The sequence below is a fragment of the Chlorocebus sabaeus genome, chromosome 6 (assembly GCF_047675955.1).
Source record: "Chlorocebus sabaeus isolate Y175 chromosome 6, mChlSab1.0.hap1, whole genome shotgun sequence".
Classification (NCBI taxonomy): Eukaryota; Metazoa; Chordata; class Mammalia; order Primates; family Cercopithecidae; genus Chlorocebus; species Chlorocebus sabaeus.
The window spans coordinates 5515113-5628453 of record NC_132909.1 but is presented as its reverse complement, the minus strand read 5'-3'; the positions used below and the strand labels follow the sequence as shown (position 1 = coordinate 5628453).

The following is a 113341-nucleotide window of genomic DNA, read 5'->3' as shown; positions in this document are numbered from 1 at the left end:
CAAACAACGTAATTTATCCCCCATACTTAAAATACATGCTGTCAAGTTTGGCTAAACTTCCAGAAGTACACTGTCACCCTCATCTGAGACACATAGGACAGTAAGGGAATTTGTCTGGGGGTTTAGGAAGTCACTTATGGACACGTGAAGGCGGAGATGCCTGTTTGATGTCCTTACAGAGAGCTCAGTAGACAACTGGACACAGGATCATAGAGCTCAGGGGAGAGACCTGCAGGGGACACGGGTAGGTGGGTTAAAGCTGTGAGATGAGATAAGGAAAAGCAGTGGGTATGGACAGAGACAAGAGTAAGTTCAAGATGATTTGAGTCTAATCCCCTGTTTTATCCATTCTGGTATTTGTGATTTTTACATTTTTGGATGACAGGAATCTATTTAAAATTCAAATTACAGCTGAGCAGGACCCTCTCCTGCAGGAAATACCACACACTATTTGGCGAAGTATTTCAGGGGTCAGTGTCACTCTGAGCTTTTCTGGTCTTATTCCTCACCTGAACATTACAGGTTGAGTCACTGTTGATCTGAGCAGGAGATACTTCACCAAGTTATCCTGAGAAGCTCTGAGTTGTGTTGGAAAGAGGTGTGGCTGATTCTCATGTGATGGCCTGGAAGCACCAATAGACTGTGTTGGTCTTCCTTCTCTAGAAAATTCCAGGATGGGCCGGGCATGGTGGCTCACTCCTGTAATCCCATCACTTTGGGAGGCTGAAGTGGGTAGATCACTTGAGCCCAGGAGTTTGAAATCAACCTGGGAAACATGATGAAACCCTGTCTCTACCAAAAGCACAAAAAATTAGCCGTGTTTTGTGGTATGCATCTGTGGTCTCAGCTATTTGGGAGGCTGAGTGGGGTGGATCACTGCGCCTGGGAGGTGGATGTTGCAATGAGGCAAGATAGTGTCACTGCACTCAAGCATAGGTGACAGAGTGACACTCTTGTCTCAAAAAAAGGAAAAAAAAAAAATTCCAGGACCATGTTATACACCTGAGCAAATGAAATGTCTCTTTCTATGTCCAAAGTTCTGATGGCATGAATCTAAACATGTAATTATTTTCCTAGAAAAATGATGGTAATACTTTGAAACTAAACACAATTGTGAACACATAGCTACAGGTGTTTAAAACACCAAAAGAGAGGCAGCAGTACAAATCAGATCTGAGCAAATGTTTTCTTCATGAACACATGGGCTCTGCTGGAAAAAGGTTCCAGGTCAATCCAGCCCATCCTTCAACATCTGCAAAGAATACTATGGACCAGAGGAACTTGAGGGGAATGTTTACTTAGAAGCTCACAGCTCACTATTTAATCAGATGACATAAAGAAAGAAAATGGAATAATAGGTTACCTGAACTAAATTTTGATGTTAGCATAAAGAAAAAGTTCCTTGATATCTTTATCAAGTACAAACTAAAACAACCTAAAATCACTTATCAGGTACTAGAAAATGTTTCCAATATATGATACACACTAGAAAGCATGCAGTCCTCAATGCAAACGGAACACAATAAATTTCAGAGAAAAACTATTATAGTAGGTTAAATCTATATCTATATCTATATCTATATATAAATTTGGGGTCAAAGAAGAAAATTTTGAACACATGTTATATTTGGAAAACAATGATGTGAGCTCATAAGATTCTACCAAAGCTTATTTGAGAAGTTTTTTTATTTTAGATGGAATCTCACTCAGTTGCCCAGTTGGAGTGCGGTTGCATGCTCTTGGCTCACTGTAACCTCCCCCTCCCAAATTCAAGCCATTCTCCTGCCTCAGCCTCCAGAGTAGCTTTACACTCACTCACTCACCAACGAACTAAGCTAATTTCTATATTTTAATCGAGACGAGGATTCACATATTAGCCAGGCTGTTCTCAAATACCTGACCTCAAGTGATCCGCCCGCCGTGACCTCCCAAAATGCTGGGATTACAGGCATGAGCCACAGCACCTGGCCTATTTTTCTTTTTTTAATTAAGAAACAAGCTGGGCGTGGTGGCTCTTGCCTGCAATCCCAACACTTTGGGAGGCCGATGTGGCTGGATCACTTTGGCCCTGGAGTTCGAGACCATCTTGGGCAACATGGTGAAAGCTCATCTCTACCAGGAACACAAAATTTTGCCTGCTGCAGTGGCATGCGACTGTGGTCCCAGAAACTTTGGAGGCTGAGGTGGAAGGATCTCTTGAACCCAGGAGGTTGAAGCTGCAGTGAGCTGTGATCCTGTCACCACTCTCCTTCCTGGGCAACAGAATGAGACCCATCTTTAATAGAAGTGAAGAAAAAGGAAACACATGCGTCCTGGGTCTTGGGACAGGGGGAATCTAAGGCCAAATAACACGAACCTAGGAGGTCCTGATGATGTGTACCCGTGGTGTTGAGGCTGCAGTTTGGTTTCACACATTTTACAGACACACGAGACAGCAATAAGTACATATAACACATACATTGGTCCTGTCTGGAAAGGTGTAATAACTGGAATTGGGGAGTTTCTGGGTCACAGGTAGACAACAAATGATCACATTCCTTGAGTCTTTGATCAGCAGCCTTTCACTAAATACACAATTTATATGTGAGAGGGGAGGAGGAATAGTCACTTATGCCTTAGACTGGCTCAGTGACCTGCATTTTTACATAAACAATAGGACAAGGGAAGCAATCAGATAGACATTTGTCGCAGGTGTGCAGAGGGATGGGTTCTTTCCCACACCTGTGGAGATAAGGTATTAGTTTATATTGCCAGAGTGAAATTCAACAGAACTATTTTAGGGTGGAGATCTTGAGGCTCCCAGTTTGTGAGGGGCGTATGTAGCTTTTTAAAAAAAATCTTTGTAGCTATCTTGTTTAGGAATAAAACAGAAGGCAGGTTTGTCTGATGCAGTTCCCAGACTGACTTTTCTCTTTGGGCTTAGTAATTCTGAATTTCCTTTCACAAGCTTGTGACAGCCATAATACTGTGACTCGCTGATATTGTTTTATATACTTTTATATGAAAGGTTTCACATAAAATTTATTACTGAACCCAGCCAACCAAGGTGTTCACAACAGATCCAGAGAGAAAAAATACATCCTCAATAAAACGTCTAACTTTATAGATAGTGGTGATATTTTCAGCTTGATAAGGTAACGTAATTGTGATCTTCAGACAGCATAAAGACGTGTGCCATCTCATATGCAATTCCTTATACACCCAGCTTGGCTCTTCTAAAATGTCTCATTTTACAGTAGTACCTGATTTTACTACCAGTTTTCATCTGAATCCATTGGGGAATAAGAGGATTTTGCTTTTCTTAGCCACGAATCATGTAATCCTGAAAGTCTTGTGAGAAGACATGCCAAGAAGTGGAGTCAAGCACACACCATGATGGTGGAGAGAAGAAAGGAGCCAAATCTTTTTTTTTTCTTAGAGTTTCACTGATGTTGCTCAGGCTGGAGTCCAATGGCGCCATCTCAGTTCACTGCAACCTCAGCCTCCCAGGTTCAAGTGATTCTCCTGTCTCAGAACCCGAGTAGCTGGGATAACAGGCGACAGCCACCATGCCCAACTAATTGTTGTATTTTCAGTAGAGACAGGGATTCACCATGTTACCCAGGCTGGTCTCAAACTCCTAACTATTGTTTCTGCTGCTAGCTGTCAGTCCTTTTCATTGCAGCATGAACAAGATTTATTTTTGTCTGTAAAACTGATGTGGATGGTCTGCCTGCTGCTCCATGCATCACTTTCTATATTGTCTTCTCTCAATTTAAAATGAGTTATCTATTTACAAATTAGTGATTTAGTTTGAGCATCATCCCCATACTTTTCATAAAGCATCAATGATTTCATTGTCAGTCTACCTGAACTTCACCATATTCATTTTTTGAGACACTATCTCTCTCAGTTACCTACACTGGAGTACAGTAGCATGATCATCACTCCCTGTAGCTTCAACTTCCCAGACTCAAGCCATCCTCCCACTGCAGACTCCACAGAAGCTGAACCAGCAGGCATGGGCCAACATGCTCAGCTAATCTTTGTATTTTTGTAGAGAAGGGGGTTCATCATTCTTCCCAGGCTGTTCTTGAATACCAGGGCTCACATGACCCACCTATCTTGGCCTCTGAAAGTGCTGGGATTACAGGCCTGAGCAACTGCATCTGGTCTCATCATAAATTTGTTTCAATTTTGCAGAATTTACATTGCTTTAAGTTTCTTTTCAAACTCGTGTCTTACCCTTCTGAGTGCCTCAAACTAGACCCTGTTCAGATGTTATAACAGATTTGTATCAGTTTATATTGGCGCAAAAAATGTGATATTCATGCACAATTTTCTGTTTTTTTTTTCCCTGAATTTCGCAAAGACTCCTTGTACTAGCAAACTGTATTCAAGAGGGTATAAAAAGGATTGTAGATATTCGAGTGCCAATTATTTCTGAGATGCAAGGATGGTTCAACATATTCAAGCAAATCAATGTGATATGCCATTTGAACAGAATGAAAGATGAAAACCACGTCATCTCAATAGATGGAGAAAAAGCAATTCGCAAAATTCAACATCTAGTCATCATGGAAATCCTAAACAAAATAGATACAGAAGAAAATTTACTTCAACAATGCAAAGACCATCCATGAAATGACCGCAGTGGAAATAACCAATCAAGGAAAAAGGAATACTTTTCCTGTAGGATCTCACATGATGCAAGAATGCTCTCACCCCTTCTATTCAGTAAATACTGGTTGTCCTAGCCAGAGCAATGAAATAGCAAAAGAAATCAAATAAATCCAAATCAGAAAGAAAGAAGCAAAGTTCTATTTGTTTGTAGAAGACATGAACTTCTGTAAAGAAAATCACAAAGTTTCAAGCAAAATGCAACTGGAACTAATACACTCAGTGTATTTGCAGAATAAAATAACAGCACTGAAAATTAGTTGAATTTCCATACATTAACAATAAACAATTAAAAAAATTAAAACACTTCCATTTGCTAGAGAATTTGAAGTCAGAAATACTTAGGAATAAACATAAAATTTGAGAAATTTGTACCTTAAAATCTACAAACATTGATCAGAATGATTAAAAACATGTATAGATATACAACCCTTATTGATTGGAAAAATTAATATTCCTGAATGATTATATAACTGAATGTTATTTAGATTCAGCACAATACCCATGAAAATCCCTATAACTTTTTGTTAAAGAAACCAAAAACAGGCCAGGAACGGTGGCTCACGCTTGTAATCTCAGCACTTTGGAAGGTGGAGGCGGGTGGATCATAAGGTTCGATGATCGAGACCATCCTAGCTAACACGGTGTAACCCAGTCTCTAGTAAAAATAAAAAAATTACCCAGGCATGGTGGCACACAACTTTAGTCCTAGCTACTCTGGAGACTGAGGCAGGAGAATCACTTGAACCTGGGAGGCGGAAGTTCCAGTGAGCTGAGATCATGCCAATGCACTCCAACCAGGGTGACAGAGCAAGACTCCATCAAAAAAAAAAAAAAAAAAAAAAGGAAAAGACAGGCTGAAAAAGTGGTGCATGTCTCTCGGCCAGGCTGTTCTCAAACTCCTGACCTCCAGTGAGCTACCTGTCTTGGCCTCTCAAAGTGCTGGGATTACAGGTAAAAGGTTCCTCTTCAGCATGAGTTTGCTGATGAACCGCAATATATGAACGATGTCTGAAAATTTGCCCCATTTATTACACTTGTAAGATCTCTCTTCATTACGGATTCTCCAAAGATTTGCAATGATTATAGCATTACTGAAAACTTTGTGACAATCATTACATTAGTCAAGTTTCCCTATACCATGGATTACTTGATGGCGAGTAAGTGGTGACTGCCCACTAAAGGCTCTGCCACATTCATTGCACTTCTAAGGTTTCTCTCCAGTATGTTTTTCGTGTGTGTGTTGCTAGGTGTGAATCACTCCCAAGTCTTGTCCCAAACCTTACATTTCTATGGTTTCTCTCCAGTATGAATTCTCCTATGTCTTTCAAGCTGTGATTTGCAACTGAAAACTTTGTCACATTCTTCACATTTGTAAGATTTCTCTGCAATATGAAGTCTATGATGACTTGCAAGGTGTGATTGTTGATTAAAATCCATGCCACATTCATTACACTTGTAAGGTTTCTCTCCAGTATGAAGTCTATGACGGTGTAGAAGAAATGACATCTGATTGAAGGTCTTGCCACACTCATTACACTTGTAAAATTTCTTTCCAGTATGAACTCTCTGATGTTGTGCAAGATGTCCTTGTTGAGTAAAATCCTTGCCACATTCATTACACTTGTAAGGTTTCACTCCAGTATGAAGTCTATGATGGCATACAAGGGATGATGTGTAACTGAAGGTCTTGCCACACTCATTACACTTGTAAGGTTTCTCTCCGGTATGAACTCTCTGATGTTGTGCAAGATGTCCATGTTGATTAAAACCCTTGCCACATTCATTACACCTGTAAGTTTTCTCTCCAGTATGAATTGTCTTATGAATTACAAGGCCTGAATTTCTAGTGAAGGTCTTGCCACACTCATTACACTTGTAAGGTTTCTCTCCAGTATGAAGCCTACGATGGCTTACAAGGGATGATATCCGATGGAAGGTCTTGCCACACTCAGTACACTTGTAAGGTTTCTCTCCAGTATGAACTCTCTGATGTTGTGCCAGGTGTGAATCACTCCGGAAAGCCTTGTCACAAACCTTACAATAGTATGGTTTCTCTCCAGTATGAATCCTCCTATGTCTTTCCAGGTGTGATTTGCAACTGAAAACTTTCTCACATTCTTCACATTTGTAACATTTGTGAGGTTTCTCTCCAGTATGACGTTTATGATGACATGCAAGGTTTGCTTTTATACTAAAAACCTTGCCACATTCATTACATGTGTAAGGTTTCTCTCCAGTGTGAACTCTCTGATGTTGTGTGAGGTGTGAATCCCTCTGGAAAGCCTTGTCACAAACCTTACATTTATATGGTTTCTCTCCAGTATGAATCTTCCTATGTCTTTCAAGGTGTGATTTGCGACTGAAAACTTTGTCACATTCTTCACATTTGTAAGGTTTCTCTCCAGTATGAACTCTACGATGTCCTGCAAGGGTTGATCGTTGATTAAAAAACTTGCCACATTCATTACACTTGTACAGTTTCTCTCCAGTGTGAATTATACTATGTATTGCCAAATATGAATTACATGCAAAAGCCTTGTCACAAATCTTACATTTGTATGGTTTCTCTCCAGTATGAATTCTCCTATGTCTTTCAAGGTGTGATTTGCGACTGAAAACTTTATCGCATTCTTCACATTTGTAAGGTTTCTCTCCAGTATGAAGTCTATGATGGTAGGTAAGGGTTGAGCGTTGATTTAAAAACTTGCCACATTCAATACACTTGTAAGGTTTCTCTCCAGTGTGAATTGTAGTATGTATTGCCAGATATGAATTACACATGAAAGCCTTGTCACAAACCTTACATTTGTATGGTTTTTCTCCAGTATGCATCTTCCTATGTCTTTCAAGATATGATTTGTGACTGAAAAGTTTGTCACATTCTTCACATTTGTAAGATTTATCTCCAGTATGAATTCTCCTATGTCTTTCAAGGTGTGATTTGCGACTGAAAACTTTGTCACATTCTTCACATTCATAAGGTTTCTCTCCAGTATGAAGTGCTTTGTGAATGAAGATGAATTGTGACTGAAGGTCTTGCCACACTCATTACACTTGTAAGGTTTCTCACCAATGTGACATCTACTATGGCATGCAAGGTATCGCTTCTGATTAAAGAGCTTGCCACATATATCACACTTATATTGTTTCTCTCCTAAATGGATTATCTGATGTTTTTTAAAGAGTGAGTTACAATTAAAGGCTTTGCTGCTCTCAACATATTGGAAAGATTTTTCTCTCATGTTTACTCTCATGTTACTGAGTAATGAAGAATGGAGGGAATTATTCCCATACTTATTAGAAATGTGGGTTTTGGGCCTAAAAGAAATTCTTTGGGATGTTGAAACTAAGGAAGCATTGTTGATAGACTTCTCAACTTGATTGCCAATTTTCCCTTTGGGCTGAAATATGTGCAGTTCAGGCAGATGCGAATGAAAGCTTGATCCAAGCTGATCTTTAATAGGCTTGTTTCCAGCAAGCCTTTGATCACATCGGTCTGTACTACCTGTCAACTTTTTCATTTCTGTCATGGGTGCTTCATGGTCATTTGTTTCATCTTCTGGCCACTGAAAAACAAAGTCATGAATATCTGTCGCAATTTCCTGGAAGCAACATTCTCCAATGTGATGACTTGCTTGTCTTTGTAATGTCCCTTTGTGGATCACTTCTGTATTGCCTTGCCCTGTTGATGACAATGTCTTCATCATGCATTTGGAAGAGATATCTGTGAAATATAAACACCAATAGGTTTCCAATTAAGTACAGATGGTATATAATACTGAAATATGTAACTATGACACAAAAAGCAATATTTATTTTAAACTTCCCGAACTTGAGCTTCAAAGTTTAGGAACACAAAAGGAGTAAGATTCATTAATAAATAAAGGACGATTCCATGTACTTCAAATCATTTCTATGGAAGCCATTTCCAATATTATTGACAAAACACTGACAGGGCACAAACATGCATAAGCCTAAAGTAAGAAGTGTTTTTCCACTGACACTCTAAAGTGTATCACACTGTGCAAAAAGCATATCAGTGTCACATCAAAAAAGAAAAACATACATTCTTCATATTTACAGCATATTTAGTATATACAAATAACTGCTAAAAAACCAGACAATATACTATATTGGTAAATAATTCACAACAAGCTGTTGTGAGGATAGTCAAGATCAATGGAAATTCTGTATTGTCAAACAATCATGGTATTGACAAAATAACAAAAGATTACAAAAATTAGCCAGGTATGGTGGCCCACACCTGTATTCCCAGCTTCTCCGGAGGCTGAGGTACAAGACTCACACTAAGCCAAGATGCAAAGGTTGCGGTGAGCCAACATCACACCACTGCACCCCAGCCTGGGTGTCAAAGTGAGACTCCATCCCAAAAAGCAAAAAAAGGCAGAGGGTGGTGCCTCACACCTGTAATCCCAGTACTTTGGGAGGCCTAGGCAGGCGGATCACCTCAAGTCAGGAGTTCAACCAGCCTGGCCAACATGACAAAACCCCGTCTCTACTAAAAATACAAAAACTAGCTGGTCATGGTCCCGGGTGCCTGTAATCCTAGGTACTTGGGAGGCTGAGACAGGATAATCGCTTGAACTAAAGAGACAAAGATTGTGGTGAGCTGAGATCATGCCACTGCACTCCACCCTGGGCAACAGAGTAAGACTCCATCTCAAAAAAAATAAAATGTTAATACCATATTTTTCTGAATAACTGTTACAAAATTAACTATATCCATGAGTAACAGGCATGTTGTGACTTTTTTTTTTTTAGTTTTTAGTATTTTTATTTTTTTGAGATGGAGTCTCACTGTCACCCAGCCTGGAGATCTTGGCTTACTGCAACCTCTGCCTCCTGGGTTCAAGTGAGTCTCTTGCCTCAGCCTCCTGAGCACCTGAGATTACAGGTACTTACCACCATGTCCCCTACCTAATTTTTTTTTTTTTTTTTGAGGCAGAGTCTTGCTCTGTCGCCCAGACTGGAGTGCAGTGGCGTGATCTTGGCTCACTGCAAGCTCCGCCTCCCAGGTTCATGCCATTCTCCCACCTCAGCCTCCCAAGCAGCCAGGACTACAGGTGCCTGCCACCATACCTGGCTAATTTTTTGTATTTTTAGTAGAGATGGGGTTTCACCGTGTAAGCGAGGACGGTCTCGATCTCCTGACCCTGTGATCTGCCCACCCTGGCATCCCAAAGTGTTGGGATTACAGGTGTGAGCTACCACGCCCAGCCCACTAATTTTTATATTTTTAGTAGGGATGGGGTTTTACCATGTTGGCCAGGCTGGTCTCAAACTCCTGACCTCAGGTGATTCGCATGTCTTGGCTTCCCAAAGTCCTGGGATTAGAGGCATGAGCCACTGCACCTAATGCCACTTGGTGACATTAACGAGTAGAGTGTGTCAGTTATATTGCATACCACATACTGAAAAGTGACTTGCAAAATCATAAAAATCAATTAATCAAATATTGCAACCCATTATAAAACAAGCAAGAAAATAACAAGTAGTTTATACAGGCTGAAGAATTCTAAACAATTCCCTCCAAGCCAAAACTTGTACTTACCACCAGTACACAACATAAGACCTGAAATACATGTTAAGATCACTACCTTCTGATATATGAAGTCAAGAAAATACACAGCATTATAAAGAATAAGAATTGACTAGGCCGGGCGCGGTGGCTCAAGCCTGTAATCCCAGCACTTTGGGAGGCCGAGACGGGCGGATCACGAGGTCAGGAGATCGAGACCATCCTGGCTAACACGGTGAAACCCCGTCTCTACTAAAAATGCAAAAAACTAGCCGGGCGAGGTGGCGGGCGCCTGTAGTCCCAGCTATTCCGGAGGCTGAGGCAGGAGAATGGCGTAAACCCGGGAGGCGGAGCTTGCAGTGAGCTGAGATCCGGCCACTGCAGTCCAGCCCGGGCTACAGAGCAAGACTCCGTCTCAAAAAAAAAAAAAAAAAAAAAAAAAAGAATAAGAATTGACTAATGGCCAGGTGCTGTGACACATACCAGTAATCCCAGAACTTTGGCAGGCTGAGGCAGGTGAATCATGAGGCCAGGAGTTCAAGACCAGCCTGGACAACAAGGTGAAAGCCCATCTCTACTAAAAATACAAAAAAAAATTAGTTGGGCATGGTGGCAGGTGCCTGTAATCCTAGCTACTTGGGAGTCTGAGGCAGGAATCGTTTGAACCCGGGAGGTGGAGATTGCAGTGAGCCAAGATCATGCCACTGTACCCCAGCCTGGATGACAGGATGATATTCCTTCTCAAAAAAATAAAATAAGATAAATATTTTTCAAATAAGCTTTGGTAGATTTGGTATTCTCTAATAGGATGTTCCTGCAGATGCAGACCTTGAGAGGACTGAGTCATGGGTGTTGACTACTTGTGAATAGGACCAGTGCATTTATAAAGAGACATTAAAGAGCTCATTGCCTGTTCCTCTTTCCACCGTATTAAAACACAGGAGGAAGATGGCTGGGCTAAACCATGAAGAAGGCTCTCACCAGGAACTAATTTGGCTGGCACCTCGCTTTTGAATTTCCCACTTTCCAAATTCATGAGAAATAAATGTCTGTGTCTTAAGCCTCCCAGTTTAAGCTATTTCCCTTTTTGTTTGTTTTTCAGATCGAGTCATGCTCTAACACCCAGGCTGGAGTATAGTGGCACGATTATCCTACCTCAAGTGATTCTTCCTCTTCAGTCTAGAGTTTCCCTTTGTCACCCAGGCTTGACTGCAGCGGCGTGATCTTGGCTCATTGTAACCTGCATCTCCCAGGTTCAAGTGATTCTCCAGCCTCAGCTGCCCAAGTAGCTGGGCTTACAGGTGCACACCACTATGCACAGTTGATTTTTGTAGTTTTAATAGAGACGGGGTTTCACCATGTTGGCCAGGCTTCTCTTGAACCCTTGCTCCAATGTGGAGACTCCTGCTTAACAGGCTTAACAGGTCAGAGGCTCCTGCTTATAAAAGGAAATGACCATGACATGCTGGAGCTTTTCTGGAGTCCCAACCCTATGTTTCTGTAGGAAAGAAGACATTGCAGATGATCTAGGAAAAGGTTTTATAAATTCCTCCTCTGACTGCCTCCTTCTGAATGCTTGGGGAGTATTGTAATATGTAATATGTGGACATGGAGCTCTCTTCCAAGAACTACTAAATCAAAAGCACAGGAGAAGCAGACAGGAAACTGGGTATGTTTAAAGTCTACTGTAAGGTTCTATTTTTGTTTTTGTTTCTTTAAGAGAGTCTTGCTCTGTTGCCCAGGCTGGAGTGCAGTGGTGTGTTCTCTGCTCACTGCAACCTTGACCTCCTGGCTTCAAGTGATTTTCTTTCCTCAGCCTTTCTAGGAGCTGGGATTACATGTATGTGCCACGATGACTGGCTAATTTTTGTATTTTTAGTAGAGACGGCATTTCTCCATCTTGGCCAGGCTGGTCTCGAACTCCTGACCTGTAGTGATCCACATGCCTCGGCCTCCAAAAGCGCCAGCCTTCCCTAAGCTTTTATGCCTACTTTAGTCCTGGAAACCTCACTGAGGTATCATGAAGAATGAGAAGACCTAAACAAACGGGACAGTGAAAGTCCAGATGCTACATCATGAAGCTTTTCATTTCAAAATCAATACGGCTTCCATTTTAGTCAAGCAAGGATGCGACTCCCAAGAGGCAACAAGAGAAAATGCAAAGATACACAAGGGCACATCCCCAGGAGGGAAGTTATCTTCACCCAGGGAGACCAGGTTCCTATAATTCTCCAACATCACGTCTCTGTATAAAGTCCTCTGAGCAGGGTCCAGGCATTTCCACTCCTCCTGAGAGAATTCTATGGCCACGTCCCTGAATGTCAGTAGACCCTGAAATGAAAACACATTTTAAGGAAATGGCCATGGGAGGAGTTCTTATCTTTACAGAAGATGAGAAGAGAAGAGAAGGGAAAGCATGGATTTAGTTGTAGTGAATGTTCTGACAAATTTGAGGAAGGGATTTTTCACCACATGATGTCTTTATTACACTTTGAGAAGACGTCAAGACACACTCTCAGTATGAAATTCTTATGTTTGTGAAAAACGCAAGAAATAAATAAAAAATCAACATAGGGTTCCTTTTATAGAAATGTCTGAAACTTTTATGGACACACCAAGTGACATTCATTATGTAGGTGAGAGCGCACGACTGATGTCTTCGAAGATGACAACATCCACGGTAAAATGTAGGCCGGGCGCAGTGGCACATGCCTGTAATCCCAGCACAGAACTGACGGTAGCGGCTCCCCAGTGAGCTTGGAAGGAGGGTGGAGGACGTCACAGGGAAAGGAGATGCTGTGTGGCCAAGGACCTAAGCTGCAGCTTTGCTTGGGGTGTTACCAAAAAACAAATATACACATCATGTGATGTTTAAATATAACAACATATATTTAATAATAATTGGTGGGGCTGGGCATGGTGGCTCATGCCTGTAACCCCAGCACCCTGTGAGGCTGAAGTAGGCGGATCACCTGAGGTCAGGAGTTCAAGACCAGCGTGGCCAAAATGGTTAAACACTGTCTCTCCTAAACATACAAAAAAATTACCCAGGGGTGATGGCACTTGACTGTAATCCCAGCTACTCGGGAGGCCAAAACAGAAGAATCACTTGAACATGGGAGGCAGAGGTTGCAGTGATCCAAGTTCGTGCCACTGCACTCCAGCCTGGGAAACCAAGAATTTGCCTCAAAAAGAAAAAAAAAAAAGCTGGGTGAGGTGGCTCATGCCTGTAATTTCAACACTTCAGGAGGATGAAGTGGGTAGATCATGAGGTTAGGAAATTGAGACCATCCTGGCTAACAAGGTGAAACCACATCTCTACTGAAAATACCAAAAAATTATCCTGGCGAGGTGGAACTTGCCTGTATTCCCAGCAACTCGGGAGGCTGAGGCAGGAGAATTGCTTGAACCAGGAAAGCAGAGGTTGCAGTGAGCTGAGATCACAACACTGCACTCCAGTAAGACTCCGTCTCAAAAAAAGAAAAAAAAAATTAACCAGGCATGGTGGTACCCACATGTGGTACCAAGCTACCTCAGAGGCAGAGGTTGGGGGATGGCTTGAGCCTGAGGGTAGAGGTTGCAGTGAGCTAAGATCATGCCACTGCACTCCAGCCTGGACAAGAGTGAGACCTTATCTCAAAAGAAAATAAAATAGATGAAAACAGATTTACTCAAAGTATGAAAATCTACTTCGTATATGTATGTCCAAACAACAATAAAACCTACACAGACTATCAAGAAATTAGATGTTAATAAAAAGGGTTGTCATTTTCCCCAGATTTTCAAAATATACACGTATGTGTCAGTTTATATGTATGTATATATACAGATGTGTGTGTACGTGTATATATATATTTATTTATGTAAAGGTTTTTTTTTTTTTTTTTTTTTTTTGAGACGGAGTCTCGCTCTGCCGCTCAGGCTGGAGTGCAGTGGCCGGATCTCTGCTCACTGCAAGCTCCGCCTCCCGGGTTCACGCCATTCTCCTGCCTCAGCCTCCCGAGTAGTTGGGACTACAGGCGCCCGCCACCGCGCCCAGCTAGTTTTTTGTATTTTTTAGTAGAGACGGGGTTTCACCGTGTTAGCCAGGATGGTCTCGATCTCCTGACCTCGTGATCCGCCCGTCTCGGCCTCCCAAAGTGCTGGGATTACAGGCTTGAGCCACCGCACCCGGCTGTAAAGGTTTTAAAAATATAAAAAGGAGCAATATTTGGCCAAGCATGGTGGCTCAAACCTGTAATCCCAGCATTTTGGGAGGACGAGGCAGGCGGATCGCCTGAGGTAGGGAGTTTGAGACCATCCTGGCCAGCATGGCGAAACCACGTATCTACTAAAAATACAAAAAAAAATTAGCTGGGTATGGTGGCCCACGCCTATAAACCCAGCTACTAGGTTGGTTGAGACAGGAGAATCGCTTCAACCTGCGAGGCAGAGGTTGCAGTAAGTTGAGATCATGCCATTGCACTGCAGCCTGGGCAACAGAGCAAGACTTTGTTTCAGAAGAAATAATAATAATAATAATAATAATAGATGGAATGAGAATATGACTTTATCCTCTAGGATAAAAAAGAAATACTCTACTCCCATATTTGAGAAAAATTGTAACCACTTTTACAAAAAGCACTTGTTTCACAAGTCTCTCCTCAGTAACACCACAGTCTTCGTGAGTTAAATGTGCTAAGAATGATTTAATGAATCTCCTGCTATTATTTATGTTGATTTCATATTCTTAAAATAATGAAGGAATCATTCATGTATTATTCATGTCTATGTATGAACCTTCTGTTCTAATTAATAAGATTTTTGGAGTCAGAAACACAGTAACTCACTCAATTATCTAAAAATGTAGTATAAAATTAGAGAGAAAAGATTTTCCCTTATTGGTCTCCTTTTCTAGAATTTACCATGTATTTTGCGCACATTAATAGGTGACTTCCATTGGCAGCTGCTCTAATTCTGGTCCACAGAGAGCTGACAGTGCATCCAGATGTGGCCCCTGAACAATCCCTGCTGCCCAACATCACTGACACCACAGGACCCTCACCCCGTCTCCATCCATGTCTGGTGTGAGCCCTTCCCAGGCCCATGCCCAGTGCCGCCTCTTCCCAAGTTCATGTCACTGGGTCACGAGAGACAGAATCTAAGTGAGATGAGAGGGACTGAGGGAAGGCACTGGTGAGTGTGAGCAAACCTGTCAGACAGGACGCTTCAGACTCAGAGAAGATTCCAAACTCCAAGCCCCAGCGTTTCTGAAAGGAAGGAGACAGAACAATCCACTGAGAAAATCATCTCACCTGAGGAGGAGCCATCCCTGACTCCTCTGCTTTCCTCTTCCTCTTCCGGGTTTCTTCCTCATGGACCAAGAGTCTTTAGAATTCAATCTTGAATGTTAAAAATAAGTTGTTTATTGCTTACAACCAACACACCCACTCCCTGAAACACAATGCCACATACAAAGGGGACCTCACCCTGAGGAAATACGGTCCGCTCTGCTGCCCACTGCACCAGGAACAAAAAATTCCTACCGGAAAACTCCCCTCCTGGAGAAGCCCCCCCCCCCCCAACACACACTGCAGCAGTGGGGAGCTGGGCTGGGATGAGCTCCTCTTCAGGAGCTCTCTACCAAAAATGCAAAAGCTTAGCCATGTATGGTGGTGTACATCTGTGTGTCTGTGGTCCCAGCTACTTAGGAAGCTGAGATAGAAACATAACTTGAGCTCAGGTGTTCGAGACAAGCCTGGCCAGCATGGTGAACCCCTGTCTCTACTAAAAATACAAAAATTGGGTTGGGCGCCATGGCTCATGCCTGTAACACTAGCACTCTGAAAGGCTGAGGTGGGTGGATTACTTGAGGTCAGGAGTTCGAGACTAGCCTGGCCAACATGATGAAACCCCGTCTCTACTAAAAATACAAAAAGTAGTCAGGCTTGGTGGGTATCTGTAATCCCAGTTACATGGGAGGCTGAGGTAGGAAAATCACTTGAACCTGAGGAATGGAGTTCTTAGTGAGCCGAGAATGCGCCATTGCACTCCTGCCTGGGTGACAGAGTAAGACTCAAAAATAAAATAAAACAAAATACAAATACAATAATTAGCTGGGTGTGGTGGCACACACCTGCAATCTCAGCTACTTGGGAGGCTGAGGCACAAGAATCACTTGAATCCAGGAGAAAGAGGTTGCAGTGAGCCAAGATCACAAGACTCCACTCACAGCCTGGAGGACAGAGCGAGACTCTGTTTGAAAAATAAAAAAAATTAAAATAAAATTAAAAAGCGCATTTCTGATGAGATCAACACAGAGACAAGAAAACCTCAGTAATATGATAGAGACTGACAGGCAGAGGGAACTTCAGATGCGGGTGGGAGGGCATGAGAGGCATCTCTGAGTCTAGACCTGAAGGAGAAAGGGACAGTGCCATCTTCATTTAGAAACAGAATAAGAGCAGGGACAATGAACTGAGACACGAAGGGTTTTGATATCTGGGAAAAGAGAAAAGCAAACGTGACAGGGGCAGAGGGAGTCAGATGAGGGCAAGCTCCCAGGAGGAGGCTGGACACTGGCAGGGGCCCTGGACACAGGGCTGTGGAGCCACAGTGAGGAGTTGGGCTTTTGTCCTGGGGAACACGGGAAGCCGGTGGAGGGTTCCCTGCCAGGGACTGACACGACCTGCTTTAGACGCAGCAGTGATATCCTCATACAGACAAAGGCCTCCGAAGATGTTCTCTGTTTCTGAGGGTATAACTCTGTTTCTTCCATTCTTCTGCTTTTTCTTTTTTTTTTTCATTTTTGGGGTACTGCATCTTATTGAAAATTCTAATTACAACTGGGCACTCCTCTCTCCCAGAAGAAAAGCCACACCCAGACCTGCACTCTATTTTGCCAATCATTTCAGGGGTCAGGATCACTCCTGGTCAACCTCCGGTTGAGGTTTTCTGGTCTAGCCCTTCATCACCAAGTTGCAGGGGGGCTCACTGGGGCTCAGAGAGGGAAACATTTTCACCATGTTACCCTGAGAAGGTCTGAGATGAGTGAGAAGGTGTCCCTGAATTCTTACATGGGGGCCTGGAAAGGCTAATGGGAAGGCTTGGTCTTATCACTCCATCCTTAAAATTAGAGAAGCATCTTTCACATACCTGGGCTAAAGATTCTTTTGAAAGGTTCTGATGAAATTGACTCCCAACATTAAATTCTTCCTTAGAAGAAAATCTCAGTAACATTTATAAAATGCAGAAGTGTTCATCCTGGCTGACGCAGTGAAATTCCGTCTCTACTAAAAATAGAAAAAATTAGCCAGGCGTGGTGGCAGGCGCCTGTAGTCCCAGCTACTCAGGAGGCTGAGGCAGGAGAATGGTGTGAACCTGGGAGGCAGAGCTTGCAGTGAGTGGAGATTGCTCCATTGCACTCCAGCCTGGGCGACAGAGCAAGACTACATCTCAAAAAAATTTTAAAAAGAAAAAAAAAAAACTAAGACGTAAGCAAATTTCTTCAATCAAGAATACATGGGTGGACAGTTGCCGTGGCTACACCTGTAATTCCAGCACTTTGGGAGGTCAAGGTGGGTGGATTACCTGAGGTCCGGAGTTCGAGACCAGCTTGGCCAACATGGTGAAACCCTGTCGCTACTAAAATACAAAAATTACCCGGACTCTTTCCTCGAAACTTATTTAACCTCTTGTTGCTCCTTTGCTCCTTCTCCCCAATCTTTCGATCGTCCTCAACCTCCATAGATTTCCGCCTCTTCTCCCATCTCTTCGCCTCCTCTGCTCTCCCTGTTAAATTCTCTCTTCGCTGTTGTAACCCCGTGGCCCCTCTCTGGCACCCCAGATCCCCAGGTGTCCTCCCTACTGTGGTTCTCCTGCTGTTCTTTCTGCCACCAGCACCACTCTGCTCTGTTTGTCCTGGCTCCAAATCCCTTCTCCTCTTCCTCACTCTGATGAGCCTCCACACCTCTGCCCCTCTCCATACCTTGCTGTCTATCCTTCATTTCTCTGCACATCTAGCTTTTCTCTACATTTCTGCAGTTGCTTTTCTCCTCTTGCTTTCTTATCTTTTCTTTCTCAATTTTGTTGTCACTTGGGAAATCCCTCACCATCCTCTACTTTGCCATCTGATTTGTGTCTTTCTCATTCTTCTTTTCTGTCTCAGGTCAGTCCCTCTCTCTGTCTCCTGATCCCTTTGGCCCAATCACACGAGGGTTTGGAGTAAGACGCCTGCATCCGGGAGGAGCACATTTTCCAAGGGCTGGAGCTGGGCAGGCAAGAACACCCCGTGTCACAGTACAGGCACCGGGAACCTCCCCAACGCGGGCTCAGAGAAAGCGGTGACTGTGGAGGCGACACCTGGGGAGCAGCAGGCCCAGCATGAGGAGCAGGAAGGTGGGGAGCGACGACACCTTCAGACAAGGGTGGGATCCGCAGGATTGCAGGATCAGGCAGAGACCGCAGCCTCCCAGGGACTGGGGTCGCGGCGCTGTGCTCCAGGGACCGATGAGGGTGAGTCTGGGAGGCACGCAGGGTGGGAATCTACCTCTGGGGGTGAGGACTTTAATTGCGCAGTGCGGAAGGAGTCAAAAAACGGTTTTGAGCAGGAAAACTACGCGTCAGGAAGTGTATGCATTGCCCTATAGCAGAAAGACTGGTAATGGGACCACCCTCAGGGCGACTTTAAACCAAAAATAAGCGACTTCCGGATTCCCAGGAGAACGTCTGCGTGTGCTCTGGGTGAAGGAAGAAGGGGTAGAACTTTCAGGTGTACGGGGACCCCACATTCCAGGTACAGAGGTGCCGGGACCGGGGAGCGCTGACTTAATACAACACAGAGCAAAACTCACCGCGGCAGCGTGACTTTCACTCCACGTGATCTGCTTCTTTGTCTGCGTGAATCTGTGCGCGCAGGACAGAAACTAGGCCTGGGTGGAGCCAACGAGGAGGTGGGCGGGGCCTGGGCGAGGTAGGGGCGGGGCGCAAGGCGGAGAGACCTTGCCCTTTACTACCCGTAGAGTACCGCGCGGCAAAGGGACAGGTGCCTCTCTCAGCCTCTCTCCCAGCGCCTGTTCTCCGGGTTTTGGAGGTGAGAGCGGCCAGGAAGGCTGAAACGTGATTCCAAAGCCCTGGAATTGTCTGGAAAAAGGATGCAAACTGGCCGGGCGCGGTGGCTCAAGCCTGTAATCCCAGCACTTTGGGAGGCCGAGATGGGCGGATCACGAGGTCAGGAGATCGAGACCATCCTGGCTAACACGGTGAAACCCCGTCTCTACTTAAAAAATTACAAAAAACTAGCCGGGCGAGGTGGCGGGCACCTGTAGTCCCAGCTACTCGGGAGGCTGAGGCAGGAGAATGGCATAAACCCGGGAGGCAGAGCTTACAGTGAGCTGAGATCCGGTCACTGCACTCCAGCCTGGGCAACAGAGTGAGACTCTGTCTCAAAAAAAAAAAAAAAAAAAGGATGCAAACTAGAACGTAAAATTCAAAGCCCTGCCTGGTCGAAACGGTACGTTTTCATGCTGACGGCCCACAGAACAGAATAGAAATCCTCTCCCTTTCTATTCTCCATTTACCTGGGAGGGAGAGTCCACCCTGTGCTCAGCTTCAGACACTTCCCTAGGGCCTTTGCCTGGGGTGCGGGACGGAGTGCTCAGGCCAGGGAGGAGTGAGGTCACCACCTGCTGCTTAAACACAGCAAGAATGTGGGAGCAGAGGTGGGAGCCTGAGGTCCCAGCTACTCAGGAAGCAGCGGCGGGAGGATCGCTGAGCCTGGGGGTCTAGGTCAGCCTGGGAGACAAAGTAACATCCCCTCCCGCGGGGCTCCATTCCTCGTCTCTTTTTTTTTTTTTTTTGGAGACGGAGTTTCGCTCTTTTTGCCCAGGCTGGAGTGCAATGGCGCGATCTCAGCTCACTGCAACCTCCATCTCCCGGGTTCGAGCAATTCTCCTGCCTCAGCCTCCCTAGTAATTGGGATTACAGGCGCCTGTCACCATGCCTGGCTAATTTTTTGTATTTTTAGTAGATACGGGGTTTCACCATATTGGCCAGAATTGTCTCGATCTCTTGCCCTCGTGATCCACCCGCCTCAGCCTCCCAAAGTGCTGGGATTACAGGCATAAGCCACCGCACCCGGCTTTTTTTTTTTTTTTTTTTGCTTTTAAAATAAAATTTTGCTTTTGTGAGATAGGGATTCATTACTCTTTTCCATGTGAATATCCAGTTAGTTATGCCAGCACATTTGTAATACAGATCTATTACTAAGGAGGGCAGGTGACCTGAAGTTGTAGGTTCGAGACCAGCCTGACCAATATGGAGAAACCCCATCTCTCCTATAAATACAAAAATTAGCCTGGCGTGGTGGCGTGTGCCTATATTCCCAGCTATTCAGGAGTCTGAGGGAAGAGAATCGCTTGAGCCCAGGAAATGGAGGTTGCGGTGAGCCAAGATTGCACCATTACACTCCAGCCTGGGCAACAAGAGTGAAACTGCGTCTCAAAAAGAAACAATAAATAATAATAATAATAAATACAGCTGGACACGGTGGCTCACGCCTGAGCAAGACTCCATCTCAAAAAACAAAACAAACAAACAAAAAACAAGCTACCAGTTACACAGTAGGGCGTCCTCAAAAACGAAGGGAACACCTATTCTTTAAGTTTTTCTTACATAGGCGCTTAGGTAAAAACTAAGGTATGCCTACCTGCCAGTGGACTGATAGTGTTACAAAACTTATTACTTTGTCAATTTAAGGCTATCCTTGGTCGGTGGGGTGACTCACACCTGTAATCCTGGCACTTTGGAAGGCCGAGGCGGGGGGATCACCTGAGGTCAGGAATTCGAGACCAGTTTTGCCAACATGGTGAAACCCCATCTCTACTGAAAATGCAACAGTTAGCCGGGCGTGGTGGTGCATGATTGTAATCCTAGCTTCTCAGGATGCTGAGGCAGGAGACTCACTTGAACCCGGAAGGTGGAGGTTGCAGTGAGCCAAGACTGTGCCATTGCATTCCAGCCTGGATGACAAGAGTGAAACTACATTAAAAAGGAAAAAAAGAAAAGAAAAGCTATCCTTGGTATTTTAGCGTGGGAGTACTTGAAAGCATGACTGTAATTATCTTAGAAGCATACATTGTCACGGGATATTGGGTCATAAGGACATTGTGTTTCTTTAGAAGTTTGTCCTTGCAGGTACTATTAAGCTGCTTTCCTTAACTGTAAACATCTTACAGAAATCATTCATGCGTGAGCAGTAAGGAATACATCTTGCTAGTTTTAATGGACTTGACCTTTGTCATCCTAGCTCTCCTAGGTTCCTGCTCAACAGTTTATCCACTCATGCACCACAGAGCTCTAAGCACAATTATGGAGACACTACTTTCTTGTAATGCACTGAGATCATGCCACTGCACTTTAGCTTGGGAGACAGAGTGAGATTCCGTCTCATGGCTGGAGCAGAGAAAGCGAGGAAGACGCAGGCAGGAGATGAGGTCAGAGGGGTCCTGGGAGCATAGATCCATAGGGATGAGGTCTTGAAACATTTTTCCCCCACACCTCAAAAGAATTTTGGAAATGATGTATTTTCTCACTCCTTTTATGTATACATGCACATTTCTCTTTACAGTATAAATTACAACACTTACAAATAATGTAATTTATCCCCCATACTTAAAATACATGCTGTCAAGTTTGGCTAAACTTCCAGAAGTAAACTGTCACCCTCATCTAGACACGTAGGACAGTAAGGGAATTTGTCTGGGGGTTTAGGAAGTCACTTATGGACACGGGAAGGTGGAGATGCCTGTTTGATATCCCAGCAGAGAGCTGAGCAGACAACTGGACACAGGATTGTAGAGCTCAGAGGAGAGGCCTGCAAGGGACATGGAGCCATGTAGGTGGGTTAAAGCCGTGAGATGATAATGTTCAAGGTGATTTGAGTCTAATCCACTGTTTTTGCTCTCCTTTTGCTTTTATTATTATTATTATTATTTCGAGAGGACTGGAATCCATTTAAAGTTCAAATTAAGGCCAGGTGCAGTGGCTCATGCTTGTCATCCCAGCACTTTGGGAGGCTAAGGGCATGTGGATCACAAGATCAGGAGATGAAGACCATCCTGGCCAACATGGTGAAACCCCACTTCTATTAAAAATACAAAAATTGGCCGGGCATGGTGGCTCATGCCTGCAATCCCATCACTTTGGGAGGCTGAGGTGGGTGGATCACGAGGTTAGGAGATGGAGACCATCCTGGCTAACACGGTGAAACCCCGTCTCTACTAAAAATACAAAAAATTAGCTGGGTGTGGTGGAACATGCCTGTAGTCCCAGCTACTCGGGAGGCTAAGGCAGGAGAATTGCTTGAACCCAGGAGGCGGAGGTTGCAGTGAGCCAACAACACACCACTGCACTCCAGCCTGGGCGACAGAGCAAGACTCCATCTCAAAAAAAAAAAAGCAAAAATTAGCTCCGCATGGCAGCACACGCCTGTAGTCCCAGCTGCTGGGGAAGCTGAGGCAGGAGAATTGCTTGAACCTGGGAGGGGAAGGCTACAGTGAGCTCAGATCGCACCACTGCACTCTGGCCTGGGTGGCAGAGCATGACTCAGTTAAAAAAAGAAAGAAAGAAAAGAACAGAAAGAAAAGAAAAGAAAGGAAGTCTGGAGACACTATCCACTTCCATTCGTAGTGCAGACCCTGCTGGAGCTGCTGCCACTATAGGTGATCAAGAGGATCTGGTGCACCAGGTGAAGCGGGCCAAGCAGGCTGAGTGATACCATGAAGAAAGCAGCAAAGATGGATGTGGAGCTGACAGTTGGAGAAAGAAACCTTCTCTCTATTGCATGTAAGAATGTGACTGGAGCTATAAGGGCCTCCTGGAGAATAAGCAGCTGCATTGAACAGGAAGAAGAAAACAAGGGAGGAGAAGACAGCCTAGGAATGATTCGGGAATATTCACAAATATTTGAGACTGAGCTAACATTAATCTGTTGTGACATTCTGGATGTGCTGGACAAACCCCTCATTCCAGCAGCTAACACTGGCGAGTCCAAGGTTTTCTATTATAAAATGAAAGGGGACTACACAGGTATCTGGCAGAATTTGCCACAGGAAATGACAGGAAAGAGGCTGCGGAGAATAGTCTAGTAGCTGATAAAGCTGCTAGTGATACTGCATTGACAGAACTTCCACCAATGCGTCCTATCCGCTTAGGTCTTGCTCTCGATTGTTTTATATTCTACTAGGAAATTCTTAATTCCCCCAACCGTGCCGCAGGTTGACAAAGGCAGCTTTGGATGATGCATTGCAGAACTGGATCTGCTGAGTGGAGAAAGCTATAAGGACTCTACACTTACCATGCAGTTGTTTCATGATAATCTGACACTATAGACTTTGGACACGCAGGGTGACAGAGAACAGCAGAATAAACAGTAAAGAAGTTCTGCAGCATGTGCCTGTAGTCCCAGCTACTAGGAAGGCTGAGGCAGGGGAATTGCTTGAACCCAGGAGGTGGAGGTTGCAGTGAGCCAAGATCACGCCATTGCACTCTAGCCTCAGCAACAAGAGCAAAACTCAGTCTCAAACCAAAATGAAACAAAAAAAGAAAAATTTGCCTGGTGAGGTGGTGCACACCTATAATCCCAGATACTCAAGTGGGTAAGGCAGGAGAATTATTTGATCACAGGATGCAGAGGTTGCAGTGAGCCGAGATCATACCACTGAACTCCAGCCTGGATGACAGCAAGACTCGGTCTCAAAAAAACATTCTACCAAAACTTATTTCAGTTTTCTTTTTTTTTTTTTTAAATAAAAAACAGGCTGCGTGTGGTGGCTTATGCCTGTAATTCCATCAGTCTGAGAGGCTGACACAGGTGTATCTTGAGCTTAGGAGTTCAAAACCAGCCTGGACAATGTGGTAAAATCCGGCATCTAGAAAAAACACAAATATCTGGCCATGCTAAGTGGCTCATGCCTGTAATCCCAGCACTTTGTAAGGCTAAGGGGGGCAGAATGTTTGAGATGACGAGTTCGAGACCAGCCTGGCAAACATGGAGAAACACCATCTCTACTAAAAATACAAAAATTAGCCTAGTGTGGTGATGCATGCCTGTAATTCCAGATACTCGGGAGGCTGAGGCAGGAGAATGGCTTGGCCCTGGGAGGCACAGATTGCAGTGAGCCAGGATCGTTCCTCTGCATTCCAGTCAGGGTGACAAAGAGAGCGTAATAATAATATTAATATGAATAATACAAACATTAAGCGGGCCTGCTTGGGTGTGCCTGTGGTCCCAGCTACTCCGGAGGCTGAGGTGGGAAAATCACTTGAGCCCAGGAGGTTGCAGCTGCAGTGAGCTGTGATCCGGCCACTGCACTCCAGCCTGGGCAACAATGAGAATGACTCAAAAAAAAAAAAAAAAATTAAAACTACAAAATAAAAAACAACTAGTGAAATGAGAGGAACTAGAAAAAAAGAAACTTATTTAAAAAAAGAGGACAAATGTACTTTTAATATTCCTTTTATGCAGGTTCAATGTAGTAAGAGACTCAGTCGCATCTTACCCTACTTCACTCCCCCACTCCCCACCCCATCCATGAAAAGGGAAGAGGGGGATCTACAACTAATGAGTCAAGTCACTGTTCTCTGGCTGAAGAGGGGTTACAAAGGGAAGCTCACCTCTGCCGCCATAATTATAAAATGCACCACACTTAGACACAGGAGCTTTGCAACTCTCATTCTTACCTGTATAATTTAAACGAATATTAAATTTGTTATCCTCTAAACAGAGAAAGCAACATGTTATCACTTCATCATCACATTCTGTACATAGCTCCTTCTCTGTACATAGCTCTTTCATTCTGTACATAGCTCTTTCTCACCTTCTCTGAAATTAGAATTAGCCTGGCATGATGGCACATGTCTGTCTGTCATTCCACCTCCTTGGCAGGCTAATGTGAAGATCACTTGAGCCCATGAATCTGAGGCTGTTGTAAACTAGAATTGTTCCACTGTACTCCATACTGGGCCCAGAGTGACATTTGTCTCTTAAAAAAGAAAGTTTGGAGTCAGAGACATATTGACTCACTAGTGTAGCTTCAAATGCATTACAAAATCAGACACAAAATATATACCTTAGTTTGCCTCATTTTCCAGAATTTACCAGATATCAATGTACATTAACGTATGACTTTCATATATAGATTCTCCGATCTGGTCCAAAAAGAGTTAAACATGCATCCAGATGTGGCCCCCAAACAATCCCTGCTGCCCAACATCACTGACAACATGGGACCCACACCCCATCTCCATCCATGTCTGGTGTGAGCCCTTCCCAGGACCATGCCCAGGGGAGCCTATTCCTAACCTCATTCACTAGGTTATAGGAGATGGAATTTAAGTGAAGATGACAAGGACTGAGAAAAGGCATGGGTGAGCGCCAGCAAATGTGTGAGGTGGATGCTTCAGACTCAGAGAAGACTGGCTACTACAATACCTGGCATTTCAGAAAGCAAAGAGACAGCAGAATCCACCGAGGAATATCACTCACCTGAGGAAGAGCCATCCCTGGATCCTTTTCTTTCCTCTTCTTGGTGGCTTCCTCATGTAACATGAGTCTTTGGAAATCCTGTATGTGAAAAAAACCCAGAGATTTAATGTTTAGAAATCACTCCCTCCTTTCCTGTGACAAAACACACACACAGGGGAGACCTTACCCTGGAGACGGACGGTCCTCTGCTGCCCGCTGCACCAGAGATCATGCAGAGATAAGAACGTGCCACGGGAAGATCTACAAGGGTAACCTTGACCCGTTTTCAGATCTTGCTTCCCTCCTGGAAAAGTCCACACACACGCTGCAGCAGGAGAGAGACCTTCAGGGCAGAGATCTGGCCCTAACCAAACCCCATGCAGAGCACAGCCCCCTCACCTCCCTGTGGATCACAGGCTGATCTCAGCTCTCAAGATGGAGGAAACTGCCTTGACATTCAATGCTGGAGACAGATGAGAATCACCTGTGTCATTGTAGGTATTGCTGAGGGTGGGTCCCATACTGTGAAAATAGCAATCTCGATAAAACAGCATAAAAGATGTATTTGCAAAATGCCTGAGAACCCCAATGTAAAGTCATGGTTGAACTCCACTCAGAGGGCGCCAGCCCAGCACAGCCCCACCTTCTGGCTCTGCTCCCTGCTTAGAGACTTGTCCTCACCAGGATCCAGTGAACCGTGAAGGAGCAAAAAGAATCACACAGAACAGGCAACATGGACCAGAGGTGGGGCTGAAGGTGGAGCTGTCATGACAAATGGGGGGCTGTGGGAGAACATAAAGTTCTCTATAGTAAAAGTGATGTCAGAACAAAGACTTGGGGAAGAAACGCTGCTTGTCACTTGCAGCTCAGTGGCCACAGAGTCCTAGGCAGAGGGACAGCACAGGTGAAGTCTCTGAGACGGGAGAAACCTCAGTCCCAGAAAAAGGAAAGAGGCCTGCAGGGCTGGAGCAGAGAAAGCGAGGAGGACGCAGGCAGGAGGTGAGGTTAGAGGGGTCCTGGGAGCACAGATCCGTAGGGATGAGGTCTTGAAACATTTTCCCCCACACCTCTAAAGAATGTTGGAAATGATGTATTTTCTCACTCCTTTTATGTATACATGCAACTTTCTCTTTACATTATAAATGACAACACTTACAAATAATGTAATTTATCTCCCATACGTAAAATACATGCTGTCAAGTTTGGCTAAGTCCCCGGAAGTACACAGTCACCCTCATCTGAGATCTGTAGGACTGTACGGGAATGTGTTTGGGAGTTTAGTAAGTCATTTATGGGCATGTGAATGTGGAGATGCCAGTTTGATGTCCCAGCAGAGAGCTGAGGAGACAACAGGACACAGGATTGTAGAGCTCAGGGAAGAAACCTGCAGGGGACATGGAGCCGTGTAGGTGGGTTAAAGCTGTGAGATGAGATTAGGAAAAGCAGTTTGTGTGGACAGAGACAAGAATAGGTTCAAGACGACTTGAGTCTAATCCCCTTTTTTTTCTATTCTGGTATTTGTGTTTTTTACATTTTGGGAGGACAGGAATCCATTTAAAATTCAAATTACACCTGAGCATTACCCTCTCCTACAGGAAAAGCCACACACTATTTGGCGAAGTATTTCAGGGGTCAGTGTCACTCTGACTGAGGTTTTCTGGTCTTATTCCCCACCTGTACATTACAGGTTGTGTCAGTTTTTCCGAGCAGGAGACACTTCACCAAGGTATCCTGAGAAGCTCTGAGTTGAGTCAGGAGGTGTGGCTGATTCCCATGTGATGGCTGGAAGCGCCAATAGGCTGTGTTAGTTTTCCTTCTCTAGAAAATTCCACAATGGGCCGGGCATGGTGGCTAACCCTGTAATTGCAGCATTTTGGGAGGCTGGAGTGGGTAGACCATTGAGCCCAGGAGTTTGAAACCAACCTGGGAGACTTGGTAAAACCCCATTCCTACCAAAAGTACAAAAAATTGGCCTGGTGTGGTGGAGTGCATCAGTGGTCTCAGTTATCTGGGAGGCTGACTAAGGTGGATCACTGGGCCTGGGAGGTGGAGGGTGCAGTGAGCCAAGATCGTGTCCCTGCACTCAAGTATGGGTGACAGAGTGACATTCTTGACTCAAAAAGAAGGAAAACATTTCAGTACCATTTTATATACCTGAGCAAATGAAATGTCTCTTTCAATGTCTAAGGTTCTGATGGCACGAATCCTAAACATGTAATTATTTTCCCAGAAAAATGATTGTGAAACGTTCAAAATAAACACAATTGTGAACACATAGCTATAGGTGTTTAAAACACTGAAAAGGAAGCTGCTGTACAAAGGAGATCTGAGCAAATGTTTTCTTCATGAACATATGGGCTCCGGTGGAACAAGGTTCCAGGTCAATCCAGCCCATCCTTCAACATCTGCAAATATTATGGACCAGAGGAACATGAGGGGAACGATGACTTAGAAGCTCACAGCTCACCATTTAATCAGATGACATAAAGAAATAAAATGGAATCATGGCCACTAGAACTAAATTTTGATGTTAGCATAAAGAAAAAAGTTCCGTGATATCTTTATCAAGTACACATTGAAACAAACTAAAATCATTTATCAGGTACCAGAAAATGTTTCCAATAGATGATACAGACTAGAAATCATGCAGTCCTCAATGTAACCTGAACACAATAAATTTCAGAGAAAAACCATTTATAATGGTTAAAAAAAATCTAATAAAATGTGCGGTCAAAGAAGAAATTTTTTCAACACATATCATAGTTGGAAAACAATGATGTGACCCCTTAAGATTCTACCAAAGCTTATTTGAGAAGCAGTTTTATTTTATTTATTTTATTTTATTTTGAGACAGAGTTTTGCTCTGTTGCCCAGCTGGAGTGCAGGTGCACGATCTCGACTCATTGCAACGTCCGCCTCCTGGATTGAAGCGATTCTCATGTCTCAGCCCCCCGAGTAGCTCAGATTACAGGTGGCCACCACCATGACCAGCTAATTGTTGCATTTTTAGTAGGGATGGGGATTCAGCATGTTATCCAGGCTGGTCTCAAACTCCTGACTATTCTTTCTGCTGTTAGCTGTCAGTCCTCTTCATCGCAGTACAAACAAGATTTATTTTTGTCTGTAAAAGTGATGTGAATGGTCTACCTGCCACTCCATGCATCACTTTCAACATTGTCTTGTCCCAACTTAAAATGAGTTATCCATTTACAAACTAGTGATTTCTTTTGGGCATCGTTCCCATAACCTTTTCATAAAGCATCAATGATTTAATTGTCCCTCTACCCAAACTTTACCATATTCATTTCTTGAGACACTATCTCACTCTGTCACCCAAGCTGGAGTGCAGTGGCATGATCATGGCTCCCTGCAGCCTCTACCTCCTGGGCTCAAGCCACTCTCCCACTACAAACTCCAGAGAAGCTGAACCAGCAGGCATGTGCCACCATGCCCAGCTAATTTTTGTATTTTTTGTAAAGAAGGGGTTTCACCATTCTGTCCAGGCTGGTCTTGAATACCAGGGCTCACGTGACCTACCTGTCTTGATCTCTGAAAATGCTGGGATTACAGGCCTGAGCCACTGCATCTGGTCTCATTGTAAATTTGATGTTTCTTCTTCTTTCAATTTTAGCAGAATTTACATTGCTTTGATGGAGTCTCTTTTCAAACTCATCTTACCCTTCTGAGTGCCTCAAACTAGACCCTGTTTACACATAACAAATTTGTACCATTTTATTTTGGTGCAAAAAAAATGTGAAGTCATGCACAATTTTCTCATAATATGTATTTTTCATGAACTTCTTGAAGACCCCTTGTGCTAGCAAACTGTATTCAAGACGATATAAAAAGGATTGTAGATATTCAAGTGCCACTTATTTCTGAGATGTAAGGATGGTTCAACATATTCAAGCAATTCAATGTGATATTCCACTTGAACAGAATGAAAGATGGAAACCACATCATCTCAATACATGGAGAAAAAGCATTTCACAAAATTCAACATCCAGTCATCATGGAAATCCTAAGCAAAATAGATAAAGAAGGAAATTTACCTCAACAATACAAAGACAATCCATGAAATGACCGCAGTGGAAACAATCAGGGAAAATGGAATGCTTTTCCTGTAGGATCTCACATGATGCAAGAATGCTCTCACCCCTTCTATTAAATCAATACTGGCTGTCCTAGCCAGAGCAATGAAATAGCAAAAGAAATCAAACTCATCTGAATCAGAAAGAAAGAAGTAAAATTCTATTTGTTTGTAGACAGCATGATCTTCTGTGAAGAAAATCACAGAGTCAACCAAAGTACAACTGGAACACATTCAGTGTATTTGCAGAATAGAATAACAGCACCAAAAATTAGTTGAATTTCCATACATCAACAATAAATAATTTTAAAAGAAAATTAAAACCACTTCCATTTGCTAAAGAGCTTAAAGTAAGAAACATTTAGGAATAAACATAAAGGTGAGAAGCTTGTACCTTGAAATCTACAAACATTGATCAAAATGATTAAAAACATGTATAAATACATACACAACCCATATTGATTGGAAAAATTAGTATTGCTCAATGATTACATAACCAAATGTGATTTAGATTCAATACAATACCCATAGAAATCCATATAACTTTTTGATAAGAAAACAAAAAACAGGCCAGTCACGGTGGCCCACACTTATAATCTTGGCACTTTGGGAGGTGGAGGCAGGTGGATCATAAGGTCAGAAAATCAAGATCATCCAGGCGAACACGGTGAAACCCAGTCTCTACTAAAAATACAAAGAATTACCCAGGCATGGTGGCACGCACTTGTAGTCACAGTTACTTGGAGACTGAGGCAGGAGAATCACTTGAACCTGGGAGGCGGAGGTTGCAGTGAGCCGAGATCATGCCACTGCACTCCAACCTGGGTGACAGAGCAAGACTCCATCTCAAAAAAAAAAAAAAGAAAAAAGAAATGAAAATACAGGCCGGAAAAGTGGCTCCCATCTGTTGGCCAGGCTGTTCTCAAACTTTTAACCTCCAGTGAGCTACCTGTCTTGGCCTCTCAAAGTGCTGGCATTACAGGCACCCAGCCCAATCCTCTTAACATAAACAGTTTAATGTCAACTAATGCTTGAACTCAATGTTAAGCCAACTCAAACTCAGGTCAATGCTTGTTTGACTGTAATGTCAATTAACGCTTGATGGTTTGCTATACTCATCACATCTGAAATAACTGTCTCCAAAATGAATTTTCCGATGTTCTGTAAGGAGTGACCACAGACTGAAGACCTTACCACACTGATGACATTTGTAAGATTTCTGTCCAGTATGGATTTCCTGATGCCAATTGAGATGTGAACGTGAGGTAAAGGCTTTGCCACAATCATCACACGTGTGAGGTTTCTCTCCTGTATGAATTCTCCTATGTTTTGCGTAGGATGAAACTTGACTGAGGACCTTGCCACAATCATGACATTTATAAGGTTTCTCTCCAGCATGAGTTTGACAAAGAACTGCAAGATATGAACAATGTCTGAAAAATTTGCCACATTTATTGCACTTGTAAGTTCTCTCTTCATTATGCATTCTCCAATGATTTGTAATGATTGTAGCATTACTGAAAACTTTGTGACAATCATTACATTAGTTAACTTTCTGTATACTATGGATTGCTTGATGGTGAATAAGTGGTGACTGCCCACTAAAGACTTTGCCACACTCATTGCACTTGTAAGGTTTCTCTCCAGTGTTAATTCTGGTATGTTTTGCCAGGTGTGAATCACTCCCAAAAGCCTTGTTACAAACCTTACATTAGTATGGTTTTCCTCCAGTATGAATTATCCTTTCAAGCTGTGATTTGCGACTGAAAACTTTGTCACAGTCTTCACATTTTTAAGATTTCTCTGCAGTATGAAGTCTATGATGACTTGCAAGGTGTGATTGTTGATTAAAAACCATGCCACATTCATTCCACTTGTAAGGTTTCTCTCCAGTATGAATTGTCTTTTGAATTACAAGGTGTGAATTTTGACCAAAGGTGTTGCCACATTCATTACACTTCTAAGGTTTCTCTCCAGTGTGAATTCTAGGATGTTTTGCCAGGTATGAATTATATGTGAAAATCTTGTCACAAACCTTACATCTGTGTGGTTTCTCTTCAGTATGAATTTTCTTATGTGTTTCAAGGTTTGATTTGCGACTGAAAACTTTGTCACATTCTTCCCATCTCTAAAGTTCTCTCCAGTATGAAGTCTACGATGACGTGCAAGGGTTGCTTTTTGATTAAAAGCCTTGCCACATTCATTACACTTGTAAGGTTTCCCTCCAGCACGAATGGCTTTATGACTTACAAGGGTTTAATTGTGATGGAAGGTGTTGCCACTCTCATTACACTTTTAAGGTTTCTCTCCACTATGAAGTCTACGATGGTATACAAGCTTTGACATCTGACTGAAAGTCTTGCTGCACTCATTACACTTGTAAGGTTTCTCTCCAGTATGAACTCTCTGATGCTGTGCAAGGTGTGCTTGTTGATTGAAAACTTTGCCACATTCATTACACTTGTAAGGTTTCTCTCCACTATGAAGTCTACGATGGTATACAAGCTTTGACAGCTGACTGAAAGTCTTGCCGCACTCATTACACTTGTAAGGTTTCTCTCCAGTATGAACTCTCTGATGCTGTGCAAGGTGTGCTTGTTGACTGAAAACTTTGCCACATTCATTACACTTGTAAGGTTTCTCTCCACTATGAAGTCTATGATGATATACAAGGGATGACATCTGACTGAAGGTCTTGCCACACTCATTACACTTGTAAGGTTTCTCTCCAGTGTGAACTCTCTGATGTTGTGCCAGGTGTGAATCCCTCCTGAAAGCCTTGTCACAATCCTTACATTTGTATGGTTTCTCTCCAGTATGAATCCTCCTGTGTCTTTCCAGGTATGATTTGCGACTGAAAACTTTTTCACATTCTTCACATTTGTAAGGTTTCTCTGCAGTATGAAGTTTATGATGACATGCAAGGTTTGCTTTTGTACTAAAAACTTTGCCACAGTCATTATATGTGTAAGGTTTCTCTCCAGTATGAACTCTCTGATGTTCTGTAATGCATGAATCACTCCGGAAAGCCTTGTCACACACCTTACATTTGTATGGTTTCTCTCCAGTATGAATCCTCCTATGTCTTTCAAGGTGTGATTTGCACCTGAAATATTTGTCACAGTCTTCACATTTATATGGTTTCTCTGCACTATGAAGTCTACGATGGCGTGCAAGAGTTGATTGTTGATTAAAAACCTTGCCACATTCATTACACTTGTAAGGTTTCTCTCCAGTGTGAATTATACTATGTTTTCCCAGGTATGAATTACGTGCAAAAGCCTTGTCACAAACTTTACATTTGTATGGTTTCTCTCCAGTATGAATCCTCTTATGTCTTTCAAGGTGTGATTTGCGGCTGAAAACTTTGTCACATTCTTCACATTCAAAAGGTTTCTCTCCAGTATGAAGTCTACGATGGCGTGAAAGGGTTGATAGTTGATTAAAAACCTTGCCACATTCATCACACTTGTAAGGTTTCTCTCCAGTGTGAATTACAGTATGTTTTGTCAGATATGAATTACACGTGAAAGCTTTGTCACAAACCTTACATTTGTATGTTTTCTCTCCAGTATAAATTATCTTCTGTGCTTCAAGATGTGATTTGCGACTGAAAACTTTGTCACATTCTTCACATTTATAAGGTTTATCACCTGTATGAAGTGCCTTGTTAATGAAGAGGGATGAATTGTGACCAAAGGTCTTACCACACTCATTACACTTGTAAGGTTTCTCACCAATGTGACATCTACGATGGCATGCAAGGTATCGCTTCTGATTAAAGACCTTCCCACATATATCACATTTACATTGTTTCCCTTCTAAGTGGATTATCTGATGTTTTTTTAAAAGTGAGCTACAATTAACGGATTTGCCACTCTCCATACAATGGAAAGATTTTTCTCTCATGTGTACTTCCCATTTTTGTGTGAGTAATGAAGAATGGAGGGAATTATTTCCATACTTATTAGAAATACAGGTTTTGGGCCTAAAAGAAATTCTTTGGGATGTTGAAACTGAGGAAGCATCGTTGAAAGATTTCACAACTTGATTACCAATTTTCCCTTCAAGCTGAAATATGTGCAGTTCAGGCAGATGTGAATGAAAGCTTGATCCAAGCTGATCTTTAATAGGCTTGTTTCCAGCATGCCTTTGATCATGTTGGTCTGTATAACCAGTCAACTCTTTGATTTCTGTCATGGGTGCTGCATGACCATTTGTTTCATCTTCTTTCCACTGCAACTCGAAGCCATGAATGTCTTTCTCAATTTTCTGGAAGCAAAAATCTCCAGTGTGATGACTTGCTTGTCTTTCCAATGTCCCGGTGAGGATGACTTCTGTATTGCCTTGCCCTGTTGATGACAACGTCTTCAACATGCGTTTGGAAGAGATATCTACAAAATTTAAACACCAATAGGTTTCCAAATAAGTACAGATGGTAAATAATACTGAAATGTGTAAAAATGACACGAAAAACAATACTTATTTTAAACTTCCCAAACATGATCTTCAACGCTTATGAACACAAAAGCAGTAAGATTCTTTAATAAATAAAGGGCAATTACGTGTACTTCAAATCATTTCTACAGAAGCCTATTCCCAATATCATGACAAGACACTGACAGGGCACAAACAGGTGTGAGTCTAAAGAAAGGAGTGTTTTTCCACTGTGACCCTAAAGTGTATCAGTTTGCAAAAAAACACATCACTGTCACATCAAAATATAAAAATATATATCTTCATATTTACAGCATAGTTAGTGTATACAAATAAATGCTAAAGAATCACACAATATACCATACTGGTAAATAATCCACAACATGCTGTTGTAAGGATAACAAAAATCAATGGAAATTCTGTATTGTCAAACAATCATAGAACTGACAAGATAACAAAAGATTACAAAAATTAGCCAGGTATGGTGGCATGCATCTGTACTCCCAGCTATTCCGAAGGCTGTGTCACAAGAATTGCATTAAAAGCCAAAAGGCAAAGGTTTCAGTGAGCCAATATTATACCACTACACTCCAGCCCAGGTGACAAAATGATCCTCCATCTCAACAAAAAAAAAAAAAGAAAAAGAAAAAAGAAAAAAGGCAGGGCATGGTGGCTCATGCCTGTAATCCCAGTACTTCCAGAGGCGGAGGCAGGCAGATCACCTCAGGTCAGGAGTTTGACCAGCCTGGCCAACGTGGAGAAACCCCGTCTGTACTAAAAATACAAAAACTAGCCAAGCGTGGTCGCAGGCGCCTGTAATTCCAGCTACTTGGGAGGCTGAGGCAGGATAATCGCTTCAACTTGGGAGCCAACGATTATGGTGAGTTGAGATCACACCACTGCACTCCACCCTGGGTGACAGAGTGAGAGTCCATCTCAAAAAAAAGAAAATGTTAATATGGTATTTTTCTGAATAACTGTTACAAAATTACCTATATCCATGTGGAACAGGCATGCTGGGACATTTTTTTAAATTTTATGTATTTTTATTTTTTTGAGATAGAGTCTCACTCTGTCACCCAGGGTGGAGTGCAATGGCATGATCTTGGCTTAATGCAACCTCTGCGCCGGGGTTCATATGAGTCTCTTGCCTTAGGTCCTGAGCACCTGGGATTACAGGCACACGCCACCATGCCTGGCTAATTTTTGCAATTTTTAATAGAGATGGGGTTTCACCATGTTGGCTAGGCTGCAACCGCCACCTCCCAGGTTCAAGGGATTCTCCTGCCTCAACCTCCCAAGTAGCTGGGATTACAGGTGTGCACGCCACCATACACAGCTAATTTTTGCATTTTTAGTACAGACGGGGTTTCACCATATTGGCCAGGCTTGTCTCGAACTCCCGACCTCAAGTGATCAACCCATCGCAGCCTCCCAAAGTGCTGGGATTACAGGTGTGAGCCACTGCACCTGGCCCATTTTTGGCATCTAGTACATTCAATGTTTCAACATGTTGGCCAGACTGGTCTCAAACTCCTGACCTCAAGCGATCTACCTACCTTGGTCTCTAAAAGTGCTGGGATTAGAAAAGTGAGATACTGCGGCTGGCCACTCTAAGCTATTTCTAACAGGACAGTGAAATGACAGAGACAGAAAAAACAGCATCTCATCATTAACATCACTGAAGGTGACAAATCTAATGAAACAAAGCAAGTGAAGAGTCTGTACTGTAAAATTTGCAATACTTGAAGCCATCTACTAGCACTAACATGTTTTAAAAACCTTGAGACAGGTCAGGTGCAGAGGCTCACGCCAGTAATCCCAGCATTTTTGGAGGCTGAGGAGGGAGGATCACGAAGTCAGGAGATTGAGACCATCCTGAGTAACAAGCTGAAACTCCATCTCTACTAAAAAAAACACAAAAAACTAGCCTGGTGTGTTGGCACTCACCTGTAGTCCCAGCTACTTGGAAAGCTGAGGCAGGAGAATTGCTTGAACCTAGGAATTGGAGGTTGCAGTGAGCCAAGATGACACTACTGCACTTTAGCCTGGGTTACAGACCGAAACTCTGTCTCAAAGAAACAAACAAAAAAAAGAAATGAAAGAAGGCTAAAGAGTAACTCCAGGTCAGGTGCGGTGGCTCACGCCTGTAATCCCAGCATGTTGGGAGGCCGAGGTGGGCAGATCACAAGGTCAGGAGATCGAGACCATCCTGGCTTACACGGTGAAATCCTGTCTCTACAAAAATACAAAAAATTAGCCGGATGTGGTGGCAGGCACTTGTAGTTCCAGCTACTCGGGAGGCTGAGGCAGGTGTGAACCCAGGAGGTGGAGCTTGCAGTGAGCCGAGAAAACACCATTACACTCCAGCCTGGGCAACGAGTGAGACTCCGTCTCAAAACAAACAAAAAAAAACCAAGAGTAACGCCAACCCACAAGTCTATATAAAGTTCTCCAGGCTGGGTGTGGTAGTTCACACCAGTAATCCCAGCATTTTGGGAGGCTGAGAGGGGCAGATCACGAGGTCAGGAGATCGAGACCATCCGGACCAGCCAACACGGTGAAACCCCGTCTCTACTAAAAATACAAAAATTAGCTGGGTGTAGTGACGCACGCCTGTAGTCACAGCTACTCAAGAGGCTGAGGAAGGAGAATTGCTTGAACCCAGAAGGCAGAGGTTGCAGTGAGCTGAGATCACACCACTGTACTCCAGCCTGGGCGACAGAGTGAGACTCTGTCTCAATAATAATAATAATAATAATAATAATAATATAAATAAATAAATAAAGTTCTCCAGTAAATGTGAAAAAAAAGACAGATAGTCCAGGTGTGGTGGTTCATGCCTGTAATCCCAGCACTCTGGGAGGACGAGCCAGGCAGATCACCTGAGGTGGGGAGTTTGAGACCAGCCTGGGCAACAAAAACAAACCTTGTCTCTACTAAAAATACAAAAGTACATGGACGTGGTGGCGCACGCCTGTAATTCCAGCTACTCAGGAGGCTGAGGCAGGAGAATTGGTTGTACCTGAGAGGCAGAGGTTCCAGTGAGCTGAGATTGCAGCATTGTACTTTAGCCTGGGTGACAAGAGAAAAACTCTGTCTCATAAATACATAAAGTAATTAATAAAAGGACAGATACAGAAACTGGCATATGTATACCTCTTCTTCGTAACTAAACTTTTTTTCACATTATTTAAAATAAAAGGCAAAAAAGCGCTGTACATATGTTAACGAAAATGCAACATACAGAAATAATTCTGATATACATAAAAAAAAAAGTTCCAGTGGAGAAGTAGTTTTTGCAGGTTATGGAATTTTTTTTTCTCTCTTTTTGAAATGGGGTTTCGCTCTGTCTCCCATGCTAGAGTGCAATGGTGCAATCTCGGCTCACTGCAACTGCCACCTTCCAGATTCAACAGGCTGTCCTTCCTCAGCCTCCTGAGTAGCTGGGATTACAGTCACCCACCACCACGCCTGGCTAATTTTTGCAATTTTAGTAGAGACCAAGTTTCAACATGTTAGCCAGGCTGGTTTTGAACTCCTCACCTCAGGTGATCTGCCCACCATGGCCTCCCAAAGTGCTGGGATTACAGGTGTGAGCCACTGCACACATCCAGGTTATGGAAATTTTAAGTTTTTTTATTATGCTATAACTTTAAGATGTTTAACATACCCGCAACAATAACCTCTGACCAAACATCTAAAGAACTAAAAGACAAAACTATTTAAAATAATAACAATGGTCAGGCATGGCAGCTCGCACCTGTAATCCCAGTGCTTTGGGATTCTGAGGCAGGTGGATCACTTGAGATCACAAGTTTGAAACCAGCCTAGCCAACATGGTGAAACACCGTCTCTACTAAAAACACAAAATTTAGCTGGGCATGGTGGTGAGAGCCTGCAGTTCCAGCTACTCAGGAATCTGGGGCACAAGAATGCTTTGAGTCCAGGAGCCAGAGGCTGCAGTTAGCCAAAATCGTACCACTGCACTGTAGCCTGGGCCACAGAGTGAGACTGTGTGATAAACAAAGAAAGAAACAATAGAAAGAAAGACAGAGCAGACAGATAAGCAGGTGCAAAGAAAGATGCCCTTTCAAAGATACGAGGATTGAAATTTTCCTTTTCCCACAGAATTCTCCCACTTGTAGAGAGTTTCCCCACACATTACTGGAAGGTGGAGCTTCCACTCTGCCCATCTGAGCTGTTACCTGCCTTTACACCTGTAATACATTCCCACCCAGCTGGATTTTGTTGCTATTTGCACTTCACTCTCCACGGTCCAGGGCTCTTTCCCTTGCTCCAACATGGAGACAGCAGGTCAGAAAGAGACTCCTGCTTATCAAAAGAAAGGACCATGACGTGCTGGAGCTTTTCTAGAGTCCCAGCCCTATGTTTCAGTAGGAAAGAAGACATTACAGATGGATCTAGGAAAATATTTCACAAATTCCTCTACTGACTGCTTCATTCTGAATGCTGAGGGAGCATTGCAATATGTAATATGTGGACATCAAGCTCTCTTCCAAGAACTACCGAATTGAAAGCACAAAAAAAGCAAACAGGAAACGGGATATGTTTAAAGTCTGCCATACGATTTGTTTTTGTTTTTTGAGACAGAGTCTTGCTCTGTCACCTGGGCTGGAGTGCAGTGGTGTGTTTTTGGCATCATGAAGCTTTTCATGTCAAAATCAATAAGACTTCCATTTTAGTCAAGTAAGTACATGGCTTCCAAGAAGCAACAAGAGAAAATGCAAAGATACACAAGGGCACATCCCCAGGAGGGAAGTTATCCTCACCCAGGGAGACCAGGTTCCTATAATTCTCCAACATCACGTCTCTGTATAAAGTCCTCTGAGCAGCGTCCAGGCATTTCCACTCCTCCTGAGAGAATTCTATGGCCACATCCCTGAATGTCAAGAGACCCTGGAATGAAAACACATTTTAAGCAAATGGTTATGGGAGGAGTTCTCATCTGTACCGAAAATGAGAAGACGAAAAGAGAGAGAGGGGAAAGCATGGATTTAGTTGTAGTGAATGTTCTGACAAATCCGAGGAAGGGATTTTTCACCGCATGATGTCTTTATTATAGTTTTGGAAGAAGTCAAGGCACACGTTCAGTATGAAATTCTTATGTTTGTGAGAAATACAAGAAATAAACAAATGAAAAATCAATGTTGGGTTCCTGTTATAAAAATGTTTGGAACTTTTATTGACACACCAAGTGACATTCATTATCTAGATGAGAGAGAGCACGACTGATGTCTTAAAAGATGACAATGTCCACAGTAAAAGATAGGCTGGGCACAGTGACATATGCCTGTAATCCCAGCTACGCAGGAGGCTGAGGCAGGAGAATCGCTTGATCCGGGGAGGCAGAGGTTGCCGTGATCCCAGATCGCATCACTGCACTCCAGCCCGGGCAACAGAAACTCCATCTCAAAAAAATAAAAAAAATAAAAAACGTTAGCTGGGCATGGTTTGAGGCACCTGTGGTCTCAGCTACTTGGAAGGCTAAGGAGGAAGGATGGCTTGACCCTGAGGGTGGAGGCTGCAATGAGCTACGATCCTGCCAGGGAACTCACACCTGGGCAACAAAGCGAGACCCCGTCTCAAAATAAAATAAAGTACATGAAAACAAAATTACTCAAAGTACAAAAATAATTGTCTATATATAGGTTCACAAAATAATAAAACCTACAGAGAGACACAAAAACCTAGATGTTAATACCAAGGGTTGTCATTTGTCCCAGATTTTCAAAATATATACGTGTGTATATACATATTTGTCTGTATATGTGTGTGCACGTGTGTGGGGATGTGTATACACATACATAAAGTTTTTAAAAATATAAAAAGTAGCAAATTTTGTTTAACTGAAGAGGGATCTCATCTTGCTGGAAAAGGATACTGGCAGTCGGGGGCAGGGGGGAATCTTGTCGGATCTAAGAAAACAGGAAATGTCCCATCCTAGAGGAGGCAGTGACCTTTCACCTGCCTGACCTGGAGGAACGTTCAGATATCTGCAGGAATGCAGGCGTGCGCAGAGGCAGCCACTATGGCACTCTTTATACAGGGAAAAATCGCAAAGGAACCAGTTTCCACTGCAGATGTCAAAGAGCAAGCTAGCCATGTTTACTAACATGACAACATGTAAATTCACAACCAGCAGAATCAAATATGAAACTAAAATATTTCCTGGAACACAAAGAAGAAAACAACAGACACTGGGGTCTGCTTGAGGGTGGAGGGTGGGAGGAAGGAGAGGAGCAGAAAAAATAACTATTATGGGCCGGGCGCGATGGCTCACGCCTGTAATCCCAGCACTATAAGAGGTCGAGCAGGTGAATAACCAGGTCAGGAGTTCAAGACCAGCCTGGCCAAGATAATGAAACCCCTTCTCTACTAAAAATACAAAAAAAAAAGCCAGACGTGGTGTTGGCTGCTTGTAATCTCAGCTACTTGAGAGGCTGAGGCAGCAAAATGCTTTAACCCGGGAGGCTGAGGTTGCGGTGAGCTGAGATCATGCCACTTCACTGCAGCCTGGGTGACAGAGTGAGGCTCTTTCTCAAAAAAATAAATAAATAAATAAATAAATAAAAAGGAGCCCAGTCTGAGCGGCGGCAACAGCAGCAGGAGCTGCAGGCCACTGGGGCTACGGCAGGGGCGGCGGCGCCATCTTGTGCCTGGGGCCCATGGAGACGCCGGGCATGGTGTACCGGGGACGCAGGGGACGAAAGGAATGGCCTGGAGTGTGAGGAAATGGAGCCTGAGGAACTGCTGCTGGAGCCGGAGCTGGAGCCCCAGTCTGAAGAGGAGCCGCCCCGGCCCCACGCCCCACGCCCCTCGCCCGGGGGCACCGGGCCCTGGGCCTGGTTCGGGAGCCCCTGCAGCCAAGAGGAAGAGGAAGAGCCGGGACTGGTCGAGGGTGACCCCGGGGACGGCGCCATTGAGGACCCGGCGCTAGAAGCTGTCAAAGCGGGAGTCAGGAAGATGGAGGAAGGAGCTGAGAAGCTAAAGGAGTTACAGAACGAGTTAGAGAAGCAGATGAATATGAGTCCACCTCCAGGCAATGCTGGCCCAGTGATCATGTACATTGAGGAGAAGATGGAGGCTGATGCCCGTTCCATCTGTGTTGGTAATGTGGACTATGGTGCAACAGCAGAAGAGCTGGAAGCTCACTGTCCTGGCTGTGGTTCAGTCAACCGTGTTACCAAACTCTGTGCCAAATTTAGTGGCCATTCCAAAGGGTTTGTATATATAGAGTTCTCAGACAAAGAGCCAATGAGGACTTCCTTGGCCTTAGATGAGTCCCTATTTAGAGGAAGGCAAATCAACGTGATCCCAAAACGAACCAATACACAGGAGACTCGCTTGAACCTGGGAGGCAGAGGTTCCAGTGGGCAGATCGCAAGATTAGGAAATGGAAACCATCCTGGCTAAAAAGGTGAAACCCTGTCGCTACTGAAAATACCAAAAAAGTATCTGGGCGTGGTGGCACTCGCCTGTATTCCCAGCTACTCGGGAGCCTGAGGCAGGAGAATCGCTTGAACTGAGAAGGCAGAGGTTGCAGTGAGCCGACATCACACCACTGCACTCCAGCCTGGGCTGCAGAACAAGATTCCATCTCAAAATAATAATAATAATAATAAACCGGCATGGTGGCACACACCTGTGGTCCCAGCTACCTGAGAGGCAGAGGTTGGGGGATGGCTTGAGTCTGAGTGTGGAGGTTGCAGTGAGCTAAGATCATGCCACTGCACTCCAGCCTGGGCAACAGAGTGAGACCTTGTCTCGAAATAAAATAAATATATGAAAACAGCGTTATTCAAAGTACGAAAACCTACTCTGCAAATATATGCTCCAAAAATAATAAAATGTGCAAAGACTCACAAGAAATTAGATGTTAATAAAAAAAAGTTGTCATTTTCCCCAGATTTTCAAAATATTTATTTGTGTGTATATAGTTATGTCTATGCAGAGATATGTGTGTAGGTATGTGTATATATATATATATTTATATATATAAAGGTTTTTAAAATATAAAAGTAGCAAGACTTGTTTAACTGAAGAGGAATCTCATCACAGTGGAAAGGATACTTTGGCAGTGGGAGCAAGAAGAGGAGGAGAGAAAATAACTACTGGGCCCGGGCACAGTGGCTCACACCTGTAATCTCAGCACTTTTGGAAGCCGAGGCAGGTGGATCACCTGAGGACAGGAATTCAACACCACCCTGGCCAACATGGTGAAACTCTGTCCCTATTAAAAATACAAAAATTAGCCAGGCATGGTGGCTGGCACCTGTAATCCCAGCTACGCAAGAGGCTAAGGCACTTGAACCCAGGAGGCGGAGGTTGCAGTGAGCCGAGATCATGCCATTATACTCCAGCCTGGGCAACAAGAGCAAAACTCAATCTCAAAAAAATAAATTAAAAAAAAAAATTATTGGGTACCGGCCTTGATACTGGTGTGATGAAATAATTGGCACAACAAACTCCTATGATGCAAGTTGGCCTCTATAACAAACCCTCACATGTAGCCCCAAATGTAAAGTAAAAAAAAATATGAAAAATTTTCTTTAACTTACAACAGAATTTTTAAAGTCTCATAAAGATGCAGAAATACACGTACAAGACTTGCTCTGACACTTGGCACAGAACTGACAGTAGCAATTCCCAGCAAGGTTGGAAGGAGGGTGGAGTATGTGACAGGGAAAGGAGATGCCTTGAGCCAAGGGTCTAAGCTGCAGCTTTGCTTGGAGTTTTCCCACAAAACAAATGTATACATTATGTGATGTTTAAATATAACCATTTATATTTAATAATAGCTGGTGGGGATGGACATGGTGACTTGTGCCTGTAATCCCAGCACTTTAGGGGGTTGAGGCGGACAGATCACCTGAGGTTAAGAGATCGAGGCCAGCCTGGCCAACGTGGTGAAAACCCGTTTCTACCAAAAATACAAAAAAATTAGCCGGGCGTGGTGGCACGCACCTATAATCCCAGCTACTAGGTGGGCTGACACAGGAAAATTGCTTCAACCTGGGAGGCAGAGGTTGCAGTAAGTTGAGATCATGCCACTGCACTCCAGCCTCGGCAACAAAGCAAGACTCCATTTCAGAAAAACAATAATAACAACAATAGGTGGAATGAGAATACAGCTTTATCCTCTTGGATAAAATAGTACTGCTTCCATATTTGAGAAAAATTGCAACCATTTTTACCAAAAACACTTGTTTCACAAGCCTCCCCACAGTAGCACCACTGTCTTCATGAACGTAATGTGCTAAGAATGGTTTAATGAACCTCCTGCTATTATTTACATTGATTTCATTTTCGTAAAATAATGAAGGAATAGACCAGGTACAGTGGCTCACACTTGTAATCTCAGCATTTTGGGAGGCCAAGGTGGGCAGATCACCTGAGGTCGGGGGTTTGAGACCAGCCTGACCAACAAGGAGAAACCCTGTCTCTACTAAAAAAACAAAATTATCTGCGCGTGGTGACACACGCCTGTAGTCCCAGCTACTCAGGAGGCTGAGGCAGGAGAATCGCCTGAACCCAGAAGGCGGAGGTTGCGGTGAGCTGAGATCATGCCATTGCACTCCAGCCTGGGCAACAGGAGCAAAATACTGCCTCAAATAATAATAATAATAATAATAATAATAATCATAATAATAAAGGAATCATTCATTATTCATGCCTATGTATGAACTTTCCATTCTAATAAGTAAGATTTTTGGAATCAGAAACACAGTAACTCACTCAATTACCTAAAAATATAGTATAAAATCAGGGAGAAAAGATTTTCCCTTATTGGTCTCCTTTTCTAGAATTTACCACGTACCTTGGGCACATTAAAGCGACTTCCATTGGCAGCTGCTCTAATCCTGGTCCACAGAGAGCTAAACATGCATCCACATGTGACCCCTAAACAATCCCTGCTGCCCAACAGCCCTGACACCACGGGACCCTCACCCCGTCTCCATCCATGTCTGGTGTGAGCCCTTCCCAGGCCCATGCTCAGTGCCGCCTCTTCCCACGTTCATGTCACTGGGTCACAAGAGATGGAATCTAAGTGAGATGAGAGGGACTGAGGGAAGGCATGGGTGAGGATGAGCAAACCTGTCAGGCAGGATGCTTTAGACTCAGAGAAGATTCCCAACTCCAAGGCTCAGCATTTCTGAAAGGAAGGAGACGGCCGGGCGCGGTGGCTCAAGCCTGTAATCCCAGCACTTTGGGAGGCCGAGACGGGTGGATCACGAGGTCAGGAGATCGAGACCATCCTGGCTAACACGATGAAACCCCGTCTCTACTAAGAAATACAAAAAACTAGCCGGGCGACGTGGCGGGCGCCTGCAGTCCCAGCTACTTGGGAGGCTGAGGCCGGAGAATGGCGTGATCTCAGGAGGCGGAGCTTGCAGTGAGCTGAGATCCGGCCACTGCACTCCAGCCTGGGCTACAGAGCAAGGCTCCGTCTCAAAAAAAAAAAAAAAAAAAAAAAAAAAAAAGAAAGGAAGGAGACAGAACAATCCACCGAGAATATCATCTCACCTGAGGAAGAGCCATCCCTGACTCCTTTGCTTTCCTCTTCCTCTTCCGGGTTTCTTCCTTATGTACCAAGAGTCTTTAGAAGTCAATCCTGAATGTTAAAAATATGATGTTTATTGCATAGAATCAACACATCCCCTCCCGGTAACACAATGACACATACACAGGATACATCACCCTGAGGAAATATGGTCCCCTCTGCTGCCCACTGCACCAGGAACAAAAAATTCCTACAGGAAAACTCCCGCTCCCCTCCTGGAGAAACACACACACACACACACACACACACAGACACACACACACACACACACACTCTGCAGCACTGGGGAGCTGGGCTGGAATGAGCTCCTGTTCAGGAGATCTCTACCAAAAATACAAAAACTTAGCCAGGTAGGGTGGTGCACGTCTGTGTGTCTGTGGTCTCAGCTACTTAGGAAGCTGAGGTGGAAAGATCATTTCAGCTCAGAAGTTTGAGACCAGCCTGGCCAACATGCAGAAACCCTGTCTCTACTAAAAATACAAAAATTGGGCTGGACGCAGTGGCCTGTGCCTGTAATACTAGCACTCTGAAAGCCCGAGGTGGGTGGATTACTTGAGGTCAGGAGTTCGAGACTAGCCTGGACAACATGGAGAAACCCTGTCTCTACTAAAAATACAAAAAGTGGGGTGGACACGGTGGCTCATGCCTGTAATACTAGCACTCTGAAAGGTCGAGGTGGGTGGATTACTTGAGGTCAGGAGTTCAAGACCAGCCTGGCCAACATGGTGAAACCCTGTCTCTACTAAAAATACAAAAAGCAGCCAGGCTTGGTGGGCATCTGTAATCCCAGCTACTCAGGAGGCTGAGGTAGGATAACTGCTTGAACCTGAAAGGTGGAGGTTGCAGTGACCTGAGATTATGCCACAGCACTCCTGCCTGGGTGGCAGAGGAAGACTCAAAAATAAAATAAAATGCAAATACAAATACAAAAATTAGCAGGGTGTGGAGGCACACACCTATAATCTCAGCTACTTGGAAGGCTGAGGCACAAAAATCACTTGAACCCAGGAGACAGAGGTTGCAGTGAGCCAAGATCACGAGATTGCACTCACAGCCTGGAGGACACAGTGAGAGTCTGAAAGAAAAAAAAAAAAAGTACATTTCTGATGGGATTGGTAAAGAGATAAGAAAACTTGACTAATGTGATAGACACTGACAAGCAGAGGGAACTTTAGATGGGGGTGGGAGGGCATGGGAGGCATCTCTGAGCCTAGACCTGAAGGAGAAAGGGACAGTGCCATCTTCATTTAGAAACATAGAATAAAAGCGGAGACAACGACCTGAGACAGGAAGGATTTTGATGCTTGAAAAAAGAGAAAAGAAAATGTGACTGGGGAGTCAGGAGAGGAGGGCAAGCTCCCAGGAGGAGGCTGGACACTGGCAGGGGCCCTGGGTCACAGGGCTGTGGAGCCAAAGTGAAGAGCTGGACTCTTGTCCCGGGGAACACGGGAAGCCAGTGGAGGGTTCCCTGCCAGGGACTGACACGACCTGCTTTAGATGTAGCTGTGATATCCTCATACAGACAAAGGCCTCTGAAGATGGTCTCTGTTTCTGAGTCTACCGCTCTGTTTCTTCCATTCTTCTGCCTTTTTTTTTTTTCATTTTTGGGTTACTGCATCCCATGGAAAATTCTAATTACAACTGAGCACTCCCCTCTCCCAAAGAAAAAGCCATGCCCACACACTGCCTCTATTTTGCCAATCATTTCAGGGGTCAGGATCACTCAGGTTAAGCTTTTCTGGTCTAGCCCGACATCATCAAGCTGCAGGGAGGCTCACTGGGGCTCAGAGAGGGAAACATTTTCACTGAGTTACCCTGAGAAGGTCTGAGATGAGTGAGAAGGTGTGCCTGAATTCTTACATGGGGGCCTGGAAGGGCTAATGGGATGGGTTGGTCTTTATCATCCCATCCTTAAAATTAGAGAAGTGTCTATCACATACCTGGGTTAAAGAAAATTCTTTGGAAAGGTTCTGATGAAAACTGACTCTCAACATTGAATTCTTCCTTACAAGGAAATCTCAGTAACATTTATAAAATGCAGAAGTGTAAACACACAGCTATTGACCTTGAAATCAGGGAAACAGGGTCAGCTGTAGAACTAAAACATAAGCAAAAATTTTCAATCAAGAATACACGGGTGGACAGCTGCGGTGGCTCACACCTGTAATTCCAGCACTTTGGGAGGTGGAGGTGGGTGGATCACCTGAGGTCAGGGGTTTGAGACCAACCTGGCCAACATGGTAAAACCGTCTCTACTAAAAATACAAAAATCACCCGGGCTCCATCCTTGCAACTTATTTAACCTCTTGTTGCTCCTTCTCCTGAATCTTTAGATCGTCCTCAATCTCCATAGATTTCTGCCTCTTCTCCCATCTCTGCGCCTCCTCTGCTCTCACTATTAAATTCTCTCTTCCCTGTTATAACCGCCTGGACCTAATCTGGCAGCCCAGATCCCCAGGTGTCCTCCCTGCTGTGGTTCTCCCTCTGTTCTCCTTGCCACCAGCACCACTCTGCTCTGTTTGTCCTGGCTCCAAATCCCTCCTCCTCTTCCTCACTCTGATGAGCCTCCACATTTCTGCCCCTCTCCATACCTAGCTGTCTGTCCTTCATTTCTCTGTACATCTAGCTTTTCTCTACATTTCTGCAGTTGCTTTTCTCCTGCTTTCTTATCTTTTTTTCACTTTTGCTGTCTCTTGGCAAATCCCTCACCTATCCTCTACTTTGCCATCTGTTATGGGTCTTCCTCATTCTTCTTTTTCTCTGTCTCTGGTTTTCTACTGCTCTCTCAGTCCCTCTGTCTGTCTCCTGATCCCGTTGGCCCACACAATCACACGAGGGTTTGGAGGAAGACGCCGGCATCTGGGAGGAGCGCATTTTCCAAGAGCTGGATCTGGGCAGGCAAGAACACCCCGTATCACAGGACAGGCACCGGGCACCTCTACAGCGCGGGCTCAAGGGAAGCGGTGACTGCGGAGGGAAGACCTGGGGAGCAGCAGGGCCCAGCATGAGGAGGAGGGAGGTGGGGGGCAACGATGCCTTCGGACAAGGGAGGAATCTGCAGGATCCCAGGACCAGGCAGAGACCGCGGCCTCCCCGGGACTGGGGTCACGGTACTGTGCTCCAGCAACCGACGAGGGTGAGGCTGGGAGGCGCGCAGGGAGGGAATACACCTCTCAGGTGAGGACTTTAAAAAGCGCAGTGCGGGGCCGGGCGCGGTGGCTCACGCCTATAATCCCAGCACTTTGGAAGACCGAGGCGGGCGGATCACGAGGTCAGGAAATCGAGACCATCCTGGCTAACACGGTGAAACCCCGTCTCTACTAGAAAACACAAAAAGGGCCGGGCGCAGTGGCTCAAGCCTGTAATCCCAGCACTTTGGGAGGCCGAGACGGGCGGATCACGAGGTCAGGAGATCGAGACCATCTTGGCGAACACGGTGAAACCCCGTCTCTACTAAAAAAATACAAAAAACTAGCCGGGCGAGGTGGCGGGCGCCTGTAGTCCCAGCTACTCCGGAGGCTGAGGCAGGAGAATGGCGTAAACCCGGGAGGCGGAGCTTGCAGTGAGCTGAGATCCGGCCACTGCACTCCAGCCTGGGCGACAGAGCCAGACTCCGTCTCAAGAAAAAAAAAAAAAAAAAAAAAGAAAACACAAAAAGTTAGCCGGGCGTGATGGCGGGCGCCTGTAGTCCCAGCCACTCGGGAGGCTGAGGCAGGAGAATGGCGGGAACCTGGGAGGCGGAGCTTGCAGTGAGTCGAGATCGCGCCACTGCATTCCAGCCTGGGCGACAGAGCGAGACTCCCTCTCAAAAAAAAAAAAAAAAAAAGCGCAGTGCGGAAGGAGTCAAAACACGGTTTTGAGCAGGACAACTACGCGATAGGAAGTGTATACATTGCCCTGTAGCAGAAAGACTGAGGACGGGACCAGCCTCAGGGCGACTTTAAACCTAAAAAGAAGGGACTTCCGGACTCCCAGGAGAACATCTCCATTTGCTCTGAGTGAAAGAAGAAAGACCAGAACTTCCAGGTCTGTGGGGACCCCACATCCCATGTACAGAAGTGCCAGGGACCTGGAGAGAGCAGACTTAATATAACACAGAGCAAAACTCACCTCCGCAGTGTGACCGCCAAGCCACGGGATCCGCTTCCTGGTCTGCGCGAATCTGCGCGCGCAAGCCAGAAACCAGGCCTGGGTGGAGCCTACGAGGAGGTGAGCGGGGCCTGGGTGAGGTGTGGGCGGGGGCCTGGGTGAGGTAGGGGCGGGGCCTGCGTGAGGTAGGGGTGGGGCGCAAAGCGGAGAGACCTTACCCTTTGGTACCGGCAGAGGGCGGGGCCAGGGCGGGACCTGTGTGTCTGTCACGGTCCTTCCAGCCTTGTTCTCTGGGTTTTGGCGGCAAGAGCAGCCAGGAAGGCAGAAGGATGATTCAAAAGCCCTGGAATAGTCTGGAAGGAGGATGCAAACTAGAATGTAAAATGCAAAGCCCTGCCTGAGCGGAACGTAGGATTTCATGCTGACGGTCCACAGGACAGAAGAGAAATCCTCTCCCTTTCTAGTCTCCATTCACTCGGGAGGGAGAGTCCACCCTGTGCTCAGCTTCAGAGACTTCCCTAGGGCCACCGCCTGGGATGCGGGAGGGAGTGCTCAGGCCAGGGAGGAGTGAGGTCACTACCTGCTGCTTAAACACAGCAGGGATGCGGGCGCGGGCGTGGGAGCCTGAGGTCCCAGCTACTCAGGAAGCAGTGGCGGTAAGATCAGTGAGCCTGGGAGTCCTGGCCAGCCTGGGCGACAAAGTAACTTTCCCTCCCGCAGTCTCTTTTTTTCTTTTAATTTTTAAATAATTTATAAAATTTTGATTAGGCTGGACACGGTGGCTCACGCCTGTAATCCCAGCACTTTGGGAGACTGAGGCGGGCGGATCGCGAGGTCAGGAGATCGAGACCATCTTGGCTGACACGGTGAAACCCCGTCTCCACTAAAAGTACAAAAATTAGCCTGGCGCGGTGGCCGACGCCTGTAGTCCCACCTACTCAGAAGGCTGAAGTAGGAGAATGCCTTGAACCTGGGAGGCGGAGCTTTCAGTGGGCCGAGATGGAGCCACTGCACCCCAGCCTGGGCGACAGAGCAAGACTCCATCTCAAAAAAAAAAAAAGAAAAAGAAGAAGAAAAAAAATTTTTTTTGCTTGTATGAAATAGGAATCCAACATTACCCTTTTCCATGTGGATATCCAGTTCGTTGTCCCAGCATATTTGTAAAAGAGATCTATTACTTTCTCCTTTTTATTTACATTTTTTCTTTTCGTCTTTTTTTTTTTTTTCTTTTTTTTGAGACTATTTCTCTGTCGCCCAGGCTGGAGTGCAGTGGCGACATCTCGGCTCACTACAGCCTCTGCCTTCTGGTTTGAAGCGATTCTTCTGCCTCAGCCTCCGGAATAGCTGGCATTACAGGTGCCCACCACCATGCCCAGCTAATTTTTGTATTTTGGGTAGAGACGGCTTTCACCATGTTGGACAGGCTGGTCTTGAACTCGTGACTTTGAGTGATCCGCCTGCCTCGGCCTCCCAAAGTGCTGGGATTACAGGCGTGAGCCGCTGTGCCTGGCCCAAGAAATACTCTTTACTTCGCTTTTTAAATGTTGAGAAAATACAATTGAAAAACTAAAAAATATTCCCCGAAATGAGAAATCATCTTCACAACAAAAGAGGAAGAAATAAAAACCATCTTATTAATAAATAAGCCTTAGACCAGAATGTGATGGGAAATAGAGGCAAAGAGCTGAGAGGTTGAAAAGAGAAAAAATCTTCACTGTTTGATACAACCCATTAAGTACATGTTTTCAAGATAAACACTAATCAGTCCTCAGGGAAGAGGACTTGACCACACCCTTGGTCACACGTAGTTCATCCTGGCTCTACTTGGTAATGGAGGTGACCATCTGTGTCAGCTAAGTAGCTTCATCCTGAAGGAGGGGGAGTAACCCTAACCCATGTCTTTTTGACAAGTGTGAGTTTTACAACGTGGCGACAGGTGCCCTCTCTTGTGAGGCTCCTACAATACCACAGAAACTGATATCAGCAGTAAATAATAAAATTTAGAATACATGATTAATTATAGACTTTATTTGAACACAAAGCTTGAGGACAGCCACCTGGAAACCTCAATTCCAAATGAAGGGGGCCCCTGTTCCCAAGTAGAGACGTTAAGGTTTCACACACAGGGAAAGAGAAGCTTTAGCAGAATCACATTTTCCATTCAAGACCAGTGCATAGGCTGCAGCAGCCGGATTGGTGACGGATTGATACACTTCAAAGAAGGTTACTTTATCACTCCAGAACAAGGGACAATGATGCCAAAAGGTCTTATCTCTGGGGCTGCTTAGTCTTCCTAATTATTTACAGGTAAACTGCTTTTTTATTTATTTAATTGATATTAGGAAACTAAATTCTATTGCACTTTTTTTTTTTTTTTTTGTACGGAATCGTGCTCTGTCACCCAGGCTGGTGTGCAGTGGCGCAGTCTTGTCTCACTGCAACCTCCATCTCCCGGGTTCAAGCAGTTCTGCCTCAGCCTCCCGAGAAGCTGGGAATACAGGCGCACGCCACCATGCCTGGCTAATGCTTTTGTATTTTTTAGTAGAGACAGGGTTTCACCATGTTGGTCAGGCTGGTTTCTTTCTTTTTTTTTGAGACGGAGTCTTGCTCTGTCATCCAGGCTGGAGTGCAGTGGTGCGATCTCGGCTCACTGACTGCAAACTCCGCCTCCTGGGTTCACGCCATTCTCCTGCCTCAGTCTCCGAGTAGCTGAGACTACAGTCGCCCGCCACTATGCCCGGCTAGTTTTTTACATTTTTCGTAGAGATGGGGTTTCACCGTGTTAGCCAGGATGGTCTCGATCTCCTGACTCATGATCTGCCCACCTCAGCTTCCCAAAGTGCTGGGATTACAGGCGTGAGCCACCGCACCTGGTCAGCAAAATTCTTAGAAAGTTGCGCCTGCATGCCACTGGACTGAGGTTGCATGACCACGTTCCTCTCAAGACTCAGAATTATTAAAATGTCCGTAGCTTTAAATTTGAAATATTTGATGTTTGAATTACTTAACTTCCTACTGAGATAGAGGTACTATCTCCCTTGTAGTTTGCCTTACAAGGAGCGCTCCCAAGACCTTCAGAAATACATCCCTGGGTCACTAAGCTGAAAAAAGGTTTAGTTACTCTCTAAAAAATACCACTGCAGGCCGGGTGCGGTGGCTCAAGCCTGTAATTCTAGCGTTTTGGGAGGCCAAGGAGGACAGATAGCCTGAGGTCGGAAGTTTGAGACCAGTCTGACCAATATGAGGAAACCCCGTCTCTCCTGTAATTACAAAAATTACCCTGGTGTGTTGGCGTGCGTCTGTAGTCCCAGCTACTTGGGAGGCTGAGGCAAGAGAATGGCATGAACCCGGGAGGTGGAGCATGCATTGAGCTGAGATTGCACCACTGCATGCCAGCCTGGGTGACAGACGGAGACTCCATCTCAAAAATAAAAAATAAAATTTTTAAAAAGGTGGCACACAGTGGCTCATGCCTGCCATCCCGGCACTTTGGGAAGCCAAGGTGGACAGATCACCAGAGGTCAGGACTATGAAACCAGCCTGGCCAACATGGTAAAACTCCATCTCTACCAAAGATACAAAAATTAGCCACTTGTGGTGGTGCTTACCTGTAGTCCCAGCTACTCAAGAGGCTGAGACAGAAGAATCACTTGAACCTGGGAGACAGAGTTTGTGGTGAGCTGAGATTGTGCCACTGCCCTCTAACCTTGGGTGACATAGAGAGACTCCATCTCAAAAAAAGAAATAAATAACTTTAAAAAAGAAAACAGAGAAAAATCTGGAGAGGTCTCAGGAATCTCCAGCCAGCCTGATTGGAGAGTGTCCTTCCTCACTGAAGTCAGACACCAAAAACCATGAAAGCTGGCTGATTTCTGAACTGCTGAAGTTCCAACAGACCTTAACCAGATATACAAAGAGAAAACATGGATGATCCCAAGAAATTAAACACAAATTTATAAAACAGAGACTTAGAAATAATCAGACTAAAAATTCAAAATAAGCCTGGGCAACATGTTGAAAACCTGTTTCTACCAAAACTACAAAAATTAGCTGGGCATGGTGGTGCACACCTATAGTCCCAGTTACTTGGGAGGCTGAGCTGGGAGGATGGCTTGAGCCTGAAATGCAGAGGCTGCAGGACACATGGTGCTCTCTGTGTTCTCAGAGAGGGCGCTTTTGCAGCTGGGGGTAGGGATGGAATCTTCCCAGATCTAAGAAAAGAGGAAATGCCACATCCTAGAAGAAGGAATCAGTTTCTCAATAGCTCCCCCTGCAGGAACCCTCCAGATACATGTAGCGAAGTCCACACATTCACAGGCAGCCAGCGTGGGTTTCCTGGTAACAGTGAAACACTGGGAAGGACTCACGTGTCTTCATTCAGAAAATGCTCAAGGAGGATGAAAAACAGCAAGCTATCTTGTTTCCTACCTTGAAAACGTGGAACATTTTAAGACTTGCAGGATAAAATACCGCAACAAAACATTTAACATGTTGAGCTCAGTGGCTCATGCATGTAATCCCAGTACTTGGGAGGCTGAGGATCACTTGAGGCCAGGAGTTTGAGACCAGCCTGGTCAATATGGAGAAACTCTATCCCTACTAAAAATATAACCATTAGCCAAGCATGATGGCACATACTTGTAATGCAGCTACTCAGTTGGCTGAGGCTAGAGAATCATTTGAACCCACAAAGCAGAGGTTGCAATGTGCTGCTATGCTCCAGCTTGATGACAGGGTGAGACACTGTCTCACAAAACATACAACAACAACAACAAAAATCATTTGGCTAGGCATAGTGCCTCATGCTTGTAATCCCAGCACTTTGGGAGGTTGAGGAGGACGGATCACTTGAGGCTAGGAGTGCCAGACTACCCTGGCCAACATGGTGAAACACCATCTCTACTAAAAATACAAAAAACTTATCCAGGCGTGGTAGCACACACCTTTAGTCCCAGGTATTCAGGAGGCTGAGGCACAAGAATCACTTGAACCTGGGAGAAAGAGTCTGCAGTGAGCCAGGATTGCGCCACTGCACTCCAGTCTGGGCGACAGGCGCATTCATCAAATAATTTTATCTAAAATCTCAAAATGATGTCTGAATACATTTCTGCAGGACTTATGCTGACTTGCCACAGAACTCTCAGCAGTGATTGCCCGTTGAGCCATGGGAACGGGGGGGAAGGCTGCACAAGAAAGGGGATGCGTAAGTCAACTTTTCTTTGAACTTTTACTACACAATGTATATATACATTGTGTGATGTTTAACATAAAAGAAACATTTAATAATAATGGGTAGAAGAATATGACTCCATCTTCTCTAACAAGAAGTTATGCTCTGATGTCAGAGCAAAATTATAATGAGTTGTACCTAAAACGCCTGCTTTATCAGAGGTCCTGCAAAAAACCACAGTCTCTGTTCCATGAAAGTGCTGAGAGTGATTTAAAGAATCCCCCCTGGCCGGGCGGGGTGGCTGAAGCCTATAATCCCAACACTTTGGGAGGCCGATTTCCTGTTTTAGATGCAATAATAAAAGAAATTATCCTCTTCCACTGATGTTATCTCTGCTTTCCACTCCATCCCAAGTCATTAAAAGTGCAGGGTCAAGGCTGGGAGCAGTGGCAAATGCTTGTAATCCCAGCACTTTTGGAGTCCAAGGTGGGCGGATCACCAGAGTTCAGAGGTTTGAGACCAGCCTGACCAATGTGGTGAAACCCCGTTTCTACTAAAAGTACAAAACTTAGCGCTGGGTGGGCTGGCTCACACCTGTAATCCCAGCACTTTAGGAGGTTGAAGTGGGTGGGTCATGAGGTCAGGATTTTGAGAGCAACCTGGCCAACATGGCAAAACCCCATCTCTACTGAAAATGCAAATATTAGCCGGGTATGGTGGCGCACGCCTGTAGTCCCAGCTACTCAGAAGGGTGAGGTAGGAGAATTGCTTGAACGCAGGAGGTGAAGTTTGCAGTGAGCCAAGACCGCGCCATTGCACTCCAGTCTGGGTGACAGAGTGAGACTCCGAAAAAAACAACAACAACAACAAAAAACTCAGTTGGGCCAGGTGGTGTGCACCTATAGTCCCAGTTACTTGGGTGGCTGAGACAGGAGAATGACTTGAAACCAGGAGCCAGAGGTTGCAGTGAGCCAACAGAGTTGCCACTGCAGTCCAGCTTGGCGACAGAGCAAGGCTACATTTTCACCCACTAAAAAAAAGAAAAAAAGTGCAGGGTCCAGCCAGGCTGGCTGTCTCACATCTGTTATGGCAGCAATTCGGGAGGCTGAAATGGGAGGATCACTTGAGGCCAGGAGCTCAAGACTATAGTGAGCTTTGACTACACTGCCATACTCCTGCCTGGACAAAATAGCCAGACCCCATAGCCACATAATAAAAAATGAAAGAATTAGCCAGATATGGTGACCCAGGCCTGTCATCCTAGCTCCCTGGGAGGGTAATGTGTGGATCACTTGATACCAGGAGTTCGAGGCTGCTGTAAACTAGAATTGTACCATTGCACTCCAGACTGGGCCACAGAGCAAAACTCTGTCTCTTAAAAAATACATAAATCAATAAAGTTTGGCTTCAAATGCATTACAAAATCATAAGCAAAATATCTCCCTTTATTAGTCTCCTTTTCCAGACTGTATGAGATATTGGTGCACATTGATGTATGACTTTCATATGTAGTTTCTGGGATCCAGTTCACACACAGCCAAACATGCATCTAAATGTGGCACCTGAACAATCCCAGCTACACAGCAGCACTGACACCATGGGGCCCACACCCCGTCTCCATCCATGGCTGGTGTGAGCCCTTCCCAGGACAATGCCCAGTGCAGCCTCTATGGAAACTCATGTCACTGGGTTATAGAAGATGAAATTTTTTTTTTTTTTTGAAACAGAGTCTTCCCTGTCCAGTCTCTGCAAGCTCCGCCTCCTGGGTTCACACCATTCTCCCACCTCAGCCTCCAGAGTAGCTGGGACTACAGGCGCCCACCACCACACCCAGCTAATTTTTTTGTATTTTTCATAGAGACAGGATTTCACCGTGTTAGCCAGGATGGTCTCGATCTCCTGACCTCGTGATCCGCCCGCCTCAACCTCCCAAAGTGCTGCAGTTACAGGCGTGAGCCACTGCATCCGGCCTAGAAGATGGAATTTAAGCGAAGATGAGAGGGACTGACAGAAGGCATGGGTGAGTGCGAGCAAACGTGTCAGGCAGGATGCTTCACACTCAGAAAAGACTGGCTACTGTAATACCTGCGTTTTCAGAAAGAAAAGAGACAGGATAATTCACCAAGGAATATCACTGATATCCATGCAAAACACGCACTTCATGACTTTTTAAAAAACAATTTATGTATTTTTATTTTTTTGAGACAGGGCCTTCCTCTGTCACCCAGGCTGGAATGCAATGGCACGATCTCAGATAAATGTAACCTCCGCTTCCTGAGTTCAAGCGATTCTCCTGTCTCAGCCTCCTGAGTATCTGGGATTACAGGCATGCTGCACCATGCACAGTTAATTATTGCATTTTTAGTAGAGATGAGGTTTCACCATGTAGGCCACGCTGGTCTTGAACTCCTGACCTCAAGTGATCCACCCGACTCAGCTTCCCAAAGTCCTAGGATTACAGGCATGAGGCACTGCACCTGGCAGCACTTTGTGACATTAACGAGTGGAGTGTGTCATTTGAACCCAGGAGGCAGAGGTTGCACTGAGCCGAGATCATGCAATTGCACTGCAGCCTGGGTAACAGGGAGAGACTTTGTCTCAAAAAAGAAAAAAAGAACTAACAGTGTCAAAGGGTTCAATTATGATGTCACAACTACAGTTAAATAACAGCCAGGCAATACAGCAATTCTATATATACCCATTTCCCTTAGTTATCTAGTTCACTATGCAAAAGATATGAAACATAGAATGTGTACTGGGAAAACTGTTAAACTGGGATCAGAGAAAACATAGTATAAAACAAATTGTACAGTAAAAACATTAAAAAAAAAAGATGCAGGCTCCCAGGTCTGAATGTTCATATTGGTCAAAAGCCATGTTCGGAGTTCTTATTCTCCAATAGGGTGTTCCTGCAGATGGAGCCTTTGAGGTAATTTGGTCATGGGTGTTGACTACTCATGAATAGGACCAGTGCTTTTATTTATTTATTTTTTCTTTATTTATTTTTGAGAAAGAGTTTCACTCTTATTGCCCAGGCGAGACTGCAATGGCCTGATCTTGGCTCACTGCAACCTCCGCCTCCTGGGTTCAAGTGATTCTCCTGTCTCAACCTCCCGTGTAGCTGAGATTTCAGACATGTGCCACCACACCCAGCTAATTTTTGTATTTGTAGTTGAGATGGGGTTTTACCAGGTTGGCCAGGCTGGTCTCGAACTCCTCAGCTCAGGTGATCTGCCTGTCTTGGCCTTCCAAAGTACTGGGATTACAAGTTTGAGCCACCGCACCCAGCCATTTTTTGTATGTTCAGTAGATTCGAGGATTCACCATGTTGGACTGACTGGTCTCAAACTCCTGACCTCAAACAATCTACCGACCTCAGCATCCCAAAGTGCTGGGATTAGAGGCGTGAGCCACCGTGGCCAGGCAGTCTAAGCTATTACTGATAGGACAGTGAAATGACGGAGACTGGAAAAGGAGTATGTCATCATCAGCATCACTGAAGGCTGATAACTCTCATTACACAAAGGCAGTTTACAGCTCGTCTTATAAAAGCTGCAATGTGTGAAGCCATCTAATAGTACTAGCTTGTTTTAAAAACCTGGAGGCAGTGGGGCGGAATGGCTCAGGCTTATAATCCCAACACTTTGGAAGACCTAGGCAGGTGGATCACTTCAGGTCGGAAGTTCGAGAGCAGTCTGACATGGAAAAACCCTGTCTCTACTTCAAATACAAAATTAGCTGGGCGTGTGGCACATGCCTGTGACCCCAGCTACTTGGGAGCCTCAGGCAGGGAATTTGCTTGAAGGGTGGGGGCGGGGCAGGGCAGAGGTTGCGGTGAGCCGAGATTGCACCACTGCACTCCAGCCTGGGCAACAAGAGCAAAACTCCATCTCAAAAAATAAAAATAAAAAAATCTGGAGACAAATTAGCATTATTTCTCATATAAGTACAGCAGGCCTGCAGTGTTCATGTACATGACCTCAATTTGCACATACAGTGAGGGAGGGACAAACTTGATCCTGGGCCTGAAGCATACCACGACATGTTTTTAAGCACAATAGGGCACCACGGAAGTACAGAAAACAACCAGTCACAAAAAATACAAGGAGAACAGAATGAAATACTACAAGGGTGACACAAGGGCTGAGCTGGGACACAAGGGCTGAGCTGTGCTGCTGACGGTGGTGCCAAGTCATCCCTCATGGATCATGTGCTGAGTCATCATGCCCTGCACACATTGATTCAGGCAGCCTCCTATAATTTTGTCCAGTGGAAGAAAAAGGTCTTGACTTACTCAGTGAGAGTAGTGCTGGAGGGGAGGGGCTCACAGGGAAATTGGGGTGTTCAGCATTACAAAATCAATAGGCTGGGATTTGCATCCAGATCAATGTACCATGTGAGGCAAGGCCAGGAAAGGAAGGGAAGGGTGGAGGGCAGGAATTAATGGGCCTGTAGGAGTGAACTTTGTGCATGCACGTCTGTGGGAATAGAATTCCACTAGAATAGACCAAATCTTCAGCTTGGAGAAAAGTGGAATTAATTTAGCAGATGGTAAAATATTGACCCAAGGTTAACTATGCAAATTACAATACAGGCAAGGGACAAGAATCAATGAGATCCAAAAAAGCAGCAGTATGGTGGCCTGAGGTGAAAGCAGTTTTACATCTCTTAAATTCAATGGCCTCTGATTTCTAGTTTCAAGCATATACTCAACAATATGCCTTGTGTACATTCCAGAATTTCGTACACACACACAAAAAATGAGTAAACTCTATGAAGAGTACAGCAATGAAGGAGACCTTGGCCATGAAGAAGGATCCCCTGGCTGAGTAGGTAGAGATGTGTCTGTGAAAACAGAGCCAGGCCAAGCACAGTGGCTCATGCCTGTAATAATAATAATAATGACAGTTTTTGTTTCTTTTTTCTTTATTTTTGAGATGCAGTGTGACTCTATTGCCCAGGCTGGAGTGCAGTGGCATGATCTCAGATCACTGCAACCCCTGCCACACAGGTTCAAGCAATTCTTTCATCTCAGCCTCCCGAGTAGCTGGGATTACAGGTGCCTGCCACTGGGCCTGGCTATATTTTGTATTTATTTTTGTTTTTGTTTTTGTTTTTTTGAGACGGAGTCTTACTCTGTTGATCAGGCTGAAGTGCAGTGGTATGATCTCGGCTCACTGCAAGTTCCACCTCCCGGGTTCACGCCATTCTCCTGCCTCAGCCTCCTGAGTAGCTGGGACTCCAGGTGCCCGCCACCATGCCTGGCTAATTTTTTTTGCATTTTTATTAGAGATGGGGTTTCACCGTGTTAGCCAGGATGGTCTCGATCTCCTGACCCGTGATCTGCCCACCTCAGCCTCCAAAATTGCTGGGATTACAGGCATGAGCTACCGCACCCATCCTAAATTTTGTATTTGTAGTAGAGACAGGGTTTCACCATTTTGGTCAGGCTGGTCTTGAACTCCTGACCACCAGCATCAGCCTCCCAAAGTGCTGGGATTTCAGGCGTAAGCCACCATGCCCGGCCCCTTCTTACTATTAACTCATTGTTGTGACAGTTGACAACAATGAAAAAATCTTAAAATTATTACAATTATTATAAAAAAAAAACTTATTGCAAAGGTTGTGTTTTCTACATAAACCATAGGCTTATCCATCCATGTATTCATGCACACACATCACATCGCAGTGTTACACGCGTGGTGGCGTGCAACTCTAATCCCAGCTACTCAAGGGGTTCAGGCAAAAGAATCACTGTCATCCAGGAGGCAGAGGCCACAGTGAGAAAAAATCCCACTATTGCACTCCAGCCTGAGTGACTGAAACTGAACTAAAAATAAATAAATAAATAAGTAAAATCAATGATGTGAAAACGCATCCTGTTCCACTGCTGTGTATCTTCACTTTCCATTCCATTCCAAGTCATTAAAAGTGCAGAGTCTAGCTGGGCACGGTGGCTCAGGCCCGTTAACCCAGCACCATGGGACGCTGAGGTGAAAAAACGCAAGGTCAGGAGTTCCCAACCAGCCTGACCAATATGGGGAAACCCGATCTCCACTAAGAATACAAAAAAAATTAGTCATGGTGGCGGGTACCTGTAATCCCAGCTACTCGGGAGGCTGAGGCGGGAGAATTGCTTGAACCCGGGAGGCGGATGTTGCAGTCAGCTGAGATCCCGTCACTGCACTCCAGCTTGGGCAACAAAGCGAGACTCCATCTCTAAATAAATAAATAAAACAATTAGCCACATGTGGTGACGCATGCCTATCACTCAAGCTCTTTGGGAGACTAAAGTGGGGATTACTTGAGCCCAGGAATTTCAGGTCGCTGTAAACTCTAAATTGTGCCATTGTACTCCAGAACTAAGCCACAGAGCGACATTTTCTCTCTCTCCTTTATTTTTTAGAGATGGAGTCTCGCTCTGTTGCCCAGGCTGGCGTGCACTGGCACAATCATGGCTTACTGTGACCTCCACCTCCCAGATTCAAGTGATTCTCCCGCCTCAGCCTCTTGAGTAGCTGAAATTACAGGCATGTGCCTGCACCCCCAACTCATTTTTATACTTTAAGTAGAGATGAGGTTTCACCACGTGGGCCAGGCTGGTCTCAATCTCCTGACCTCAAGGGATCCACCCGCCTCAGCCTCTTATAGTGCTGGGATTACAGGCGTGAGCCAACACACCCAGACCAACATCCTGTCTCTTAAAAAAAAAAAAAAAGTTTGAAGTCCGAGACATATTGATCTACTAGTGTGGCTTTAAATGCATTACCAAATCAGATACACAATATCTCCCCTTATTGGTCTCCTTGTCCAGAATTTACCAGATACCTGTACACATTAATGTATGTATTTAATAAGTATTTCCCTGATCTGGTCCACGAAGAGCTGACATCCAGATGTGGCCCCTGAACAATCCAGGCTGCCCAGCAGCACTGACACCATGGGGCCCACACCCCGTGTCCATCCTTGTCTGGGTGTGAGCCCTTCCCAGGACCATGCCCAGTGGAGCCTCTTCCCAAGTTCATGTCACTGGGTTACAGGAGATGGAATCTCAGAGCAGGTGAGAGGAAATGCTTCAGACTCAGAAAAGACTGGCTACTAAATACCCGACATTTCAGAAACGAAAGAGACAGATTAATCCCCAGAGGAACATCACTTCACCTGAGGAAGCGCCATGCCTGCCTCCTTTCCTTTTGTCTTCTGAGCTGCTTCCTCATGTAACATGAGTCTTTAGAAATCAATCCTGTATGTGAAAAAAAAATATGAAACTTCATGTAGAAATGACTGACTCCCTTCCTGTGACAAAAACACCCAGATAAGGGAGACCTCACCATGTAGAAAGGCGGTCCTCTGAGGCCCACTGCACCAGAGATCATGCAGAGATAAGAGAGTCCCACAGGAAGACCTATAAGTGTACATCTGACCCCGGTCTTCAGATCTCACTCCCCTCCTGGAGAACCCCAACACACGAGGCAGCAGAGGGAAGCTGGGCTGGACTGATCTCCCCTTCAGGATACAGACCCATCCCTGACCAAACCCCATCCAGAGGACAGCCCCTCATCTCACAGGTTGAGCTCAGCCCTCAGAAATGGAGGACACAGAGCTTCGATGCTCAATGCTGCACACAGATGACAAGCACCTGGGCCACTGCAGCTATTACTGAGGGTGGACTCCATCCCTTCAGAATAAGAATCCCTGCTAAAGCAGCACAAAAGCTCTATTTGCAAAATGCTCTGTAGTCTAATGTGAAGCCAGGGTTGAGCTCCACTCAGTGGGGCGAGCCCAGCACAGCCCCACGTTCTGGCTCTGCCCTCCCCTTGGGGCCTTGTTCTCACCAGGATCTAGACAGTGGATGGCAAAGACGCAAAAGTAATCACATAGAACAAGCAATGTGGACCACAGGTGGGATGAATGATGGGCTGTGTGAAAGGAAATAAATCTTCAAGCCCCCAAATCATTAAGTAAAAGGGAGAAGTCAAGCTGGGAGCCGCTTAGGGAACCAGACTGGCTTTCTATTCAAAGTCACCCCTTTGCTCCCTGATATAGATGCGTATCTGAGTGCCTCCTTCGAAAGGCTAATCAAAAACTCAAAAGAAAGGCCCAGAACATGGCTCATGCCTGTAATCCCAGCACTTTGGGAGGCTGATGCAACTAGCTGAGATCGCGCCACTGCACTGCAGCCTAGGTGACAAAATGATACTTCATCTCAGAAAAAAAAAAAAGAAACAAAAAGAAACTCAAAAGATTGCAACCATTTGTGCCTCATTTATCTGTTACCTGGAAGCCACCTCCCTGCTTGAACCCGGCAGAAGGAGGTTGCAGTGAATCGAGATCTATAGGGTCCAGCACTACAGGGCTTAGCAGGTGTCTCCCTGTGTGCGGAGATGAGAGATTGTAATAAATAAAGACCCAGGACAAAGAAATAAAGAGAAAACAGCTGGGATTGGGAGACCACTACCATCAAGACACGGAGACTGGTGGTGGCCCCCAATGGCTGGGCGCGCTGATATTTATTGCATACAATACAAAGGGGCAGGGTAAGGAGGGTGAGTCTTTTAAGTGATTGACAAGGTGAAGCAAGTCACATGATCACAGGACAGGGGTCCCTTCCCTTTTAGGTAGCTGGAGCAGAGAGAGAAGGCAGCATGTATCAGCGTTTTCTTCTATGAACTTATAATAAAGATCAAAGACTTTAAGACTTTCACTATTTCTTCTACCACTGTCTACTACAAACTCCAAAGAGGAACCAGGAATATGGGAGGAACATGAAAGTGGACAAGGAGCGTGACCATTGAAGCACCACAGGCAGGGGTTTAGGCCTCCGGATGACTGCAGGTGACCTGGATAATATCCAGCCTTCCACAAGGAGCTGGTGGAGTAATGTTCCCTGACTCTTCCAAGGAAAGGAGACTCCCTTTCGTGGTCTGCTAAGTAACAGGTGCCTTCCCGGACACTGGCGTTACCGCTTCACCAAGCAGCCCTCACGCGGCCCTGATGCAGGCGTGACAGAGGGCTCACCTCTTGCCTTCTAGGTCACTTCTCACCATGTCCCTTCAGCACCTGACCCTCTACTCACCGGTTATTCCTAGGTTATATTAGTAATGCAACAAATAGTAATATTAAAAGCTAACGATTAATAATGATTGATAATTGTCCATGATCATCTCTGTATCTAATTTGTATTATGACTATTCTTATTCTAACTATTTTCTCTATTATACTGAAACAGTTTGTGCCTTCATTCTCCTGCCTCAGCACCTGGGTAATCCTCTGCCTGCAGAGATCAAGCCACTGCACTACAGCCTGGGTCAGAAGAGCCAAACTCCAGCACACACATACACATACTCACACACACACACACATACACACACACACACACACACACACACACACACACATACACACACACACACACACACATACACACACACACAAAAGGATTTTAGAAGTGATGTATCTTCCCAGTCCTTTCATGAATACATACTAATTTCTCTTTACATTATAAATTGCAACACTTACAAATAATATAATTTATCTCCCATATTTTAAATACGTGCTGTCACGTCTGACTAAGTCCCCAGAGGTACACAGTCATCCTCATCTGAGACCTGTAGGACTGTAAGGGAATGTTTGGGGGTTTAGGAAGTCACTTATGGACACGGGAAGGTGGAGATGCCTGTTTGATGTCCCAGCAGAGAGCTGATGAGACAACTGGACACAGGATTGTAGAGCTCAGGGGAGAAACCTGCAAGGGACATGGAGCCATGTAGGTGGGTTAAAGCTGTGAGATGATAAAGTTCAAGGTGATTTGAGTCTAATCCGCTGTTTTTGCTCACCTTTTGCTTTTTTTTTTTTTTTTTTCCCCACTTCTGGAAGACTGGAATCCATTTAAAATTCGAGTTAAGGCCAGGCGCAGTGACTCATGCTTGTAATCCCAGCACTTTGGGAGGCCAAGGGGTTGAATCTTACAAGATCAAGAGATCAAGACCATCCTGGCCAACGTGGTGAAACCCCACCTCTATTAAAAATACAAAAATTAGCTGCGCGTGGCAGCATGTGCCTGTAGTCGCAGCTACTCGGAGGCTGAGGCAGGAGAATTGCTTGAACCCAGGATGGGGAGGCTGCAGTGAGCCAAGATCATGCCACTATGTGGGGAAAAGAAAGAGAGATCAGACAGTTACTGTGTCTATGTAGAAAGAAGTAGACATAAAAGACTCCATTTTGTTTTGTACTGAAAGAAATTCTTCTGCCTTGAGATGCTGTCAATCTGTAACCCTAGCCCCAACCCTGCGCTTGCAGAAACATGTGCTGTGTTGACTCAAGGTTTAATGGATTTAGGGCTGTGCAGGCTGTGCTTTGTTAAACAAGTGCTTGAAGGCAGTATGCTTGGTAAAAGTCATCACCATTCTCTAATCTCAAGTACCCAGGGACACAATACACTGCAGAAGGCCGCAGGGACCTCTGCCCAGGAAAGCCAGGTATTGTCCAAAGTTTCTTCCCATGTGATAGCCTGAGATATGGCCTCATGGGAAGGGAAAGACTTGACCATCCCCCAGCCTGGCACCCGTAAAGGGTCTGTGCTGAGGAGGATGAGTGAAAGAGGAAGGCCTCTTTGCAGTTGAGATAAGATGAAGGCATCTGTCTCCTGCTCATCCCTGAGAATGGAGTGTCTCGGTGTAAAACCCGATTGCATGTTCTGTTCACTGAGATAGGAGAAAACCGCCTTATGGCTGGAGATGAGACATGCTGGCGGCAATACTGCTCTTTACTGCACCGAGATGTCCGTGTACGTGCACATCAAAGCACAGCACCTTTCCTTAAACTTATTTATGACACAGAGATCTTTGTTCACGTTTTCCTGCTGACTTTCTCCCCCATTACCCTATTGTCCTGTCACATCCCCCTCTCTGAGATGGTAGAGATAGTGATCATCCCGTCTCTGAGATGGAGACCCTTGTCTCTACCATCTCCAGTGCTGGCGTGGGTCCTCTGTATGCTATGCGCTGGTGCCCTGGGCCCACTGTTCTTTCTCTATACTTTGTCTCTGTCTCTTATTTCTTTTCTCAGTCTCTCATCCAGCCTGATAAGAAACACACACAGGTGTGGATGGGCTGGCCCCCTTGACCACTGCATTCCAGCCTGGGCAACAGAGCAAGACTCTGTCCTCAAAAAAAAGGAAGTCTGGAGACACTATCTGCTTCCACCCGTAGTGCAGACCCTGCTGGAGCCACTGTCGGGAAGAGTCCATGAAGACAGTAGCAGGGATGCATGTGGAACTGACTGCTGGAGAAAGAAACCTTCTCTCTATTGCATGTAAGAATGTGACTGGAGCTATAAGGGCCTCCTGGAGAATAAGCAGCTGCATTGAACAGGAAGAAGAAAACAAGGGAGGAGAAGACAGCCTAGGAATGATTTGGGGATATCAGCAAATATTTGAGACTGAGCTAACATTAATCTGTTGTGACATTCTGGATGTGCCGGACAAACCCCTCATTCCAGTAGCTAACACTGGCAAGTCTAAGGTTTTCTATTATAAAATGAAAGGGGACTACACAGGTATCTGGCAGAATTTGCCACAGGAAATGACAGGAAGGAGGCTGCAGAGAATAGTCTAGTGGCTGATAAAGCTGCTAGTGATACTGCATTGACAGAACTTCCACCAATGCGTCCTATCCGCTTAGGTCTTGCTCTCGATTGTTTTATATTCTACTAGGAAATTCTTAATTCCCCCGACCGTGCCGCAGGTTGGCAAAGACAGCTCTGGATGATGCATTGCAGAACTGGATCTGCTGAGTGGAGAAAGTTATAAGGACTCTACACTTGCATGGTTTCATGATAATCTGACACTATGTACTTCGGACATGCAGGGTGACAGAGAAGAGCAGAATAAAAAGCTCTGCAGGACGTGGAAGACTCAAATTATGAGCCATAAAGACTCAAATTAGTGAGCATAGAAGCCAACAAGAGAAACTATCTGTGACCACTCGAGTCCTCCCCATTCCACCCCTTGGAAACTCCCCACTGTCACCAAGAACCACTAAATCTGACTTTTACATTTGGTCTCAGAATTTGGTTCCTGCCCTGTTGGGTTTTGTTTTGTTTTGTTTTAACAGTTTTCAAAAGTTCTTAAAGGCGAGAGTGAATTTCTGTGGATTTTACTGGTCCCAGGTTTTAGGTTCTTTAAGACACTAACCGACCTACATACAGGCTTCTTCACCGTTACTGTGTTGTCTCTGTGCCAGATGTGGCAAAATCACTGCTAGAAATGGAAATGACATTTGAAAGCCATTAGACCTCTAGGTGAGGCAAGCACCTAAGAGAGAGGTTAATCACATGATAGAGGCATAAGTGATATTGGTTTCTATTTTTCTAATGGCTTAAACTGCATTTTATACCAATGTTTGAAAGTAATTGGGTGTTAGCTTGAGACGGTTAGAGGTTGTTTGGGGAGGGAGTTTGTTGTAATGGTTTTGCTGTAAAAAAATGTTTCAAACTCTGCTGAAATGTTGCTGAAAAGCATGGTGCTGGTAACAGTTCAACAGTCCGTGGCTGCTCATTCTTGCCTACTTTACTCTCCCACTGAAGCAGGTTAGTGTTGAAGGTGGTATGGAGAAGCCGGCATGGCTGTTCAATGCTTCGTTCTTCTCCTTTCCCCTCCCCCTACCTCCTTCCCCTCACTCCTCCCCTCCTTCACTCACTCAACCTCTTTTGTTCAGTATGTCTAACTTGAAGGTAATCTGTAATAGTGGATATCTGACTGGAGCCACAGATACAGAATCTGTATTGTTCTTACTAAAACACAGCATGGAAGTAACATTAAACTTAAGTGAAACCAAACTAAATTAAAAATGTCAAACTAAAAAAAAAAAAAATTCCAGTTAAAACTGAGCACTACCCTCTCCCAGAAGAAAAGCCACACACTGTATTTTGTCAGTCATTTCAGGGTCCAGTGTCACTCTGACTGAGCTTTCCCGGTCTTATTCCTCACCTCTATGTTCCAGGTGGGCTCACTGAGGCTCACGGCGGGAGACATCTCCCCAAGTTATCCTGAGAAGCTCTGAGGTGTGGAGGAAGGAGGTGCGGCTGATTCCCATGTGATGGCCTGGAAGGCCCAATAGGCCCAATGGTCTTCCTCCACCGGAAAGTTCCAAAACAAGCCAGGAGTGTGGCTCACCCATGTAATCCCAGCATGTTGGGAGGTTGAAGCAGACAGATCACTTCAGCTCAGAAGTTTGAAACCAACCTGGGCAACATGGTGAAACCCCATCTCTACCAGAATACAAAAAATTAGCCAGGCTTCCTGGCACACGTCTGTGGTCCCAGCTACTTGGGAGGCTGATGCAAGAAGATCACTTGAGCCTGGGACACAGAGGTTACAGTGATCCAAGACTGTGTCACTGCATTCCAGCCTAAGTAACAGAGTGACATGCCACTTTGAAAAAAAAAAAAATTCCAAAACCATCTTGTATATTCTTGAGCAAAGAAAACTTCTTTTGAGGTCTAAGGTTCTGATGGCATCAATCCCAAACATGTAATTACTCACTCCCAGAAAGTCACAGAAATACGTTGAAAATATACACACTGTGAACACAGAGCTGCAGGTGTTTAAAACACTGAAAAAGAGGCAGCTGTAGAAATGAGATCTGAGCAAATGTTTTCTTCATGAACACATGGGCTCTGCTAAACCAAGGTTCAAAGTCAGTCCAGCCCATCCTTCAACACCTGCCTAAAATATTATGGACCAGAGGGACTTAAATTCATTACGTTACAAATAGAGGAAGCAACACGTCATCACTTCATCATCACATCCAATCAACTCACCGCTCATCTGTACCCAGGGTCCCCCTTCATCTTCATCACTGTTTCCCTCCCTCATTCTGTACATAACTCTCATTTTCATCCTCTCTCAGATTAGAATTAGCCTGGTATAGTAGCACACGCCTATCATCCTGGCTCCTTGAGAGGCTAATATGGGGGTCACTTGAGCCCATGAATTTGAGGCTGCTGTTAATAGAATGGTTCCATTGCACTCCAGACTGGGCCCCAGAGTGACACCTTGTCTCTTAAAAAAGAAAGTTTGGAGTCAGAGATATTGACTCACTAGTGTAGCTTCAAATGCATTACAAAATCAGATGCAAAATAGCTTCCCTAGTTTGTCTCCTTTTCCAGAATTTACCAGATACCAATGCACATTAATGTGCTGAAGGGGGCCTGCCCCTCCACACCTGTGTGCATTCCTCACAAGGTGGAGATAAGAGACTGAGAAAAGAAATAAGATACAGGGACAACGTATAGAGGGAGAAGAGTGGGTCTAGGGGACCGGTGCTCCGCAAGTAACACCTGTACTGGCCTCAGCCTCTGAGTTCCCTCAGTGTTTATTGATCACTATCTCTACTATCTCGGAGAGGGGAATGTGGCAGGACTACAGGGTAATGGTGGGGAGAGGGTCAGCAGAAAAACACATGAGCAAAGGACTCTGGGTCATAAATAAGTTTAAGGAAAGGTGCTGTGCCTGGATGTGCATGTAGGCCAGATTTATGTTTGATTTTACACAATCATCTCAGTGCAGTCAAGAGCAGTATTGCCGCCATCATGTCTCACCTGCAGCCATAGGGCGGTTTTCTCCTATCTCAATAAATAGAATGTAAATTGGGTTTTACACTGAGACATTCCATTCCCAGGGACGAGCAGGAGACAGATGACTTCCTCTGATCTCAACTGCAAAGAGGCCTTCCTCTTTCACTCATCCTCCTCAGCACAGACCCTTTACAGGTGTTGGGCGGGGGGACTGTAAGGTCTTTCCCTTCCCATGAGGCCATATCTCAGGCTGTCTCAGTGGGGGAAAACTGGACAATACCCAGGCTTTCTTGAGCAGAGGTCCCTGCTCCTTTCCGCAGTGCATTGTGTCCCTGGTTAATTGAGAATGGCGATGCCTTTCACAAACCATACTGCCTGCAAGAACTTTTTTAACAAACCACATCTTGTGCAGCCCGAGACCAATTAAATCTTGATTCAATACACACATGTTTCTGTGAACACAGGGTTGGGGCTACAGTTACAGATTAACAGCATCTCAAAGCATAAGAATTTTTCTTAGTACAGATCAAAATGGAGTTTCTTATGTCTTTCTTTTCTACATAGACACAGTAACAGTCTGGTCTCTCTTTTTTCCCCCACAATGTATGACTTTCATATACAGTTTCTCTGATCTGGTCCACAAAGAACTAAACGTGCATCCAAATGTGGCCCCTGAACAATCCCTGCTGCCCAACATCACTGACAGCACGGGACCCTCACCCCGTCTCCATCCATGTCTGGTGTGAGCCCTTCCCAGGACCATGCCCAGGGGAGCCTCTTCCTAACCTCATTCACTAGGTTATAGGAGATGGAATTTAAGTGAAGATGAGAGGGACTGAGAAAAGGCATGGGTGAGCACCAACAAATGTGTGAGGAGGATGCTTCAGACTCAGAGAAGACTGGCTACTACAATACCTGGCATTTCAGAAAGCAAAGAGACAGCAGAATCCACCGAGGAATATCACTCACCTGAGGAAGAGCCATCCCTGGATCCTTTTCTTTCCTCTTCTTGGTGGCTTCCTCATGTAACATGAGTCTTTAGAAATCCTGTGTGTGAAAAAAATCAGAGATTTAATGTTTAGAAATCACTCCCTCCTTTCCTGTGACAAAACACACACACAGGGGAGACCTTACCCTGGAGACGGACGGTCCTCTGCTGCCCACTGTCCCAGAGATCATGCAGAGATAAGAACGTGTCACGGGAAGATCTACAAGGGTAACCTTGACCCGTTTTCAGATCTTGCTCCCCTCCTGGAAAAGTCCACACACACGCTGCAGCAGGAGAGAGACCTTCAGGGCAGAGATCTGGCCCTAACCAAACCCCATGCAGACCACAGCGTCCTCACCTCCCTGTGGATCACAGGCTGATCTCAGCTCTCAAGATGGAGGAAACTGCCTTGACATTCAATGCTGGAGACAGATGAGAATCACCTGTGTCATTGTAGGTATTGTTGAGGGTGGGTCCCATACTGTGAAAATAGCAATCTCTGATAAAACAGCATAAAAGATGTATTTGCAAAATGCCTGAGAACCCCAATGTAAAGTCATGGTTGAGTTCCACTCAGAGGGTGCCAGCCCAGCACAGCCCCACCTTCTGGCTCTGCTCCCTGCTTAGAGACTTGTCCTCACCAGGATCCAGTGAACCGTGAAGGAGCAAAAAGAATCACATGGAACAGGCAACATGGACCAGAGGTGGGGGTGAAGGTGGAGCTGTCATGACAAATGGGGGGCTGTGGGAGAACATAAAGTTCTCTATAGTAAAAGTGATGTCAGAACAAAGACTTGGGGAAGAAACGCTGCTTGTCACTTGCAGCTCAGTGGCCACAGAGTCCTAGGCAGAGGGACAGCACAGGTGAAGGCTCTGAGACGGAAGAAACCTCAGTCCCAGAAAAAGGAAAGAGGCCTGCAGGGCTGGAGCAGAGAAAGCGAGGAGGACGCAGGCAGGAGATGAGGTTAGAGGGGTCCTGGGAGCACAGATCCGTAGGGATGAGGTCTTGAAACATTTTTCCCCCACACCTCTAAAGAATGTTGGAAATGATGTATTTTCTCACTCCTTTTATGTATACATGCAACTTTCTCTTTACATTATAAATGACAACACTTACAAATAATGTAATTTATCTCCCATACGTAAAATACATGCTGTCAAGTTTGGCTAAGTCCCCGGAAGTACACAGTCACCCTCATCTGAGATCTGTAGGACTGTACGGGAATGTGTTTGGGAGTTTAGTAAGTCATTTATGGGCACGTGAATGTGGAGATGCCAGTTTGATGTTCCAGCAGAGAGCTGAGGAGACAACAGGACACAGGATTGTAGAGCTCAGGGAAGAAACCTGCAGGGGACATGGAGCCGTGTAGGTGGGTTAAAGCTGTGAGATGAGATTAGGAAAAGCAGTTTGTGTGGACAGAGACAAGAATAGGTTCAAGACGACTTGAGTCTAATCCCCTTTTTTTTCTATTCCGGTATTTGTGTTTTTTACATTTTGGGAGGACAGGAATCCATTTAAAATTCAAATTACACCTGAGCATTACCCTCTCCTACAGGAAAAGCCACACACTATTTGGCGAAGTATTTCAGGGGTCAGTGTCACTCTGACTGAGCTTTTCTGGTCTTATTCCCCACCTGTACATTACAGGTTGTGTCAGTTGTTCCGAGCAGGAGACACTTCACCACCTTCTCTAGAAAATTCCACAATGGGCCGGGCACGGTGGCTAACCCTGTAATTGCAGCATTTTGGGAGGCTGGAGTGGGTAGACCATTGAGCCCAGGAGTTTGAAACCAACCTGGGAGACTTGGTAAAACCCCATTCCTACCAAAAGTACAAAAAATTGGCCTGGTGTGGTGGAGTGCATCTGTGGTCTCAGTTATCTGGGAGGCTGACTAAGGTGGATCACTGGGCCTGGGAGGTGGAGGGTGCAGTGAGCCAAGATCGTGTCCCTGCACTCAAGTATGGGTGACAGAGTGACATTCTTGTCTCAAAAAAAAGGAAAACATTTCAGTACCATTTTATATACCTGAGCAAATGAAATGTCTCTTTCAATGTCTAAGGTTCTGATGGCACGAATCCTAAACATGTAATTATTTTCCCAGAAAAATGATTGTGAAACGTTCAAAATAAACACAATTGTGAACACATAGCTATAGGTGTTTAAAACACTGAAAAGGAAGCTGCTGTACAAAGGAGATCTGAGCAAATGTTTTCTTCATGAACATATGGGCTCCGGTGGAACAAGGTTCCAGGTCAATCCAGCCCATCCTTCAACATCTGCAAATATTATGGACCAGAGGAACATGAGGGGAACGATGACTTAGAAGCTCACAGCTCACCATTTAATCAGATGACATAAAGAAATAAAATGGAAACATGGCCACTAGAACTAAATTTTGATGTTAGCATAAAGAAAAAAGTTCCGTGATATCTTTATCAAGTACACATTGAAACAAACTAAAATCATTTATCAGGTACCAGAAAATGTTTCCAATAGATGATACAGACTAGAAAGCATGCAGTCCTCAATGTAACCTGAACACAATAAATTTCAGAGAAAAACCATTTATAATGGTTAAAAAAAAATCTAATAAAATGTGCGGTCAAAGAAGAAATTTTTTCAACACATATCATAGTTGGAAAACAATGATGTGACCCCTTAAGATTCTACCAAAGCTTATTTGAGAAGCAGTTTTATTATATTTATTTTATTTTATTTTATTTTGAGACAGAGTTTTGCTCTGTTCCCCAGCTGGAGTGCAGGTGCACGATCTCGACTCATTGCAACGTCCGCCTCCTGGATTGAAGCGATTCTCATGTCTCAGCCCCCCGAGTAGCTCAGATTACAGGTGGCCACCACCATGACCAGCTAATTGTTGCATTTTTAGTAGGGATGGGGATTCAGCATGTTATCCAGGCTGGTCTCAAACTCCTGACTATTCTTTCTGCTGTTAGCTGTCAGTCCTCTTCATCGCAGCACAAACAAGATTTTTGTCTGTAAAACTGATGTGAATGGTCTACCTGCCACTCCATGCATCACTTTCAACATTGTCTTGTCCCAACTTAAAATGAGTTATCCATTTACAAACTAGTGATTTCTTTTGGGCATCGTTCCCATAACCTTTTCATAAAGCATCAATGATTTAATTGTCCCTCTACCCAAACTTTACCATATTCATTTCTTGAGACACTATCTCACTCTGTCACCCAAGCTGGAGTGCAGTGGCATGATCATGGCTCCCTGCAGCCTCTACCTCCTGGGCTCAAGCCACTCTCCCACTACAAACTCCAGAGAAGCTGAACCAGCAGGCATGTGCCACCATGCCCAGCTAATTTTTGTATTTTTTGTAAAGAAGGGGTTTCACCATTCTGTCCAGGCTGGTCTTGAATACCAGGGCTCACGTGACCTACCTGTCTTGATCTCTGAAAGTGCTGGGATTACAGGCCTGAGCCACTGCATCTGGTCTCATTGTAAATTTGACGTTTCTTCTTCTTTCAATTTCAGCAGAATTTACATTGCTTTGATGGAGTCTCTTTTCAAACTCATCTTACCCTTCTGAGTGCCTCAAACTAGACCCTGTTTACACATAACAAATTTGTACCATTTTATTTTGGTGCAAAAAAATGTGACGTCATGCACAATTTTCTCATAATATGTATTTTTCATGAACTTCTTGAAGACCCCTTGTACTAACAAACTGTATTCAAGACGATATAAAAAGGATTGTAGATATTCAAGTGCCACTTATTTCTGAGATGTAAGGATGGTTCAACATATTCAAGCAATTCAATGTGATATTCCACTTGAACAGAATGAAAGATGGAAACCACATCATCTCAATACATGGAGAAAAAGCATTTCACAAAATTCAACATCCAGTCATCATGGAAATCCTAAGCAAAATAGATAAAGAAGGAAATTTACCTCAACAATACAAAGACAATCCATGAAATGACCACAGCGGAAACAATCAATCAGGGAAAATGGAATGCTTTTCCTGTAGGATCTCACATGATGCAAGAATGCTCTCACCCCTTCTATTCAATCAATACTGGCTGTCCTAGCCAGAGCAATGAAATAGCAAAAGAAATCAAACTCATCCGAATCAGAAAGAAAGAAGTAAAACTCTATTTGTTTGTAGACGGCATGATCTTCTGTGAAGAAAATCACAGAGTCAACCAAAGTACAACTGGAACACATTCAGTGTATTTGCAGAATAGAATAACAGCACCAAAAATTAGTTGAATTTCCATACATCAACAATAAATAATTTTAAAAGAAAATTAAAACCACTTCCATTTGCTAAAGAGCTTAAAGTAAGAAACATTTAGGAATAAACATAAAGGTGAGAAGCTTGTACCTTGAAATCTACAAACATTGATCAAAATGATTAAAAACATGTATAAATACATACACAACCCATATCGATTGGAAAAATTAGTATTGTTCAATGATTACATAACCAAATGTGATTTAGATTCAATACAATACCCATAGAAATCCATATAACTTTTTGTTAAGAAAACAAAAAACAGGCCAGTCACGGTGGCCCACACTTATAATCTCGGCACTTTGGGAGGTGGAGGCAAGTGGATCATAAGGTCAGAAAATCAAGATCATCCAGGCAAACACGGTGAAACCCAGTCTCTACTAAAAATACAAAGAATTACCCAGGCATGGTGGCACGCACTTGTAGTCCCAGTTACTTGGAGACTGAGACAGGAGAATCACTTGAACCTGGGAGGCGGAGGTTGCAGTGAGCCGAGATCATGCCACTGCACTCCAACCTGGGTGACAGAGCAAGACTCCATCTCAAAAAAAAAAAAAAAAAAAAAAGAAATGAAAATACAGGCCGGAAAAGTGGCTCCCATCTGTTGGCCAAGCTGTTCTCAAACTTTTAACCTCCAGTGAGCTACCTGTCTTGGCCTCTCAAAGTGCTGGCATTACAGGCATGAGCCACAGCACCCAGCCCAATCCTCTTAACATAAACAGTTTAATGTCAACTAATGCTTGAACTCAATGTTAAGCCAACTCAAACTCAGGTCAATGCTTGTTTGACTGTAATGTCAATTAACGCTTGATGGTTTGCTATACTCATCACATCTGAAATAACTGTCTCCAAAATGAATTTTCCGATGTTCTGTAAGGAGTGACCTCAGACTGAAGACCTTACCACACTGATGACATTTGTAAGATTTCTGTCCAGTATGGATTTCCTGATGCCAATGGAGATGTGAACGTGAAGTAAAGGCTTTGCCACAATCATCACATGTGTGAGGTTTCTCTCCTGTATGAATTCTCCTATGTTTTGCGTAGGATGAAACTTGACTGAGGACCTTGCCACAATCATGACATTTATAAGGTTTCTCTCCAGCATGAGTTTGACAAAGAACTGCAAGATATGAACAATGTCTGAAAAATTTGCCACATTTATTACACTTGTAAGTTCTCTCTTCATTATGCATTCTCCAATGATTTGTAATGATTGTAGCATTACTGAAAACTTTGTGACAATCATTACAGTAGTTAACTTTCTGTATACTATGGATTGCTTGATGGTGAATAAGTGGTGACTGCCCACTAAAGACTTTGCCACACTCATTGCACTTGTAAGGTTTCTCTCCAGTGTTAATTCTGGTATGTTTTGCCGGTGTGAATCACTCCCAAAAGCCTTGTTACAAACCTTACATTAGTATGGTTTTTCTCCAGTATGAATTATCCTTTCAAGCTGTGATTTGCGACTGAAAACTTTGTCACAGTCTTCACATTTTTAAGATTTCTCTGCAGTATGAAGTCTATGATGACTTGCAAGGTGTGATAGTTGATTAAAAACCATGCCACATTCATTCCACTTGTAAGGTTTCTCTCCAGTATGAATTGTCTTTTGAATTACAAGGTGTGAATTTTGACCAAAGGTGTTGCCACATTCATTACACTCCTAAGGTTTCTCTCCAGTGTGAATTCTAGGATGTTTTGCCAGGTATGAATTATATGTGAAAATCTTGTCACAAACCTTACATCTGTGTGGTTTCTCTTCAGTATGGATTTTCTTATGTGTTTCAAGATTTGATTTGCGACTGAAAACTTTGTCACATTCTTCCCATCTGTAAAGTTCTCTCCAGTATGAAGTCTACGATGACGTGCAAGGGTTGCTTTTTGATTAAAAACCTTGCCACATTCATTACACTTGTAAGGTTTCCCTCCAGCACGAATGGCTTTATGACTTACAAGGGTTTAATTGTGATGGAAGGTGTTGCCACTCTCATTACACTTTTAAGGTTTCTCTCCACTATGAAGTCTACGATGGTATACAAGGTTTGACATCTGACTGAAAGTCTTGCCGCACTCATTACACTTGTAAGGTTTCTCTCCAGTATGAACTCTCTGATGCTGTGCAAGGTGTGCTTGTTGATTGAAAACTTTGCCACATTCATTACACTTGTAAGGTTTCTCTCCACTATGAAGTCTATGATGGTATACAAGGGATGACATCTGACTGAAGGTCTTGCCGCACTCATTACACTTGTAAGGTTTCTCTCCAGTATGAAGCCTACGATGGATTATAAGGGATGATGTCTGACGGAAGGTTTTGCCACACTCATTACACTTGTAAGGTTTCTCTCCAGTGTGAACTCTCTGATGTTGTGCCAGGTGTGAATCCCTCCGGAAAGCCTTGTCACAATCCTTACATTTGTATGGTTTCTCTCCAGTATGAATCCTCCTGTGTCTTTCCAGGTGTGATTTACGACTGAAAACTTTCTCACATTCTTCACATTTGTAAGGTTTCTCTGCAGTATGAAGTTTATGATGACATGCAAGGTTTGCTTTTGTACTAAAAACCTTGCCACATTCATTATATGTGTAAGGTTTCTCTCCAGTATGAACTCTCTGATGTTCTGTAATGCATGAATCACTCCGGAAAGCCTTGTCACACACCTTACATTTGTATGGTTTCTCTCCAGTATGAATCCTCCTATGTCTTTCAAGGTGTGATTTGCACCTGAAATATTTGTCACAGTCTTCACATTTACATGGTTTCTCTCCAGTATGAAGCCTACGATGGCGTGCAAGAGTTGATTGTTGATTAAAAACCTTGCCACATTCATTACACTTGTAAGGTTTCTCTCCAGTGTGAATTATACTATGTTTTCCCAGGTATGAATTACATGCAAAAGCCTTGTCACAAACTTTACATTTGTATGGTTTCTCTCCAGTATGAATCCTCTTATGTCTTTCAAGGTATGATTTGTGGCTGAAAACTTTGTCACATTCTTCACATTCAAAAGGTTTCTCTCCAGTATGAAGTCTACGATGGCGTGAAAGGGTTGATAGTCGATTAAAAACCTTGCCACATTCATCACACTTGTAAGGTTTCTCTCCAGTGTGAATTACAGTATGTTTTGCCAGATATGAATTACACGTGAAAGCTTTGTCACAAACCTTACATTTGTATGTTTTCTCTCCAGTATAAATTATCTTCTGTGCTTCAAGATGTGATTTGCGACTGAAAACTTTGTCACATTCTTCACATTTATAAGGTTTATCACCTGTATGAAGTGCCTTGTTAATGAAGAGGGATGAATTGTGACCAAAGGTCTTACCACACTCATTACACTTGTAAGGTTTCTCACCAATGTGACATCTACGATGGCATGCAAGGTATCGCTTCTGATTAAAGACCTTCCCACATATATCACATTTACATTGTCTCCCTTCTAAGTGGATTATCTGATGTTTTTTAAAAAGTGAGCTACAATTAAAGGATTTGCCACTCTCTATACAATGGAAAGATTTTTCTCTCATGTGTACTTCCCATTTTTGTGTGAGTAATGAAGAATGGAGGGAATTATTTCCATACTTATTAGAAATACGGGTTTTGGGCCTACAAGAAATTCTTTGGGATGTTGAAACTGAGGAAGCATCGTTGAAAGATTTCACAACTTGATTATCAATTTTCCCTTCAAGCTGAAATATGTGCAGTTCAGGCAGATGTGAATGAAAGCTTGATCCAAGCTGATCTTTAATAGGCTTGTTTCCAGCATGCCTTTGATCATGTCGGTCTGTATTACCAGTCAACTCTTTGATTTCTGTCATGGGTGCTGCATGACCATTTGTTTCATCTTCTTTCCACTGCAACTCGAAGGCATGAATGTCTTTCTCAATTTTCTGGAAGCAAAAATCTCCAGTGTGATGACTTGCTTGTCTTTCCAATGTCCCGGTGAGGATGACTTCTGTATTGCCTTGCCCTGTTGATGACAACGTCTTCAACATGCTTTTGGAAGAGATATCTACAAAATTTAAACACCAATAGGTTTCCAATTAAGTACAGATGGTAAATAATACTGAAATGTGTAAAAATGACACGAAAAACAATACTTATTTTAAACTTCTCAAACATGATCTTCAATGCTTATGAACACAAAAGCAGTAAGATTCTTTAATAAATAAAGGGCAATTACATGTACTTCAAATCATTTCTACAGAAGCCTATTCCCAATATCATGACAAGACACTGACAGGGCACAAACATGTGTGAGTCTAAAGAAAGGAGTGTTTTTCCACTGTGACCCTAAAGTGTATCAGTTTGCAAAAAAACACATCACTGTCACATCAAAATATAAAAATATATATCTTCATATTTACAGCATATTTAGTGTATACAAATAAATGCTAAAGAATCACTCAATATACCATACTGGTAAATAATCCACAACATGCTGTTGTAAGGATAAAAATCAATGGAAATTCTGTATTGTCAAACAATCATAGCACTGACAAGATAACAAAAGATTACAAAAATTAGCCAGGTATGGTGGCCTGCATCTGTACTCCCAGCTATTCCGAAGGCTGTTTCACAAGAATTGCATTAAAAGCCAAAAGGCAAAGGTTTCAGTGAGCCAATATTACACCACTACACTCCAGCCCAGGTGACAAAATGAGCCTCCATCTCAACAAAAAAAAAAGAAAAAGAAAAAAGAAAAAAGGTAGGGCATGGTGGCTCATGCCTGTAATCCCAGTACTTCCAGAGGCGGAGGCAGGCAGATCACCTCAGGTCAGGAGTTTGACCAGCCTGGCCAACGTGGAGAAACCCCGTCTGTACTAAAAATGCAAAAACTAGCCAAGCGTGGTCGCAGGCGACTGTAATTCCAGCAACTTGGGAGGCTGAGGTAGGATAATCGCTTCAACTGGGGAGCCAATGATTATGGTGAGTTGAGATCACACCACTGCACTCCACCCTGGGTGACAGAGTGAGAGTCCATCTCAAAAAAAAGAAAATGTTAATATGGTATTTTTCTGAATAACTGTTACAAAATTACGTATATCCATGTGGAACAGGCATGCTGGGACATTTTTTTAAATTTTATGTATTTTTATTTTTTTGAGATAGAGTCTCACTCTGTCACCCAGGGTGGAGTGCAATGGCATGATCTTGGCTTAATGCAACCTCCGCGCCGGGGTCCATATGAGTCTCTTGCCTTAGGTCCTGAGCACCTGGGATTACAGGCACACGCCACCATGCCTGGCTAATTTTTGCAATTTTTAATAGAGATGGGGTTTCACCATGTTGGCTAGGCTGCAACCGCCACCTCCCAGGTTCAAGGGATTCTCCTGCCTCAATCTCCCAAGTAGCTGGGATTACAGGTGTGCACGCCACCATACACAGCTAATTTTTGCATTTTTAGCACAGACGGGGTTTCACCATATGGGCCAGGCTTGTCTCGAACTCCCGACCTCAAGTGATCAACCCATCGCAGCCTCCCAAAGTGCTGGGATTACAGGTGTGAGCCACTGCACCTGGCCCATTTTTGGCATTTAGTACATTCAATGTTTCAACATGTTGGCCAGACTGGTCTCAAACTCCTGACCTCAAGCGATCTACCTACCTTGGTCTCTAAAAGTGCTGGGATTAGAAAAGTGAGATACTGCGGCTGGCCACTCTAAGCTATTTCTAACAGGACAGTGAAATGACAGAGACAGAAAAAACAGCATCTTATCATGAACATCACTGAAGGTGACAAATCTAATGAAACAAAGCAAGTGAAGAGTCTGTACTGTAAAATTTGCAATACTTGAAGCCATCTACTAGCACTAACATGTTTTAAAAACCTTGAGACAGGTCAGGTGCAGAGGCTCACGCCAGTAATCCCAGCATTTTGGGAGGCTGACGAGGGAGGATCACGAAGTCAGGAGATTGAGACCATCCTGAGTAACAAGCTGAAACTCCATCTCTACTAAAAAAAACACAAAAAACTAGCCTGGCGTGTTGGTACTCACCTGTAGTCCCAGCTACTTGGAAAGCTGAGGCAGGAGAATTGCTTGAACCTGGGAAGTGGAGGTTGCAGTGAGCCAAGATGACACCACTGCACTTTAGCCTGGGTTACAGACCGAAACTCTGTCTCAAAGAAACAAACAAAAAAAAGAAATGAAAGAAGGCTAAAGAGTAACTCCAGGTCAGGTGCGGTGGCTCACGCCTGTAATCCCAGCATGTTGGGAGGCCGAGGTGGGCAGATCACAAGGTCAGGAGATCGAGACCATCCTGGCTTACACGGTGAAATCCTGTCTCTACAAAAATACAAAAAATTAGCCGGATGTGGTGGCAGGCACTTGTAGTTCCAGCTACTCGGGAGGCTGAGGCAGGTGTGAACCCAGGAGGTGGAGCTTGCAGTGAGCCGAGAACGCACCATTACACTCCAGCCTGGGAAATGAGTGAGACTCCGTCTCAAAACAAACAAAAAAACAAGAGTAACGCCAACCCACAAGTCTATATAAAGTTCTCCAGGCTGGGTGTGGTGGTTCACACCAGTAATCCCAGCATTTTGGGAGGCTGAGGGGGGCAGATCACAAGGTCAGGAGATCGAGACTATCCTGACCAGCCAACACGGTGAAACCCCGTCTCTACTAAAAATACAAAAATTAGCTAGGTGTAGTGACGCACGCCTGTAGTCACAGCTACTCAAGAGGCTGAGGAAGGAAAATTGCTTGAACCCAGAAGGCAGAGGTTGCAGTGAGCTGAGATCACACCACTGTACTCCAGCCTGGGCGACAGAGTGAGACTCTGTCTCAATAATAATAATAATAATATAAATAAATAAATAAAGTTCTCCAGTAAATGTGAAAAAAAAGACAGATAGTCCAGGTGTGGTGGTTCATGCCTGTAATCCCAGCACTCTGCGAGGACGAACCAGACAGATCACCTGAGGTGGGGAGTTTGAGACCAGCCTGGGCAACAAAAAGAAACCTTGTCTCTACTAAAAATACAAAAGTACATGGACGTGGTGGGGCACGCCTGTAATCCCAGCTACTCAGGAGGCTGAGGCAGGAGAATTGGTTGTACCTGAGAGGCAGAGGTTCCAGTGAGCTGAGATTGCAGCATTGTATTTTACCCTGGGTGACAAGAGCAAAACTCTGTCTCATAAATACATAAAGTAATTAATAAAAAGACAGATACAGAAACTGGCATATGTATACCTCTTCTTCATAACTAAACTTTTTTTCACATTATTTAAAATAAAAGGCAAAAAAGCGCTGTACATATGTTAATGAAAATGCAACATACAGAAATAATTCTGACATAAATAAAAAAAAAAAGTTCCAGTGGAGAAGTAGTTTTTGCAGGTTATGGAATTTTTTTTTTTTTCTCTTTTTGAAATGGAGTTTCGCTCTGTCTCCCATGCTAGAGTGCAATGGTGCAATCTCGGCTCACTGCAACTGCTACCTTCCAGATTCAACAGGCTGTCCTTCCTCAGCCTCCTAAGTAGCTGGGATTACAGTCACCCACCACCACGCCTGGCTAATTTTTGCAATTTTAGTAGAGACCAAGTTTCAACATGTTAGCCAGGCTGGTTTTGAACTCCTCACCTCAGGTGATCTGCCCACCATGGCCTCCCAAAGTGCTGGGATTACAGGTGTGAGCCACTGCACACATCCAGGTTATGGAAATTTTAACTTTTTTTGTTATGCTATAACTTTAAGATGTTTAACATACCCGCAACAATAACCTCTGACCAAATATCTAAAGAACTAAAAGACAAAACTATTTAAAATAATAACAATGGTCAGGCATGGCAGCTCGCACCTGTAATCCCAGTGCTTTGGGATTCTGAGGCAGGTGGATCACTTGAGATCACAAGTTTGAAACCAGCCTACCCAACATGGTAAAACACCGTCTCTACTAAAAACACAAAATTTAGCTGGGAATGGTGGTGAGAGCCTGCAGTTCCAGCTACTCAGGAATCTGGGGCACAAGAATGCTTTGAGTCCAGGAGCCAGAGGCTGCAGTTAGCTAAAATCGTACCACTGCACTGTAGCCTGGGCCACAGAGTGAGACTGTGTGATAAACAAAGAAAGAAACAATAGAAAGAAAGACAGAGCAGACAGATAAGCAGGTGCAAAGAAAGATGCCCTTTCAAAGATACGAGGATTGAAATTTTCCTTTTCCCACAGAATTCTCCCACTTGCAGAGAGTTTCCCCACACATTACTGGAAGGTGGAGCTTCCACTCTGCCCATCTGAGCTGTTACCTGCCTTTACACCTGTAATACATTCCCACCCAGCTGGATTTTGTTGCTATTTTCACTTCACTCTCCACGGTCCAGGGCTCTTTCCCTTGCTCCAACATGGAGACAGCAGGTCAGAAAGAGACTCCTGCTTATCAAAAGAAAGGACCATGACGTGCTGGAGCTTTTCTAGAGTCCCAGCCCTATGTTTCAGTAGGAAAGAAGACATTACAGATGGATCTAGGAAAATATTTCACAAATTCCTCTACTGACTGCTTCATTCTGAATGCTGAGGGAGCATTGCAATATGTAATATGTGGACATCAAGCTCTCTTCCAAGAACTACCGAATTGAAAGCACAAAAAAAGCAAACAGGAAACGGGATATGTTTAAAGTCTGCCATACGATTTGTTTTTGTTTTTTGAGACAGAGTCTTGCTCTGTCACCTGGGCTGGAGTGCAGTGGTGTGTTTTTGGCATCATGAAGCTTTTCATGTCAAAATCAATAAGACTTCCATTTTAGTCAAGTAAGTACGTGGCTTCCAAGAAGCAACAAGAGAAAATGCAAAGATACACAAGGGCACATCCCCAGGAGGGAAGTTATCCTCACCCAGGGAGACCAGGTTCCTATAATTCTCCAACATCACGTCTCTGTATAGAGTCCTCTGAGCAGGGTCCAGGCATTTCCACTCCTCCTGAGAGAATTCTATGGCCACATCCCTGAATGTCAAGAGACCCTGGAATGAAAACACATTTTAAGCAAATGGTTATGGGAGGAGTTCTCATCTGTACCGAAAATGAGAAGACGAAAAGAGAGAGAGGGGAAAGCATGGATTTAGTTGTAGTGAATGTTCTGACAAATCCGAGGAAGGGATTTTTCACCGCATGATGTCTTTATTATAGTTTTGGAAGAAGTCAAGGCACACGTTCAGTATGAAATTCTTATGTTTGTGAGAAATACAAGAAATAAACAAATGAAAAATCAATGTTGGGTTCCTGTTATAAAAATGTTTGGAACTTTTATGGACACACCAAGTGACATTCATTATCTAGATGAGAGAGAGCACGACTGATGTCTTAAAAGATGACAATGTCCACAGTAAAAGATAGGCTGGGCACAGTGTCACATGCCTGTAATCCCAGCTACGCCGGAGGCTGAGGCAGGAGAATCACTTGATCCGGGGAGGCAGAGGTTGCAGTGATCCCAGATCGCATCACTGCACTCCAGCCCGGGCAACAGAAACTCCATCTCAAAAAAATAAAAAAAATAAAAAACGTTAGCTGGGCATGGTTTGAGGCACCTGTGGTCTCAGCTACTTGGAAGGCTAAGGAGGAAGGATGGCTTGACCCTGAGGGTGGAGGCTGCAATGAGCTACGATCCTGCCAGGGAACTGACACCTGGGCAACAAAGCGAGACCCCGTCTCAAAATAAAATAAAGTACATGAAAACAAAATTACTCAAAGTACAAAAATAATTGTGTATATATAGGTTCACAAAATAATAAAACCTACAGAGAGACACAAAAAACTAGATGTTAATACCAAGGGTTGTCATTTGTCCCAGATTTTCAAAATATATACGTGTGTATATATGTATTTGTCTGTATATATGTGTGCACGTGTGTGGGGATGTGTATATACATATATAAAGTTTTTAAAAATATAAAAAGTAGCAAATTTTGTTTAACTGAAGAGGGATCTCATCTTGCTGGAAAAGGACACTGGCAGTCGGGGGCAGGGGGGAATCTTGTCGGATCTAAGAAAACAGGAAATGCCCCATCCTAGAGGAGGCAATCACCTTTCACCTGCCTGACCTGGAGGAATGTTCAGATATCTGCAGGAATGCAGGCGTGCGCAGAGGCAGCCACTATGGCACTCTTTATACAGGGAAAAATCGCAAAGGAACCAGTTTCCACTGCAGATGTCAAAGAGCAAGGTAGCCATGTTTACTAACATGACAACATGTAAATTCACAACCAGCAGAATCAAATATGAAACTAAAATATTTCCTGGAACACAAAGAAGAAAACAACAGACACTGGGGTCTGCTTGAGGGTGGAGGGTGGGAGGAAGGAGAGGAGCAGAAAAAATGACTATTATGGGCCGGGCGCGATGGCTCACGCCTGTAATCCCAGCACTATAAGAGGTCAAGCAGGTGAATAACCAGGTCAGGAGTTCAAGACCAGCCTGGCCAAGATAATGAAACCCCTTCTCTACTAAAAATACAAAAAAAAAAGCCAGACGTGGTGTTGGCTGCTTGTAATCTCAGCTACTTGAGAGGCTGAGGCAGCAAAATGCTTTAACCCGGGAGGCGGAGGTTGCAGTGAGCTGAGATCATGCCACTTCACTGCAGCCTGGGTGACAGAGTGAGGCTCTTTCTCAAAAAAATAAATAAATAAATAAATAAATAAATAAATAAAAAGGAGCCCACTCTGAGCGGCGGCGGCAACAGCAGCAGGAGCTGCAGGCCACTGGGGCTACGGCAGGGGTGGTGGCGCCATCTTGTGCCTGGGGCCCATGGAGACGCCGGGCATGGTGTACCGGGGGCGCAGGGGACGAAAGGAATGGCCTGGAGTGTGAGGAAATGGAGCCTGAGGAACTGCTGCTGGAGTCGGAGCTGGAGCCCCAGTCTGAAGAGGAGCCGCCACGGCCCCACGCCCCACGCCCCTCGCCCGGGGGCTCCGGGCCCTGGGCCTGGTTCGGGAGTCCCTGCAGCCAAGAGGAAGAGGAAGAGCCGGGACTGGTCGAGGGTGACCCCGGGGACGGCGCCATTGAGGACCCGGCGCTAGAAGCTGTCAAAGCGGGAGTCAGGAAGATGGAGGAAGGAGCTGAGAAGCTAAAGGAGTTACAGAACGAGTTAGAGAAGCAGATGAATATGAGTCCACCTCCAGGCAATGCTGGCCCAGTGATCATGTACATTGAGAAGATGGAGGCTGATGCCCGTTCCATCTATGTTGGTAATGTGGACTACGGTGCAACAGCAGAAGAACTGGAAGCTCACTGTCCTGGCTGTGGTTCAGTCAACCGTGTTACCAAACTCTGTGCCAAATTTAGTGGCCATTCCAAAGGGTTTGTATATATAGAGTTCTCAGACAAAGAGCCAATGAGGACTTCCTTGGCCTTAGATGAGTCCCTATTTAGAGGAAGGCAAATCAACGTGATCCCAAAACGAACCAATACACAGGAGAATCGCTTGAACCTGGGAGGCAGAGGTTGCAGTGGGCAGATCGCAAGATTAGGAAATGGAAACCATCCTGGCTAAAAAGGTGAAACCCTGTCGCTACTGAAAATACCAAAAAAGTATCTGGGCGTGGTGGCACTCGCCTGTATTCCCAGCTACTCGGGAGCCTGAGGCAGGAGAATCGCTTGAACTGAGAAGGCAGAGGTTGCAGTGAGCCGACATCACACCACTGCACTCCAGCCTGGGCTGCAGAACAAGATTCCATCTCAAAATAATAATAATAATAATAATAATAAACCGGCATGGTGGTACACACCTGTGGTCCCAGCTACCTGAGAGGCAGAGGTTGGGGGATGGCTTGAGTCTGAGTGTGGAGGTTGTAGTGAGCTAAGATCATGCCACTGCACTCCAGCCTGGGCAACAGAGTGAGACCTTGTCTCAAAATAAAATAAATATATGAAAACAGCGTTATTCAAAGTACGAAAACCTACTCTGCAAATATATGCTCCAAAAATAATAAAACGTGCAAAGACTCACAAGAAATTAGATGTTAATAAAAAAAAGTTGTCATTTTCTCCAGATTTTCAAAATACTTATGTGTGTGCATATAGGTATGTCTATGCATAGATATGTGTGTATGTATGTGTATATATATATATTTATATATATAAAGGTTTTTAAAATATAAAAGTAGCAAGATTTGTTTAACTGAAGAGGAATCTCGTCTCGGTGGAAAGGATACTTTGGCAGTGGGAGCAAGAAGAGGAGCAGAGAAAATAACTACTGGGCCCGGGCACAGTGGCTCACACCTGTAATCTCAGCACTTTTGGAAGCCGAGGCAGGTGGATCACCTGAGGACAGGAATTCAACACCAGCCTGGCCAACATGGTGAAACTCTGTCTCTACGAAAAATACAAAAATTAGCCAGGCATGGTGGCTGGCACCTGTAATCCCAGCTACTCAAGAAGCTAAGGCAGGAGACACACTTGAACCCAGGAGGTGGAGGTTGCAGTGAGCCAAGATCATGCCATTATACTCCAGCCTGGGCAACAAGAGCAAAACTCAATCTCAAAAAAATAAATTAAAAAAAAAATTATTGGGTACCGGCCTTGATACTGGTGTGATGAAATAATTGGCACAACAAACTCCTATGATGCAAGTTGACCTCAATAACAAACCCTCACATGTAGCCCCAAATGTAAAGTAAAAAAAATATATGAAAAATTTTCTTTAACTTACAACAGAATTTTTAAAGTCTCATAAAGATGCAGAAATACACGTACAAGACTTGCTCTGACACTTGGCACAGAACTGACAGTAGCAATTCCCAGCAAGGTTGGAAGGAGGGTGGAGTATGTGACAGGGAAAGGAGATGCCTTGAGCCAAAGGTCTAAGCTGCAGCTTTGCTTGGAGTTTTCCCACAAAACAAATGTATACGTCATGTGACGTTTAAATATAACCATTTATATTTAATAATAACTGGTGGGGATGGACATGGTGACTTGTGCCTGTAATCCCAGCACTTTAGGGGGTTGAGGCCGACAGATCACCTGAGGTTAAGAGATCGAGGCCAGCCTGCCCAACGTGGTGAAACCTTGTTTCTACCAAAAATACAAAAAAATTAGCCGGGCGTGGTGGCACGCAGCTATAATCCCAGCTACCAGGTGGGCTGACACAGGAAAATTGCTTCAACCTGGGAGGCAGAGGTTGCAGTAAGTTGAGATCATGCCACTGCACTCCAGCCTCGGCAACAAAGCAAGACTCCATTTCAGAAAAACAATAATAACAACAATAGGTGGAATGAGAATACAGCTTTATCCTCTTGGATAAAATAGTACTGCTTCCATATTTGAGAAAAATTGCAACCATTTTTACCAAAAACACTTGTTTCACAAGCCTCCCCACAGTAGCACCACTGTCTTCATGAACGTAATGTGCTAAGAATGGTTTAATGAACCTCCTGCTATTATTTATATTGATTTCATTTTCTTAAAATAATGAAGAAATAGGCCAGTCACAGTGGCTCACACTTGTAATCTCAGCATTTTGGGAGGCCAAGGTGGGCAGATCACCTGAGGTCGGGAGTTTGAGACCAGCCTGACCAACAAGGAGAAACCCCATCTCTACTAAAAAAACAAAATTATCGGCCGGGCGCGGTGACGCATGCCTGTCATCCCAGCTACTCGGGAGGCTGAGGCAGGAGAATCGCCTGAACCCAGAAGGCGGAGGTTGCGGTGAGCTGAGATCATGCCATTGCACTCCAGCCTGGGCAACAAGAGCAAAATACTGCCTCAAATAATAATAATAATAATAATAATAATAATAATAATAAAAAAGGAATCATTCATTATTCGTGCCTATGTATGAACTTTCCATTCTAATTAGTAAGATTTTTGGAATCAGAAACACAGTAACTCACTCAATTACCTAAAAGTATAGTATAAAATCAGGGAGAAAAGATTTTCCCTTATTGGTCTCCTTTTCTAGAATTTACCACGTACCTTGGGCACATTAAAGTGACTTCCATTGGCAGCTGCTCTAATCCTGGTCCACAGAGAGCTGACAGTGCATCCAGATGTGGTCCCTGAACAATCCCTGTTGCCCAACAGCCCTGACACCACGGGACCCTCACCCCGTCTCCATCCATGTCTGGTGTGAGCCCTTCCCAGGCCCATGCCCAGTGCAGCCTCTTCCCAAGTCCATGTCACTGGGTCACAAGAGAGGGAATCTAAGCGAGATGAGAGGGACTGAGGGAAGGCATGGGTGAGTGTGAGCAAACCTGTCAGGCAGGATGCTTCAGACTCAGAGAAGATTCCCAACTCCAAGGCTCAGCGTTTCTGAAAGAAAGGAGACAGAACAATCCACCGAGAATATCATCTCACCTGAGGAGGAGGCATCCCTGACTCCTTTGCTTTCCTCTTCCTCTTCCAGGTTTGTTCCTTATGTACCAAGAGTCTTTAGAAGTCAATCCTGAATGTTAAAAATATTATGTTTATTGCATAGAATCAACACATCCCCTCCCGGTAACACAATGACACATACACAGGATACATCACCCTGAGGAAATATGGTCCCCTCTGCTGCCCACTGTACCAGGAACAAAAAATTCCTACAGGAAAACTACCGCTCCCCTCCTGGAGAAACACACACACACACACACACACACACACACACACACACACGCACTGCAGAAGTGGGGAGCTGGGCTGGAATGAGCTCCCGTTCAGGAGATCTCTACCAAAAATACAAAAACTTAGCCAGGTAGGGTGGTGCACGTCTGTGTGTCTGTGGTCTCAGCTACTTAGGAAGCTGAGGTGGAAAGATCATTTGAGCTCAGAAGTTTGAGACCAGCCTGGCCAACATGCAGAAACCCTGTCTCTACTAAAAATACAAAAATTGGGCTGGACGCGGTGGCCTGTGCCTGTAATACTAGCACTCTGAAAGCCCGAGGTGGGTGGATTACTTGAGGTCAGGAGTTCGAGACTAGCCTGGACAACATGGAGAAACCCTGTCTCTACTAAAAATACAAAAATTGGGGTGGACACGGTGGCTCATGCCTGTAATACTAGCACTCTGAAAGGTCGAGGTGGGTGGATTACTTGAGGTCAGGAGTTCAAGACCAGCCTGGCCAACATGGTGAAACCCTGTCTCTACTAAAAATACAAAAAGTAGCCAGGCTTGGTGGGCATCAGTAATCCCAGCTACTCAGGAGGCTGAGGTAGGATAACTGCTTGAACCTGAAAGGTGGAGGTTGCAGTGACCTGAGATCATGCCACAGCACTCCTGCCTGGGTGGCAGAGGAAGACTCAAAAATAAAATAAAATACAAATACAAATACAATAATTAGCAGGGTGTGGAGGCACACACCTATAATCTCAGCTACTTGGAAGGCTGAGGCACAAGAATCACTTGAACCCAGGAGACAGAGATTGCAGTGAGCCAAGATCATGAGACTGCACTCACAGCCTGGAGGACACAGTGAGAGTCTGAAAGAAAAAAAAAAAAGTACATTTCTGATGGGATTGGTAAAGAGATAAGAAAACTTGACTAATGTGATAGACACTGACAAGCAGAGGGAACTTTAGATGGGGGTGGGAGGGCATGGGAGGCATCTCTGAGCCTAGACCTGAAGGAGAAAGGGACAGTGCCATCTTCATTTAGAAACATAGAATAAAAGCGGAGACAACGACCTGAGACAGGAAGGATTTTGATGCTTGAAAAAAGAGAAAAGAAAATGTGACTGGGGAGTCAGGAGAGGAGGGCAAGCTCCCAGGAGGAGGCTGGACACTGGCAGGGGCCCTGGACACAGGGCTGTGGAGCCAAAGTGAAGAGCTGGACTCTTGTCCCGGGGAACACGGGAAGCTGGTGGAGGGTTCCCTGCCAGGGACTGACACGACCTGCTTTAGATGTAGCTGTGATATCCTCATACAGACAAAGGCCTCTGAAGATGGTCTCTGTTTCTGAGTCTACCACCCTGCTTCTTCCATTCTTCTGCCTTTTTTTTTTTTTTTTTTTTTTTCCATTTTTGGGTTACTGCATCCCATGGAAAATTCTAATTACAACTGGGCACTCCCCTCTCCCAGAGAAAAAGCCATGCCCACACACTGCCTCTATTTTGCCAATCATTTCAGGGGTCAGGATCACTCAGGTTGAGCTTTTCTGGTCTAGCCCGACATCATCAAGCTGCAGGGAGGCTCACTGGGGCTCAGAGAGGGAAACATTTTCACCATGTTACCCTGAGAAGGTCTGAGATGAGTGAGAAGGTGTGCCTGAATTCTTACATGGGGGCCTGGAAGGGTGAATGGGATGGGTTGGTCTTTATCATCCCATCCTTAAAATTAGAGAAGTGTCTATCACATACCTGGGTTAAAGAAAATTCTTTGGAAAGGTTCTGATGAAAACTGACTCTCAACATTGAATTCTTCCTTACAAGGAAATCTCAGTAACATTTATAAAATGCAGAAGTGTAAACACACAGCTATTGACCTTGAAAACAGGGAAACAGGGTCAGCTGCAGAACTAAGACATAAGCAAAAATTTTCAATCAAGAATACACGGGTGGACAGCTGCGGTGGCTCACACCTGTAATTCCAGCACTTTGGGAGGTGGAAGTGGGTGGATCACCTGAGGTCAGGGGTTTGAGACCAACCTGGCCAACATGGTAAAACCGTCTCTACTAAAAATACAAAAATCACCCGGGCTCCATCCTTGCAACTTATTTAACCTCTTATTGCTCCTTCTCCTGAATCTTTAGATCGTCCTCAATCTCCATAGATTTCTGCCTCTTCTCCCATCTCTGCGCCTCCTCTGCTCTCACTATTAAATTCTCTCTTCCCTGTTATAACCGCCTGGACCTAATCTGGCAGCCCAGATCCCCAGGTGTCCTCCCTGCTGTGGTTCTCCCTCTGTTCTCCTTGCCACCAGCACCACTCTGCTCTGTCTGCCCTGGCTCCAAATCCCTTCTCCTCTTCCTCACTCTGATGAGCCTCCACATTTCTGCCCCCTCCATACCTTGCTGTCGGTCCTTCATTTCTCTGTACATCTAGCTTTTCTCTACATTTCTGCAGTTGCTTTTCTCCTGCTTTCTTATCTTTTTTTCACTTTTGCTGTCTCTTGGCAAATCCCTCACCTATCCTCTACTTTGCCATCTGCTACGGGTCTTCCTCATTCTTCTTTTTCTCTGTCTCTGGTTTTCTACTGCTCTCTCAGTCCCTCTGTCTGTCTCCTGATCCCGTTGGCCCACACAATCACACGAGGGTTTGGAGGAAGACGCCGGCATCTGGGAGGAGCGCATTTTCCAAGAGCTGGATCTGGGCAGGCAAGAACACCCCGTATCACAGGACAGGCACCGAGCACCTCTACAGCGCGGGCTCAAGGGAAGCGGTGACTGCGGAGGGAAGACCTGGGGAGCAGCAGGGCCCAGCATGAGGAGGAGGGAGGTGGGGGGCAACGATGCCTTCGGACAAGGGTGGAATCTGCAGGATCCCAGGACCAGGCAGAGACCGCGGCCTCCCCGGGACTGGGGTCACGGTACTGTGCTCCAGCAACCGACGAGGGTAAGGCTGGGAGGCGCGCAGGGAGGGAATACACCTCTCGGGTGAGGACTTTAAAAAGCGCAGTGCGGGGCCGGGCGCGGTGGCTCACGCCTATAATCCCAGCACTTTGGAAGACCGAGGCGGGCGGATCACGAGGTCAGGAGATCGAGACCATCCTGGCTAACACAGTGAAACCGCGTCTCTACTGGAAAACACAAAAAGTTAGCCGGGCGTGGTGGCGGCGCCTGTAGTCCCAGCCACTCGGGAGGCTGAGGCAGGAGAATGGCGGGAACCCGGGAGGCGGAGCTTGCAGTGAGTCGAGATCGCGCCACTGCATTCCAGCCTGGGCGACAGAGCGAGACTCCCTCTCAAAAAAAAAAAAAAGCGCAGTGCAGGAGTCAAAACACGGTTTTGAGCAGGAAAACTACGCGATAGGAAGTGTATACATTGCCCTGTAGCAGAAAGACTGAGGACGGGACCAGCCTCAGGGCGACTTTAAACCTAAAAAGAAGGGACTTCCGGACTCCCAGGAGAACATCTCCATTTGCTCTGAGTGAAAGAAGAAAGACCAGAACTTCCAGGTCTGTGGGGACCCCACATCCCATGTACAGAAGTGCCAGGGACCTGGAGAGCTCAGACTTAATATAACACACAGCAAAACTCACCTCCGCAGTGTGACCGCCACGCCACGGGATCCGCTTCCTGGTCTGCGCGAATCTGCGCGCGCAAGCCAGAAACCAGGCCTGGGTGGAGCCTACGAGGAGGTGAGCGGGGCCTGGGTGAGGTGTGGGCGGGGGCCTGGGTGAGGTAGGGGCGGGGCCTGCGTGAGGTAGGGGCGGGGCGCAAAGCGGAGAGACCTTACCCTTTGGTACCAGCAGAGGGCGGGGCCAGAGCGGGACCTGTGTGTCTGTCAGAGTCCTTCCAGCCTTGTTCTCGGGCTTTTATCGGCGAGAGTAGCCAGGAAGGCAGAAGGATGATTCAAAAGCCCTGGAATAGTCTGGAAGGAGGATGCAAACTAGAATGTAAAATGCAAAGCCCTGCCTGAGCGGAACGTAGGATTTCATGCTGACGGTCCACAGGACAGAAGAGAAATCCTCTCCCTTACTAGTCTCCAGTCACTCGGGAGGGAGAGTCCACCATGTGCTCAGCTTCAGAGACTTCCCTAGGGCCACCGCCTGGGATGCGGGAGGGAGTGCTCAGGCCAGGGAGGAGTGAGGTCACTACCTGCTGCTTAAACACAGCAGGGATGCGGGCGCGGGCGTGGGAGCCTGAGGTCCCAGCTACTCAGGAAGCAGTGGCGGTAAGATCAGTGAGCCTGGGAGTCCTGGCCAGCCTGGGCGACAAAGTAACATTCCCTCCCCCAGTCTCTTTTTTTCTTTTAATTTTTAAATAATTTATAAAATTTTGATTAGGCTGGACACGGTGGCTCACGCCTGTAATCCCAGCACTTTGGGAGACTGAGGCGGGCGGATCGTGAGGTCAGGAGATCGAGACCATCTTGGCTGACACCGTGAAACCCCGTCTCCACTAAAAATACAAAAATTAGCCTGGCGCGGTGGCCGACGCCTGTAGTCCCACCTACTCAGAAGGCTGAAGTAGGAGAATGCCTTGAACCTGGGAGGCGGAGCTTTCAGTGGGCCGAGATGGAGCCACTGCACCCCAGCCTGGGCGACAGAGGAAGACTCCGTCTCAAAAAAAAAAAAAAAAAAAAAAAGAAGAAAACAATTTTTTTTTGCTTGTATGAAATAGGAATCCAACATTACCCTTTTCCATGTGGATATCCAGTTCGTTGTCCCAGCATATTTGTAAAAGAGATCTATTACTTTCTCCTTTTTATTTACATTTTTTCTTTTCGTCTTTTTTTTTTTTCTTTTCTTTTTTTTGAGACTATTTTTCTTTTTTTTTTTTTTTTCTTTTTTCTTTTTTTTTTTTTTTGAGACGGAGTCTTGCTCTGTAGCCCGGGCTGGAGTGCAGTGGCCGGATCTCAGCTCACTGCAAGCTCCGCCTCCCGGGTTCACGCCATTCTCCTGCCTCAGCCTCAGGAGTAGCTGGGACTACAGGCGCCCGCCACCTCGCCCGGCTAGTTTTTTGTATTTTTAGTAGAGACGGGGTTTCACCGTGTTAGCCAGGATGGTCTCGATCTCCTGACCTCGTGATCCGCCCGTCTCGGCCTCCCTAAGTGCTGGGATTACAGGCTTGAGCCACCGCGCCCGGCGAGACTATTTTTCTGTCGCCCAGGCTGGAGTGCAGTGGTGACATCTCGGCTCACTGCAGCCTCTGCCTTCTGGTTTGAAGCGATTCTTCTGCCTCAGCCTCTGGAATAGCTGGCATTATAGACGCACGCCACCATGCCCAGCTAATTTTTGTATTTTGGGTAGAGACGGCTTTCACCATGTTGGACAGACTGGTCTTGAACTCGTGACTTTGAGTGATCCGCCTGCCTCGGCCTCCCAAAGTGCTGGGATTACAGGCGTGAACCGCTGTGCCTGGCCCAGGAAATACTCTTTACTTCGCTTTTTCAATGTTGAGAAAATACAATTGAAAAACTAAAAAATATTCCCCGAAATGAGAAATCATCTTCACAACAAAAGAGGAAGAAATAAAAACCATCTTATTAATAAGTAAGCCATAGACCAGAATGTGATGGGAAATAGAGGCAAAGAGCTGAGAGGTTGAAAAGAGAAAAAATCTTCACTGTTTGATACAACCCATTAAGTACATGTTTTCAAGATAAACACTAATCAGTCCCCAGGGAAGAGGACTTGACCACACCCTTGGTCACACGTAGTTCATCCTGGCTCTACTTAGTAATGGAGGTGACCATCTGTGTCAGCTAAGTAGCTTCATCCTGAGAGAGGGGGAGTAACCCTAACCCATGTCTTTTTGACAAGTGTGAGTTTTACAACGTGGCGACAGGTGCCCTCTCTTGTGAGGCTCCTACAATACCACAGAAACTGATATCAGCAGTAAATAATAAAATTTAGAATACATGATTAATTATAGACTTTATTTGAACACAAAGCTTGAGGACAGCCATCTGGAAACCTCAATTCCAAATGAAGGGGGCCCCTGTTCCCAAGTAGAGATGTTAAGGTTTCACACACAGGGAAAGAGAAGCTTTAGCAGAATCACGTTTTCCATTCAAGACCAGTGCATAGGCTGCAGCAGCCGGATTGGTGACGGATTGATACACTTCAAAGAAGGTTACTTTATCACTCCAGAACAAGGGACAATGATGCCAAAAGGTCTTATCTCTGGGGCTGCTTAGTCTTCCTAATTATTTACAGGTAAACTGCTTTTTTATTTATTTAATTGATATTAGGAAACTAAATTCTATTGCACTTTTTTTTTTTTTTTTTTTTGTACGGAATCGTGCTCTGTCACCCAGGCTGGTGTGCAGTGGCGCAGTCTTGTCTCACTGCAACCTCCATCTCCCGGGTTCAAGCAGTTCTGCCTCAGCCTCCCGAGTAGCTGGGAATACAGGTGCACGCCACCATGCCTGGCTAATGCTTTTGTATTTTTTAGTAGAGACAGGGTTTCACCATGTTGGTCAGGCTGGTTTCTTTCTTTTTTTTTGAGACGGAGTCTTGCTCTGTCATCCAGGCTGGAGTGCAGTGGTGCGATCTCGGCTCACTGACTGCAAACTCCGCCTCCTGGGTTCACGCCATTCTCCTGCCTCAGTCTCCGAGTAGCTGAGACTACAGTCGCCCGCCACTATGCCCGGCTAGTTTTTTACATTTTTCGTAGAGATGGGGTTTCACCGTGTTAGCCAGGATGGTCTCGATCTCCTGACTCGTGATCTGCCCACCTCAGCCTCCCAAAGTGCTGGGATTACAGGCGTGAGCCACCGCACCTGGTCAGCAAAATTCTTAGAAGTTGCGCCTGCATGCCACTGGACTCAGGTTGCATGACACGTTCCTCTCAAGACTCAGAATTATTAAAATGTCCGTAGCTTTAAATTTGAAATATTTGATGTTTGAATTACTTAACTTCCTACTGAGATAGAGGTACTATCTCACTTGTAGTTTGCCTTACAAGGAGCGCTCCCAAGACCTTCAGAAATACATCCCTGGGTCATTAAGCTGAAAAAAGGTTTAGTTACTCTCTTTTTTTTTTTTTTTTTTTTTTTTGAGACGGAGTCTCGCTCTGTTGCCCAGGCTGGAGTGCAGTGGCCGGATCTCAGCTCACTGCAAGCTCCGCCTCCCGGGTTTACGCCATTCTCCTGCCTCAGCCTCCCGAGTAGCTGGGACCACAGGCGCCCGCCACCTCGCCTGGCTAGTTTTTGTATTTTTTTTTTTTTTTTTTTTAGTAGAGAGGGGGTTTCACCGTGTTAGCCAGGATGGTCTCGATCTCCTGACCTCGTGATCCGCCCGTCTCGGCCTCCCCAAGTGCTGGGATTACAGGCTTGAGCCACCACGCCCGGCGCACTTGTAAAGTTTCTCTCCAGTGTGAATTCTAGTATTGTCAGGTGTGAATCATTCCTGAAAGCCTTGTCACAAACCTTATATTTGTATGTTTTTTCTCCAGTATGAATTATCCTACGTATTTGAAGCTGGTTTTGCGACTGAACTTTGTCACATTGTTCATGTTTGTAAGATTTCTCTGCAGCATGAAGTCTGTGATGACTTGCAAGGTGTGATTGTTGATTAAAAACCATGCCACATTCATTAGACTTGTAAGGTTTCTCTCCAGTGTGAATTACAAGGTGTGAATTTTGACCCAAGGTCTTGCCACACTCATTGCACTTCTAAGGTTTCTCTCCAGTGTGAATTCTAGTATGTTTTGCCAGGTATGAATTATATGCAAAAACCTTGTCACAAACTTTATATCTGTATGGTTTCTCTTCAGTGTCAATCTTCTTATGTGTTTCAAGGTTTGATTTATGACTGAACACGTTGTCACATTCCTCCCATTTGTAAGGTTTCTCTCCAGTATGAAGTCTATGATGATGTGCAAGGGGTGCTTTTTAATTAAAAACCTTGAAACATTCATTATGCTTGTAAGGTTTCTCTCCAGTATGAATGGCCCTGTGATTTACAAGGGTTGAATGGTGATGGAAGGTGTTGCCACACTCATTAGACTATTCAGATTTCTCTGCACTATGAAGTCTATGATGGTATACAAGGGATGACATCTGACTAAAGGTCTTGCCACACTCATTACACTTATAAGGTTTCTCTCCAGTATGAAGCCTACGATGGATTATAAGGGATGATGTCTGACGGAAGGTCTTGCCACACTCAGTACACTTGTAAGGTTTCTCTCCAGTGTGAACTCTCTGATGTTGTGCCAGGTGTGAATCCCTCTGGAAAGCCTTGTCACAAACCTTACATTTGTATGGTTTCTCTCCAGTATGAATCCTCCTGTGTCTTTCCAGGTTTGATTTGCGACTGAAAACTTTGTCACATTCTTCACATTTGTATGGTTTTTCTCCACTATGAATCCTCCTATGTCTTTCAAGGTGTGATCTGCGACTGAAAACTTTGTCACATTCTTCACATTTGTAAGGTTTCTCTCCAGTATGAAGTCTACGATGGCGCACAAGGGTTGATAGTCGATTAAAAACCTTGCCACATTCATTACATGTGTAAGGTTTCTCTCCAGTGTGAAGTACAGTATGCTTTGCCAGATATGAATTATACACGAAAGCCTCATCACAAACCTTACATTTGTATGGTTTCTCTCCAGTATGAATCCTCTTGTGTCTTTCAAGGTGTGATTTGCGACTGAAAACTTTGTCACATTCTTCACATTCATAAGGTTTCTCTCCAGTATGAAGTGCTTTGTGAATGAAGAGCGATGAATTGTGACCAAAGGTCTTGCCACACTCATTACACTTGTAAGGTTTCTCACCAGTGTGACATCTACGATGGCATGCAAGGTATCGCTTCTGATTAAAGACCTTCCCACATACATCACATTTACATTGTTTCTCTTCTAAGTGAATTATCTGGTGTTTTTTTAAGAGTGAGCTACAATTAAAGGATTTGAAACTCTCAATACATTCGAAAGATTTTTCTCTCATGTGTACTTCCCATTTTTGTGTGGGTAATGAAGAATGGAGGGAATTATTTCCATACTTACTAGAAATAAGGGTTTTGGGCCTATCAGAAATTCTTTGGGCTGTTGAAACCGAGGAAGCATTGTTGATAGATTTCTCAACTTGATTATCAATTTTCCCTTCAGGCTGAAATATGTGCAGTTCAGGCAGATGTGAATGAAAGCTTGATCCAAGCTGATCTTTAATAGCCTTGTTTGCAGAATGCCTTTGATCATGTCGGTCTGTATTACCAGTCAACTCTTTGATTTCCATCATGGGTGCTGCATGGCCATTTGTTTCATCTTCTTTCCACTGCAACTCGAAGTCATGAATGTCTTTCTCAATTTCATGAAGGCAAAATTCTCCAATGTGATCATTTGCTTGTCTTTGCAATGTCCCGGTGAGGATCACTTCTGTATTGCCTTTCCCTGTTGATGACAATGTCTTCAACATGCATTTGGAAGAGATATCTACAAAATTTAAACACCAATAGGTTTCCAATTAAGTACAGATGGTATATAATACTGAAATGTGTAAATATCACAGAAAAAACAATATTTATTTTCAACTTCCCAAATATGAGCTTCAAAGTTTAGGAACACAAAAGGAGTAAGATTCTTTAATAAACAAGGACGATTACATGTCCTTCAAATCATTTCTACAGAAACCTATTCCCAATATTATGATGAAACACTGACAGGACACAAACATGTATAAGTCTAAAGGAAGGAGTGTTTTTCCACGGTGACCCTACAGCATATCACACTTATCACTGCCACATCAGAGAAAAATGTATATCCTTCATATTTACAGCATACTTAGTGTATACAAATAAATGCTAAAGAACCACACAATATACTATATTGGTAAATAATCCACCTCAGGCTATTGTAAGAATAACCAAAATTAGTGGAAATTCTGTACTGTCAAATAACCATAGCACTGACAAGATAAGAAAAGATTACAAAAATTAGCCAGGTGTGGCGGCCAGCGCCTGTACTCCCAGCTACTCCAGAGGCTGAGTCACAAGAATTGCATTAAGCTAAAAGGCAAAGGTTGCAGTTAGCTAACACTGCACCACTCCACTCCAGCCTGGGTGACAAAATGAGACTCCATATCAAAAAAAAGGCATGGCATGGTGGCTCGCGACTGTAATCCCAGTACTTCCGGAGGCCGAGGCAAAAGGATCACCTCAGGTCATGAGTTCAACCAGCCTGACCAATGTGGCAAAACGCCGTCTCTACTAAACATACAAAAAGTAACCGGGCGTGGTCACGGGAACCTGTAATCCCAGCTACTTGGGAGGCTGAGGCAGGATAATCGCTAGAACTTGGGAGGCAAAGATTGTGGTGAGTTGAGATCGTGCCACTTTACCCTGGGTGACAGAGTGAGACTCCATCTCAAAAAAAAAAAAAAAAAAGAAAATGTTAATACCGTATTTTTCTGAATAACTGTTACAAAAGTTATTAACTGGAACAGGCATATAGTGACTTTAATTTTTAATTTTTGGTATTTTTGTTTTTTTGAGCTAGAGTCTGGCTCTGTCACCCAGTGCAATGGCGTGATCTTGGCTCACTGCAAGCTCTGCCTCCCAGGCTCATGCAAGTTTCTTGCTTTAGGTCCTGAGCACCTCTGACTACAGGCATGTGCCACTATGCCCGGCTAATTTTTGTATTTTTAGTGGAAATTGGGTTTCACCATGTTGGCCAGGCTGCTCCCGAACTCCTGACCTCAGGTGATCCACACAACTCGGCCTCCCAAAGTCCTAGGATTACACGTGTGAGCCACTGTACCCTGTGGCACTTTGTGACATTAATGAAGGGAATGTGTCAGTTATATTGCCTACCACATACTGAAAACTCACATGTGAAGTCATAAAAATCAACTAATCAAATACTGCAACCATGATAAAACAAGCAAGAAAATATAAGTAGATTTATACAGATTGAAGAATTCTAAACAATTCCCTCTTAGGAAAAAAGCCAAAACTTGTACTTACCACCAGTACACAGTGTAAGACCTGAAATACATGTTAAGATCACCTTCTGATATATGAGGTCAAGAAAACACACAGCATTATCAGGGACAAGAATTGGCTAAAGGCCGGGTGCAGTGTCACATGCCTGTAATCCCAGCATTTTGGTCAGCTGAGGTGGGTGAATCATGAGTTCAGGAGTTCAAGACCAGCCTGGACAACATGGCGACACACCATCTCTACTAAAACTATGAAAAAATCAGCTGGGCATGGTGGAAGACACCTGTAATCCCAACTACTTGGGAATCTGAGGCAGGAAACATTTGAACCCAGGAGGCGGAGGTTGCAGTGAGGCAAGATCACGCACCTGCACTCCAGCCTCGGTGACAAGATGAGACTTTGTCTCAAAACAATAAAATAAGATAAATAACTACTTTTCAAATAAGCCTTGGTAGATTTGGTATTCTCTAATAGGATGTTCCTGCAGATGCAGACCTTGAGAGAACTGAGTCATGGGTGTTGACTACTCGTGAATAGGACCAGTGCATTTATAAAGAGACATTAAAGAGCTCATTGCCTGTTCCTCTTTCCACTGTATTAAAACACAGGAGGAAGATGGCTGGGCTAAACCATGAAGAAGGCTCTCACCAGGAACCAATGTGGCTGGCACCTTGCTCTTGGATTTCCCACTTTGCAAATTCATGAGAAATAAGTTTCTGTGTCTGAAGCCTCCCAGTTTAAGCTATTTCCTTTTTTGTTTGTTTTTGAGATGGAGTCACGCTCTATCGCCCAGGCTGGAGGGTACTGGCAGGATTATCCTACCTCAAGTGATTCTCCCTCCTCAACCCAGAGTCTCACTGTGTTGCCAAGTCTGGAGTTCAGTGGCATGATCTTGGTTCACTGCAACCTCCACCTCCCGGGTTCAAGGGATTCTCCTGCCTCAACCTCCCAATTAGCTGGGATCATGGGTGCACGCCACTATGCACAGCTAATTTTTGTATTTTTAGTAGAGACGGGGTTTCACCATGTTGGCCAGGCTTGCCTCAAACTCCTGACAAGTGATCAACGTGTCGCAGCCTCCCAAAGTGCTGGGATTAGAGGGGTGAGCCACCGCGGCCGGCTAGTCTATTCTATTTCTAACAGGACAGTGAAATGACAGAGACAGGAAAAAGAGCATCTCATCATTAACATCACCATAAGCTGACAAATCTTATTAAACTAATGAATTTAAGAGTCTGTACCGTAAAACTTGCAATACTTGAAGCCATCTACTAGCACTAACATGTTTTAAAAACCTTGAGACAGGCCGGGTGCGGTGGCTCGTGCGAGTAATCCCAGCATTTTGGGAGGCTGAGGCAGGAGGATCACCAGGCCAGGAGATTGAGGCCATCCTGGCTGACAAGCTGAAACTCCGACTCTACTAAAAAAAAATACCAAAAAAATTAGCCAGCGTGTTAGCACTCACCTGTAGTCCCAGCTACTTGGAAGGCTGAGGCAGGAGAATTGCTTGAACCTGGGAAGTGGAGGTTGCAGTGAGCCTAGATCACACCACTGCACTTTAGCCTGGGTGACAGACCGAAACTCTGTCTCAGAGAGAAAAAAAAAGAGAAATGAAAGAAGGCTAAAGAGTAACTCCAACCCGTAAGCATATAAAAAGTTCTCCAGACCGGGTGTCGTGGCTCATGCTTGTAATCCCAGCACTTTGGGAGGTTGAAGTGGGCGAATCACCAGCTCAGGAGATCGAGACCATCCTGGCCAACCAACATGGTAAAACCCCATCTCTACTAAAAATACAAAAATTAGCTGGGTATAGTGGCGCACACCTATAGTCGCAGCTACTCAGGAGGCTGAGGATGAAGAATTGCTTGAACCTGGATTGTGGAGGTTACAGTGAGTCAAGATCACACCACTGTACTCCAGCCAGGGTGACAGAGTGAGACTCCGTCTCAAAAAATTAAATAAATAAATAAATAAAGTTATCCACTGAAGGTAAATTAAAAAAACAGATAGTCCAGGCGTGGTATTTCATTCCTGTAATCCCAGCACTTTGGGAGGACGAGCCAGGCGAATCACCTGAGGTCGGGAGTTCAAGATCAGCCTGGCCAACAAGGAGAAACCCTGTCTCTACTGAAAATACAAAATTAGATGAGTGTGGTGGTGCATGCCTCTAATCCCAGCTACTCGGGAGGCTGAGGCAGGAGAATCGGTTGTACCCAAGAGGCAGAGGTTGCGGTGAGCTGAGATTACAACATTGTACTTCAGCCTGGGTGACAACAACAAAACTCTGTCTCATAAATACATAATTAATAAAAGGACAGATACAGAAACTGGCATACTTTTCTTCACAAATAAATGTTTTTTCATACTTTTTAAAATAAAAGGCATGAAAAACACTGTACATATATGTTAATGGAAATGCAACATACACAGAAATAATTCTGACATAAATAAAAAAAGTTCTAGTGTAGTAGTTTTTGCAGGTTATGGATTTTTTTTTTTTTTCTGTCTCCCAGGCTGGAGTGTAATGGCGTGATATCAGTTCACCGCAACTTCCGCCTTCCAGATTCAAGCGACTCTCCTGCCTCAGCCTCCTGAGTAGCTGGGATTACAGCCACCCACCACTGCACCTGGCTAGTTTTTATAATTTTAGTAGAGACAAAGTTTCAACATGTTAGCCAGGCTGGTTTTGAACTACTGACCTCAGGTGTTCTGCCCACCTTGGCCTCCCAAAGTACTGGGATTATAGGCGTGAGCCACTGCACATGTCCAGGTTATGGAAATTTTAAGTTTCATTATTATGCTATAACTTTAAGATGTTTAACATACCTGCAACAATAACCTCTGCCCAAATATCTATACAACGCTCTTCACTTCTGCATACTGAAAGGAATGGACACTGGTTGTTACATGTTTACTAAGAACTGAAGGACAAAACTATTTAAAATGATAACAATGGTTAGGCATGGCAGCTCATGCCTATAATCCCAGTGCTTTGGGAATCCCAGGTAAGTGGATCACTTGAGATCAGGAGTTTGAGACCAGCCTGACCAACATGGTGAATCCCCATCTCTACTAAAAACACAAAAATTAGCTGGGCGTGGTGGTGAGCACCTGCAGTTCCAGCTACTCAGGAATCTGGGGAATGAGAATCCTTTGAGCCCAGGAGGCGGAGGCTGCAGTTAGCCACAATCATACCACTGCACTGTAGCCTGGGCGACAGAGTGAGACTGTGTGATAAACAAAGAAAGAAAAGAAAGAAAGTAAGAGCAGAGAGATAAGCAGGCACAAAGAAAGTATGGAGAAAAGAGAGATCAGCTTGTTACTGTGTCTATGTAGAAAAGGAAGACATAAGAAACTCCATTTTAATCTATATTAAGAAAAACTGTTTTTTCTTAATTTTGCTTTGAGATGCTGTTAACCTGTAACTTTAGCCCCAACCCTGTGCTCACAGAAACATGTGCTGTATTGAATCCAGGTTTAAGGGATTTAGGGCTGTGCAGGATGTGCCTTGTTAACAATATGTTTGCAGGCAGTGTGCCTGGTAAAAGTCATCACCATTCTCCATTCTCGATTAACCAGGAACACAATGCACTGCAGAAAGCCCAAGAGACCTTTGCCCAAAAAAGCCGGGGTATTGTCCAAAGATTCCCCCCGCTGAGACAGCCTGAGACATGGCCTCATGGGAATGGAAAGACCTTACATCCCCCAGCCCGACACCTGTAAAGGGTCTGTGCTGAGGAGGAGGAGTGAAAGAGGGAGGCCTCTTTGCAGTTGAGATCAGAGGAAGGCTTCTGTCCCTGGGATTGGAATGTCTCAGTGTAAAGCAGACCATTCCCATTCGTTCTATTCTGAGAAAGGAGAAAAGCATGGCTGGAGGCGAGATATGCTGGCAGCAATACTGCTCTGTTACTCTTTGCTACACTGCGATGTTTGGGTAAAGAGAAACATAAAGCTAGCCTGTGTGCACATCCGGGCACAGCACCTTTCCTTGAACTTATTCATGATACAGATTCCTTTGCTCACATGTTTTCCTGCTGACCTTCTCCCTAAATGTTGCCCTGATACACGCCCCTCGCTAAGATAGTAAAAATAACGGTCAATAAATACTGAGGGAACTCAGAGACCGGTGGCGGGGCAGGTCCTCACATGCTGAGTGCGCCGGTCCCCTGGGCCCACTGTTCTTTCTCTATACTTTGTCTCTGTGTCTTATTTCTTTTTTTTTTTTTTTTTTTTTTTTGAGGCGGAGTCTTGCTCTGTCGTCGCCCACGCTGTAGTGCAGTGGCACTATCTCGGCTCACTGCAAGCTCCGCCTCCCGGGTTTACGCCATTCTCCTGCCTCAGCCTCCCGAGTAGCTGGGACTACAGGCGCCCGCCACCTCGCCCGGCTAATTTTTTTGTATTTTTAGTAGAGATGGGGTTTCACCGTGTTAGCCAGGATGGTCTCGATCTCCTGACCTCGTGATCCACCCACCTCGGCCTCCCAAAGTGCTGGGATTACAGGCTTGAGCCACCGCGCCCGGCCTCTGTGTCTTATTTCTTTAATTCTTTACTCAGTCTCTTGTCCCACCTGACGAGAAATACCCATTGGTGTGAAAGGGCAGGCCCCCTTCAGAAAGATGTCCATTCAGGGATGTCAGGACTTAAACTTTCCTTTTCCCACAGAATTCTCCCACTTGCAGAGTTTCCCCACACACTAGTGGAAGGTGGAGCTTCCACTCTGCCCATCTGAGCTCTTACCTGCCTTTACACCTGTAATACATTCCCTCCCAGCTGGATTTTGTTGCTATTTTCACTTCACTCTCCACGGTCCAGGGCTCTTTCCCTTGCTCCAACATGGAGACAGCATGTCAGAAAGACTCCTGCTTATAAAAAGACAGGACCATGATGTGCTGGAGCTTTTCTAGAGTCCCGGCCCTACGTTTCAATAGGAAAGAAGACATTACAGATGGATCTAGGAAAATATTTCACAAATTCCTCCACTGACTACCTCCTTCTGAATGCCGAGGGAGCATTGTAATATGTAATACGTGGACATCGAGCTCTCTTCCAAGAACTACTGAATCGAAAGCACAGGAGAAGCAAACAGGGAACCGGATATCTTTAAAGTCGGCCATAAGATTTTGTTTTTGTCTTTTGAAACACAGTCGTGCTCTGTCACTGGGCTGGAGTGCAGTGGTGTGTTCTCGGCTCACTGCAACCTTGGCCTCCTGGGTTCAGTTGATTCTCTTTCCTCAGCCTTTCTAGGAGCTGGGATAAAAGGTGTGCACCACAACATCTGGCTAATTTTTGTATTTTTAGTAGAGATTGGGTTTCTCCAAGTTGGTCAGGCTGGTCTCAAACTCCTTACCCGTAGTGATCCACATGCCTTGGCCTCCCAAGGTGCTGGGATGACAGGCGTGAGCCACAACGACCAGGTTGTGATAAGGTTTTATGCCTACTTTAGTTCTGGAACCCACACTGAGCTATCATGAAGAATGCAGAACATCTAAACAAACGGGACAGTGAAAGTCCAGATGCTACATCATGAAGCTTTTCATTTCAAAATCAATATGGCTTCCATTTTAGTCAAGGAACGATGGGGCTCCCAAGAGGCAACAAGAGAAAATGCAAAGACACATAAGGGCACATCCCCAGCAGGGAAGTTATCCTCACCCAGGGAGACCAGGTTCCTATAATTCTCCAGCATCACGTCTCTGTATAAAGTCCTCTGAGCAGCGTCCAGACATTTCCACTCCTCCTGAGAGAATTCTATGGCCACATCCCTGAATGTCAACAGACCCTGAAATGAAAACACATTTTAACCAAATGGCTATGGAAGGATTTATTTACAGAAAATGAGAAGAGGAGAGAGGGGAAAGCAGGGATTTAATTGTAGAGAAAGTTCTGACAAATCCGAGGGATTTCTCACCACATGACATCTCCCTAGATGTGTTTTATTACACTTTTTGAGTATATTCAAGACACACTTTCAGTATAAATTTCTTATGTTTGTGAAAAATACAAGAAATGAATAAAAAATCAATGTTGGGTTCCTGTTATAAAAATGTTTGGGGCCGGGCGCGGTGGCTCAAGCCTGTAATCCCAGCACTTTGGGAGGCCGAGACGGGCAGATCACGAGGTCAGGAGATCGAGACCATCCTGGCTAACATGGTGAAACCCCGTCTCTACTAAAAAGTACAAAAAACTAGCCGGGCGAGGTGGCGGGCGCCTGTAGTCCCAGCTACTCGGGAGGCTGAGGCAGGAGAATGGCGTAAACCCGGGAGGAGGAGCTTGCGGTGAGCTGAGATCCGGCCACTGCACTCCAGCCTGGGTGACAGAGCCAGACTCCGTCTCAAAAAAAAAAAAAAAAAAAAAAAAAAAAAAAAAATGTTTGGAACTTTTGACACACCAGGTGACATTCATTATCTAGATGAGAGAGAGCACAACTGATGTCTTTTTTTTTTTTTTTTTTTTTTTTGAGACAGAGTCTTGCTCTGTCACCCAGGCTGGAGTGCAGTGGCACCATCTCGGCTCACTGCAAGCTTCGCCTCCCGGGTTCATGCCATTCTCCTGCCTCAGCCTCCCAAGTAGCTGGGACAACACGCGCCCGCCACCAGGCCCGGCTAATTTTTTGTATTTTTTAGTAGAGACGGGGTTTCACCGTGTTAGCCAGGATGGTCTCGATCTCCTGACCTCGTGATCCGCCCGCCTCGGCCTCCCAAAGTGCTGGGATTATAGGCGTGAGCCACCACACCTGGCCCAACTGATGTCTTAAAAGATGACAATGTCCACAGTAAAAGATAGGCTGGGCACAGTGACATATGCCTGTAATCCCAGCTACGCCGGAGGCTGAGGCAGGAGAATCGCTTGATCCAAGGGGGCAGAGGTTGCCGTGATCTCAGATTGCGTCACTGCACTCCAGCCCGGGCAACAGAAACTCCATCTCAAAAAAATAAAATTAAAAAAAAAAAAAAATTAGCTGGGCGTGGTGGGAGGCACCTGTGGTCCCAGCTACTTGGAAGGCTAAGGAGCGAGGATGGCTTGACCCTGAGGGTGGAGGTTGCAGTGAGCTACGATCCCGCCAGGGCACTCACGCCTGGGCAACAAAGCGAGACCCCGTCTCAAAATAAAATAAAGTACGTGAAAACAAAATTACTCAAAGTACAAAAAATCGTGTATATATATGTTCATAAAATAATAAAACCTACAGAGATTCACAAAAAACTAGATGTTAATACAAAAGGTTATCATTTGTCCCAGATTTTCAAAATATAAAAGATTTTTGAAATATATGCATATGTGTGTATACATGTATTTGTATGTATGTGTGTGTGCACGTTTGTGGGAATGTGTATGTACATATATAAAGTTTTTAAAAATATGAAAAGTAGCAAGTTTTGTTTAACTGAAGAGGAATCTCATCTTGCTGGAAAATGACACTTTGGCAGCTGCGGGCAGGGGGGATCTTGTGGGATGTAAGAAAACAGGAAATGCCCCATCCTAGAGGAGGCAATCACCCTTTCACCTGCCTGACCTGGAGGAACGTTCAGATATCTGCAGGAATGCAGGCGTGCGCAGAGGCAGCCACTACGGCGCTCTTTATACAGGGAAAAATTGCAAAGGACCCACATGTTGTCATTCAGCCATTTTCCAACGCAGATGGCAAAGAGCAAGCTAGCCATGTTTACTAACATGACAACATGTAAATTCACAACCAGCAGGATCAAATATCAAAGTAAAATATTTACTAAAACACAAAGAAGAAAACAACAGATACTGGGGTCTACTTGAGGGTGGAGGGTGGGAGGAAGGTGAGGAGCAGAAAAAATAACTATTATGGGCCGGGCGCAGTGGCTCACACCTGTAATCCCAGCACTTTAAGAGGCTGAGGCAGGTGAATAATGAGGTCATGAGTTCAAGACCAGCCTGGCCAAGATAATGAAACCCCTTCTCTATTAAAAATACAAAAAATAGCCAGACATGGTGTTGGCTGCCTATAATCTCAGCTACTCAAGAGACTGAGGCAGGAAAGTGCTTGAACCCAGGAGGCAGAAGTTGCAGTGAGCTGAGATCACGCCATTTCACTGCAGCCTAAATGACAGAGTGAGACTCTGTCTCAAAAAAAAAAGAAAAAGGAAAGAACTTTTTTTAAGTTACTACAGAATTTTTTCTAAAGCCTCATAACGATGCACAAATACGTCTGTATGAGACTTGCTCTGACACCTGACACGGAACTGGCAGTAGCGGCTCCCCAGTGAGGCTGGAAGGAGGGTGGAGGATGTGACAGGGAAAGGAAATGCCCTATGGCCAAGGGTCTAAGCTGCAGCTTTTCTTGGAGTTTTACCACAAAACAAATACATAGATCATGTGATGTTTAAATATATAACAATATATATTTAACAATAATTGGTGGGACTGGGCATGGTGGCTCGTGTCTGTAATCCCAGCATGCTGTGAGGCTGAAGCAGGCAGATCACCTGAGGTCAGGAATTCAAGACCAGCATGGCCAAAATGGTGAAACACCGCCTCTTCTAAAAATACGAAAAAATTAGCCGTGGGGGATGGCACGTGACTATAATCCCAGCTACTTGAAAAGCTAAAACAGGAGAATCACTGGAATTTGGGAGGCAGAGGTTGCAGTGATCTGAAATTGCACTACTGCACTCCAGCCTGGGCAATCGAGAATTTGTCTCAAAAAGAAAAAAAAAAAAAAAAAAAAGCTGGATGAGGTGGCTCACGCCTGTAATTTCAACACTTTGGGAGACTGAGGTGGGCAGATCACGAGGTTATGAAATGGAAACCATCCTGGCTAAAAAGGTGAAACCCCGTCGCTACTGAAAATAAAAAATTATCCAGGCATGGTGGCACTCGCCTGTATTCCCAGCTACTCGGGAGCCTGAGGCAGGAGAATCACTTGAACTGGGAAGGCAGAGGTTGCAGTGAGCCGACATCACACCACTGCACTCCAGCCTGGGCTGCAGAGCAAGATTCCGCTCAAAAAATCAAAATTAAAATTAACCAGGCATGGGGGCACCTGTGGTCCCAGCCACCTGAAAGGCAGAGGTTGGGGGATGGCTTGAGCCTGAGGGTGGAGGTTGCAGTGAGCTAAGATCATGCCACTGCACTCCAGCCTGGGCAACAGACTGAGACCTTGTCTCAAAATAAAATAAATATATGAAAACAGCATTACTGAAAGTATGAAAATGTATTTTGTATATGTATGTCCAAAACAATAAAACCTACATAGACTCACGAGAAATTAGATGTTAATAAAAAGCGTTGTTGTTTTCCCCAGATTTTCAAAATATGTATGTATGTGTGTATACATGTATGTATATGTACAGATGTATGTGTATTTCTGTGTGTTTATATATACATTTATAAAGGTTTTAAAAATATAAAATTAGCAAGATTTGTTTAACTGCAGAGGAATCTCACCTTGATGGAAAGGATACTTTGGCAGTGGGAGGAAGGAGAGGAGCAGAAAAAATAACTATTGGGCCTGGGCACAGTGGCTCACACCTGTAATCCCAGCACTTTGGGAGGCTGAGGTGGGTAGATCACCTGAGGACAGGAGTTCAAGACCAGCCTGGCCAACATGGTGAAACTGTCTTTACTAAAAATACAAAAATTAGCCAGGCATGGTGGCTGGCACCTGCAAACCCAGTTACTCGAGAGGCTGAGGCAGGAGACTCGCTTGAACCTGGGAGGCAGAGGTTGCAGCGAGTTGAGATCATGCCATTATACTCCAGCCTGAGCAATAAGAGCAAAACTCAGTCTCGAAAAAAATAAATAAATAAAAAATAACAGCCGGGCGTGGTGGCTCACACCAGTAATCCCAGCACTTTGGGAGGTTGAGGTAGGTGGATCATGAGGTCAGGCGTTCAATACCAACCTGACCAAGATGGTGAAACCCCGTCTCTACTAAAAATACAAAAAAATTAGCTGGGCATGGTGGCGGGCGCCTGCAATCTCAGCTATTCAGGAGGCTGAGGCAGAGAATTGCCTGAACCCAAGAGGTGGAGGTTGTAGTGAGCCGAGATCACACCACTGCACTTCAGCCTGGGTGACAGAGTGAGACTCCATCTTAAAATAAAATTAAAATAAAATAAAATAAAAATAACTATTGGGTACTGGGCTTGATACTGGAGTGATGAAATAATTGGTACAACAAAACCCGATGATGTGAGTTTACCCCTGTAACAAGCCTTCACATGTAGCCCCAAGCATAAAGTGAAAAAATAAAATACAAATTTTTAAAAATTTACAACAGAATTCTTTTTCTTTCTTTCGTTTTTTTTTTTTTTTGAGACGGAGTCTTGCTCTGTCACCCAGGCTGGAGCTCAGTGGCAAGATCTTGGCTCACTACAAACTCCACCTTCCAGCTTCACGCTATTCTCCAGCCTCAGCCTCCCAAGTAGCTGGGACTACACGCGCCCGGCAACACACCCGGCTAATTTTTTGTATTTTTTAGTAGAGACAGGGTTTCGTCATATTAGCCAGGATGGTCCCAATCTCCTGACCTCATGATCCGCTGGCCTCGGCCTCCCAAAGAGCTGGGATTACAGGCGTGAGCCACCATGCCTGGCCCAGAATTTTTTAAAAAATCTCATAACGATGCAGAAATACACGTGTATGAGTCTTGCTCTGACACCTACCACAGAACTGACGGTAGCGGCTCCCCAGTGAGGTTGGAAGGAGGGTGGAGGATGTGACAGGGAAAGGAGATGCCTTATGGCCAAGGGCCTAAGCTGCAGCTTTGCTTGGAGACTTACCACAAAACAAATATATACATCATGTGATGTTTAAATATAACCATTTATATGTAATAATAACTGGTGGGGCTGGGCACGGTGGCTTGTGCCTGTAATCCCAGCGCTCTTGGGGGCTGAGACGGGCAGAGCACCTGAGGTTAGGAGTTGGAAGACAGCCTGGCCAGCATGGTAAAATGCTGTTTCCACTAAAAGTACAAAAAAATTAACCAGGCGTGGTGGCGCATGCCTATAATCCCAGCTACTAGGTGGCTGACACAGGAGAATCGCTTCAACCTGGGAGACAGAGGTTGCAGTAAGTTGAGATCATGCCACTGCACTCCAGCCTGGGCAACAGAGCAAGACTTCATTTCAGAATATAATAATAATAATAATAATAATAACAGGTGGAATGAGAATACGGCTTTATCCTCTAGGATAAAAAAGAAGTACTACTCTCATATTTGAGAAAAATTGTAAACATTTTTACCAAAAACACTTGTTTCACAAGCCTCTCCACAGTAACACCACTGTCTTCATGAGCTTAATGTGCTAAGAATGGTTTAATGAATCTCCTCCTATTATTTACATTGATTTCATATTCTTTTTTTTTTTTTTTTTTTGAGACCGAGTCTCGCTCTGTCGCCCAGGCTGGAGTACAGTGGCCGATCTCAGCTCACTGCAAGCTCCGCCTCCCGGGTTCACGCCATTCTCCTGCCTCAGCCTCCCGAGTAGCTGGGACTACAGGTGCCCGCCACCTCGCCTGGCTAGTTTTTTGTATTTTTTAGTAGAGACGGGGTTTCACCGTGTTAGCCAGGATGGTCTCGATCTCCTGACCTCGTGATCTGCCCGTCTCGGCCTCCCAAAGTGCTGGGATTAGAGGCTTGAGCCACCGCGCCCGGCCTGATTTCATATTCTTAAAATAATGAAGGAATGGGCCAGGCACGGTGGCTCATAATTGTAATCCCAGCACGTTAGGAGGCCAATGTGGGCGGATCACCTGAGGTCAGGAGTTTGAGACCAGCCTGACCAACATAGAGAAACCATGTCTCTCCTAAAAATACAAAATTAGCTGGGCATGGTGGCGCATGCTTTTAATCCCAGCTGCTTGGGAGGCTGAGGCAGGAGAATCGCTTGAACCCAGGAGGCAGAGGTTGCAGTGACCTGTGATAGTGCCATTGCACTCCAGCCTGGCCAACAAGAGCAAAATACTGCCTCTAATAATAATAATAATAATAATAATAATAAAGAAATCATTCATGTATTGTTCATGTCCATGTATGAACTTTCCATTCTAATTAGTAAGATTTTTGGAGTCAGAAACACAGTAACTCACTCAATTACCTAAAAATGTGGTACAAAATCAGGGAGTAAAGATTTTCCTTTATTGGTCTCCTTTTCTAGAATTTACCACATACTTTGTGATCATTAATACGTGACTTCCATTGGCAGCTGCTCTAATCCTGGTCCACAGAGAGCTGACAGTGCATCCAGATGTGGCCCCTGAACAATCCCTGCTGCCCAACAGCACTGACACCACGGGACCCTCACCCCGTCTCCATCCATGTCTGGTGTGAGCCCTTCCCAGGACCATGCCCAGTGCCGCCTCTTCCCAAGTTCATGTCACTGGGTCACAAGAGATGGAATCTAAGCGAGATGAGAGGAACTGAGGGAAGGCATGGGTGAGTGTGAGCAAACCTGTCAGGCAGGATGCTTTAGACTCAGAGAAGATTCCCAACTCCAAGGCCCAGCGTTTCTGAAAGGAAGGAGACAGAACAATCCACCGAGAATATCATCTCACCTGAGGAGGAGCCATCCCTGACTCCTCTGCTTTCCTCTTCCTCTTCCGGGTTTCTCTTCATGGACCAAGAGTCTTTAGAAATCAATCCTGAATGTTAAAAATATGCTGTTTACTGCTCAGAATCAACACGCCCCCTCCCTGTAACAATGACACAAACAAAGGAGACCTCACCATGAGGAAATACGGTCCCCTCTGCTGCCCACTGCACCAGGAACAAAAAATTCCTAAAGGAAAACTCCTGCTCCCCTTCTGGAGAAGCGCACGCGCGCGCGCACACACACACACACACACACACACTTCAGCTGTGGGAAGCTGGGCTGAGATGAGCTCCCCTTCAGGAAAACTCTATCACAAATACAAAAACTTAGCCAGGTAGGGTGGTGCACATCTGTGTGTCTGTGGTCCTAGCTACTTAGGAAGCTGAGGTGGAAGCATCACTTGAGCTCAGAAGCTTGAGACCAGCCTGGCCAACATGGTGAAACCCAGTCTCTACTAAAAATACAAAAACTGGGCCAGGCAGAGTGGCTCATGCCTGTAATACTAGCACTCTGAAAGGCAGAGGTGGGTGGATTACTTGAGGTCATGTGTTCGAGACCAGCCTGGCCAACATGGTGAAACCCTGTCTGTACTAAAAATACAAAAAGTAGCCGAGCTTCATGGGCATCTGTAATCCCAGCTACTCAGGAGGCTGAGGAAGGATAATTTCTTGAACCTGGAAGGTGGAGGTTGCAGTGACCTGAGATTGCACCACTGCACTCCTGCCTGGGCGACAGAGTAAGACTCAAAAATAAAATAAAATACAAATACAATAATTAGCAGGGTGTGGAGGCACACACCTGTAATCTCAGCTACTTGGGAGGCTGAGGCAGAAGAATCAATTGTACCCAGGAGGCAGAGGTTGCAGTGAGCCAAGATCACAAGACTGCACTCACAGCCTGGAGGACACAGTGAGAGTCTGTTTGGGAAAAAAAAAAAAAAAAAAAAAAGTGCATTTCTGATAAGATTGACACAGAGATAAGAAAACTTGAGTAATCTGATACAGACTGACAGGTAGAGGGAACTTCAGACGGGGGTGGGAGGGCATGGGAGGCATCTCTGAGCCTAGACCTGAAGGAGAAAGGGACAGTGCCATCTTCATTTAGAAACATAGAATAAAAGCGGAGACAATAACCTGAGACAGGAAGGATTTTGATGTTTGAAAAAAGAGAAAAGAAAATGTGACTGGGGAGTCAGGAGAGGAGGGCAAGCTCCCAGGAGGAGGCTGGACACTGGCAGGGGCCCTGGTCACAGGGCTGCAGAGCCAAAGTGAAGAGCTGGACTTTTGTCCCGGGGAACACAGGAAGCCGGTGGAGGGTTCCCTGCCAGGGACTGACACGACCTGCTTTAGACATAGCTGTGATATCCTCATACAGAGAAAGGCCTCTGAAGATGGTCTCTGTTTC

The 113341-nt window shown here is 44.8% G+C and overlaps 4 protein-coding genes and 5 pseudogenes across 12 annotated transcripts; 4 read left to right on the top strand and 5 right to left on the bottom strand.

Moving 5' to 3' along the window:
* Positions 1–4777: 4777 nt before the first annotated feature.
* Positions 4778–15525, bottom strand: LOC119621703 (uncharacterized). The gene is given in 6 exon segments (XM_037991425.2): positions 4778–5893; positions 5895–5925; positions 5927–7682; positions 7685–8386; positions 12406–12532; positions 15496–15525. Coding segments are annotated over 6 exon segments (2745 nt in total). The 5' UTR covers positions 15511–15525; the 3' UTR covers positions 4778–5779.
* Positions 15526–20039: 4514 nt separating this feature from the next.
* LOC140711811 (14-3-3 protein epsilon pseudogene) lies at positions 20040–25333 on the top strand (annotated as a pseudogene).
* A 5941-nt stretch (positions 25334–31274) lies between these two features.
* LOC119623013 (uncharacterized) lies at positions 31275–49697 on the bottom strand. Its single transcript, XM_073016032.1, has 5 exons — positions 48926–49697; positions 45772–45890; positions 44779–44866; positions 39024–39150; positions 31275–34187 (listed from the first exon to the last, which is right to left on the bottom strand). Exons 3-5 carry the CDS (start codon positions 44791–44793, stop codon positions 32089–32091), a joined length of 2241 nt encoding a protein of 746 aa, XP_072872133.1. The 5' UTR covers positions 44794–44866; positions 45772–45890; positions 48926–49697; the 3' UTR covers positions 31275–32088.
* Positions 40842–41839, top strand: LOC140711947 (polyadenylate-binding protein 2 pseudogene; annotated as a pseudogene).
* Positions 48916–66895, top strand: LOC140711812 (14-3-3 protein epsilon pseudogene; annotated as a pseudogene).
* A 5065-nt stretch (positions 66896–71960) lies between these two features.
* Positions 71961–75823, bottom strand: LOC119623011 (uncharacterized; annotated as a pseudogene).
* ZNF28 (zinc finger protein 28) lies at positions 75707–111948 on the bottom strand. Of its 8 annotated transcripts, XM_073016026.1 has the most exons (6): positions 92216–92783; positions 92019–92107; positions 89186–89304; positions 88201–88288; positions 82748–82874; positions 75707–77929 (listed from the first exon to the last, which is right to left on the bottom strand). In XM_073016026.1, the coding sequence occupies exons 4-6, from the start codon at positions 88213–88215 to the stop codon at positions 75915–75917; spliced, it is 2157 nt and encodes a 718-aa protein (XP_072872127.1). In that variant the 5' UTR covers positions 88216–88288; positions 89186–89304; positions 92019–92107; positions 92216–92783; the 3' UTR covers positions 75707–75914. The 8 variants fall into 8 exon arrangements, with proteins under 8 accessions (XP_072872127.1, XP_072872125.1, XP_072872129.1 ...); XM_073016024.1 differs by having other exon boundaries at positions 92019–92783; XM_073016028.1 differs by lacking the exon at positions 92019–92107.
* LOC140711946 (polyadenylate-binding protein 2 pseudogene) lies at positions 84007–86492 on the top strand (annotated as a pseudogene).
* LOC103235196 (zinc finger protein 525) lies at positions 96333–111991 on the bottom strand. 2 transcript variants are annotated; one of them, XM_037991431.2, is made up of 4 exons: positions 111900–111991; positions 105021–105147; positions 100834–100951; positions 97651–97863 (listed from the first exon to the last, which is right to left on the bottom strand). In XM_037991431.2, exons 1-4 carry the CDS (start codon positions 111912–111914, stop codon positions 97767–97769), a joined length of 357 nt encoding a protein of 118 aa, XP_037847359.2. In that variant the 5' UTR covers positions 111915–111991; the 3' UTR covers positions 97651–97766. The 2 variants fall into 2 exon arrangements, with proteins under 2 accessions (XP_037847358.2, XP_037847359.2); XM_037991430.2 differs by lacking the exon at positions 100834–100951 and having other exon boundaries at positions 96333–97863.
* Positions 111992–113341: the final 1350 nt, after the last annotated feature.

Excerpts from the sequence above, each read along its gene's own strand:
- LOC119623013 (XM_073016032.1), bottom strand. Across the intron at positions 34,188-39,023 it reads TAGGAACCTGGTCTCCCTGG|ATATCTCTTCCAAACGCATG; the intron begins GTGAGGATAACT and ends TAAATTTTGTAG.
- ZNF28 (XM_073016023.1), bottom strand. The coding sequence starts at position 87,993 with ATGGGCCTGGGAAGGGCTCACACCAGACATGGATGGAGACGGGGTGAG. Across the intron at positions 82,875-87,819 it reads GTCACTTTAATGTGCCCAAG|GGTCTCTTGACATTCAGGGA; the intron begins GTACGTGGTAAA and ends TTTTCATTCCAG. Across the intron at positions 77,930-82,747 it reads TAGGAACCTGGTCTCCCTGG|ATATCTCTTCCAAAAGCATG; the intron begins GTGAGGATAACT and ends TAAATTTTGTAG.
- LOC103235196 (XM_037991430.2), bottom strand. Across the intron at positions 97,864-105,020 it reads TAGGAACCTGGTCTCCCTGG|ATATCTCTTCCAAATGCATG; the intron begins GTGAGGATAACT and ends TAAATTTTGTAG.